At 37.2% G+C, this 144,179-nt stretch overlaps 2 protein-coding genes and 1 pseudogene across 3 annotated transcripts; 2 read left to right on the top strand and 1 right to left on the bottom strand.

The window, feature by feature from the left end:
• Positions 1-746: 746 nt before the first annotated feature.
• Positions 747-35,693, top strand: CD200R1 (CD200 receptor 1). Its single transcript, XM_057697066.1, is given in 11 exon segments — positions 747-1,040; positions 22,020-22,103; positions 24,401-24,463; positions 26,107-26,174; positions 26,177-26,245; positions 26,248-26,293; positions 27,915-28,247; positions 28,367-28,618; positions 32,765-32,867; positions 33,572-33,617; positions 34,282-35,693. Coding segments are annotated over 11 exon segments (1,272 nt in total). The 5' UTR covers positions 747-973; the 3' UTR covers positions 34,423-35,693.
• Positions 35,694-40,962: 5,269 nt separating this feature from the next.
• Positions 40,963-41,518, bottom strand: LOC130829714 (teratocarcinoma-derived growth factor 1-like; annotated as a pseudogene).
• Positions 41,519-43,082: 1,564 nt separating this feature from the next.
• On the top strand, positions 43,083-104,225 carry LOC130830637 (cell surface glycoprotein CD200 receptor 1-like). 2 transcript variants are annotated; one of them, XM_057698000.1, is made up of 9 exons: positions 43,083-43,329; positions 44,953-45,091; positions 49,349-49,441; positions 68,065-68,324; positions 95,451-95,513; positions 96,875-97,192; positions 97,312-97,563; positions 101,270-101,393; positions 104,085-104,225. In XM_057698000.1, exons 4-9 carry the CDS (start codon positions 68,264-68,266, stop codon positions 104,164-104,166), a joined length of 900 nt encoding a protein of 299 aa, XP_057553983.1. In that variant the 5' UTR covers positions 43,083-43,329; positions 44,953-45,091; positions 49,349-49,441; positions 68,065-68,263; the 3' UTR covers positions 104,167-104,225. The 2 variants fall into 2 exon arrangements, with proteins under 2 accessions (XP_057553983.1, XP_057553982.1); XM_057697999.1 differs by lacking the exons at positions 44,953-45,091; positions 101,270-101,393; positions 104,085-104,225 and adding an exon at positions 102,033-103,226.
• The last annotated feature ends 39,954 nt before the right edge of the window (positions 104,226-144,179 follow it).

Below are 144,179 nucleotides of genomic sequence, written 5' to 3' on the forward strand. Positions count from 1 at the left end.
GATACTTTGCAGATGTGATTAAGTTAAGGATTTTGAAATGGGGCTATGATCCTGGATTACCTGGGTGGTCCAATATAACCACAAAGGTCTTTACAAGAGGGAGACAGGAAAGTTACCACCAGAGAAGATATAACAAAGGAACAGGGGTTGGAATGATGACGAGACACAGAATTCAAGTGGCCCCTAGAAGCTGGAGAAAGCAAAGAACAGATTCTCTCCATGTGTCCAGAAAGACCACAGCCCTGCCTATACCTTGATATCAGCTCTATAAGATCTCTTTTGGACTTCACACCTCTAGAACTGTAAGATAAGTAATGTGTGTTGTTTTAAGCCACTCAGTTTGTGGTAATTTATTACAGTAGTAATAGGAAAGTAATACATTTATGATACTTTTAGAGTTGTGTGTGACCCCCATTATAGACAGTAATCACACAAGAATTTTCAAGGGAAAATCTTTCATTCCAAACTTGATTCCTGAGGCTATACACCTCTTCAAACTGGAGATAACTTCTAAAAGTTATGATGACTGGGAAATTTACAGGGATGGGTCAAATATAGATAAATATCCTGTTTTGCTTTTTAAACCAAGTTTAGACAAATCAGTTTTCTTGGGCACGTTCAGTGCCTTACTGTAAAGTTTATCTGTGTACAGCAGAAGTGAGAGGAGGACCAATGAGCTGAAAGATAGCTCAATCAATCCGCTTCCTCCGTCTTTGCTTCAGTGCTTCATACAGGAAATCTATTGCTGTGTCAACTTCCAGAGAAGTCTCTTCTCTTCCAAGTTACTAATCAGGCTGAGACACATAGAGCTGAAGAAAGGGGCTAGAAGGAAAGACGTGTCGTGCTGCCAATGGGCTAAGAGGATTCAGCATCGAGAAGTCGACCAGAGGGAGCCTCACCATGTCCAGAGCTCCTTTTACACCTGTGTGGAGGAACAGAGCTGAGTGAAGGGCAGAAAAAAAAGAAAACAGAAATGCACTGCCCTTGGATAACTTCTGATCTGCAGCTACTACTGATTTTGACTCTCTTCTTAGTTGTAGGTGAGTTTGAATTCTCTTTGGGAGGCACCAGGAGCATGACTGGTGAGGAACCTGGTCTCAGATTTTCCTGAGCTTTTCTTGCCTTTCTTACGGAGCAGAGCTCGATCAATGTGATCAGAGATGTGGGGGAGGGGGGTTCCTCCTAGATATACTTCACTTTATTATTCTTATTTTCCTTTTTGTCTTACTTATTTTACTTTGTATCCCACCACACTATACGAATCTCTATAATTTGCCCCACCGCCCACTTCCTTATTCCCCCTCCCCCTTTTTTTGAGCCAGGCAGAACAACTGAATTTCTAGTAGCAATCCAAGTCATCTGACGAAAGTGGAGTTATTTTCGTTTCCCCCTCTTAAAAAAGTTAAATCATAATCCCAACCTATTTCTGTCTGTATTGTTAACATTATAATTTAGGAAAGTTTATTCCTTTCTTGTCACTTTCGATGACCAGGCACTTTTAAAAATATAATACATTCAGAATTTTGGTGGTGCGTCTGTATTTATCTTTAACATGTGTGGGCTGTCAGAGACAGGTTCTGGGTTAGAAGACACACTCTTCAACATCCAGTTTCCAGGAGTTGCGGGGAACCTGGGGGCTATTGTGGGGGTGTCCTGGTTTCACTACAGAGAGTTGGTAAGAGTAGGAGGGAGTTTTCAGGTTTCATTTTTAGTAGATAGGAACAGCTGCAAGGAAACATTTGGTTTTAAACTTTATAGTTTGGTAATTGAAAGAAGAAAAGGTATTTTTTCTCATATAAATGACTTTAAAATACTGTCTATCTTCCAGCAAAACATCTTTTTTTCTGTGTGTTAATCTTACTGTTGAGCACACATAAAGTTACGGTACTGTATTACTGTACTTTTCAATGGAGCGTTTTCACATGCTTTTTCTCCTTTGATCTGCACAGCAACCCAGTGAAGTAGGCACAGAAGACATTTCCCCATCTTACAAAGGTAGAAACTGAGGTATACAGAGATGAAATGATTTGTCCAAGGTTATGCTACTAGTATATGACAGTCATACCCAATAATAATATATATCTGTCAGAATCACTAAACATTTGAATAGGCAAATTTCCTCAATACTTTGTGAATATGCTTCTCACTAACAAGCACCATTGAGCCAATACTTAGTTATAAACTGAATAGAGTATTTACTCACTTGAAAAAAAATCAAGTGATCTGAATCTTTCAATAGTTGATATCTTGTAGTAGAAAGTTTTTACAGAAAACTGTGCAGGATCCGACTTGGCAGGGAATGTCAGCTAGGCAACGAGCTATTTATGTCAAGTTGCACTATGACTTTTGGGAAAAAGAAAAAAATCAAGATTAAAACAGAATCAATAATTTTGAATTTAATTGTTTAAAGGTTTGGATTTTAAAACTATTTCTAACCACAACTATGAGACACTACAAATATCAAACCAGCTCTAAAGTCTGTGCTTTTATAATTATAATATCAGAATATTTAGGATAAAGATATGGAAAAGCAAATTACTTTATGTGCAGTAATTTGACAGGATAAATTCACCATGAAATACTTCAGAATAATGATATGCAAAGCACTTGGGGCATGAGTTTACAACTTTATCTATTATCTTTATCTTTGTTATCTTATCTTTGTTATTAATACTGCCAAACAGAAATAACTCCCTTTATTACACAAGAGAAACTCACAAAGGAGGAATAGAGCTAATGACTTCACGGTAAAACATATTAAAAAAAAACTATTTATTTTTTTGTTTACTCATTTGCTTATAAATTCAAGCAGCGTGGTAGCAAGTAGACAAGACTGAGTAAGAAAACACTTGAGAGGGACAAAGGAAAACAGTACTATCACCCACTGCAGAGTAAAGCTCTCCAACCCTGTGTCCGGTGTCCTCCCCTCAAACTCCGTTTACCCACGCACTTCTTCCTTTTTATTTTATCTTATTGTCTTCCAGATTTTTTTTGTATGTTCAAATTATATTTTGATGTCCACATCAAAATGATTCTATCTTTAATAAAAGTCACTGATATTGAGATTATGAGTTACTGAAAAGGATTCCTCCACTGTTTTTCTTCTTTGGGCTAATTTTGACCATTTATTATTATCTTCCAGTAGGGGGCAGGGAGTAACAAGAAGAGGAGATAAAAATTAAGGCAGGGCTGTTTGGTAGCTTCAGCAGTTTTGCAAAAGACGGAAAAAGAGATTAAAAGCAATTGTGAGAAAGAAGGTGTTTGTCTTCATTAATTTCAGTCTCCTCTTCCTTTTCGAATTTGTGATAGCCATGAATTTACAAATTATAGTCATTTTTAGGTGTGGTTTATTCTAAACCTCCATGCTTAAGCGATTAATAAATGAACCAAAAGTCTTTATTTAGAATATTGATTGTATATAGAGTGTGCGTATGTGTCTGTGTGTGGGGTGTGTGTGTGTGTGTGTGTGTGTGTGTGTGTGTGTGTGTGTGTGAATAGGGCCTAAAGATGATCAGCAATCTAAATGAGAGAGATCAAGCTAAGATGAAACACATGGAGAACAGTTTAAATCAGTTAGTCTTGAAATTGTGTATGAATCTAGTAAACATCCAAAGATGGGAGAAATTATGGTGGGTTGGAGCTTTGAAGTCTTTATGGAGGAGGTGGGTCTTGAATGATAGGTTTCGATAGATGGCGAAAGGCAGGGATAGAAACTGGGAGGAGGAGAGGTGTAGCATGATCAAAGGCAAGGTGGTTCAGGGGAGAAAGAACTCTAGCTTGATGGATCAGAGATTGTTTGTTGTATGACTGAAGGAAATAAGGCTGAATGTCAGGGGTCCTTGATTGTTAAACAAAGGAACTTGGATACTGTACACTAGTCAGGGAAATAATATAATAAAACAATATTTTGGAGAAAACTGTGGCTGTGATATCTCATTGAGTGGGAGTGGCACTTGGTAAGACTTTATTTTGAAGCAGGGTTAAGAGCTCCTACTCTTTGAGTTTCCATTTTAGGAAGGCCCATGATATTACTGAGAGATATTGGTAGCTGAGAAGGGAAGTTTCTTTGCAGAGGAAGATGGTAAATTCAGTACAGAGAGGGCAAACACATAGGGTGAAGATCCCTATGGGTACTTGGAAGTATAGCCCAATCCAGGATTTGCGAATTATTCATGGATGGAGGATCCCACATAGAGAGTACACATAGAGATAAAAATAATAGAATAAACTCTAGAGATTTTTGGATTTGGGTCCTAGGAGTGATAATTAATTTTTCCCTCTCTATAACAGAGAGTAAGATCTGAGGAGAGCTGGGTAGGGAGACAATCTGCAGTGTAGATGGAATTCTTCACTTTAATGAAAGGACACAACCTTCTGAAATTGCCGTGTAAGACGAGAAGTTGGATGTAGGGATGCTAATAGGTTGAGGATAGAAATAAGAAAATCAGAACAAATGAGAGAGTTCCGCAGTAGATAAATTCCCTCCCAATGAAGTTATGAGTATTTCGGTTAATGGTGCTAGTTAAGAAAATAACTCAGTTGTCATTTGGTTTTATGTTGTATCTGAAAAATCAATCCGTATGGTGATTAAAATGTAGTTACCATCGATGTACTTTCACCTCTTCCCTCTTGATCTCATCAACATACATTTGATAATTCTGAAATGGGATTAGGGAGCAGACCTGTGGTTATGAAATGACTTGGCACTGTGTGATGCTAATCGCTCCTAAGAATCAAACCATTACTTTTTTTTTATAGTTATAAACTTTATAAATAAGTTGTTTTGAGCAGAGAATGTTTATTAGGGGGGACTCTTAGAAGAAAGAGCTGGAAAGTAGGACAAGGGAGCAGAGAGAAGTCCACCAGCGGTCTCAACCGTGACACTCTCATCTGACTCCATGGGGATCTATAGAGTGAGAGTGGCTCCAGAGAGACTGCATTGAATCAAAATAGGTGGGCTGTGCTATCATATCTCCACACCAGCCAGTGGATGTGGGCTGCGCTGGGAAAAGTCTGACATTGCGTGAGATAACTGAGGTGACCTCTGAAGGCTGCCTGCTGACAGTACCCCTAGCAGCAGGAGCAAAAAGTCATTCCTCGACCAGGCTTCTGGGTACGCATACTGTCTCCACCATAGCTGCCATTCCCAATGCTCTTCATTCCTTCCTGAACTTCTGAGTTTCTGTCTGGTGTTATTTCCCTTCAACCTAAGTAATTTCTACATCATCACTAGTAGTAGAGTTCTGCTGGTGAGGCGTCCTCATGGTTTCCTTTTATCTGAATATGCTTCATTCTTGCATATTTATTCTCGCATGTTTTTGCTGGATATAGAATTCTGGTTGACTTTTCTTTCAGTGCTTTAAAAATGTTGTTTCACCATTTCTGATGAGAAGTTGGCAGACATTCAAAACATTGTTCCTCTGACTCTAATGTCATTTTTTTGTGACCGCTTTAAAGATTTTTCTCTTTATTGTTGGTTTCTACCATATATAATGTGTCTATGTACGGTTATTTGCATATTTCTCCTGCTTGAGGATTACTGAGATTCTTGAATCTGTAAATTTATACTTTTCAGCAAATTTAAGGAAATTTTTAACCACTGTTTTCTTCAAATATTTTATCTACCAACTTTCTGTGCTACTTCATTGTGGGTCCCTGTGGCTATTATAGGTTGTTTTTGTTTTTTTTTCTCTCTCTGCTCTTCAGATTGGATAACTTCTATTGATATATTTTTAAGTTTGCTGACAATTTCCTCTCTCACTTCTGTTAAGGCCATCCACTGAATATTTTATTTCAGATATTGTATTTTTCAATTTTAGAGTTTCCATTTATTTTGTAACTTGTTTCTTTTCTTTCTGTTGAGATCTTTCTGCCTTTTCATTCATTGTGAACCTATTTTCTTTTATATCACTGAGCATAGCTTAATATCTACTTTATTATCTTTGTCTGATAATTGCAGTATCTGGGTCAATTTGAGGATGATCTCCCTTTAATTTTTTTTTTTCTCCTAAGAATGGGCCACATTTCCCTGGTTCTCTTTAGGGTGACTAATTTTATTTAGATTGTATTAGATCTTAGAGGCTATATTCTGTTATATTACTTTGTTGATGTTTTTTCCCCCAGAAAGCATTTAACTTGGTAGAACTCAAACTAAAAACTCTCTTGGGGAGTATTTTAAATCTTGGGGCTTTTACCTTTAGCTAGTTGGCTTCAAGTGTGCCCTGCCATGTGAGGCCTGGGGTGAGCCAGAGATGTGCGTACGGTTTATACACAGAATTTAGAACTCTAGCTCTCTGCCTCTCTCAATTTCAAGAGACCAAGGTTGCCCTGAAATCTGTCTTCTCATTCTTCAGAAAACTGCAGGTTTTCTATTAGAGTTTTAGCTGTCCAGTGTCATGGCAACGGCAATCTTTCCTGGGACTAGAAGTGGTAAATATGGGAAACTTTCTATCTTTCAAAGATTGAAAGAATCCTCAAGAATCTTCTTGCTTTTTCTATTTGCCAGTGGCTTCAAATATTTGTTTTTATAGTTTGTCCAGAATTTGTGGTTGTAACATGTGGAAGCGTACTTTTCCATAAACGAAGTGGAACTTTCTTCAGGTCTATGTCTTTTGAATATCATTGTGTTTTTACCAACTGATATTGATTTGGTTGGTTGTATTTTTCTGGACATTGAGATTGAATGTATTATATTATTAAATGACTTTCTGCTTTCTAAATTTCATCCATGCATTGACCGTTTTGGTGCTTTTCATTTTTCTCAATAAAATCTCACTCCCTTTTTCCTCATTTTCTGGATTCTTATATATCTCTGTATTGGATTTAAAGATCTGTCATGAGATATAATTCTAACTGCTAGCTACACCATCTTTAAGAAATTACTTGCCCCCCCCTTTAAATGGTGATTTCCTCATTTGTGAAATAAAGGAGATGCATGACAACATTGAGAAGCATTCAGCTTTCAGACAGGAAGGATTTTAGAAACCTTCAAGTTAAATTCTTTCATTTTATACATGGGCAAATAAAGCCCACAAATGACTTTAGGAAGCACTAAAGATATTACCCAACTTTTTAGTGGATGAGGTGAGCTTGGAACTCCTCCACAGCACCAAAAATAGAGGGGAAAATGGATATGGCAAATATATGTGGGAAAATCTATGATTTTCTAGATGTGATGTAGCTGAAGTAACAGCAAGCATTCAAGTGGAGAGAAGTAGCAGCTTAAGGGTTGAGATTTTTAAATAAGTCAAGGCTAACATGTGGGCTAGTTTTTCTGTCAGTCAATAAGTAAGGGGGTGTCTGGCATGTGTCAGACACTGTGCTTCATGCTGAAGATGCTTGAATAAGACGGACATAGATCCTGCTCTCATGGAGCTTAGAATCTGGTAGGAAAGGTAGATATTAAATAACTCATCACAAATAATTAAACAATATAAAATGTGTAAAGGGAAATATAGGGTGGCATGGAAATGTATAACTGGGAAGTCTGATCTGGTCTGAGGATCAGGGAAGACTGCCCTGTGGAAGTGAGGTTTAAGATGAAGAGGAGCAGGAAACAGCCAGGCAAGGAGACTTGAGGGGATGAACATTCCAGAGACTCACACAGGCTTCATGAAAAGCAGAGGGAGCTAAACTGTGACTGAAGTGGTAAAACAAGGAGAAATCAGCTGCGCCAAGTCCCAGTTCAAGTTCTGGAGGTGGGGAAAGATGGTGAGAGAAGGTGTAAAGACACGGAGGAGTAGGCGAGGCTTGGGGGAACACCTTTATTAAGGTGCCTGAGGAGACAGGCAGGCTTGCAGAGAAGGAGACAGGGAGAAGCATAGGGTAGTGGTAGAGGTGAAGGAAGGGGTTTTAGATGGAGAGAAAAATGGTATATAGCATCAAAATATGCCAAGTAACCCAGGAGCATAAGCACCGAAGAAAGGCTTAACGTTTGACTATGAAAGGCCCGGTGACCTTCAACATTGTGGTTGGAATGGAAGGGTGTAGGAGCCACAAGATTGCTGACATTTAGGAGGGAGTGGGTGGGGAGGAGATTGAGGCTGTGGGCTTAGACTACTAATTTTAGAAGTCTGGCAGCAAAGAAAGGAGAAAGGATCATAGCTAGAGGGAGAAAGCGGAATCTAATTTTTTTTCTTTCAACATAGGGGAAGCCTGAGTTGTTTTCAAACTGTGTCATTGGAGAACTGTCAGTGATCTGGTAAAGATATTTTCCCAAACATGGTATTCGCATATGTAGTTTTAAATTGTTTAGTGTTTTCTTTGTCCTTGCCATTTTGTTACTTTACCATGAAATACTATGCCATCTTTACCTATGACTTATCTATTACATAATATGAGACTAACTGGTTATATGATTTATTTTTGTGGTATTGACAATTTTTGAAAAAATGTTCAAGTAGTAAATAGTGGTAGATTTAAAATAATTAAATCTAGTTGTTTTTATTCTCCAAGAAATTGTTCCATCTGCCTTTTATTGGCTCTCTCCTAGATCTTACTCAGAGGTTGTTCTAAGCCAGTAATTTCAAGCTAGTTGCTAGACAGAGTCACCTGCAGGGCCTAAAATATTAAAGATACAGTGGTGCTATCTCAAGCCTACTTAATCAGACCTTTCAGGGCATCTGGACTTTCACAAATCTTTGCGGGTGGTTCTGATGGGAGCCAGGATTAAGAACAGTGTTTTAGGTCTTTCTTCCTCACCCAGACGATCCCTGTTCTCCCAGATCTACAGGCTGCTGTATATCAAATTCTGCTCACCTTCAGATTTACCCATCATCCAATGTGGACTTTAACTTCCCTAAATGATAAGGTTTCTGAAGGCCAACACCTTGCCTTATTCATTCTACTGTTCCCCAAGCTCTGCACAGCTCCCTGACGCTGAGTAGGTATACTCAGAAAATGTTTGTCAACCTAAACTTCTTCAAAATGTCTCTTGCATCTGTAACCACTTTTTAAATTTTATTTTATTTTTTTGACATACAATAAACTGCATATATTTAAAGTGTACAATTTGATATTTTTTCTTGTTAGTCATCTATTTTATACATATTAATGTATATATGGCAATCAAAATCTCCCAATTCATCCCACCCACCCCCTTTCCTCTCTTGGTGTCCATATGTTTGTTCTCTACATCTGTGTCTCTATTTCTGCCTTGTAAACCTGTTGATTTGTACCATTTTTCTAGATTCTGCATATATGCATTAATATATGATATTTGTTTTTCTTTTTTTCTTTTTGTTTTTCTCTTTCTCTTACTTCACTCTGTATGACAGTCTCTAGGTCAATCCATGTCTCTACAAATGACCCAATTTTGTTCCTTTTTATGGCTGAGTAATATTTCATTGTGTATATGTACCACATCTCTATCCATTCATCTGTTGATGGACATTTAGGTTGCTTCCATGACCTGGCTGTTGTAGATAGTGCTGCAGTGAATATTGGGGTGCATGTGTCTTTTTGAATTATGATTTTCTCTGGGTATATGCCCGTAGTGGGATTGCTGGGTCATATGGTAACTCTATTTTTAGGTTTTCAAGGAACCTCCATAGTGTTCTCCATAGTGGCTGTATCAATTTACATTCCCACCAACAGTGCAAGAGCGTTCCCTTTTCGCCACACCCTCTCGAGCATTTACTGTTTGTAGATTTTCTGATGATGCCCATTCTAACCGGTGTGAGGTGATACCTCATTGTAGTTTTGGTTTGCATTTCTCTAATAATTAGTGATGTTGAGCAGCTTTTCATTGCCTCTTGGCCATCCGTATGTCTTTGGAGAAATGCCTGTTTAGGTCTTCTGCCCATTTTCAGATTGGGTTGTTTGTTTTTTTGATATTGAGCTGCATGAACTGTTTATATATTTTGGAGATTAATCCTTGGTCTGTTGATTCGTTTGCAAATATTTCCTCCCGCATCTGTAACTACTCTTGCCCTTTATGCTTCTCTCTCAGAAACCAAGTGTCAGTCTTTTCAAAAGCAAATCTCCACGTTGCGTTTGTCTCCTCTCCTCCCACTGCCTCTAGGATCCTGCTATTCCAGTTAGCCTCCTTCATTCTCGTAACATCTAGTGCTCCCTCCTTCTATCTACAAGTATGCTGTGTTTTCTTCTCTTCTTAAACACCCTTTCAGTCCTCAGATTTCCACGTATTGACCCATTTCTCTCTTTCAGGTTTGACATGAAGGGATATAGCCACTGTCTCACTCCCCCATACTTTCAAGGTCAAAATTCTTGAAAGAACAAGTCTACATTTGTTGACAATTGCTTCTGCTTGGTCCCTTACAATCTGTTCTTCTCCCTCTGTACTAACACTACTCTCTTACAGCTCCTAAAGGTCTCTAATGACCTTGTTAGCAAATCATAAAGCCTCTGAGTCCTTACTTTAACACTTTTCACATATGATTTGATCTTGATTATTTCTGTCTTCAAATCTCCTCTTTCTCTGGCTTCATTTATTTTCTACTTTTCCTCATTGTTTTTGCTAACTTCACTTCCTCTAACAGATCCCTAATTTTAAATGTTTTCAAGACTCTGGTTTTGGCCTCTTCTCTAATTTCCAAATCAGAGGGCAATTTGGCAGCCCATGGGCTGGATCTGGCTTGCAGACACTTTTGACTGGCTCATGTAATATTTTTAAAAATTTGAATTAGTTGCCAATATTCTTAAATTGGGAGATTTTACTCCAAACCCCTGAGAAGCTGTCTAGGGTTGCTGTGAGGATTAAGTTAAATGATGAATATAAAGCACTCAATACTGTGTCTAAATTTTACAAACATTAAAAAAAATCGTATCTTTATTATTATTTTGTAGTTTCTGAAGCTCTTTCATAGATATTATTTTATAACATTTAATTCGCCCCTACAGATCCACTTTTTGGTTGTTTCTAGTTTTTTTTTTTTTTTCTTCTTGGAATTAAAAACCATGCTGGAATTAATATCTTAGAACATAATGCATACCTTGGAGATATTGTGGGTTCAGTTCCAGGCCACCACAATAAAGTGAATATCGCAATTGAGTCACACAAACTTTTTGGTTTCCCAGTGCATATAAAAGTTATGTCTACACTTTACTGTAGTCTATTAAGTGTGCAATAGCATTATGTCTAAAAAACAATGTACGTACCTTAATTAAAAACACTTTATTACTAAAAAATGTTAACCATCATCTGACAACACAGGGTTGCCACAAACCTTCAATTTGTAAATAACGTAGTAAAGTGAAGTGCAGTAAAAGGAGCTATGCCTGTATCTTTGAGTATTTGATATGCATATATATTCACTATCTGTCCATTGAACACACTGACCCTTGTGATCACTGATACACATTTGTACAACATCTGCCATGAGCTAGGGAACAAATCTATCTTCATTTACTGGTTTTGGACTATGTGATGGTAACTGCCTCAAAGAAAAATTAGCCCAACCATATGGCTTTTATTAATACTGTGTCCTAATGAAATGATGTAGACTTTGTGACTATCGTCGCACACAAAAATATTAGTCCCAGCAATGTGGATTTTATTAGCATTGTGTCCTATCCTATCCTATCCTAGTTAGTTCCCCTAGTATCATTTATCAATGATATAAATAATCATCCTTCCCCTTACGAATTTGAATGACCACTGTTATCAGATACCAAATTCCCGTATGTGTAGATAAAGCAGCTGAGGTTCAGAGAGTAATCTGTGTAAGATTACAAAGGTAATAAATGAAAGAGCCAAAATGTTACTTGATTTTCTTACTCTAATTTTGGTGTTCTTTTCTATTTTTATTTATACTAAAACTTTGGATTTTTACACAGTATTTTGTTTATTGAACACCTAATTAGGTGTTGTCTGCTACTAAATTAATGTATCTTAAAATGTAAATCACTTCCACAAATTAAAGTGTAAGAACACAAAATATATATGGTGATACGAGGATCAATTGTTGACATTATTATGTTAAAAAAAAGTTAGTATTCTTTTGTTTCTTTGTACTTATTTTAATTTTCTTGTATAGTGACATATATAATATATATAGCAGAGTGCATGGTATATGCACATTTTAAAGAACAATTATCCAGTGGATATCTATATAAATTAAGACATAGACTATTGCCAGTTCTTTCCCAATTATAGCTCCCAGCCTTTGCTCTATGGGTAGCCATTATCTTTTGGGATAATCATTCTCTTTGGGATATAATCATTCCCTGTTTTTCTTTACATTCACCATGTGTGTGTGTAGTTCCTAACAATAAAATTTATTTTGCTGGTTTTTTGGTATTGTGTATAAATGAAATCATACTAGGTATATTATTTTATAACTATTTTTATTTACTCAGTATTATGTTAGAGATTTATCTGTATTTAAGTTTGTAGTTGAAGTTCATTAATATAAATAATTTTTATCATAAAGTTTCAGATGTTTGCAAAATAGTTTTTTACCCTGGAAAAATGCTGGTGCAGAAATAACAAACGTGATTTAAAATAAGAAATTTCTTATTTTGCATGTCGGTTTCTTTCCTTTTGGGAAGCAAGGATCATGATAATTGACATATTAAGCTATGAGACATATGAAGGAGATAGTTTTAATTTTAAATAACATGTTTCATCTTATATTGCCAAAATGGCAAACGTTTACTTTTCTTTTCTCTTCTCCTTCCATAGGAAAATACATTTGTCTCAGAGAAAAAATTCTGAAATCATTATGGGAGACTAGATTAATAGCAAAAGTGGAAACTATCTTTTTTTTAGCCCCGGTCTTTCTTCAGATCCTAGTGTATTCCCTCCAGATACGTGTTCTCTGCACATAAAAGTACTTCTATTTGGAATGTTCTCCTCTCATTTTCTTTCTTATTATCAGCTTCTTGTTCACTGGGGCTTGTATTAATTACCTATTGCTGCATAATAAATTATCCCCAAACAAACATTTATTTTCTCACAGTGACACAAGAGTGAGCAAGAGAGAAAACACCAGGACAGAAGCCACAGTCTTTTGTTAACTTGATCTTGGCACTAAAATTCTGTCACTTCTACTGTATTCTGTTTGTTAGAAGTGAGTTAGTAAGTCCAACCCACACTCAGGAGGAGGGGATGTTACAAAGATATGAACACCAGGAAGGAAGAACAGTGGGAACCGCCTTAGAGGGTGCCTACCACACCTCAGTACTAGGATAAGTTACTCAAGCTACACTTTATATACTTTTCATTTACTGCTATTGCAGTTTCACATAATTATTTGATTATTTGATTAATGTGTATTGTTCCCATTAGATTGAAAGCTCCATGGTATTTATTGAGTGCCTAGCTGTTGTAATTGAATAAATAAATATTATTAATGCAGTTTCCAGCTTCCCTCCACCAGTCCAAAAGCTCTAATATATGTGATAGGTGGTCACTAAGATACCATCTTAATGAAAACTACTAGTGAAAGACTGATCATCATCTTAGAAGGCGGGAAAAACCCATTTCCTTTACTTCCAAAATTTCTCGTAAAATTAGTGCATTACTTTTCAGGTAGCTTTAGTAGAGAAATAGATCACATGAGTCTGTTATTCCAACCATTCCTGTTTGCTATTTAGAAAAAAACAAAATTGGGGGGAAAATTGGCTATGCTTTTAACTATTCTTACAGGGGTAGTAGTACTTTTTAAATTATATATCAGAAATAAAATTGTAAATTAGGCTCCCTTCCCCAAAGTTACAAAGTTTATGGATTTTCTGGCTGACTGTCATGGACTTCCACTAGTTCCCAGTGTGAAAATCATTGCATTAGAGGCAGAAATATAATTAGGCTATTTGGATAACAATTCATCTTATTTTCAGGACCTCTAAAAAAGACAATTCAATGTCTCTTCTTGATTGAATACATCCATAACTCTACAAACTGTTGGGAAATAATACTTTTACGTCTAACCTACATTCACAATATGCAGTTTTACAAAACATAGTGCAAACATACTAACTAAAATGTTAAGGTTGATATTTTAAGATTTCTGAAGCCAGAAAATTATAGTAAAGTTTTATATACTGTATTGCCTTCACCATACTGGTGATTAGAAAAGTTACGTGCTCAGTGTACCTAAATAGAGTTGTTCTGGCAATGTAATTTTAATTTCCGGGTCTTTGCATGATTAAGATCTCAGTCTCAGAGTTGCATTTATTTTAAATGAAACTTGAATCTTTAGAAGACATGTTTGGTTTCTTTTTTACTGGGTTTAAAACCTCAGTTTGTAATGTTCTTTGGATACCTTTCACTAGTTATTCCTTACTTATTAAGTAAGAATGAAGGTCTGTGTTTTGCAGTGGGGAGAACTAGAGTATATAAATTCATTTAATTATTTAAAATGATTCAGGAAAGAAGTAGAATAGGAAATAAAACTCGTATCCCTCATATTTTCCCGCCATTGTTTGATCCAAAATGGTCCAATTCTGTATTTGTTATGATAACTTGCAGAGTTTTGAAGTTTGAAAGCTTGACACACCAAATGAAAAATGAAATAATTCTATTATTTGGTTTTCCTTGTGCAAAATATCAGAGTATTCCCACAGATTTCAGTGTACTGAAATATAGTCAATGTATTTCAATGTATTCTATGTTCCTTTTTTTAAAGTATTGATACTAAGTTCATCAAATGTTAAATAACAATAAAGATGACAAGTAAAGATGTAAAGACCATAATAAGCAATAAGAATGACTTCTAATTAGTTCAATAGTAGCATAGAAGCCTCAATTTCTGGAGAAAAATATCAAAAGAAATGTAAAAATAAAGCTATTTTACATTATTCTCTTTTACAGTTATATGATCATTTTATTAGAGCATAGCCAAATATTTTAGGCTACAGTTTTGCTTCAATGTTAGGATTCTTTTAGCTTAAAATTCATTTGATCAGAATCCTTACTGCTTGTTTGTATTCTCCCAAAACCCCTGCCATTGAATGAAAGGGCAGAAAATCTTTACCTTTTTGTTTCCCATCTTTATACATTAGAAATAATAATCTAAGCCACTATATTGACTAAGTGTGGCATGATCCATGTTCTAGTTTGGTTAATAACAGTTACTGAACCAGGGGTTTTTATTGGAAATGGTGACATATCAAAAATGCCTATCTCTAACTTTTTTAGTCAGTAGAGCCCAACAGAGCACAGGATTTTACAATAGATAAAAACTGTTAAATAGCACAAGAAAACCACGTGCTGTTTCTGAGAGCCTCTCTCACTCACTGGAGGAAGCCTTTGGAGAATGGGTTTGCACAGTCACGCCTGTAGAATGTCTATTGTGTGGGTGGTATGTGCTTGCTCAGGCATATGACACTGACGATTTGGGAAAGGAAACTCAAAGTGAGTGCTCAAAGTGACTAAGAAGTTTCGTTAGTAGTCAAATCACGAAACAATCTTCTACTGATGATTTTGACTTAGATGGAAAAGTTTTTTTGAAACATTATTTTCAGCGTCAAGTGTTTTTCATGTGTATTTTCTTCTGTGTTTATTTGTGTAGATGCAAGTTCTATTATTATGTGTGTTAAAACCTGATGTTTCTGATATTATTTTTAATTAAATAGAGAGAATTTATGTATAATTAACTGTGCCTATTTAAAAGGTACAATTTGATGAGGTTTGACAGTTGTATATACCTGGGGTCATTATCACAAACAAGATACAAAACATTTCCATCATCCCCAAAATATTCCTTAGTGTATGAGTGTGAGTCAAAAATTATCGGCACTCCAGTTATATTTAAACTTCTGTTGGCCAAACTGTCTTATCAGCGCTTTCCATCCAAGGCTCTGTCTCCCCAGTCACTGCTGTGTAGGTATGAATGTGTTACACCAGTTCATTTATAACTGTGGTGTGAGCAAAAATGGGTGCCCCACTTGTGATTTGCACGAAAGAAGAGTCACATGCAGTGACTCGTTTTTGTGGTCTGAGGGTGTACCTGGTGCCGTTATTTATCGAAGCCTTTGTGCGCAGTGTGGAGAAAGTGTTTTGTCGCAAAGAAGTGTGTATGAATAGATAGAGAAGTCCAAGGAAGGTTGCACAAGTGTTAGCCATCAAGAAGGAGCTGGACACCTGTCCACATCCACAGCTGATGACAACATTGAGCGTACACAAGAAATGATTCTGTTGTATAGACAAGTTACAGTGAATTATGTGGCAAATCATTTGCAAATCAACCATGGCTTTGCCTATGAAACAATCCACCACAGACTTAGGTTTTAAAGAGTTGTGCTGAAGCCTAAACTTCAGATTAACTGCAGAGGACTGTTATCCAAAAATGCAACCAAAAAAAAAAAAATGTGATCTTGCGTGACAGTGCACGTCCTCACACTTTTGCTCACACGGTCGACTATCTGCAAAAATTTTGTTTTGAGGAGTTAAAGCATCCTCCCTATAGTCCTGATCTTGCTCCATTAGCCTTTCACCTGTTTGGTCCCCTGAAAGCAGCCCTATGAGGACGAAGATTCACTTCTGATGAAGTGAAGGTGGTGGTGCATTCATGGCTCGCAGCTGAGCCTAAAACATTTTTTAATGAGGGAATACAAAAGCTTGTTAACAGATGGACAGAGTATATCGAAAAGCAAGGAGATTATGTCGAAAAATGATGTATTTGTCTTTTCTAAAAGTTAATGAAAATAAATTCTACAGCCAGAGTGCAGATAATTTTTGACTCACCCTTGTCTTGGTAGTCCATCCTTGTCTTTATTCCCATCATCTCTAGGCAACTGCTGATCTGCCATTTGTCACCATAGATTAGTTAGCATTTTATATTAGTAGTACTCTTTTGCCTAGTGTGTAGCATGTACTCTTTTGTGCCTTATTTCACTCAAGGGAATGATTTTGAGATTCATCAATGTTGTGTGTGTTCCTTTTCATTGCCAAATAGTATTCCATTATGTGGATAATTTATCTATTTGTTAATTGGTATTTGGGTTGTTTCTAGCTTTTGATTATTGAATAAAGCTGTTATAAACATTCATGGACAAAAGTCTTTGTGTGGACATAGGCTTTTATTTCTCTTGGATAAACACTTAGGGTTAGAATGGTGAGGTGATGTGTAGGCATATGTTTGACTTTAGAAAAAAATACTGCCAGAAATTTTCTAGTGCAGTTATACTCTTTTACATTCCCACTGATAATGTGTGAGAGTTCCAACTGCTTCACTTTCTTGCCAATATATATTATCAGTCTTTTTAACTTTAGCCTTACCTATAGGTGTGTAATCATTATCTCACTGTGATTTAAATCTGTATTTCCTCTGTGATTACTAATGTTGAACATCTTTTCATGTATTTATTGGCAGTGTGAATATCTTTTTGGTGAAGTGTCTGTTCAAGTCATTTGCCTGTTTTTTAACATTGATTTTTACCATTAATGAATTGTAAAAGTTCTTCTCATATTCTACATAGCAGTCTATTGTTAAATACATATATTATAAATACTTTCTCCTAATCTGTGGTTTACCTTTTCATTTTCTTAATGTTCTTTTTCAAAGAGAAAAAGTTTTAAATTTTGGTAATCTCCTGTTTATCAAGTTTCATTTCATGGTTTGTTATTTTTGTATTATAAGAAATTTTTGTATATGCCAGTGTCACAGAGATTATCTCCTGTGTTTTCTTCTAGAAGTATTACAGTCTCAGCTTTTTTACATTTAAGTAAATAATCAAATTTTTTGTGTATGGTTTTAGGTAGTGGTTAAAGTTCTTTTTTTCTCTTACATATGGATATCTAGCTGTTCCACCATCAGTTGTAAAAAACACTTTTCTTTTCCTTTTAAACTGCCTTAACACTTTTGGTGACAATCAATAGACCACAAATGTGTGAGTCTATTTCTAGACTCTCTATTCTGCTCTGTTGAAGTATGTGCCTATCCTTTAGCCAATGCCAGACTGCCTTGATTAGCGTAGCTTCAGAGTAAAGCTTGAAATTAGGTAATATAAGTCTCCCAGTGTTACTCGTTTATTAAATGTTGCTGTGGCTAGTCTAGGTTTGCATTCACATATAAATTTAAGCTTCTTAATTTTCACAGAAAAGGCTACTAGGTTTTAATTAAGACTGTGTTGAATCTGTAGACCAGTTTGGGGAGAGTTGACCCCTTGAGTCTTTCCATCCAAGAACAAGGTATTTACCTCCATCTGTATAGGTATTCTTTAATTTATCTCAGTAATGTTTTGTGGTTTTCAGTGTGTGAGCCTTGTGTATCTTTTGTTAAATTTATTCCTAAGTTTTTTCTTTTGCATTATTATAAATAGAATTGATTTAAAAATTTTATTTTCTAATCATGTGTTGCTAGTATATAAAAATATAATTGTTTTAAAATATTATTAGCATTTTTATACTATGACTTTGCTAATTTCAATTAATTCTAGAAGCTTGTTTTATAGATTTCTAACAACCATGTCATCTGCAAATAAAGACAGTTTTATGTTTTTGTTTCTAATCTATATGCCTTTTTTCCCCCTTGCTTTATTGCAATCGCTAGAACCTATAGTACAAAATTGAAAAGTACTAAGAGCAGAAACTCTTGCTTTGTTCTTGATTTTAGAGGGGGGATATTTCATTATTAAGTATGATGTTAGCTATGGGATTTTCACAGATGCTCTCTAACAGTATGAGGAAGTTTACTTCTATTCCTAGAGTTTTAAAATTCATGAATGAGTGGTGAGTTCTGCCAAACGCTTTTACTACATCTGCTGAAATGATGATATGTTTTTTCTTCTTTATTCGGTTAATGTGGTCAATTTCATTGAGTATTCAGTCAACATGCATTCTTGAAAGAAACCTTATATGATCATGTTGTATTACAAGTGCTAGATTTGATTTGCTAATATTTTGTGAAAATTCTTTTTGTGTCTTAAAGTGTATAAGGGTTACTGGTCTGTCATTCTTCTTATTTGTAATATGTTTGCCTGGTTTTGGTGAACAGTTTATTCTACCCTCGTAAAATGAGTAGGGAAGTGTTCCCTCCTTGTGTATTTTCTGAAGGGTTTTGCGTATGGAACCGATATTACTTGTTTATGAAATGTTTGCTTAAATTTGTCAGTGTAGCCAATTTGATGGCAAGATTTTTATCAACAAATTTAATTTCTTTAATAAATATGAGGCTCTTTAGATTATCAGCTTAATCCAAAACGAGGTTTGAAAGCTGTCTTCCAATGAATTTGTCCATTTCATCTGTTGTTGAATTTGATTAGCATATAGTAGTTAATATTTGCTTGCTGTTTTTTTTCAGGAATGTGTAATAGTATCTATGTTACTGTCCCTTCTTTCATTCCTGAAATTAGAGATTTGTGTTCTGTTTTTTTCTTTATAAATCTGGCTATTGGTTTATAAATACTGAAGAACTTTTCAAAGAACCAGTTTTTGTTGTTGTTGTTGTTGTTTTGGCTGTACCACAGCTTGCAGGATCTTAGTTCCCTGACCAGGGATTAAATCTGGGCCCTGATAGTGAAAGCTCCAAGTCCTAACCACTGAACTGCCAGAGAACTCCCAAAGAACCAGCTTTTGATTTTGTTAATTTTTGTCTTGATCGTTTTCTGTTTTGTTGATTTCTGCTCTTCCTTTTTAACATTTTCTTCGTTCTCTTTTGTTTTCAGCTTCTTTAGGTGGATTTTAGATATTTCTTGTTTTGTAATTAGTATTTAAAGCTATTAATTTTTCTGTAAGCATTGCTTTAGCTGCATATCACAAAATTTGATACTATATATACTTTTATCTGTCCCATTTCTTTCACTTAACAATATGTCCCGGAGATCACTCCATAATAGTTTATAAAGATATCCCTCATTCTTTTTAAGAGTTTCATTGTATTTCATTTTGTGGAGGTACCATAATTTAGACAACTAGTTCCCCATGGGTGGCTATTTGGATTATTTCTAAAAGTCTTGCTATTACAATGTTGTAATGACTAGTCCTCTATATACATTTTGCATATTATTGCCTGCATATCTTTGGGATAGATGCTGAGAAGTGATATGGCTGAGTCAAAAGGAAAATGCATATGTAAATTTGTTAGTTATTGTCAAATTTTCCATTATCAAAGCAGTAATACTTTACATTCCCGCCATCAGTATATTGGCATGCCCATCTCTCTACAGTTTTTCAAACAGTATGTTGTCAAACTTTGGGGTTTTGATGATCTTATAGGTGAGAAATGGCATTTCTGCATAGTTTTACTTTGCATTTCTTTTACCATAAGTGATGTTGAACTTCTTCCTAAATGACTAAGAGACATATATACTTCTTTTTCTGTAAACTAACTGTCCATATCTTTAGTCTGGCTTGCTATAGGGTTGTGTTGACCTTTATTTTTAACCCAGCTTGAGCCAGCCACATGCCAGGGAGCTGTGCAAATCACCCTTTTAAGCACTGAGGATGAAGAATGAACAACATAGATGAAAATCCCTGCCCTCCTGGAGCTTGTGAGGGAGTGGTGGGTTTGGCCCATGAATTTTGGCAATTGTCTCAAATCTCCCTCCTTAGCTTAACTATTCCCTCGCAGACCCAAAATTCATAATGCTTGTACCCAAGTGCCGTTATAATCCTGATTCTATAACTTGCCTTTTGATGTGCTCTTTCAGACCTTTGTCTCTCAATGTTTCTACAGAAACATGGCTTGGACTTTCTTCTCTAATTCTCTCAATTTGGGTTAATTTGGGCAGCGTGTTTATCCTGGTATATTTGCTAGGATCCAACCCTTGGTTCTTATGCACTGCAGTAAAAACTCAACACAAGAATAATTGGGCAATTGGAGTAGCTTCCAAGCTGGTTGGCCTTGGCCAAATTGCTTCATCATTGTGTATCTATATTTCTTTATCTGTAAAAAGAGGATGATAATACCTGTCAATGTGGAGAGACTGAAATGAATAACACATGCAAATTACCAAAAATCTGTTCCTAATGTGTTCAAAAATTATTATTTATCAATGTTTTATAAAAGCAAATGGTAGCTAAGGGTAGTGTATTAAAAATTTCTCCAGAAAAATACTGTACATTGAATCTTACTATAAAATATTTCTCTTTGCTAGCCAGATACATCCACTGTAGATGCATTAGAAGTGTATTATTTCCTTGTGAACACTTTTAGGAATGATGTGTCTTCCACAGTTAGAGCCTGCCAATATCCAGCCTCAATTCTAATCACACATCCAGTTTTTCTCACATAATGGCAATACTGAATTATGTGTAGTTCTTTGAAAATCCCATGGCTTCATGTCTTCTTCTAAATGTCCTTCTTTGTGCAATTATCTTTTTCCTTCTATCTTCCTGGAAAACTCATCTTCTAAGATCCAGCTCAAATATCATCTATTATAGGGAGTCTTTCCTAACCTCTTACCCCTGCACTCTTAAAATTAAACATCTCTCCTTTTTAACTTCTGGACATTATGTATACTTCTATCATCACACCAAAAACTTTATGTTATTATTGTTTACATAGCTAATTTCTTGCTTGGACCTTAGGCTCGTTGAGAGAAGAGGGTATTGTTTATTATGATGTCTTTATGCCTAGTGAGTACTTTGCCAGGAGTTGATACTCAAAAAATGCTTACTCTCACTTAGAACTTGCCTTATAAAATTTGAACTTAATAGACAGTTATCTATATGATGTGGTTTCAACAATGTTTAGGAAACTCCTTTTTTGTTCTATACCAGCATCCAATCAACACATTACTACTAAACTTCTTCTACCTCATCACTGGTGCCTGCAAATTCTGTACCAGAGAGTAAAACACTTTTTCACAACTGGAGATAGATTAAATGCATATAAGTCTGGGAGAAGAAATACTCTGACTTGAATATAAAGACAGGAACATTGTGAGGGGCACTCTGGGCCTAAAGTAGGGATATGCCAAACAGGTAGGGAGATCAAGTCAAAGGTTCATACTGGGACAAAATTTTCTGAGACTTTCGCTTGCTTGTCATAATTTATGTATTTATTGGCAACAGCAACCCTAAAATAGCCTGAAGAATGTGAAAAGATGTGATTTTAGATAGGAGTCAGAAATACTAATGCATATTTCCATCTTTATCCCATATGTCTTTGCAGAATGCATAAGTACAGGAATGGAAGTTCTCGTTACATCAAACAACTCATTAATGCAGTCGATGGGCAAGGACAATGGCAGTTGGGGTAATGCTCACCTTTTAATGATAATTCTAATAGAAGAATGCTTCATGCTTATATACTTTTTATGTATAGTTTTATTTTTTATCCCAAGGTAGGTGTATTAGTCAGAGTTCCTGAGAGAAACAGAATAGGATGTACGAGGGTGAGTCAAAAATTACCCGCACTCTGGTTATATTAAAACTTCTGTTGCCCTCACTGTCTTGACAGAGCTTTCCATTCAAGGCTACTGTCTCCCCAGTCACTGCTGTGCAGGTGTGAATGTGTTACATCAGTTCATTTGTAACTGCGGTGCTAGCAAAAATGGGTTCCCCACTTGTGATTTACACGAAAGAAGAGCAGTGTGCAGTGATTCGTTTTTTTTGTGGTCTTGAGGGTGTACCTGGTGCCGTTATTTATCAAAGACTTTGTGCGCAGTATGGAGAAAATGTTTTGTCATGAAGAAGTGTGTGTGAATGGATGGAGATGCTTATTGAAGAGCTGAAGAGCTGAAGCCTAAACTTGGGATTAAACGCAGAAGACTGCTATCGAAACACGTTGTGATCTTGCATGACAATGCACGTCCTCACACTTCTGTCTGCACAGTCAACACTCTGCAAAAACTTTGTTTTGAGGTGTTCAAGCATCCTCCCTATAGTCCTGATCTTACTCCATCAGACTTTCACCTGTTCGGTCCCCTGAAAGCAGCCCTGTGAGGACGAAGATTCACTTCTGATGAAGAGGTGAAGACAGTGGTGCATTCATGGCTCACGGCTCAGCCTAAAATATTTTTTTAATGAGGTAATATGAAAGCTGGTTGGCAGATGGACAAAGTGTATTGAAAAGCAAGGAGAGGACCTCCTAGATGGCGCAGTGGGTAAGAATCTGCCTGCCAATTCAGGGGACACAGGTTTGATCCCTGCCCCAGAAAGATACCACATGCCGTGGAGCAACTAAGCCCATGTGCCACAACTATTGAGCCTGTGCTTTAGAGCCCATGAGCCACAACTATTGAGCCCATGTGCCGCAACTACTGAAGCCCATGCTCCTGGAGCCTGTGCTCTGCAGCAAGAGGGGCCATGCAATGAGAAGCCCGCGCACCACAAGGAAGAGTATCCCCCACTCACTGCAACTAGAGAAAGCCCGTGTGCAGCAACGAAGGCCCAATGCAGCCAATAAAATAAATAAATAAATTTATTAAAAAGAAAAAAGAAAGAAAAACAAGGAGATTATGTCAAAAAATGATGTATTTGTCTTTTCTAAAAGTTAATGAAAATAAATTCTACAGCCAGAGTGTGGATAATTTTTGACTTACCCTTGTATGTGTGTGTTAGGCATACATCCTGTAGAGAGAAATACTGAGAAATATGGGGGTGGTGGGGGAGGGGAGGGAGAGAGATTGCATTACTTTAAGGAATTGGCTCACATGTTTGTGGAGGCTTGGCAAGTCCAAAATATGTAGGGTAGGCCAGCAAGCTAGAGACCCCGGGAAGAGCTGCAGTTTGAGTCTCAAGGCAGGCTGCTGGTAGAATTCCCTTTCCCAGAAGGTTAGTCTTTTTCTATTAACACCTTCAACTGATTGGATGAGGCCCACCTACATTATGGAAGGTAATTTACTTTACTCAAAGTCTACCGATAAAAAATACCTTCACAGAAAAATCTAGAATTCTGTTTGACCAAATGTCTGCGTACTGTGGGCTAGCCAAGTTGTCTCATAAAATTAACCATCACAGTAGAAAGAAATGAGGAAGAAAGAGGGATGAACTATTATTCTCAATTCTGGTTCCAAAATTCTTGAGAAAGTACACTGATTTGTCAGCTGTGTGAGGTGCCCACCACTGGACCAAACAATTTTTTTTTTTTAATTTTTTTGGGGGTACACCAGGTTCAATCATCTGTTTTTATACACATATCCCCGTATGGACCAAACAATTTTAATCAGGTGGTGGCATCTGGAAAAAGGACTATAATCAGCCCAGCTCATGTGAGGTGCCCATGATGGACCAATCCATTAAGGCTAGGGGAAGGGATGGCAAAGGGTTATCTTGTACAAAATAGTTTCAAGTATAAAATGAGATGTCACATAAATGGGAAATCATTGATTAACAGCTTATAAATATAATTTTCAAATGTTAACATGTTTTTCCATATAGTGATGGAACAGCTTCTAATTTCTGTTTTCTCAAGGATTTTTGTGTAATTTTAGGTATGGTTCATTGATTTTCTATTATGTTGTATACAAGCTCTTATGGAGAAATAGTGCTTTTCACTCCATTTAAGTATTTAAAATTGACTTCATCTACTTTCCTCTGAATATTTTCTAGCTTCAACAATTATTTCTTCAACTGCGGACAGAAAGCAGAGCACTATAACACCTCTTGCAGAAGGTAGTATGCTTTTTTTTTTTTTAGGCCAGTTCTGAAGCATGGAATGTTGAACTTCTTTAGAAACAGTCGATGGGCTGGACTGAGTGCCGGCCTTGCGCCCAGTTGAAGAATATGGTGATCTGAGTGCTGTGGGATGAGGGACCTGAGTGACCCCGCCCATCCTCCCCTAAAGCAGTGCAATTCCCCTGGAAGACTGTGGAGCTTTCTCTGTCAGGCACTGGGCTGGGCTTTGTGGGGACATAAACATGAGCAAGACTATCAGAGAGCCCCAGGGAGCTCAGTTTTGTGGGGAGCACCCAGACAGGAGCACAGCCATCACACAGGCAGAGGAAGTATGCTCTCACGCCGAGTGTACCAGGAGTGTAGAGAGGGAGTGACTAAGCACCAAGGCTTAGGGAAGGCTTCACAGAGGATGTAGCACATGAATGAGGTCTTCAAAGAAGTATTTTAATAGAAAAAGAGCATTGTGTAAGGCATCCCAGACTGTGAAAACAATGTGAGAAATGACATAGCGATGGAATTGTGCTTGGTGGTTTTTTTTTTTCTGCAGTGTGGGGACAGTGTACTGGGTGATACGATTGCAAAGTGAGTCAATGTGACAAAGAGGCCTTTCAAAGCGAATAAGAAAACATTTAAACTCATTCTCCAGGCAGTGAGAGATCTCTGGAGGGTTTAGAGTTGAGGGAATCACATCTGTGTTGTAGAATGATGTACTGGCTGCAATGTAAGGTATGGACTAAAGGGAGAAGAGTTTGGAGACAGAGACAGAAGTTAGGAGGCTTTTGCAGCAATCCAGGTGCATGGCGATGGGGACTTAATGTAGGGTATGGTTGTGAGAAAAGAAAGGAAATACCCCATAACTAATAAGAATTTGTCTGTTGCGTAAGATTGGATGAGACTGAAAGATGCTATAGGACAAGGATTGCAGAAAAGATGGGATGTGACTGCCAGTTTGGAAGCAAAGATAAGAATCTATTATCTTCTCAGTGAGGCAAGAAGTGAAATCACCTAGCTAATCACAGGAGCATATGGAGAATATATTTGTCAGACAGGGGTCGTGGAGGTACTGGCCGTTGGTAAATTATCACAACAGGTAAGAAAAAGGAAAGAAGAGGATGAAGAAAGGGGGAAAGAAGAGGATGAAGAAAGGGGGAAAAAATAACAACATAAGAACTGTCATTATAGGTGAAGGGTGATTGACTGAAATTTACAGAATGGAGGAAAGTGAAAGAACACAGAATATCTGCAGTGCTTGGAATCCTTACCTTTGGAGTTATTTCTTTGAATACTGTGCCCCTGTTCAAATGCATGTTTATTTGATCAGCAAGAACTTTCTTTTACAAAAATAGAGTAAGATATTGAGGATAAATATTAGGCAGAACATTAAAGCCTTATACTGCTTATAAGTTAAGGCTCAAAATCCCAAGAACAACAGACGGACATTCACAACTTGCTATCTCACCAGTCCCTTATTTTTCTGGTTTTATCTTAAGCATCATTCCCTTATGCACATATATGCTTCCCACACCCAACCTCTAGCAGTTTCTCACTATGAGCAGATGCCACTTGGAGTGATGGAAAGAGCATGAATTTAGCTGCCCTCTTAGATCTGCTTTAAAAATCCTCCCTCTTCCTTTATCTAGTAATACGATCTTTATTTGGCCATGAAATGCTAAGGCTTGAGTATATCACAGAGGAGGCAGATGACACCAAAAAAGGAGAGGAGAAATATTAAATGTAAAGTTTAGAAAAAATAAGCTTCATCTGAATAAAAATTTTGTCATGCTAGAGCTGGTTCTGTTCATGTTAAACTGATGAAATCACTGACACACCTTTGTTACAAGTGACTTGTAACAGATACACCTAATCACCTCTCAGCAAACTCCTTTCAGTCAGGGACACATGTCAGCTTATGGGGAAGCATGAGCTTCTACATTGGGAGATGATTGCTGGGCTTAATTTTTACTTTAAAATATGGAAAAATAGGTCAATGCTATATTTAATCCTAATAATGATATTGAATGTATGGAAACAAAATCTGTGAGCAAGTTCACAGCAAACTGTCAGGAATATATGTGAATGAATAAGGAAGGATGGGGAATTCACTGGAGGGCATATTTGATGCTATCACACATTTGCAATAAAACCTTTTTTTTTGTTTGCATTGGGTTGTTGGGTCTTCACTGCTGCGCGCAGGCTTTCTCTAGTTGTGGCAAGCAGGGGCTTCTCTTGTTGCAGAGCACAGGCTCTAGGGCGTGTGGGCTTCAGTAGTTGTGACGCTCAGGCTTAGCTGCTCTGTGGCATGTGGGATCTTCCTGGACCAGGATAGAACCCATGTCCTCTGCATTATCAAGCAGATTCTTAACCACTGTGCCAGCAGTGTAAAAAAAATCCTTTTTACAGAAAATTTACAGAGGAAAATAATCCTTGTTTTTGCACTGATTTGTATTTATATACTATACGAGTTTTTTTCTAGAAAAATGCTTCTAAGCATCTCTTACCACTTGGCATCATCATTTTTCATGTTTGTGAGATGGTACAACTAAGGAAATTACAGATTATTTTAAAATCTGTTGATTTAACTGATTTTGTGATTCTCTGAATAAAAATTAAACAAAAAAATTTCCAACTTGTTCAACCTGAATGCCATCTTAGCTTTTATTAATGAAAGTACCGTATCTTTCCACATGTATGTTTGCCACCCTTAAGGATAGGTGTTTAGTTCTGATGCTACTGATTTTTCACTTTCATCAAAACCTAGGAGGAGAAAACCACATTACTAATTATTCCATTTCCCCCCCCGAGGAGCATAAATTGTATAATAAATCTAATAGTCTCTGTGGGCAAAAGATTAGATTTAGAAAACTGTCTTTGTCTTTTATTTTAGATTCTGCATTTTCATCTGTCTTATGGATGTCAAATCTCCTGAATTAATTTCATGACACTAAACAATTTTGTCACATATATAATTCGTGTTGTTTTGTTAATGATACGTAACACAGGAGGAAGTTGGTTAATCTTTGGATGGGTTTAATACTTTATATATATTTCATGAATGTTAATTTCATGTGTAAGTCTAGTATTTCTGGAATAAGACCACCAGCAAAGTAATGTTCGAGTACAATTTCATGTAATATGCTGTGAATAAATTTTAACACATGAAGTTCTTTTCTTTTTTAAGCTCTTTATTGGAATTTAATTGCTCTACACTATTGTGCCAGCTTTCACTGCACAACAAAGTGAATCAGCCACATCCATACATATATCCCCATATGCCTCCCACCCTCCCTATCCCAGTCCTTTAAGTCATTACCCATTATCGAGTTGATCTCCCTGTGTTATGCAGCAGCTTCCCACTAGCTATCTATTTTACATTTGGTAGTGTATATAACACATGAAATTCTTTATCAAGCTCTTCTCTTATTATTCTCTGTGTTTGTGCATGTGTGTGTGTATGTGCTTCCAGTTAACACTTCACTACTGGTACTAGTGGATACAAAGGCTATGCTCTCTTGCCCTGCTGTGCTGTGGACAAGTGTGCTGCTAGCAACATGGGAAATAGTCCTCAGAGACAAGCCGCCCTGCCTCAGAGCCTTCAGGAGTGACACAAATGAGACCACGGGAGGAAACTGTACCGACAAGAGGATAACCTGGGCCTCCGGACTTGACAAGAATCCTGCTCTTCACATTGATCCAGTGGCCATCACTCATGATGGGTATTACAGGTGTCAAATAGTAATGCCTGCTGGGAATTTCCATCATGGATATAACCTCCAAGTGTTAGGTAAGGGACATCACATATTGTGGTGTTTCAGATAACCAGATTTTGGGCTGAAACAAATCTCTCTCGAAATTCCATGTTCCATATGTTAAGACTGAAGCATTTCCCCTACATTTCTGCAGTGCCCCCTGAGGTGACCCTGGTTCAAACTGAAAATGGAACTGCAGTGTGCAAGGCATTTGCAGGAAAGCCGGCTGCACAAATCTCCTGGACCCCGGAGGGAGACTGTGTCACTGAGCAAGAACCTTACTGGGGCAATGACACAGTGACCGTCCAGAGTACATGCCGGTGGGAAGACCGCCATGTACCTAATGTGTCCTGCTCTATCTCCCACTTGACTGGCAACAGGAGTCTGTCCATAGAGCTGAATCAAGGTTGGTAATTTTTCTAGTTTTGTTTTGATTTTTCCATTCTTGCAGAGGAGTTACTTTACGAAGGAAAAAGGAGTATGCAGAGAAATTTCACTCAAGGATGTTCTTTCCACCTTCCACTTTATCTCCCTTGCTTCCTCAAAGTAAAGAGATTGTCTAGAAGAATAATACAAAAATTTGTTGTAAAAAGCCATATTATAGAATGCAATTTAATCTATTTTTTTTTTTTTTTTTTGGCTGTGTTATGCAGCTTGTGGAATCTCAGTTCCCCAATCAGGGATTGAACCCAGGCCATGGCAGTGAAAACCCAGAATCTAACCACTAGACCACCAGGGAACTCACCAATTTATTCTACTTTTAATGTCCCCTTCTGTACGACTAAATTGGCTTGAGCAGTATTCTTTTACATAAATACTTATGGTTTTAATTAAAGGATAAAGGGTAATTTTAATCAAATAATTGTGATTTTATTAGAAGAATAAAGTCACTCATAAATTATCCTCATGAATTTTCAATCTGGTAGAATTTTCTCCTCCAGGCTCTTCGAGTGAAATTTCTTTAATGTCTTATAATAGCATCTGTGATTCAGTTCATTACAGTTTAGTTTCTCTACTCTCTGCTCCCATCCTTATTTCTTGCTATAAAAATGTTATTCTAATCAACGTAACTTATAGTTGAAAGTCTGTGCTGTTCTATAAGGCTATCATGAAAAATGTCTGTCCTTTCTCTGCCTCTCCACCCCCACTTCTCCATTCTTACACAACTCTCTAGAGACAAGTACTTTCAGATCTTCAAGTGTTTCTTCTAGTAATTGACTCAGTTTTTATAAACAACACGGTTATGCTGTTATTTCTTAATATAGCAAATTTAAACCTAGTGTACCCACTTCCTCTTATGGTAGATGACGATTTACCTTCTTCCCTTCCCTCATCTTTCATATGTAGTAAAATAGCAATTTTTGGTTAAATTAAATAGCCAGTGTTTACATTATTTTGAACATGTATGTTTTGTTAAGTGCTGAATCAAACAATAAATTCATACTTTCGTTTTTGAATAACTTTTTGTTTTTCTTGGCCTTAATTTCTTTCCTTTTTCATTTCCTTAATAATGAATGTACCTATTATTAATTATCACTAATACTAAAAAAACAAAAACAAAATAAAACCCTAGAAAATGCCTCTTAATACAGCTTTCCAAATGGTCAGATTTGTTAGGTAATCTGTCAGTTCCATTTTTTTCTTGAAGACATTCTTTCTTGGGTTTTTACATGCTCTTGTTCTAATCTGGCCTGGTTGGTTCCGAGACTTGCTTCCCTGGACATTCTCTTTCCCTCAGTCCTCTGCTTGATGCCACGTCTGTGTAATCTGAGTTCCTTCTGCCTTTCTGACATTTGTTTGTTTTAATCTTTCTTCCACATATAAGGCTTTCCTTAACTCATCCATTCACTTCAAAGTGAGCACTAAGGAGCTGATTGGAAGCTATGTTATCTGTGAGTGGGTTTGTCAGCTAGTAGGCTTCCATAGGGTGAAAACAGGTAATTGTTTTAAAATTGGGGATTCCTTATTTCCTTATGTATCTGAAGGCCTTTTCTCTGAGGCTGTTAAAGACTCTGCAAAAAATAACTCTCCAATCTCTTGCCTTGGAGGGATATTCCTGACTATCAGTGTGTGGTGTGTGTGTGTGTGTGTGTATGACTGTTCAGAACTCAAACTTTCCTTTAATGACACTTCATCTCCACCCTATGTTATGTATGGATCCTTGACTCTGGAGTTTCTCCAGTTCATCTTCTTTGGGCCACATTTCCTGTTTTCTGCTGTTTGGGGAAGGTGTGGTGGCCTGGTTGCACAGGGTGGGAGGAGACTTGGCAGCTTATCTGATTTTTTTTTTTTAATATGTGGTTTTTAAAATTTTTATTTATTTTATTATTTATTTATTTACTTTTGGCTATGTTGGGTCTTTGTTGCTGTGTGTAGGCTTTCTCTAGTTGCCGTGATTCGTTGGAGTGTGTGGGCTTCTCATTGTGGTGGCTTCTCTAGTTGTGGAGCATGGGCTCCAGGTGCTTGGGCTTCAATAGTTGCAGCACACAGGCTCAGTAGTTGTAGTTTGCGGGCTCTAGAGTGCAGGCTCAGTAGTTGTGGCACATGGACTTAGTTGCTCTGCGGCATGTGGAATCTTCCCAGACCAGGGCTCGAACCCGTGTCCCCTGCATTGGCAGGCAGATTCTTAACCACTGCGCTACCAGGGAAGTCCGATCTGATCTTAATACAGACCTTCAAGGAAGTTTCCAACTTTTAGCTCCACACTTCACTCCCCACATTCCTCCTTCTCTGTATTTGGTCCTTCCTACTCTAGAGTCTTCCTGGAGTTCACTAAGGTTTATACTTATTTCAGTCTGATTTTTGGCCATTCTTCTGTTCATTTTCACTTAAAAACAAGTTGAAATCTTTCATCTGTTCTTGTCTTCATCCATGTTCTCTTTGTTTTTGCAAATCTATACTTTAAAAAATTCTCTACTGATATTTTAGTAAGTGCTAAGAAAGGAGAAGAGAAAAATACATGGGTTTAAACCACCATTTTCTACTATCCATTCTTAAAGTTTTAAATATATGTAGTTTAGCAGTATTTACTGAGGAGAGTAACGCCCTGGTTATGTATGAAGTCTGACCACTCAGTACTACAATATGATGTCATATTTATAGACTCTCAGAATTGGGGGGACTCTCTAGTCCACTCCCACCCAATTCAGGTATGTCTTCCTTGCAAGGTGGATCTTCACCTCTGTTAGTGCACTTACAATAAAAGAAAGTCCATTAGTTTGAAACAGAGGGCTTCAAAACAGTGTAGTTTTTAAGTGTAACACCAAACTTTTCTTTTTCAAATAAAAAATCCAATGTTTAAAAGCAAAGTATTGAAGGAAGGTGGGTGCAGCCTCCACTCACCTCCCTCGGCTCTGCCAGCCACATTCAGGAAAGACCAGGAGCACAGTCTTAACACCTCTCAGAGTTGGCAGTTACTTGACGGACTCGTCCTCTTGTCAGATGGAGCTTTATATTGCTGCCAACAGTTAGAGAATAGCTTAAATTTGCTGCCAGGCCTTCATTTCAATTTTAACGCCCTGGAAGAAAGGTGACTTCAGAATTAGGGTTAATTTTTTCAAATACCTTCCTTACAACTCCTTATTTATTTCTGCATATTGGAGATAAGAAACACTGTTACTGTAACAGAGAGATCTAAATTTCACATCTCTCCTACAGGAATTCACCACATGAATCCTTAAAGCAACAAAATACTGACCTAAGATGATGTCTTGTTGAAAACTCAAGAGTCTGAAATGATAAAGCAATTTAATTAAAACAATTATTTGAGCTATTAATGGGTCAAAGATTTTAAAATAAAATCACAGAAATGAATTTCATATACTGTGAGACATTTTTGAACCACGCTATATATATAATTTTTAAGTAGACTTTATTTTTTGGAGCAGTTTTATTTTTTATTTTTTGGCACATGGGCTTAGTCGCTCCACGGCATGTGGGATCTTCCTGGACCTGGGATCGAACCCGTGACCTCTGCATTGGCAGGCGGATTCTTAACCACTGCGCCACCTTGGAAGCCCTGGAGCAGTTTTAGGATGATGGAAATATTGAGTGGAAAGTGCAGAGTTTCCATATAACCCTTGCCCCTACACATGCACGTCTCCTTGTCTATCTACATCCCCCATACCTCAGTGGTAACTTTCTTATAATCAATGACTCTACCTTAACACATCCTTATCACTCAAAGTCCATAGTTGACATTAGGGTTCACTCTAGGTACACATTCTATGAGTTTTGACAAATGTATAAATGACATGTGTTCACCATTATAGTATCATATAGAATAGTTTCACTGCCATAAAAATCCTCTGTTCCACCTACTCATCCCTCCTTCCACCCTAACCTCTAACAACCCCTGATCTTTTTACTCCATAGTTTTGCCTCTTTCAGAATGTCATATGGTTGGAATTATACACTATTTAGCCTTTTCAGATTGGCTCCTTTCACTTAGTAATATGCTTTTATTTTCCTCCATAATTTCATGGCTTGATAGCTCATTTCTTTCTACTGTTGAATAATAGTAAATCTTATATTTTTGTGTATATATTTACAGGTGCCAAAACACCATCCTCAGGAATTTTATCTATCATCTCCCCTGTTTTTATTATCTTGGTCATCGTGGGATCTATTTGGCTTTTGAAAATCAGTGGCTGCAGGTACTGACTGATGCATTCTCTTCTCCAGCTTTATTGGGTTAGAAAGGAGTCAGAAATATGGAATTGACTGGGTAAAAAAAGAAACCCTGCTCAATATTCTGTAATAACCTAAATGGGAAAAGAATATAAAAAAGAATAGATATATGTATATATATAACTGAATCACTTTGCTGTACACCTGAAACTGACACAACATTGTAAATCAACTATAGTCCAACATATAATAAAAATTAAAAAAAAAGATGTTAACATTATTTCTCTCATAATCAATAAGCATGTCCTGAAAATAAGACTTGGACTACCTAATGATGAGGGGGATTTTTCTAGGTTTCTTAGACATGCAAGCCCAGTGAATCAGGCCGTTTAGGGCAGGATCTTGGGAGAGACAGTGCATGCTATTTTCTATTTGGGAAAAGAATTACAATAATTCATTTCATACACCAGATACTAGGTGTCACATATATTCTATTACATCAAACTTCTTTGCGTAATTTCACTTTCCTTTCCAAAATCCAGAATTATCTTATTTGAATCTATTAACTACAAACAGCATTCTTCACTCACTTCTGCTAGTTCATTTCTGACTTATTAAGGCTTCTGTCGAAATGAACTACAATTGTCAATAGCATACTGTTTTGTTTTTCCATTTTCAATCTGAATATTAATGTTTTGTCATTCACTCCAGCTAACTTTTATTTTTGCAGAAAATGTAAATTGAAAAAAACAGAACCTACTCCAGTTGTTGAGGAGGTAAGATTGATTTTAAAAATATTTACAAACTTTTAGGCCATGTAGTCTGAAAATCTAGTCACATAATTTGTAATTTGCATCAATATTAGTATTTTAGTTGAAAAGCAAAAATTCTAATTTTACAATGCTATCAGGTGTATTTATTTTGTTAATTATCCACCAAGTACTATTTATATATACTCCAAATCCATACTTTTGTTTCAAGAACTGCACCCTACAAAAGACATAATGTTTGCCTCATTTGGACTATAGCATTTGGGGAGATTGAATTGGTATTCCCTCTCCCATTAAACCATCTCTAATTCTTGACTTCCTTTTTTCAATACCATCGTCATTTCCCTCTTACCCAAGCTTAAAGCCTATCCAACGCTATAATCTCTTACAGCCAGTAGCTTACTAAGTCTTTGACATTCTCCTCTGAAATACTTATATCACTTCATTCTTTTGCACTCCTACTTTCAGACAACTGTTATCATGTCACACTGAGACTTAAATAATCAATAATTTTTTGATAAAATATTAGAAAAATCTTGCTCTTATGTTCGTGTAAGCCCAGAGACCACTATTGGTAGACTCTAAAGCTGTGGGCACTTGTTAGAAAGACATAGGTATTTAGTGATTTCTGGCTTTTTTGAATTGATTTTAACCTTGGGTTATTTCTTAGGATGAAATGCAGCCCTATGCCAGCTACACAGAGAAGAACAATCCACTTTATGATACTACAGACAGAGTGAAGACCTCTCCGTTGTTACAAAATGAAGTTGATGGGATGAGTCTCCATACTGTATATGTTTCTGGAATGTAGCACCAAGACAAAGGAATCAAGATACAGTACAGATACTGTTTTGATTTTCTTAGAATTCTGGAATGGAAGGCCTATTTTGAAATTAGCTTTCCAAAGCTTCTTAGAAGACAGAGATATTTTAGAGGATTTGCATCCATATCCTTATACATTTGAAATTTTAGAATTTTAGCTGTCACTAGCTAGTTCTTTGAAGAACTGATATTATTACAAAGAAGGCACATGCTCATGATAAAATATTCAAATTGTTCAGTATAGTAGATGATGAAAACTGAGTTACCTCAAATAACTCCACAGAAAGAACAATTACCAACAGTTTTTATGTAATCTTCTAGAAAATTTCTATGTGCATATGTCATATCTATACACATGGTATATGTGTACACTTATATGTCCATTTACATATACATACACATATCCTTGTCACGACATGAATGGGAACATACCATAATTTTGTTCTGTACTTATAGAAAGCTAATAATGTAATATATCCTGAAGATCTTTTATGTCAGCACAAGCAGAGCTACCTCATTCTTCCTAATAGTTACATAAAATTCCATTGTATGTAATGGAATTTAATTTAATTAATCACACCCCCAGTAGTGGACATTTAGGTTAAGTTTTGTTTGTTTTGCTATTATAAATAATACTACATAGAATGCTTCTTGTGGATATATCTCCTCCTATGTGTTTGAATATATTTGTAAGATAATTTCCTTGAGTGAAATTGCCAGGTCAAAGGGTTTGTGCATTTCTATTATTGACTGATATGTTAAATTGTATCAATTTACATTTCCTCCAACCCTGTTTGAATGTGCCTTTTATGTTATTTTAATATCTGTAAAATGCTAACCTCCTGTTAGCTAATATGATATAAGATTATAACAACAATTTCACTATTTAATAAAGCTGAATTTATCTTTTCCTTTCATACGTGCACGCGCGCGCGCGCACGAGAGAGTGAGGGAGGGAGAGAGGGAGGACACACATGCACACATGTGAGGACATTAGCTTCTTCTGACCTTATATCTCTACAGAGGTATTGCTATCTAATGCCTAATAGTTTTGCAGATGTGGTACATTGGAAATGTGTGTTTTTGTGGTGTACACTTTATTATGATGTATTTATCAAATAAAAAATGTTTATTGACTGTATAACCAGCTAGATATGCATTATGGAGGACTTGGGATATTTATAAAATATGATCTATATGCTAAAGGAATGGGCATGGGATGGCATGACCCTTTCCTCCATTTTTCTATGGAATAAAATATTGGGAATGTGTATATTAATCATTTTTAATATTATGAAAGATATGTTTTAATTATGAAAAATATGTCTATTTATGCCATAGCAGGAGAGATGATACTGAAAATTAAAATTTTTCAACATGGTAGACATTAAAACAAAATCTGTTCATTCTTTATTGTGCCATTTGAAACATTTAAGACAGCTATTTTGTTTTGTTAATATGTTTGTCTCCTTGAAGGCATTTTGTTTACTCTAGGCTTTATCCTTAAAAGGATTTTTAGTCTATTTTGGATGTAAAACTAATATAATGACACTTGACCCATGATATTTTGACCAAACCATTTTGACTTGGCCCAGAAAAAAGTCCATTAAGCTTCTGTATAAATATCACCAAGAAGCGTGCACAATAAACACCATAACCCTGTTTTTGACCTTTTCTTAATCCTTCATCCATCCCCTCGGTGGGATGAGGTTCACTCTTAGTTAGGTCCAAGAACATCTGTTTAAATATTTTACATCTTAACTTGATAATTTCAAAACAATCATGTCAAATGACACCATACTAAAGACTTCAAGATAATTTATAATGTCAAATTTACATTGTACAAGAAATAAATGTATTAAAATCTTCCACTACCATAGGTGTTAAACATAGCTGAATATCAAAATCATGTGAGGAAATAAAAAAATTATATAGATTCCCCAAATCCTCTTTAGACCTGTTGAATCAGAAAATCTAGAGATTGGACCAAGTGTGACAGGTACTCCAGAAAGCAGAGGGTGAGATGGAATTAGTCAAGAAAAGATTAATTGGGAGAGAGTGGTTACACCTTTGAAAGATTAAAGGGGTTGGAAACAGGATAGAGAAGGGCAAGTCCTTAGACCATGATGCTGATCTGAATGAGACTTGTGAAAGGAAAGAGAGGACAAAGCAGGATAGAAGAGGGGAAGCCTCAGATCACAATTTAAAACTGCCAAAAACATGGCCAAACCAACGAGACGCCCTGGAGCAAGGACTGCTTCTAAAAAGAGTCTTTTATGAGCAGAGATGGTCAAACTCTGATACCCTTTCCTGCTCTGTCACTGGTTGGGAAGAATATGGGCTCAGTTCACAAGCTGGAATGAAGCCTGAGGGTCTTAGCAACTGAAGACCACCAGCTAATTGCACTTTTTGGAGCTGAATGGTAAGTTCTTTTTTGATGGGAACCCTAACAGCTCCCTTCTTGACTGCCCAGTCCATCCTTTCACTGGTTAGTATTTGCCTGGTGTGTCGTCTGTCTCATTATTTTCAACTTTTCTGTGAAATTTTACTTTAGGCATACCTATTATAAGGAAACTATAACTTTTTAAGAAAGAAGATAGAGCTGTTTTTTATTAACTCATTTGAGAATTTAAACTTCTTAAAATTTTTTTTATTGGTGTATAGTTGATTTACAATGTTGTGTTAGTTTCAGGTGTATAGCAAAGTGAAATCAGTTATACATGTACATATATCCACTCTTTTTTTTTTAGATTCTTTTCCCATATAGACCATTATAGAGTATTGAGTAGAGTTCCCTGTGCTATACACTAGGTCCTCATGAGTTCTCTATTTTATACATAGTAGTGTATATATGTCCATCCCAATCTCCCAATTTATTCCTTCCCCTCCTTATCTCCTGGTAACCATAAGTTTGTTTTCTATGTCTGTGACTCTACTTCTGTTTTGTAAATAAGTTCATTTGTACCCTTTTTTTTAGATTCCACATATAAGCAATATCATATGATATTTGTCTTTCTGGTCTTATTTAACTCAGTATGACAATCTCTAGGTCCATCCATGTTGCTGCAAATGGCATTATTTTATCCTTTTTTATGGCTGAGTAATATTCCATTGTATATATGTACCACATCCTCTTTATCCATTCCTCTGTTGATGGACATTTAGGTTGCTTTCATGTCCTGGCTATTGTAAATAGTGCTGCAATGAACATTGGGGTACGTGTATGTTTTTGAATATTGGTTTTCTCTAGGTATATGCCAAGGAGTGGGATTGCTGGGTCATATGGTAGTTCTATTTTTAGTTTTTTAAGGAACCTCCAAATTGTTCTCCATAGTGGCTGTACAATTTACATTCACACTAACAGTGTAAGAGGATTCCCTTTTCTCCACACCCTTTCCAGCATTCACTGTTTGTAGATTTTTTTAAATGATGGACATTCTGACCAGTGTGAGGACAAAGCAGGATAGAAGAGGGGAAGCCTCAGATCACAATTTAAAACTGCCAAAAACATGGCCAAACCAACGAGACGCCCTGGAGCAAGGACTGCTTCTTTAATAAAAGAATTTAAACCATTCACATTTGTTGTGATTACTTACATATTTGGCCATATTTCTACAATCTTACTTTACATGTCTCATTTACTATGTTTCCTAACCCCAACTCTGTTTTAGTTTTTCTTTTACTCTGTTTTGCTGGATTGGTTATTTACTGTAGCCAAGACATGGAAACAATCTAAGTGTCCACTGATGGATGCATGGATAAAGAAAATGTGGTAAATACATATGATGGAATACAATTCAGCCATAAAAAAAGAATGAAATCTTACCATTTGTGACAACATAGATGGACTTTGAGGGCATTATGCCGAGTGGAATAAGTCAGACAAAGAAAGATAAATACCATGTGAACTCACTTATGTAGAATCTTAAAAACAAAAAACAAAACCCAAAAAACAAAACCCAAACCAAGGTTACAGATACAGAGGATAGATTGGTGGCTGCCAGGGAGTGGGTGTGGGTGAAATGCGTGAAGGGAGTCCAAAGGTACAAACTTCCAGTTATAAAATAAATAAGTCATAGGGATATAATGTACAGCATGGTGGCTATAGTTAATGATACAGTATTGCACATTTGAAAGTTGCTAATAGAGTAAATCTTAAAAGTTCTCATCAAAGAAAGAAAATTGTAACTCTGTGTGGTGACATGTGTTAACTAGACTTATTGTGATGATCATTTTATAATATATTCAAGTAACAAATCATTGTGTTGTACACCTGAAACTAATATAATCTTATATGAGATAATTATACCTCAATAAAAAGTGAAAAGGCAACTTACAAAGTGGAAGAAAATATTTGTAAATCATATCTATAAGAGGTCAATATCCAATATACAAGGAACTCATACAACCCAATAGCAAAAACAAAACAAAACCAAATACTCCAATTTAAAAATGGACAAAGGACATGAGTAGACATTTTTCCAAAGAAGACATAAAAATGGCCAACAAGTACATGAAAAGGTGCTCAACATCACGAGTCATCAAGGAGATGCAAATCAAAATCATGATGAGCTATCACCTCATACCATTTAGGATGGCTATTTTCAGCAAGAAAAGAGGTTACAAATGCTGGCAAGGATGTGAAGAAAAGGGAACCCTTGTACACTGTTGGTGGGAATGTAAACTAGTAAACCACTATGGAAAAAGAGAATGGAGATTCCTCTAGAAATTAAAACTAGAACTACCACATGATTCAGTAATCCTACTTCTAAGTATATATCCAAAGGAAATGAAACTATTATCTTGAAGAGATGTCTGTACTTTCATTTTCATTGAAGCATTATTCACAATAGTCAAGGTATGGAAATAAACTGTGTTGGTGGGTGAATGGATCAAGAAAATGTGGTACATACATGCAGTGGATTAATATACAGCCTTCAAAAAGAAAGGAAATCCTATCATCTGTGACAACATGGATGAACTTGGAAGGCATTATGCTAAGTGAAATAGGCCAGAGAGAGAAAGACAAATGTTGCATGGTATCACTTACATGTGGAATCTGAGGGAGAAAAAGTTAAAATCATAGAAACAGAGTAGAATGGAGATTATCAGGGGTTGGGATGTTGGGGAAATGGGGAAATGCTGGCCAAAGTGTACATAACTTCAATTATAAGATGAATAAGTTCTGGGAATCTAATGTACAGCATGGTGACTGTAGTTTACAATACAATATTGTATACTCAAAACTTGATAAACTCAAGTACACGAAAAAAGGTTCTGTGTGAGGCGATGGATTTGTTTTTTAAAAATTTCCTATGACTGATGATAGCTATGACAACCACCAACACCCAAATACTGCATTGAATCTCTGTCATGAGTGCTAAAGAACAATTTTGAAAGGGTGTGAATTCCCCTAAAACTTAGGTGTAGTGATGAGCTGCAGAATATCCTAATTACTTAGAGGTATTCCTTATGGATGGATCATGTATATAATAATACTTCAAATTATTTTATTCCATCCATGTGTGACAGCTTCTGAAATTAGGCCAGAAAGGTCTGTAAGTTTGCAACCGACTTCCTTTCCATTGTCCTAAATCTACCAATATCAAGATTCGAGATATAGACCCCAGTTTCATTTCTTTTTCAATGTACTTCCCACTTTAACTGGGCACACCAGATACATATCAGATACATATTTTTAAAGGGATTTTACAATGTATAGTTTTACCACCTGGTTTACAACTAAATATATAGTGAACATTTTTTCTTTTACTACTGTGAAAATAATTGCATAGTATGGAGAAATCATAATGTATTAAGCACTCTTAATACATTGGGAGACTTTAGATAGAATTTTTTTTTAAGGAGACTTTATTCTCTTTACAAATCCTTGAGAAAACAGGTGTCCTTGTCTTATACAGCTTCCTACACATGACAGAAACTTACTCTTCAACTTAGCTTTTTAACTTGCTTCTCTCTACCCATCTGATCCACCAAGTAATCCATTTTACTTCTTCCTAGTCTTTTCTACCTACTCTCCCAGGGACACAGGCGCACTTCCGTTACCCCAGCATCCTGTCTCTCACCTCTGATATCTGTCCCCTCTCTTCTCCTATGCTCCCCTTACAGATACTTCTTTTTTTTTCGAGATACTATCTTAGTTGATTTTGATTAACCGTCTTCAATGCTTTATACTCAGTTCCACATTGGGAGCAACCTTTGATAATTTGAAGGTAGAATTCAATTGTTTAAAGGAAACTATTAATAAGCCCTTGGTAGAGTTACGTGTATCAAGAAACACAGGACTTGGGCACAAGATATGGCTTACTTTTTTTTTAAGCAGTTTTTTGGAGAGGGCAGGGCAGAGGAAAGTAGTGGGTACTTTAAGGAAACATTAGGGACCATAGGGAAATCTAGTCACTCTTTCAAGGCAACTAACAAATGATCATCTCTCATTTGGGACGTTGGAGGGACAGCCTCTACAGGTCGTGCAATTTGCATGACAAACGTTGCATGCAAATGTGGGTTACTAATAACTTTGTACAGCAAGGCAGATGGCAGGTAGCATAAGAGCACATGCAGACAGTGTTAATTCTGGAGTCCCAGAAGCTGTGAGGTGCTCACCCATCACATGGCCATCACAACCAGGTAGGAATGACTGCAGAGAGCAGCGAAGCTGGGCATGCCAGCATTTACACATGGGACACTTCCTGGGCAACCAAGTGTCACTGGGCACAGACCCGCTGTTCTCTTTGCGCATGTCATGTTCACAGTTCCATCCACAGAAAGAGGGAGGGCAGGCGAAAAGGACCCCAGCTTGCAGGTTCCCCCATTCAGACAGCAGGTTCTGTTTCGCTCCTTACTGTCCGGGATTCCCGTGGATGGTACAAACGGGGAAGGCTGATGACAAATTGCAGGCTCCTCCCGGGACTGAAGACTGTCATCTCTGAAGCCAGGTCTCCCTGTGACAGATGGGCAAGTTCATGGCAGCCCAATCCAGCAACTAATCCCAGTTCAAATGCTCTGGAAAAGGCCATGATCAAAATCACACTGGAAGCGAGGCGCTCCATCTTACTTCAGTCCATGGCTCACAGGTCAGTCCTAATGCTTTGGCTATAAACTTCAGGGAGGTTCTCCTTCCTCAGCCATACCTGACTTTCAATTTTTTTAATTGAAATAATTATAGATTCACATGCAAGTGTAAGAAATAACAGAGATCCCTGTGCACCATTCCCAGTTTACCCTAATGATAACATTATGCTAAATTATAGTATATTGACAGTCACTAAGATATTGCCAGTAATAAAACTCACCAATTAAAAGAATCCCAACTTTCAGCTTCAGATGTGTTGAGGAATTATCTCTCTGGTGACACAAATCTGATCCTGGTATTTTTTCACAAGAAATTTTCATTAATCATTCCTTTGGGTAATCAAACAGAAACCTATGTTAACCATTTGTTAATAGAACAAACCCAAAGGGAAGGATTACCATCTGTTCAAGACGATGTAAGGAGAATTTATAAGCAGAAACGTGTGCCTACCGGTCCAGCCCCTCAGTCTTCACTGTCGCCTTCCACGTGGAAAACCCATGTGAACATTGCATTGAATCTGTAGATGGTGTCCCCACCCTGCCACCCTCTATTTTGTGGTAGAAGACAGCATGTCCTAAAATGCCTTAGCCAGAAACAAACAGAATAAAGAAGAAAAAAAAGGAAACAAAGTAGAAACTATGAAGTAGAAGAAGGTAACATTGTCAGCAGTGTGTGAAAGTGTGAGGGTGAGTGTGCAGGCAGGTCAGGCAGAAGCAAGGAGGACTGGCCTGGCCCACGGACGGTCTGAGCTTGTGCAGTGGGCATTGGTGTCCCCATTAGTTTGTGGCAGGGATGACATTCCACTAGGGTCATATTCAGAAAGAGCAAAGGGGCAGCTGTGCTGCAGCCAGGTTGAAGGTGCCTGAGAAATGTCAGGTGCAGCATTATCATGGTACCTGGTCCTCTCCCCATCTGAGGAAGACAGAAGTCGGCTTGTGCATAGAATTTCCTGGATGGATGAAAGTAAGTATTTCCCAGCTGGGCTTTAATTCCTGATTGCAGACTTATCCCTAGCCCCAGCCCAAGCCTTCTACTTGGAAGGGGACATGTAAGCGGAGAACTATTTGTATTATAGTCTTTTTGAGTGTTTTACTTTAAAATACTTTCTGTCAGTGTTTTTTGTATTAAAGTGCATACTTCTAGAGGGAGAGATCATGTTTGGCTTCTCTCATAAACCACACAACAAATTACCAAATACACATACTCACACACACACACATACACCACACACACACTACAATGCAAGGGTTTCTATCCTGGTTCTACAGCTTTGTCATTAATCAAGTCAGGATAAGTTACTTAACTTCTCTACTTCCTTATTTGTAAAAATGAATATACTGTTACATGCCTCATAAGAACCATTTTAACATTATCTGGGATGTAACTTGATTGATTACAATTGGATCTAAACAGCGGGTCAAATGTATATGCTTCTCTGTAGAGAAATAAATGTATAAAAGCACAAACCAGGAAGCACAGTCATTATTACCTCAACTCTCCAAACAGGAAATGCTTCTTAAATTGCTCATGAGCCAGAAATACAGTGGAGTTAAGAGAGTAGGGGATTTCTCATTGGTGCTTATGTGAGAGATTGGGAGAAGAAAAAGACCACAGCTGGATATATGGTATGGTAGAAGGAAAACAGAGAGGTAAGGATAGGAAAGAAAGAGAAGAAAGAAAGAAAGAAAGAAAGAAAGAAAGAAAGAAAGAGAGAGAAAGAGAAAGAAAAAGAGAGAAACTTCCTTCAGAAAATGTGTTCAGCTTTTGGGATACTTTTCACAATTTTTCTCCCTTTCACAGTTGGTAAGTCTGTTGGGAGTGGTGGGGGGAAGGGTGAAAGTATTGGGGTGAAGTAGAGGAAACCATGATGAGAAAAATACTTTAGATTGTTTTCCACCAGAATTTTGGTGTCTTTTAAAATGCTCAGTTTTTTTCCTTCTCTTTCTAGTTTCTGTGGCTAACAATTTTGGCTAACAATCCCTTGCATGGGGGCCTAATGTTCTACATATCTATCAAGATTCCAGGTGAGGCTGCTGCTTGTCTGTAGATCACACTGAGTAGCAAGGCTTTAAAGAAGTCTTGTTTTTTGAAAAAAAACACGTGATAATTCTTATACTGCATCTTTGTGCCATTTGTAAAAAAAACACAAACAACCCACCCCCCAAAAAATCCACCCCAAAAGGAGTCTAAGAACAAACTCACACATAAATGTATATCTCCTTATAAGTGGGTATGTGCTATTTAAGCCACGTTAGGGGCATTTTTTTTTTTTTTAAAGCACTCCAGAGGCATTGTGAGGTAGAAAAGCATGGTGGTTCCTTGTGCTCCCTCTTGCTGTCTGTGGAAGCTTTGGGTTTGAGTCTCTGCTCTGCCCTTCGGAGGTAGATTCCTCATCTGTACAACGGGGATAGCCATTTCCCCCTGATAGTTTGTGAGTACTCAGTCTGGAAGTGCCTCTCACATAATGGATGCGCAATAAAAGTTAGTTTTCTAACCTCTATCTTATCTTTTGAAGAATCTATTCATAAATTACCATTTTTACATTCAAGATAATTTTAATTTCTTATCTTTTTATCAATTCTTAGTGCATTCTGATGATGCATTTTAATTGTTAGGTTGTGTTACTGTACATAATTAAAACTAATAACCATTTATTTAAAAAGTGTTTTAAAAGTGCTTTTGCACTAATCTAGACTGATATTCTTTCCAGTTATTTTGGATTACCAAGGAAGTTTTGATAGAAGAATACTGGGCTTTAGGTCAGAATTTCTGACTTTGAGACTTAAAGCTGTCACTTATTAAGATTACCAAGATGCTTGGAAGTATGCTTTGTCTTTTACCCATCTTTGTATAATTCATGGCACCTATCACAATCCTTCAAATATACTAATGATGATATTTATTGAGCACTTATTACATGCTAGATGCTCTTCTAAGTACTCTACATGCATTAGTTCATTTAGTCATAATAATTCTAAGAGGAATATTATTCCTATTTAAGAGAAATGAAACTGAGGCACAGAGGAGCTAAGTGATATGTTTCACTATATCTTAGCTGCAATATTTTTTCCCCCACATTTTAACATCTCCAAAATGGGATGTGTATCTGTCAGAGCCCTGGCAGTAACCACACAGCACACTGAGTAACTTGAGGAGAGTTTTATAAAAGTATGCGTGCTTTAAAAAGATGTGCTTTCCCTAACCAATAAGAGATAATGAAGGATTGATAAATCACAAAAACATGTTCAAGGTTACACAGTTAGGGAATAGTTGTGGCAGAATTTGGACCCAGAAAATCTGACTCCAGAGCCCATGCCCTTAACCAACATGCAGTATAAGTAGATCCTTAATAAATATTCACAGATAAAACTTTGTTGCTTTTTAAATATTAAACTTGAACAATTTCTTTTCTGTCCTCATTCACAGCATCTCCAGAGGTGACCCTTCTTCTGGGGAAGAATAAAACTTCCCTGTGCAAAGCACTTGCAGGGAAGCCTGCTGCACAGGTTTTCCCAGCCCCAGAAGGAGATTGCATCACTGAGTATGGCTCTCAGAGTAACAGGAGGTGAGGGTCCAAAGCACATGCCACTGGGTAGGCAACAATGTATCTTATGTGACCTGCTTTGTTTTACATTTGTAAGGGAACAAGAGTCTAACTATAGATGAGTAGGCTTGTAGTAACTGATCTGATTATCAAAAATTCTTCCCAAACTATTTAGTACTCCGTTATCTCCTCAGGAAATTTTAATTGAGTTACATTGAATTTTTTCATTCTATCTTCCACTTAACTTTCTTCCCTCTTTCGTGTTTTCCTTTGCCTTATGTTTTATTATTGAACTGAGGCTGATTTTCTCAAATCAATTTTCCACTTTAATTTTTTATCTGTGTATCAATTCTTAGTGCATTCTGACAATGCATTTTAATTACTAGGTTGTGTTACCACTTTACAATTTTTCTTTTCAATTGTATCTAATCTGGTTTTTAATCTATCTACTGAGATTTAATTACAATAATTGTATTTTTCATTTTTAAAAGTTTTGTTCTTTCATTTTATTTTCTGTTTCCTCTTTTCCTTTTTAATCGTGTTAGCCATATATTATTTTATGGTGGTTTTCACACTATCCTATTATTTCTAGTTATTGTGTTGCCAATTTTCCTGTTGGTTGCTGTAATAGAATTATAGTATTATACAACAGACAGTGACCCTTAAATGGTGAATGGGAGTGGGAAGAATTCAGAGAGTACTTCATGCAAGGGATAAAATTTGAATGCGTCTTGGAGGGTAGATAGGAGTTTAAAAAGTTAATTAGGCTGACAAAGTAAAAAGAGGGCATTTTATTTTTTTACTTAATTTTTATTGAGTATAGTTGGTTTACAATGTTGTATTAGTTTCAGGTGTACAGCAAAGTGAATCAGTTTTACATATACACATATCCACTCTTTTTTTTTTTTTAGATTCTTTTCCCATATAGACCATTACAGAGTATTGAGTAGAGTTCCCTGTGCTCTACAGTAGGTCCTTATTAGTTATCTATTTTATATGTAGTGGTGTGTATATGTTAATCTCAATCTCCCAATTTATCCCTCCCCCTACCCCTTTTCCCCTTGGTAACCATAAGTATGTTTTCTACATCTGTGACTCTATTTCTCTTTTGTAAATAAGTTCACTTGTATCATTTTTTTTAGTTTCCACATATAAGTGATATCATATGATATTTGTCTTTCTCTGTCTGACTTACTTCACTCAGTATGACAATCTCTAGGTCCATCCATGTCACTACAAATGGCATTATTTTGTTCTTTTTTATGGCTGAGTAATATTCCATTGTATATATATCATTGTATATAGATACCACAGCTTTATCCATTCCTTTGTTGATGGACATTTAGGTTGCTTCCGTGTCCTGCCTATTGTAAATAGTGCTGCAATGAACATTGGAGTGCATGTGTCTTTTTGAATTACGGTTTTCTTCAGATATATGCCCAGGAGTGAGATTGCTAGAGCATATGGCAGCTCTATTTTTAGTTTTTTAAGGAACCTCCATACTGTTCTCCATAGTGGCTGCACCAATTTAGATTCCCTTTTCTCCACACCCTCTCCAGCATTTATTTGTAGATCTTTTTGATGATGAACATTCTGTCTGGTGTGAGGTGAAAGCTCACTGCAGTTTTGATTTCCATTTACCTGACAATTAGTGATGTTGATCATCTTTTCATGTGCCTCTTGGCCATCTGTATGTCTTCTTCAGAGAAATGTCTATTTAGGTCTTCCAACAATTTTTTTGATTGGATTGTTTGGTTTTTTGGTATTGAGCTGCATGAGCTGTTTGTGTATTTTGGTGATTAATCTCTTGTCAGTTACTTCATTTGCAAATATTTTCTCCTGTTCTGAGGGTTGTCTTTTCATTTTGTTTATGGTTTCATTTGCTGTGCAAAAGTTTTTAAGTTTAATTAGGTCCCATTTGTTTATTTTTGTTTTTATTTTTATTACTCTAGGAAGTGTATTGAAAAAGATCTTGCTTGCAATTTATGTCAGAGAATATTCTGCCTATTTTTTCCTCTAAGAGTTTTATAGTATCCAGTCTCGCATATAGGTCTTTAATCCATTTTGAGTTTAATCTTTGTGTATGGTGTTAGAGAATGTTCTAATTTCAATCTTTTACATGTAGTTGTCCAGTTTTCCCAGCACCACTTATTGAAGAGATTGTATTTTCTCCATTGTATATTCTGCCTCCTTTGTCATAGATTAGGTGACCATAGGTATGTGGGTTTATCTCTGGACTTTCTATCTTGTTCCATTGATCTGTTTTTGTGCCAGTACCATACTGTTTTGATTACTATAGCTTGGTAGTATAGTCTGAAGTCAGGGAGCCTGATTCCTTCAGTTCCATTTTTCTTTCTCAAGATCACTTGGCTATTTGGAGTCTTTTGTGTTGCCATACAAATTGTAAATTTTTTTTTCTCTAATTTTGTGAAAAATGCTATTGGTAATTTGACAGGGATTGAATTGAATTGAATCTGTAGATTGCATTGGGTAGTATAGTCATTTTGACTATATTGATTCTTCTGATCCAAGAACATGGTATATCTCTCCATCTGCTTGAGGGTATTTTAAATAAAGATGACTACATATACAAAGACTTAGAATCATCACATTACTTGCAATCACTTGAAAGAATTGCAGTGTGGGGAGAGTGGATGATGACTAGGGCAGTGGTATTAAGGAGCTTTAGGAGACAGACAGGTAACACACATAAGTCCAAGTGAGCTAGATGGGAAACTGTGGCAAAATGGAGAGCAATATTCCATGTAAAGCCTACGAGAATGTGCAAGAATAATTTAATACTTCAGGCCCAGCAGATGATTTCTGTTAGAAAATGAGGGCTCAATATTGCCACATCTTAAAGTTTCTCAAAAGAGATTGACATTTATATTTTTATGTAAAATTTCCTCATTTAAAAAATGTTGTATGTGCTCAAAACAAATTTAAGGATATGCAGTTTAGATTTGACCAGTGTTTCCAATCTCTTGACTAGCTATAAGTTTTGAAAAATAAACTGAGGAAGGCCCAGTCCTGAAGAGCCTTCTATGCCACTCTGAGGAATTTATATTTTATTCAATAAGCAATAGGAAGGTAATAGGGGATCTCAAATAAGGGAATGACATGATATAACTTTCATGGACTAGGATTAAAAGAAGTTAGTGGCAAGTGGATCAGTTTGCAGTCTATTTTAATAGTCTAGGACAGAGATAATAAGGGCTAGATTTGGACATAAATAATGATAATATAAAATATTTGAAAGGTATTTTGGTTGTAAGATCAATAGGATTTTTATATCAATTAAATATGGGAATTAAGCAGGAGTTATATGATTGGGTATTTTATGTCAGTAAATGTAGATGATGATGCCATTGATTACATAAAGAATGCAGAGAAGGAAGTGAAGATGATTTGCTCAGATTCAACATGTTTTACAAATGAGTTGGAGACACAGCTTCAAAATATAGGAAGTTAAAGTGGGATTCAGATTTGGGAGTCACCTTCCTACAAGCAATGGATAAGCCACTGGGAATGAATCAAATTTTTTTAGGGAAGGATGTTGAGTTGGATACAGAAGCAAGCACAAGATGGAATCTGGGGGACACCACATTTTTAGGAGTGAGCCAAAGAAGAAAATCTAATAAAAGAGGCAGAACACAGTCCATGGGGAAAGAAAATCAATGGAAATCAATAGAAGAGTTTGAGGGAGGAAGAAGCAAAAACTTCAAGTTCCTTCAAGATGTCACGTGGAATAAGAATTTTAAAAGTCCTTTGAATTAACCAATGGATCACTGTTGACTGTCATATAAGCAATTTCGGAGGGTGGTGGAAAGAGTAGAGGCACCATGTAGGAATGGGGAGGGCTAGCTCTTCAGGCAGCTTTTGATTATTTTTTAAAAAAGTTATTGTGAATCATATCAGGAAATATCCCAAAATACCTTACTGAGTTTCTTTTGTATAATATCATAATATTCATTTTCTAAGAATAAAACTCTTTAAATAATTTTCAATAGTACATTGGCCAAGATTTTTTTGATCAGAATGCTAACATTCGATGTCTTATTTACAGACTCCTTTCCAAGGAACTTTTGTGGAACGTTTAGGCAAAATTTCACTTGAAATTCTTAAATTTTTTAGAGAAAAGCAAAACAGCTGACTTTCTCCAGATTCCTTTGTTACTTAAGCAAAAAGCATTATTAATATCAATAATACACTGTAGATCAACCTGACTTGTCAGTAAGGAATATACTTTTAAGGCACTATTTGTGCTTTTATTTAAAGGTGTTGAGCCTCCAGGTTATTCAACCCCTTGGACTCTCTTTCCTTCTGGGCATTCTGACTGTTGTGGAATCCACTGCTTTCTGGAAGTTTACGGTATGCAAGTTATCTACAAATTAATTAAAATGGACTGTACATTCAAAGTACATTTATTTAAATGGGAAATTCATAGGCAGCAAAATTTATGATCCTGCTATGCTACCTCTATAGTCCTAGTATTCAATACTTACAGCAGATTGGTAAAAACAACTACTACTACAAAGCAGTAGCAATGGCAGCAACAAACAGCAAACAGCAATAGCTGTCATTATTTGAATGTTTACTACTCTGCCAGGCACTATACCATATGCCTCACATATCACTTTACTTTTTTCTTATTAACAAGAATGGAACTAAATATTGGGAGTGACTGATCATTTCTGTGAAAAGCTTTTATGTCTTATATGCATGTATTGTTGGATATGTCAAGGTATAGCAATGATCTTTGTGGGGGAAAACAACATATTGTGAAACAAACAAATGAAACCCCGCCAGGTTTCCCTTTAAAAGTGTTAATAGCTTTTTATTCACAATTGCTTTGCCAACTAGAATTGTTAAATGAAGAATAACAAGTACTAAATCAAGTTATGCTTTTCTTTTTTCCTACATTTTCTGGCTGCCTAACATTTTGGGCACACAAATGGATAAAAGACTATTCTTTGAGCTTTCAAGTTTGTTTTAGCTTAGCTCTATTGGTCCAAGGAACCCTCGCAGGAGGACTTCAAGATTGTTTCTATTTTCGTAATAATACTAATATGTTATTTGCTTTTTGCACTTACATTCTCTTGCATGAGCGCACATTAGTTTTCTAGATGCTACATGGCATGTGTTGATATTATTGCTTTGATGGCTTATGGAGTGAGTACTTGTGTATTTGTGAGTGTGTGTGTTTCTAAATTTTTCAAAGGCAAATTCTTTGGGATCCTCAACAATTTTTAAGGGTATAAAGAAATCCTGAGATCCAAAAGCCTGAGACTTGCTGTTTTAGCCAATTGAAAATATATATTAGGATCACTTATGATTGAATTAATTTTAAGTTTGGCAAACATAACTTTTAGAAAATTATATAAAACTATAAAATATTATCAAATGTGAAAAAATAATGAAAATTCATAAGCTGTATCATTTGGTTTACCTGAATTGATTATAAATTACTGAGTTCCTGGCTGTGGGTCTCTTTTTTTTTTTATTAGAGTTATAACAAGCTTCTGGTGGTTAAGACTCAGACTCATTCCTTAGCTGCAGAGCTTCCTCTCTGTTTTTGTCGTGTTTTATAAATAAACGTTTATATTTTTATTGACCGCTTTCTTTAAAATTAACACAAGCATAACTTTGGTTTTTGTAAACTATTAACAAACACACCCTCCAACCTTAATAACCTGCCATTTGGACAAACACCGTGTGGTTAAGACAAAGAATCAGCCTGTGGTATTTTGTTAGTGCTGTCATAGCAGATGAGTACACCATGGGACTTGGTCTAACCTGCCATAAGTATGGGTTATGTTTGATGTAAATACTTTCCACTTTTAGCCTAAATAAGCTTTTGAAGCATTTCACTTATCCCACTTATTATTCTTATCCTCCCAAATCAAATTATCGTATCTCTCTCTGTTTTTTTTTTCCAAGTCTCCTGTTGTTTTACAAGATACTTTTCTAAGTCAATTCTGCCAAATATGTTATAAATCTACTGTGGAAATATTTATCAGTGATCCCTAGGGTATATAATTTTCTCTTTAGTTTTTTTTTACAAGAATGACATTTTTATGTTGATGAGATGAAACACGATTATAGGACATTCAGGCAATAAAGAAAAATGTAATTGCTTCAAATTCCACCACTCAAAACAATCACTGTTAACATTGCTGAACACTTTTCTATAAATATACGTAAAAAAGAAGGAGAGACAAATTATTTTATAAAAATTATTTCATATAAGCATGTTACTTTAAATAAAAATTATTACATTTATTGTTACTTTATTTTAAGCTAGTGAAAGAGACAGAAGTGATTACTGAATGTGAGATAAAAATGTCTCTACCACCCACAAAAGCGAACATTAATGTGACTATGGCCTTTGAGTGATAATGCTGCATTATTACTGGCTCACTGACTGTAACAAATGTACCACTCTGGTGGGGAAGTTGATGATGAGGGAAGCTATACTTATGTGGGAGTAGAGGACAAACAGGAACTCTTTCTACTTAATCTTTCTGTGAATCTAAAATTGCTCTAAAAAATTAAGTTTACATATAAAAAAGTAAGCTCCTTTTCAGAAGCAGTATTTTCTGGTGTTCCATAATGATGTATATGGCAGTCAATAAACTAAAAAACCAAAACAAAAGCACAACATGCCAAGTAGAGAAGGCAAATCTGTTTAAGAGTCTATTCCAATGAGTTTAGATTATTGCCCCCTACATATTGAAAGAAAAAAAGTCTTTACCAGATGAGACACTAATTTCTAAAGGAGTTCTCTAAGTTACAAAAAGATTGTGAACAATATTAAGAGGCTGATGTAACTGTACATTTTAAATGCTGTATTTTCACTGTCACTGTGCCTGTTGACTCCCTGCCATGAAAGATAAAGACGAACTTTACATTTCTTCAAACCACCTTTCCTCCCACTTTCTTATTTGTTGGTTATATACTATCTTTACATTTTGAAGTTTTAAAATATTTGTGTTCTTTATACATAATTCTCTCAAGTGTTTAGTTTCAACTATATATTTAATGGATTTATTGTTCATCACAAATCATGATTTAAAATTTTTATTTATATATTTTTTTGGTGGCACATCACTATCTAGTGCTTTTGTTGTATGTTTTACGACTAGAGAGGTATGAGAGGAAAGAGGAAAGATGAAAAGAATGAGAGCTTATATCTGTTTTTAAATTCTCTCCTGTTCTCTTTGGTTCTGATCTACAGGTAAGACAAAATAAAACCCATTGTAGCTCACTGTAGTCCAGAACATGTCCATCTCTCAGTCATGCCACTCACTGAATGTGTGGTAGGATCTGTTATCTGAGAGTGTAATCATGGAGTTATTAGCAGAGCTAATTTTCATTCTGAGACAAAAAGACAAAAAAAAAAAAAACCCTCTCAGGAACAAAATAAAGTAAAACAAAGTAACAAAATCTTATGTATAGTCACAACTGTTTAGAGACTACTGATTAAATAGTATATTGCTAAAATGTTAGAACATTTATAAAAACTGTAGCATTCAACATAACCAACAACATTCCCTGTGGTTCAGATGAGAAGCAAGCAAAGAACAGTTTCTTCTGAACCACAATGTTTATGATGACCACAACTGACCACACTGTGAAAACCTAATACTTGGTTTGTGTGTATATGGTATATTTGCATTCATGTGTTTAATGCTATTAGATAAAATGTTTGTAATAGTGGTGGAAATGTCTGTGATAAGAAACCACCTGAACAGGAAATTCATGTGAGTAACTATTTTAGTGTTAAATATGAACTTTAGAAAGGCAGGTAGAAGAAAAAGATGAGAAAGGCTGCCCAGAGAATTGGAGGAGAAGTGCAGTGAGGCAAGCTGGCTCTGGAGGGTGATGGAATACCTGGAGCCCCAGATATGTCCAAGCAGAAGCAGCTTAAGCCATGTTGATGAAAGACTGTAATGTCTCCAAAAGTGACCTTGAAAGTGAACAGATTTTGGCACATAGGAAATAGGTTAACTCCAATGCAAATAAAAATGTCTAACTTTTGAGAACAAAGTCACTATGTAGGATATAACACATTGATATAACATATGCAGGATATAATTATTATAAACATATACACAATTTGACAGAATTGAAAGGAGAAATAGGCAATTCTACAATAATAGCTGGAGTCTTCAATAACCCACTTTCAATAATGAATACAACAACTAGACAGATAGTTAATAAGGAAATAGAAGACTTGAACAATACTATAAACCAACTAGACCTAACAGAAATACAGAACACTCCACCCCCAAAGAGCAGAATACACAGTTTTCATTGAGTTTATATGGGACATTCCCCAGGATAGACTATATGTTAGGTCACAAAGCAAGTCTCAATAAATTTAAAATGATTGAAATCATACAAAGTAACTTCTCTGACCACCATCACTGAATGAAACTAGAGAATTCACAAATATGTGGAAATTAAACATCATTTTAAACATCATTTTTTTAAAACGAATAATGGGACAGAAAAGAAATCACAAGGGAAATTATAAAATACATTGAGATGAATAAAAATAAAAACATAATATACCAAAACTTATGGAAAGTGAAAGCAGTGCTCAGAGGCAAATTTAGATCTGTAAAGCCCTATGTCTAAAAAGAAGAAAATCTCAAACCAATAACCTAACTGTACACCTTAAGGAACAAGACAAGAAGAGCAAAGTAAACCCAAAGCTAGCCAAAGAAGCAAATTATAAAGATTAGAGAGGAGATATACAATAAAGAATAGGAAACAATAGAGTCAATAAAACCAAAGGTAGTTTTTTAAAAAGATCAATAAAATTAGCCACTTGACTGAAAAAATAAGAGAGAGAGAAAACTCAAGTTACTACAGTCAAAAATGAAAGGGACATTATTACTAACCTTACAGAAATAAAACATATTATTATTTATAGAATACTATGAACAACAGTATACCCAACAAATCGGATAACCTTCATGAAATTGATAAATCCTTAGAAACATGCATATTACCAAAACTAACTCAAGAAGAAATAGAAAATCTGAGCAGATCTGTAACAAGTAAAATGATTGAATCAGTAATATAAAACCTCTCAACAAAGAAGAACCCAGGGCCAAATGGCCTCATTGGTGATTTCTAATAACATTTAAAGGAGCATTAATGCCAATCTTTCTTATTTTTTTCAATAAATAGAAAAGAAGGAAACATCAGTTCATTCTATGAGGTCAGCATTACCCTGATATCAAAGCCAGACAAAGATATAACAAATAAAGAAAACTACAGACCAATATTCTTTATCAATATAGATGCAAAAATCCCCATCAAAATACTATCAAACTGAATCCAGTAGCATCTTAAAAGAATGATACACCATGTTCAAGTGGGATTTATCCTAGGAATGCAAGGTTAGTTCAATATATGAAAATCAATCAATGTAATTTATCACTTGAGTAGACTGAAGGAACAAAAACTCACATGATCATCTGAATTGATACAGAAAAAGCATGTGACAAAATACAACACTCTTTCATGATAAGAACACTCAACAACCTAGGAATGGAAGGAAATTTCCTTAACATAATAAAGGGAATTTATACCCTTCCCCCACCCCCCAAGCTAACCTCATACTTAGTGAGGAAAACTGGAAGCTTTCTCTGTAAGATCAGGAATAAGACAAGAATGCCCAGTTTTGCTACTTCTATTTTTTGGAACTTCAACATTGTATCAGAAGTTCTAGCCAGGGCAATTAAACTAGTAAAACAAATGAAAGGTGTCCACATTGGAGAGGAAGACATAAAACTATCTCTGTTTACATATGACATAATCTTCTTATATGCAGAAAATCCTAAACATAACCCTCCCCCCCAGTACAGTCAGGGCTAATAAACAAATTCAGCATAGTCGCACAATACAAAATCAACATGCAAAAATGAACTGTACCTCTATGTATTAGCAATTAACAATCTTAAAAGAAAACTAAGAAAATAATTTTATTTACAATAGCATAAAAAGAATATAATATTGAGGAATAAACTTAATCAAGGAGTTGCAAGATTTATACACTAAAAAATGTAAAACTGCTCAAAGAAATTAAAGAAGATCTAAATAAATGGGAAGATATTCTGTATTCATGGATAAGAGACTTAATATTGTTAAAGTGACAATACTCCTCAAAGACATCTACATATTTAACACAATCTCTATCAAAATTCCAGTCCCTCTTCTTCTTCTTCTTTTTTTTTTTTTCAGAAATGTAAAAGCCTCAGATTCATATGTAATTGCAAGGGACCCCAAATAACCAAAACAAAATTGAGAGAAAGGAATAAAGTTAGAGAATTGACATTCCCAATTTTAAGACTTCCCACAAGTCTACAGTAATCAAAACAGTTTGGAAATGGCCAAAGAATAAACATGCAGACCATTGGAAAAGAGTTGAGAGTCCAGAAATAAAACCATACTCTTACAGCCCATTGATATTCAACAACAGTGCAAAGACCATTCACTGTACATAAGAAAAGTCTCTCTAACAAGTGGTTCTGGGATAACTGGATCACCACATGCAAAAAAATAAACTTGGATCCCTATTTCATATCATATTAAAAAATTAACACTAAGCAGACTTAAAAAACCTAGGTATGAGCACTAAAACTATAAAACTCTTAGAAGAAAACATCTTCAATACCTTTAGATTTGGCAATAATTTTTAGATATGACAACAAGAGCACAACCATCTGAAGAAAAGAGAGAGAAATCAGACTTTATCAAAATTAAAAACTTTGCACACAAAGTTTTATGTCAAAATACACTATCAAAAGAGTGAAAAAGTATGCATAGAATGTGAAAAAATATTTGCAAATCATATATCTGAGAAGGTTTAAGTATTCAGAATATATAAAAAATTTGTACTACTCAAAACCAAACAACCCAATTTAAAAATGGGTAAAATACTTGAATAGGCATTTTCCCGAGGTAGATACACAAGTAGGCACAAGTGCATGATAAGATGGTCAATGTCACTAGGAAAGTGCAAATCAAAACCACAGTGAGGTGTTACTTAACACCCACTAGGATGCTGCTGGTGCTGCTACTACAACAACAACAACAACTACTACTACTACTACTACTACTACTACTACTACTGAAATGGAAAACAGGAATAGGCAAGGTTGTAGAGGAACTGGAACACATATATTGTTAGTAGAAATGTATAATGGTGCAGTCACTGTTAACAGCAATTTAGTGAGTCTTCAATAAGTTCAACATAAAGGGAGATCAAGATGGCAGAATAGGAGGATGCTGAGCTCACCTCTCCCATGAACACATCAGAAATACAATTACATGTGGAACAATTCTTACTGAAAACAACATGGAAACCAGTAGAAAGGCTTTTCTACAACCAACACTGTAAAGATCCACACGAAGTTGGTTAGGAAGGAAGAAGAAGCCATCAGGTCAGGACCCAACCCTTAGCAGGGAAACAGAAGAGGAGGGGGAGTATCATGGGCTCAGGAATCCTCCTAGGGGAGCAAGGAGTTTGAGGTACCCCAGCACAAGGGTCCAATATCAGGAAGATGAATCCTCCTAGTTGGTTTGAAAACCAGTGAGACTTACTAGAGAGCTGAAAGAAACTCTTGAAAAGCATTGCACATGCTTGCTTACTCCTGGGCACGGCATGGAAGAAGCAGATTGAAAACTGTCTGGGGCTCTGGCCAGCTTGCCAGGGCAGCCCCAATATACACCCCAGCCACATTGGGTGCATGCTCTAGCCCCTCTTGCTCTGGCACTGCTTTCCATTAGGATTAAGGCTGCCTTTACCAAGGAGAGCATGTACACTTAGAGGAAACAGAAACAGCTCATACCCAACCCTGCCTCAGACAAGGGTGGAGGCACCCTTTACCAGCACACTTGTTCCTGCCCACAGTTAGAGGGAGCTAAACTAGTTCCAGGGTAGAGACTGACATTGCCAGCAGGAGCAAAACCAGCTCAGTAGTGAGACACCAAACTCTCTGGTCTGACCCAGCCTCTAACCAAGATGTACACAGTGGGGAAAAAGTGACCCAGCACAGACTGAAGCCTCAAGCCCTCAGACCCCTTCCATTACCCTAACCAAGGCAGAGACTGTCATCACACACATGGGTAGAAACCCAAATCTCTCAGGGCTTCTGCTCCAAACCCTTGGGCCCTGCCCCTGATAGGGTGGTGACTGCCATCGGGCACAGGAGAAGCCCCAGCTTACATCTGGCTCTGGATCTACCCTTCCCCCTCCAGTCCTACCTCCCACCAGGGTGGTGGCTGCCAGCATGCCTTGGGGAGGGTGGCTGCAGCACACCCTGCCAGCACATGACCCATGCTTACTTCAGATCCAGCTGTCTCACAAAAGCCACCGGGCACATGCAGACTGCATAGCAATGCTCCCACCCAAGGACATCCCTTTAAGACCAGGATAGGTAACTGTTTCACCTAATTTCATAGAGACAGAGAAAGTTAAACAAAATAAGAAGACAGATGACTATGTTTCAAACTAAAAGAACAGGGAAAAAACCCTGAAAAAAACCCTAATGAAACAGATAAATAATTTACCAGGTAAAAATGTTGAAATAATAGTAATAAAAATGCTAACTGAACTTGGGAAAAAATTGATGGACACAGTGAGAATTTTAACAAAGAACTAGAAAGTATAAAAAAGAACCAGTCAGAGCAGAAGAATGCAATAACTGAAATAAAAAATACACTAAAAGGAATTAATAGCAGACTAGGTGATAGAGAAGAATGCATAAGTAATTTGGAAGATAGAAAAATGAAAAATCACCCAATAAGAGCAGCAAATAGAAAAACAAATTTAAAAAATAAGGATAGTTTAAGAGACCTCTGAGACAACATCAATCACACTAACATTTGCTTTATAGGGTTCTCAAAAGAAGAAGAGAGAGGAAAGGGTTGAGAATGGTGAAATTATGGCTGAAAACTTCCTGAATCTGAAGAAATTCCCAAATGAAATGAACCAAAGGAGACCCACAACAAGATATATCACATTAAAAAAATTCTTTTTCATTATGGTTTATTACAGGATATTGAATATAGTTGAATATAGTTCCCTGTTATTGTTTATTCATTCTATATGTAATAGTTTGCATCTGCTATTGGAGCCCAAACTCCCAATCCATCCCTCTTCCACCCCCACCCCACTTGGCAACCACATGTCTGTTCTCTATATCTGTGAATCTGTTTCTGTTTCATAGATATGTTCATTTGTGTCATAATTTAGATTCCACATATAAGTGATATCATATGGTATTTGTCTTTCTCTTTCTGATTGCTTCACTTAGTATGATAATCTCTAGGTCCATCCATGTTGCTGCAAATGCATTATTTCATTCTTTTTTATGGCTGAGTAGTATTCTACTGTATATATATACCACATCTTCTTTATCCACTCATCTATCGATGGACATTTAGGTTGTTTTCATGTCTTGGCTACTGAAAATAGTGTGCTATGAACATAAAATTTTATCTGGATAAATTATATTATAATCCCACTTGTTTATTTTTGCTTTTATTTCTATTGCCTTGGAAACTGACCTAAGAAAACATTGGTCTGATTTAAGACATATCATATTAAAGTGGCAAAGTTAAAGACAGAATTTTAAAGGCAGCAAGAGACAAACAAGTAGTCATATACAAGGGAGTCCCCATAAAGCTATCAGATGATTTTTCTGCAGAAACTTTGCAAGCCAGAGGGAGTAACATGATATATTTAAATTGCTGAAAGGGAAATGCCTACAACCTTGGATACTCTACCTGGCAGAGTTATCATTCAGAATTGAAAGAGAAATAAAGAGCTTCTCAGAAGCAAAACCTAAAAGAGTTCATCTAAACTGATCTTACAAAAAATGTTAAAGGGTATTCTTTAAGCAGAAAAGAAAAGGCTACAACAAGAACTAAGAATTTATAGAAAAGGAAAATTGCTGCTAATAAAGGCAAATATATAATGAAGGCTATATATCAACCACTTAAGTAAGCGAGTATGAAGGTTAAAAGATAAAAATTGTAAAATCAAATATAATTACAATAAATAGGGGATAGATAAAAAGATGTAAAATATTACATCAAATACACAAAACATGAGGAAGAATGAAATTTTGTCATTTGAAGCAACAGGGATGGACTTGGAGGGTGTTACGCTAAGTGAAATAAGTCAGATAGAGAAAGACAAATACTGTATGATATCACTTATATGTGGAATCTAAAAAATACAACCAACTAGCGAATATAACAAAAAAAGAAGCAGACTCACAGATTTACAGAACAAACTAGTGATTGCCAGTGGGGTGGGGGAAAGGGAAGGAAAAAATAGGGGTGAGGGATTAAGAGATACAACTATTACATACAAAATAAGCTATGGAGATATATTGTACAACACAGGGAGTATAGCTAGTGTTTTGTAATAACTATCAATGGAGTATAACTTATGGAAGTTGTGAATCACTATATTGTACACCTGTAACATATAATATTGTACATCAACTATATTTCAATTTTAAAAAAGACAGAGATTGAAAGTTAGGGGGTGGAAAAAGCTTTTTCATGCATTGGAAATGACAAGAAAGCAGGGGTAGCAACACTCATCTCAGACAAAGTAGACTTTAAAACAAAGTCTATAAAAAAGACAAAACTGGCATTATATAATGATAAGGGGTTCAATACAAGAAGAAGATATAACATTTGTTAACATACATGCACCTCATATAGGAACACCTGAATACGTAAAGCAAATAATAACAGATGTAAAGGGAGAAACTGACAATATGAAAATAATAGTAGGGGACTTTAACACCACAATTACATCAATGGATAGGTCTTCTAGATAGAAAATCGATAAGGAAACAATGGTCTTTAATGACACATTAGACCAGTTGGACTTAATAGATAACTATAGGACATTTCATCCAAACCAGCAGAATACACATTCTTTTCACATGCACAAGGAACATTCTCCAGGATAGATCATATACTAGGCCACAAAACAACTCTCAATAAATTTAAGAAGACAGGAGTTATATCTAGCATTTTTTCCAACCACAACAGTATGAAAGTAGAAATCAATTACAGGAAGAAAATGGGGAAAAAACACAAATATGTGGGGGCTAAACAACATGCTACTAAAAAAACCAATGGGTCAATAAAGAAATCAAAGAGGAAATCAGAAAATACTTCAAGACAAATGGAAAAAAAGAAAACAACTTTCCAAAATCTATGGGATGCAGCAAAAGCATTTCTAAGAGGGACGTTTATAGTGATACAGGCCTATCTCAAGAAACAGAAAAATCTCAAATAAACAACCTATCCTATCTAATTGCTTTAAAGAATTAGAACAAGAAGAGGAAACAAAGCCCAAAGTCAGCAGAAGGATGGAATAATCATAAAGATCAGAGAGGAAATAAACAAAATAGAGACAAGAAAGAAATGAAGGAAGGAAGGAGGAGAAAGAAAGAAAACAATAGAAATGGTCAATGAAACCAAGAGCTGCTTTTTAAAAGATTAAAAAAAAAAAAGATAAACAAAATTGATAACCTTTGACCAGGCTCATTGAGAAAAAAAAGAGAGAGGACCCAAATTAAAAGAAAAAAAAGAAATAAAAGAGGACAAATTACAATCGACATCACAGAGAAATACAAAAAATCATAAGAGAGTACTATGAACATTTATATGCTAACAAATTGGACAAACTAGAAGAAATGAACAAATTCCTAGAAACAAACAATCTTCCAAGACCAAATCAGGGAGAAATAGATAACCTGAACAGACAGATCACTAGTAGTGAAATTGAATCAGTAATCAAAAACCTCCCAGCAAACAAAAGTTCACAACTGGATGGTTTCATAGGGAAATTCTACCAAGCATACAAATAAGAGTTATACCTATCCTTCTCAAACTATTCCAAAAACTTGAAGAGGAGGGAATACTCCCAATTAATTCTAAGAGGTCACAATTACCCAGATACCAAAACCAGACAAAGACACTACAAAAAAGGAAAATTACAGGCAAATATCTCTAATGAATATAGATGCAAAAATCTTCAATAATCTTCAGCAAACTGAATTCAACAATATATCAAAAGAATCATACACCATGAACAAGTGGGTTTTATTCTAGGAATGCAAAGATGGTTCAATATCTGCAAATCAATCTATGTGAAAACCACATTAACAAAATGAGTGATAAAAAGCACATGATCATCTCAATAGATGCAGAAAAAGCATTTAACAAAATTCAAAATCTGATCATGATACAAACGATCATCAAAGAAAGTATGGAGGGAACATAGCTCAACATAATAAAGACTATTTGTGATAAACTCATAGCTAACATTGTGCTCAATGGTGAAAAGCTGAAAGCTTTTCCTCTAAAATCAGGAACAAGACAGGGATGTCCACTCTCACTATTTATATTTAACATAGTATTGTAAGTCATAACCACAGTAACCAGACAAGAAAAAGAAATAAAAGCATCCAAATTGAAGGGAAGAAGTAAAACTGTCACTATTTGCCAATGACATGATACTATCAACCCTAAAGTCTCTACCCCAAAACTATCAGAACCAATAAATGAATTCAGTAAAATTGCAGGATACAAGATTTATATACAGAGATTGGTTGCTTTCTAACACTAATAATGAACTATAAGAAAGAGAAAGTTTTAAAAAATCATTTTTAAAATCACATCAAAAAGAATAAAATACCTATGAATCAACTTAACCTAGGAGGTGAAAGACCTCTGAAAACTATAACATGTTGATGAATGAAATTGAAGATGATACAAAGAAATGGAAGGATATCCCATGTTCATGGATTGGAAGAATTCATATTGTTAAAATGTCCATACTACTCAAAGCAATCTAGGGATTTAAAACAATCCCTGTCAAAATACCCAGGACATTTTTCACAGAACTAGAACAAAGAATCCTAAAATTTATATGGAGGCACAAAAGGCCCAGAATTGCCAAAGCAATCCTGAGGGAAAAGAACAAAGCTGGAAGTATCATGCTTCCTGACTTTAGACTATACTACAAAACTACAGTAATCAAAACAGTATGATACTGGCACTAGAACAGATATGTAGATCAATGGAACAGAATAGAGAGTTCAGAAATAAACCCAAGCACTGTGGTCAATTAACCTGTGACAAAGGAGGAAAGAATATACAACAGGGAAAAGATAGTCACTACGATAAGTTGTGCTGAGAAAACTGGACACCTAAACATAAAAGAGTAAAATTAGAACATTCTCTCATACCATATACAAAAATAAACTCAAAATAGATTAAAGACCTAAAGGTAAGACTGAAACCTTAAAATTCCTAGAAGAAAACATAGGCAGAACATTCTTTGACGTAAGTCCTAAAAGTATTTTTTCAGATCTGGTAGGGAAACAAAGTGAAAATAAACAAATGGGACCTAATTAAACTTAAACTATTTTGCACAGCAAAGTAAACCACTGACAAAATGAAAAGAACCTACTGAATGGGATAAAATATTTTCAAATGACATATTTAATAAAGGATTAAATAAATGTATAAACAGCTCACACAACTCATATAAAAAAAAACCAAATAACCCAATTAAAAAATGGGCTGAACACATGAACAGACAAGTTTGCAAAGAAGACATTCAGATGGCCAACAGGCACATGAAAAGTTGCCCATCATCTCTAGTCATCAGGGAAGTGCAAATCAAAGCCACAGTGAGATATCACCTCACACCTGTCAGAAAAGCTATCATCAAAAAGACAATAAATGAACTCAGTGACAAGAACAAGGAAGCAGATACAGAGAATGGACTGGAGAACTCGAGGTATGGGAGGGGGTGGGGGGTGAAGGGGAAACTGAGAAGAAGCGAGAGAGTAGCACAGACATATATATACTACCAACTGTAAAATAGTCAGTGGGAAGTTGTTGTATAACAAAGGGAGTCCAACTCGAGGATGGAAGATGCCTTAGAGGACTGGGGCAGGGAGGGTGGGGGGGACTTGAGGGGGGGGTGTCAAGGAAGGGAGGGAATATGGGGATATGTGTATAAAAACAGTTGATTGAACCTGGTGTACCCCCCAAAAAAAAATAAAAATTAAAAAAAAAAAGACAATAAAAAACAAATGTTTGAGGTTGTGGAGAAAAGGGAACCCTTATACATTGTTGGTGGGAATGTTAATTGGTGCAGTCAATATGGAAAACACTGTTGAGTTTCCTCAAAAAACTAAAAATAGAACAATCATATGATCCCACAGTTCCACACCTGGGTATATACTAGAAGAAAATAGAAACACTAATTTGAAAAAGATATATGTATTTTGCTCAGTGAATAAGTCAGACAGAGAAAGACAAATACTGTATGTTTTCATTTATATGTGGAATATAAAAAATAAAACAAATTAATAAGTATAAGAAACCAGAAACACATATAGAGAACAAATTAGTGGTTACCACAGTGGAGAGGGATGTAAAATTATTCAAATTAGCCAACACAAGGGAAACCAGGAGACCTAGTGAACCCCACTCCACTTGCTGTACATAAGCTGCCCTACAGTTCCAGCTTGCTGTTAGCCATTCCCTGGGTACAAATTCTGTGTGGTCCTGTTTGGCAACCTTCCCTTATTGGGAGTCATAAATAACGAAGAATTCTGCCTTTCATCTATCTGAGTGTTATTGTGTTGTGTCCTGCCATCAAAAAAAATTTCAATCTTATAAAATATTTGTCACTGTGAGCAGGATAGCATGGTCATGACTGCTGACTGACATAGCTTCTTGGGGGTCTGCTCTTGGCTTATTAATTCATTCCAAACCATGAAGAGAGCAGCTTGGGAAGTGAGTGAGTTGTGCTTTAACCCTCTTGCTTGCTGTTGTGTTTGCTGGTGGTTTCTCTCCTTACCCCAATTTCTTAGCTGTTGGAATATTAAACATGAGCAGTTCTAATTTGCTAAATGCCATGGGCTAGATATCAACCCAAGTGGGAGACACCTTAGGGCAACAGAAGTGATTGCCACTTGCAGCACACTTCCCAGGGTCCAGTCTTCTGGTGTGTTTTCAGTTTGCTATAGATGGAATATTTGTGTCCCCCACCAAGTTCATGTGTTGAAACCTAGTCCTTCAATGTGATTGTATTTGGAGGTGGGGGCCTTTGGGAGGTGACTAGGTCATGAGGATGGAGCCTTCATGAATGGGATTAGTGCCCTTAGAAAAGAGGTCCCAGAGAACTAGCTCATCCCCTTCACCATGAGAGGACACAATAAAAAGATTCTGTCTATGAACCAGAAAGCTGGTCCTCACCAGACACCAAATCTGCCAGTGCCTTGATTTTGAAGTTCTCAGTCTCCAGAACTGTGAGAAAAAAATTTCTGTTGTTTAAAAGTCACCCAGTCCATGGTATTTCTTTTTTTTTATAGCAGCCTAAACAAAGACAGTATGCATAAACATTCTGACACAATAAGTAATAAATTAAAATTAAATTAAGTCTTTGGCATCTACAAATTGGCTTGACAAAATGGGACCTTATATAAGGGGTCTCAGTTAAAATAGTTAATGTGGCTCAATGTAAGTTAAAACAGTCCTTCAATGATTGAAACATTATATAAAACTAATTAATAAATAGGTGATTTTCTCCACAGCTTCTCCATTTGACAGCTCAGTTTTACCTGGAGAGAATGAATGGTGACTCACAGTAGATTACTGTAACCTTAATGCTATGGTACCATCTGTTAAAGGCCCCACACCAGATAGCCAATATTATTAAAATTAGTAACTCTATCTAATATGTTCTATTCAGTGCCTATTTCAACAGCCTCTCAGCAGCAGTTTGCCTTTATCTCTGAAGGGACACACTATATCTTTACTAGACTACCGGTGCAGTACCTTAGCAGTTGTGGCTGTCACACACAGTCTTTGCAGGCAAGATTTTATCTGCATTTGAGGTAGGAGATAGATGGGCCCCAGACTGAACAGCTGGAGTTTGTCTCCTGTGGATAGCAGGAGGGAGGAGAAGCTAAGCCCTGCCCAGATAAGAGATAAAAGACCACATATTCCTCATTCTTCCTGACTACACATGTGCAGAAAGGCTCCTTGAAGGTAAAAAAGGGAGGGAGCACTACCCCATAGTAGGTAATGTCAACCTACCCATAGCCCTCTTCGCTAGAATCCATCTTGGCTAAGAGATGTGCATGCACACATGGGAGGACCCTGAGAAAAACCAAATATGGACTCAGAACCAGCCAAAGCAAGATGACTGGCCAAAGGAAAACCAGAATAAATGCCCCTTAAAAGTGATTAAAACTACCACGAGGACAAGACTCTCTCTCTCTGAACCCATCCTTGTGTCTATCCACATGTACCCTTTCTCCTCCTACTTGTTTTGCTACTTGCTGTCTCTATGTGGAAATTCATTTCTACACAGCTGATTGGCCACAGCTTTGTCACTGGCCACTGGTCCCTGATGGTCTAGTGGCTAGGATTCAGTGCTTCCTCTGCCACAGCCCGACTTCAATCCCAAGATCACGTCCACTTTTCTCTAGGAACACAAGTATGGCAATACACGAATGACATCTCCTCCAAGGAGTTTTGTTTGACATACTCATTAAGGATGTTTAAGTTTAACATCTTCTAATCCTTTTTGAGTTCTGGAGACAACATATTCTTCATTTATCAATTTTACTTAATCTCCCTGATGTTTCTACTTACAAATGAGCTCACCTTAAATGGCACCCCAAGAAAAGGCTCTGAATATATTCAAGTTAAAATCAACAGGCATTCCCATTAGTGATTTCAGAGACTCCTTCACTGTGCAGGCTTTAGCAATCTCCCCTCATACCTCTAAAGTCTCTGGACTATGTATGAGAGTCATAAGTTGCCCATGAGCTTCTGGTGCAAAAAACTGCCTCTCTCTGTTTGCTCAGCCCATAATCCTGATATACTCCTTGCTCTCTGCCAAGACATAGCTCCCTACACTGTCCCTACACTCTCATGTCTAAGGGGAAATCTATATGGGCCATTCTAAAAATTAATGGAGATTACTGCCTTCCCCAGGAGGTAACTGCCTCATATACGTTCACCCCTAGAACCCCATGAGAGAGAAACTTCCACTCCCTGGTGCCTTCTCCTACTTCCCACCTCCAGTTTGCCACCACAACCTCCCACCCTGCATCTCTGATCATGACCACCACAACTACTTCTTCCCCTTGGTTACAAACACCACTAACCATTTCATATATCTTACTGTTCATACCCTCCAACAATGTAACTGCTGGACTTGCCAACTTGAGCCAAGGAATACACCAAGATTTTATTGTCATAAAAATATAACATACTTTTAATATACTTTACAACTCAACTAGGATATTGTTAGAGATCCTGGGGATTCCATATTCATCTTCTTGGCTAATACCATTTAATGGAGAACTTGGTTCTAGACAGGCCTACAAGGACTCCTTATACTTCTACTTATTTTCCTCTCATAATAAAACATTTTTAAGCTGTTAGGGAAATTTAGGCACTACTCATTAAAAGTCTCCTTTACAGTGGCCACCCAAATACCTCATACAATCAAGCTCAAAACTGAAGATCAATGGGTTAATTTTAATACAGTTTTAAATTTTTTAAAAATACTGTCTAGACCAAATTTTGAGGCCCTGACTAGAGGATGGTGAGTTTCCCTTCTTGAGTAGCTGATTAAGTCCACACCCCAACCACTTCCCCTCTCTGGGTTCTCACACTCCAGGCCATGCATATATATCGTCATTGGACCAGGGCCAAGCACCAGACTACTAGGAACAGGCCCATAGACAATTATGGGAAGTTATCCAAATCAGCCAATCCAGGAGCCCTGGAAACCTAACCTTACCCCTCTTGTGATATATAAGTTGTTCTCTGCACTCCCAGCCTGCATTTACTCTGTCCACAAGTGCGAACCCTGTGGCCCTGTATGGCAGCTGTCTATTTTTTGGAGCTGTTAGGTAACAGAGTTCTGCCTGTTATCTATTCAAGTGTCTTTGTGTTGTGTCCCATCATCAAAAGAATCTTTAAATCTCCTAAAACAGGAAGAAAGAAGCTATTCCTTTCTTCTCTCCTAGTTTCTCATGGTTTGCTGAAAATCTTTGGTGTTCACGGGCTTGTAGAAGCATCACCCTGACCTCTGCCTCATCTTTTCATGGCATACTTGCTGTGTGCATGTCTTTGTCCCATTTTCCTCTTTTTGTAATGGCACCAGTCATCAGACTAGGATCCAACTTACTCTAATAGGGTCTCATCTTAATTACATCTGCAATGACCCCATTTCCAAATAAGGTCACAATCTGAGGTACTTGGGGTTAGAACATCAACATACGAATTTTGAGGGGACACAATTCAACCCATAACAGGAAGTACTTATTAAAGCCACATACATGTCTATCCTATGATCCATCAATTTTATTCCTTGCTATATATCCAAGAATATGGATGCATAAGTAGACCAACATATACATACAAAGCAAAAATATTCATAGAAGCATTGTGACTAAGTTTTTTTTAGTCCCAAACTGGAACAATCTAAATCCAGAGAAATGGATGAATGAATTATGGAATATTCATTTAAAAATTTGACATGGCATTAAAACATGAACTATGTAAAAAATTTCATTTATATGAAGTTCAAAAACTGGCAAAATGGTGATAGAATTCAGAGTAGTGTTTATCTTTGAGGAAGGGTATTGACAAAGAAGGAGCATGAAGGAAACTTCTTGAATGATGGAAATGGTCTTATATTGGTTTTGGAGGTGATTATTTGAGTGTATACATGTATAAAAATTCATCAGTCTTCACTTAGGATTTGTGCATTTTATGTATATAATTTGTACCTTCAAAAATGCTAATTCTTAATAGTATTGCTGTATAATTTACTTCATCACCTCAGTACTGTGGGAAAATCAATGAATAATAAGCGCTGCCTTTTTTGCTTTGTCACATAGTAAAACTCACAGACATTTCCTGTCAATGACTAATCAGCCAAAAGCATACAGAACAGAGATAAAGATAAAGCAAAATGGCAAAGAAATATGGCACAAAATCTTATTGATCTGAGAGTAAACAAAAGTGACCAAGAGAGAGATTCAGTCATCGATTGATTAACAGTGGATTCCTATTAAAGTAGAAAACCAACCACTTCAAATGCAAATGTTTGAGAAGACTTCAGCTGAAAGGTTACTGATCTCCATTATCATGATGTCTGGTGAGTCTGATTCTATGACATTTTTAGCAAAAAGTAAAGCTATCTTTCAATAGTGATGAGGATGCTCTTGGTACACTTATAAGATGTTTTATGATTTGTTGTAGTAGCAATGATAGATTTGTACATTTTCCAGTGGATCTTCAGATTTACTTTATTCCAATGGTGTACTGTCTAGTTGACCAGCAGAGTCCAGAATAATATTGGGGGCCCTGGAATAGAGTAAACCTCAACTTCTATGACTAGAGAAATGTGTTTTCCTCCAGTTTTTTTGGTTTGTATTTTTATTGAGTCACTTGAATTTTAGTTTTTGGGCATTAGTATTTACTGATGTGTAATTTTTTTCCTCCTTTGATATTTCTAACCCCGAGGCTAAGAAGGAAATCCTAAATTTCTATTTGGGGTTTTAAGTTTTTAAGCTAGAGGCAAGAAATTTATGGGTACAATTTGTTTCAGAAAATAAGGATCAGGGGACATAAGAACATATAAATGATAAATAATTAATCTAAGTCAGTGATTTCAAGCTCTGACCAAAACCCTTTCACAAATGGAATCTTACTCAAAAGCATAAATAGGTAGAGTAAATGGGTGAAGTGACACTAATTAGAGCATGCTTGGGTAGCCAGAAACAAACCTTTGAGTCCTTTCTGGCTTTTCTTGCAATGATCCCAATGATATTCCACAATATTCTGAGATAGTCTGGCTTCCACATTTCCACATTACGTCTAGTTAAAGAAGAAAAGAACCAGTTCTTTGGCGAAAACAAGAGGGGAATCTAGCACCAGGAAAAGCTGAAAGAAATTGGGAGGGAGGGAGGAACATTTAGGATGAACTCAAAAGAAAGTCAATAGCAGATTCTCATTCATGTAAAGGGCTAGAGAAATATTTAGATGTGGCAGGAAATAACAACAACAACAAAAAAGTGTAACTGAGGAGAGTTCAATTAAAACCTGGAGTAAATGTAAATGTAATTGACTCCATTACCTGTTCAAAGGAGGAAAATTGTAAGATTGCCTCATATATTTGATAAAATTAAACATCCATTAATTATAAAAAGGTTGTGTGTGTGTGTATGTGTATTTTAAGATTTAATTTTGTTGTTGTGAATCTTCAATCTCATTTTATCAGAAAAGCTTACTTTTTTTTTATTGGGGGTATAATTGCTTTACAATGTTGTATTAGTTTCTGCTGTATAACAAAGTAAATCAGCTATATGTATACATATATCCCCTCCCTCTTGGACCTCCTTCCCACCCCCCCCATCCCACCCATCTAGGTCACCACAGAGCACCAAGCTGAGCTCCCTGTGCTACACAGCAGAGTCCCACTAACTGTCTGTTTTACACATGGTAGTGTGTATATGTCAATCCCAATCTCCCAATTCATCCTACCCTCCCTGGGGCCAAATGTCTGTTCTCTACATCTGTGTCTCTATCCCTGCAAATAGGTTTATCTGTACTCAGCAATCCCACTACTGGGCATATACCCTGAGAAAACCATAATTCAAAAAGACATATGCACCCCAACATTCACTGCAGAACTATTTACAATAGCCGGGACATGGAAGCAACCTAAATGTGTATCGACAGATAAATGCATAAAGCAGATGTGGTACTTATATACAATGGAATATTACTCAGCCATAAAAAGGTTTAATTTTGGGGGGCAACTTTATGTTCACAACAGATGAGAGGAAGGTACAGAGATTTCCCATATACCTCCCACTTCCACACTTACATAGCCTCTCCCCCATTATCAACATCCCCCACCAGAATGTTACATTAGTTAGAACTGATGAACCTACATTGACATGTATCTATCACCCAAAGTCCATAGTTTACATAAAGTTCTCTCTTGGTGTTGTACTTTCTATGGATTTGAACAAGTGTATAATGTCATATATTTATTGTTAGAGTGTCATACACAGGTTCAATGCCCTGAAAATCTGTTTTTTGCCTATTCCTCCCTCCCTTCCCTCTGAACCCTGGTAACCATTGATCTGTTTAGTGTCTCCATAGCTTTGCCTTTTAAAAAATATCATATAGTTGAGATGGTGCAGTATGTAGTCTTTTCAAATTGACTTCTTTCACTTTAATATGTATTTAGGTTTCCTCCATATCTTCTCATGGCTTGATAGCTCTCTTCTTTTTAGCACTAAATAATATTCCATTGTCTGGACGTACCAGTTTATGTAGCCATTCACCTACTGAAAGGCATCTTGATTACTTCCAAATGTTGGCATTTATGAATAAAAGTGCTATAAACATCTGTGTGCAGCTTTTTGTGTGGACATGAGTTTTTCAACTCCATTGGGTAAATACCAAGGAGTGCTATTCCTGGATTGTATGGTAAAAGTATGTTTAGTTGTCTAAGAAACCACTGAACTGTCTTCCAATGTTGCTGTACCATTTTGCATTCCCATCAGCAATCACTGAGAGTCCATGTTGCTTCACATTTTTGCCAACATTCAGAATTATCAGTGTTCTCAACTTTGGCCATTCCTTGTATCATTGCCATCATTCATTTCACTTATATATAGACAAACAAACAAACAAATAATTGAATACAGTGTTGCTATTATTATGTTGAACAGTTATCTGTTAGATCAATTAAAAATAAGAAAAATAAAAGTTTCTATTTTACCTTCACTTATTCATTCCCCAACGCTCTTCCTTTCTTTATGTAGATCTGAATTTCTTACCTATATTATTTCCCTCTCTCTGAAGAACTTTTAACATTTCTTGCAAGGCAGGTCCATTGGCAATAACTTTCCCCAATTTTTGTTTGTATGAGAAAGTCTTTATTTCTTTTAAAATTTTGAAGGATAATTTCACAGGGTACAGAATTCTAGATTGGTGCTGTTTTTTTTTTTTTCTAACACTTAAAATATTTTATTCCACTCTCTTTTTGTTTGCACAGTTTCTGAGGAGAAGATGGATATAATTCTTATCTTTGTTCCTCTGATTTTTTTTAGGACATCTTCATTTTTGATTTAGTTTGAATATGATATGCCTGTGTCTAGTTGTTGTTTTTGTTGTTGTTTGTTTGGTGTTTATCTTGCTTGGTGTTCTTTAAGTTTCCTTGAACTTTGGTTTGGTTTTGACATTAATTTGGGGGAAATGTCCAGTCATTATTTCAAATATTTTTTCTTTTCCCTTTTCTTTTTGTTTTCCTTCTGATATTTCTACACCTTTATATTTGTCCCAGAGTCCTTAGATATCCTGTTCTGTTTTTTAAAGTCTTTGTTCTCTTTGCTTTTCAGTATTGGAAGTTTCAATTGATATAACCTCTAGGTCAGAGATTCTTTTCTCAGCATTAATTATTAACAAGCTGTTAATAAGTTCATCACGGACTTGCTTCATTTCTGTTTCAGTATTTTTGATCTCTAGCATTTCTTTTTGGTCCTTTCTTAGGATTTCCATCTCTCTGTTACATTGCCCATCTGTTATTGCATGTTGTCTACTTTATCTATTAAAGCCCTTAGCATATTAATCATAATTGTTTAAATTCCCAATCTGATAATTCCAATATATCTGCCATGTCTGGTTCTTATGATTGCTCTGTCTTTTCAAACTGTGCTTTTTGCTTTTAGTATGTCTTGTAACTTTTTCTTGATGCCCAGATGTGATGTACTGGGTAAAAAGAACTGCTCTAAATAGGCTTTCAGTAATGTGGTGATAAAATGGAGGGTGGGGGAGCATTTTATAGTCTTACAATTAAGTATCAGTCTTTTAGTGAGCCAATGCCTCTAGACCATGAACTTTACAAATGCTTCTCAGTTTTTGGTCCCATAACTTAGGTTGAACAGGATGAATGGAGTAGGATATTTCCCTCCTCCACCCCCATGAGTTAGGCTCTGATTAAACCCCAGCAGGAGAGGCTCTGGTTAAATGGTTTCTCTTGAGATCACACTTTGTTAAGAAGGATAGAGTGCATTGATGCATTTCAAAATGGTTCCTTTTTCCCTCTCTCTGCCAGAAGTATGGGAAGATTTTTCTCCAATATTTACTGTGAGAACCTGGTTGAGTTCCTGGAGGTAAAACTCACAAAAGTGTGAGGGTCCCTCTATGACTGTGTCCCTCTGGAGAGTTTAACTCTCAGATTTGTCCAGTCTGAGCCTCCAGTAATTCATCAATTACAGTTCTGGTTTTCCTACTCTATCATTGTTTCCTTTGAAGGTTTCTGCTCCCAAGTTTCTGCTTTGGTAAGTTGTGATTCTCAGTATCTGCCTGTTGGTATCTCCAATTTGGGGGAGAGTAGTTTGCCATGTGACCTCACTTCTCTTATGGATCTAAGAAGTGTTGTTGATTTTTTAGTTTGTTCAGTTTTTCACTTGTCACTAGGATGCAGTAGTGGCTTCCTTACATGTGGAACTGGAAGCCAGAAGTCTAAAAAGTTTCTAAACATTTGCACATTGATTTGTTGAGAAGTTTCTATTCTTTATTTGTGACTTTTCTTCTATTATATAAGCCTCAGTTTTATAATAAAATCCAGTAGAAAATTACAATCATTTACTATTCTACAACTTACCTTTGAGCTGATTTTATAAAAATGTAGATATTCCACAAATATTACATAAGAAAAATATTCTATCAGTCATTATCATAAAAGTCAAGATTACTTACTTCCTGAAAAGAAATATTTTGCTGGGTTTCTTTTTGTTTGTTTGTTTGTTTTTGTTTTTGTTTTGTTTTTCCTTCCTTGAAAGTGGTATTTATTAACTAAATTAGAAAAAACACTGAGAAGCTAGTAAGCAATGGGGTCCAGAACACAAATGGAGGAACTGGATTTTGGTAGTGATGACACAGTTAAAATCATTTAAAAATCAAAACAGGGTAACTACAGTTCAAGCATCTGAAATGGAGCTGGGTGGCCATTGTGGATATGCTTTTAGACATGTTCCTGTATCACTGAGAATTTGAACCTTTGTGAACTGGATCAAATTCAAGGACACCACCAGCCATTTTCAAAACAATATCTGCTAGCAGCAACCTTGTAGTTTCAAAGTTTCCCACAACTATGTAATCGTTTCAAACCCCAACCAATCCTCACTAACTAACACCCTTGCTTAACAAATGCCCTTACTTCTTGGCAGCTCCAATTCTAATTCTTGATGAGTAACTTATGTAACCTGCATTTTTTTTTTCCTTTATAAGCTTCCCCCATTTTATAGTCCAGTGAAACACAGTTCAAATTCTTGGATCTGTCTCTCCCTTGCTGCAATCTTAACAAACCCTAAATAAGCACCTCTTTATTTCAATCAGGTTGCCATTTCTGAAACTTTGGTGAACATTACAAAAGGCATGTCTTCTATTTTAACAAGGAGAAGAAAAATAAGATGGCATAGATGTAAGTCATTCACGGATAGATGGTAGAAAGATGGGGGAGTTCCTTCTCAAAGAGTTTGAAACAGTCATAATTTAAAAGTTAGTTGGGGGCTTCCCTGGTGGCTCAGTGGTTAAGAATATGCCTGCCAATGCAGGGGACATGGGTTTGAGCCCTGGGCCGGGAAGATCCCACATGCTGCAGAGAAGTTAAGCCTCTGTGCCACAACTGCTAAGCCTAAGCTCTAGAGACCATGAACCACAATTATTGAGCCTGCATGCCACAACTACTGAAACCTGCGCCTAGAGCCCATGCTCCTCAACAAGAGATGCCACCGCATGAGAGGTCCACGCACTGCAACAAAGAGAACCCCTTGCTTGCCACAACTAGAGAAAGCCTACTCACAGCAATGAAGACCCAACACAGCCAGTAAATAAATAATAAATTTATATTAAAAAAAGTTAGTCAAGGAAGAAGGAAGAGCAAGATGAGGAACAAGGATAGTGAAATTATTACTACCAAGATTGGGAGAGAAAACATACTACACAATGTGGCATGATTACACCCCTTACTCACTGGGAATCACTATTCTAAAAAAGACTGATAAATATGAAAGAAAATAGATTTTTCTTCAAAAGTAGAAATACCAGTGCATATTTCTCTTATTTTAGAATGTATAAAATCAAGACGAAGAGACCAAGATAAGTCACACCATTAGCAATATATTGCCTTCAATAAAAAACAAAAGTGTGAGAGTCCTTGATACTCATATAGTTTTTTTTCAGTCTTTCTAAATTTACTGACACTTGCTTTATGGTCCAGAACATAGTCAACCTTGGTAAATGTATCAAGAGCACTTGAGGAGAACAGTTTATTCTGTACATCAGGTGTAGTATTCTATAAATACATTATATCAAGGTAATTGGTACTGTTCATATAGTCTGTCTTTAAAAATATTTTTGCCTATTGTTCTATTAATTTCTGAGAGAAGGATGTCAAAATCTCGAACTATGACTATGCAATAGTCTATTTGTCCCTTTAATTTTGTCAATTTTGCCTCATGTATTTCGAAGCTCTGTTATTTGGTATATACATATTTATGATAATTTTGTCTTTCTGATGAATTTATCTATGTAATGTTACAAAATTTTCTTCTTTATCTCTGGTTGTATTCTTTATCTTGAAGACTTTATCTGTTATTAACATAGCTTCTCCAGCCTTTTTGTCCTTACTGTTTGCATAGTTTATATTTTTTCCATCCATTACTTTCAACTTACCTGTATCTTTATTTTAAAGTTAATTTTTGTAGGCCTCATATCATTGGATTTTGCTTTTTTATCCTTTCTGACAATCTATTCTTTTGTCTCAATATAGAATATAGTTATTACTATGGTAAAATTTACATCCTTCATTTTGCTACAAGGGTGAGTCAAAAATTATCTGCACTCTGGCTGTAGAATTTATTTTAATTAACTTTTAGAAAAGATAAATACATCATTTTCAACATAATCTCCTTCCTTTTTAATACATTTTGTCCATCTGTCAACAAGCTTTTGTATTCCCTCATTAAAAAATGTTTTAGGCTCAGTGCGAGCCACGAATGCACTGCTGTCCTCATTTCTTCATTAGAAGTGAATCTTCGTCCTGTAGGGCTGCTTTCAGGGGACCAAACAGATGAAAGTCCAATGGAGCAAGATCAGGACTATAGGGAGGATACTTTAACACCTAATAACAAAGTAATCCATGACAGACTTAGGTTTTGAAAAGTTTGTGTGAGATGGGTACTGAAACAACTCACAGAAGAGCATAAACAGAAGTGATTGGATATCTGCAAACAAAATTTGTACCAATACTCTAAGGAAGGTAAAATTTTCTTAAAGAGAATCATTACTGGTGACAAGACATAGATTCATCACTACGAGCCTGAGAGTAAACAGTAGAGTATGGAATGGAAACATCCTCAATAGCCAACCTAGAAAAAAATGCAAAAGTCAACCATCAACTGGAAAATTTATGTTTATGGTTTTCTGGGATCTCAAGGGCCAGTATTTGAACATTATCAGGAAAAAATTTCAACAATCAACAGTGCTCATTACAGTGACATACTTATTGAAGAGCTGAAGCCTAAACTTCGGATTAAACGCAGAAGACTGCTATCCAAGGGTGTTGTGATCTTGCATGACAATGCACTTCCATATACTTCTGTCCACACTGTCCACACTCTGCAAAAACTTCGTTTTGAGGTGATAAAGCATCCCCCTATAGTCCTGATCTTGCTCCACTGGACTTTCACCTGTATGGTTCCCTGAAAGCAGTCCTACGAGGATGAAGATTCACTTCTTTTTTTAAAAAATAAATTTATTTATTTATTTATTGGCTTTGTTGGGACTTCATTGCTGTGTATGGGCTTTCTCTAGCTGTGGTGAGTGGGGGTTACTCTTCATTGTGGTGCTCAGGCTTCTCATTTTGGTGGCTTCTCTTGCTGCAGAGCACTGGCTCTAGGTGTGCGGCCTTCAGTAGTTGTGGCATGTGGGCTCAATAGTTGTGGCTCATGGGCTCTAGGGCACAGGCTCAGTAGTTGTGGCACATGGGCTTAGCTGCTCTGCAGCATGTGGGATCTTCCCAGACCAGGGATTGAACTCATGTCCTCTGCATTGGCAGGTGGATTCTTAACCACTGCACCACCAGAGAAGTCCCTGAAGGTTCACTTCTGATGAAGAAGTGAAGACAGCATTGCATTCGTGGTTTGCCGCTCAGCCTAAAACATTTTTTAATGAGGGAATATGAAAGCTTGTTGACAGATGGACAAAATGTATTGAAAAGCAAGGAGATTATGTCAAAAAATGTTGTATTTATCTTTTCTAAAAGTTAATTAAAATAAATTCTACAGTCAGAGTGCAGATAATTTTTAACTCACCCTCGTATTTGTTTTCTCTTTGTCACCTCTGTTTACTGTTCCTTTGTTTCTTCTTTCTTGACTTCTTTTTAGTTAACTAATATATTTAAGAACATCATTTTAACTAAGCTATTGGCTTTTTGGCTATACTACTTTGCATTACCTTCTTCGGTATTTGATCTAAGGATTAATTCCCCTTTCATCTCCCCACACCATCTTTAGGAAACTTCAAGTCTACTGCTGTTTCATTGGTTTGCCTATTCTGGAAATTATATATAAATGTAATCATACATGTGGTCTTTTGTGATTGGTTTTTTACCAAAATACTTTCAAGGTCCATCTATGCTGTAGCATGTATCTGTATGTCACTTTTTGTGCCTAATATTCCATGGCAAGAACATACCCACATTTTACTTACCCACTCATCAGTTAATAGATATTTGGATTGTTTCCACTTTTTGGCTACTGTGAGTAACTATGCTACAAGGTTTGTGTACAAGATTTTGCGTGGATTTAAGTTTTCAGTTCTTCTGGAGATAGACCTTGGAGTAGAATTGCTGAGTCATATGGTAACTCTACTTTTTTTGAGGAACTGACAAATTGTTTTCCAAAGTGATTGCACAATTTTAATTTTCCACTAGCGATTTGTGAGGGTTTCAATTTCTTCATGTCTTCATCAACACTTCATATTTTCTACCTCTCTGATTTTAGCTATCTGAGTGGGAATGAAATGACATCTTATTGTGGTTTTAATTTGCATTTCCCTAGTGATTAACAATTTTAAGACTCTTTTCATGTGTTTTTGTGATATTTTTATATCATCTCTGGAGAGCTATCTATTCAAATAGTTTTATTTTTGCCCAATTTAAAATTGGGTTATTTTTTATATTATTGAGTTTTGAGCCCTTTATGTATTTCAGATAAAAGTTGCTTATCAAGTATGTAGTTTACACATATTTTCACCCATTCTGTGGGTTGCCTTTTCTTAACAGTGTTCTTTGAGCACAAAACTTCTTAATTTTGATGTACAATTTATCTATTTTTTCCTTTTGTCACTTTTGCTTTTGTGCATCATATCTAAGAAGATTTTACCTAATACAAAGTCAAAGATTTACCTATTTTTTTCTTCTAAGAGTTTTATACTTTTAACTCTCACATTTAGGTTTATGATTAATCTTGAGTTAACTTTTGTGTATGCTGTAATAAAGAAATCCACTTTTGTCCTTTTGCATGTGGGTATCTAGTTGTTCCAGTTCCATTTTTTGAAAAGACAAAAAATTTTCCCATTGAATGATCTTGACTCCTTTGTTGAAAATCAATTGACCATAGACACATTGGTTTATGTCTAGACTTTCAATTTTATTTCATTGCTTTGTCCATCCTTATGCCAATACCACAGTGTTCTAATAATTGTGGTAGGTTTTTAAAGAAACAAATGTAAATCCTCTACTCTGTCTTTTTAAAAGACTGTTTTGATTATTCAGGATCTCTTGAATTTCCACATGAGTTTAGAATCAACTTGTCAATTTTTGCAAAACAAAAAAACAAACAAAAGCAGCTGAGATTTTGATAGAGGTTATGTCTAATCTGTAGATTAATTTGAGGAGTGTTGGAATCTTAACAAAATTGTCTTCTGATTCTTGAACAGGAATATCTTTTCATTTATTTAGGTCATTTAATTTCTCTTAACAATATTTTGTATTTTCAAAATAAAAGTTTTGCACTTCTACATTTTTGTCCTATGTACTTTATTCTTTTTGATGCTATGGTAAATGGAATTGTTCTTTAAATTTTATTTTGTTTGTTGCAAGCATTTAATATTGTATCCTGCAAACTTGCTGAAATTGATTATTAGGTCAAATGTCTTTTAATGGATTCCCAATATTTTCTACTTACAAGATTATGTCATCTTCAAATAGAAAGTTTTGCTTCTTTCTTTACAATCACTATTACTCTTTTATTTCTTTTTCTTATCTAATTGCCCTATATGGAATTTCCAAAGTAATATTGACTAGAAGTGGAAAGAGTGGACATTTTTGTCTTGTTCCTGATTTTAAGAGGAAAGCATCCAGCCTTTGATAATTAAGACTAATTTAGATATGGCTTTTTTACAGATGTCTCATCAGATTAAGGAATTCACTTCTATCCATAGTTTGTTGAGTGTTTTTATTATGAAAGGGTGTTGTCAAACACTTTTGCTGCATTAATTGGAATGATTGTATGGTGTGGCTTTTGTCTTTTATTGTACTGATGTGTTGTATTACATTAATTGATTTTCTTATGTTGAACTGCCCTTACATTCCTGGGATAAATCCCACTTAGTCATGGTGTATAATCCTTTTAATATGCTACTGGATTCAATTTGCTGGTATTTTGCTAAGGATTTTTACATCTATATTAATAGGGATATTGCTCTTTGATTTTCTCTCTTTCTCTCTTTCTGCTCTTTGATTTGTCTTTGGCTGGCTTTTGTATCAGAGTTATACAGGGCTTATACAATAAAACGGTAACTTATCCCTCCTCTTTTATTTTTTGGAAGAGTTTGAAAAGATTTAAGGTTAAATATTTGGTAGAATTCACAAGTAAAACCATCTGGACTTGGGCTTTTCTCTGTGAGAAGTTTTAAAATGACTAATTCAATGTCTACTTATAGGTCTATTCAGATTTACTATTTTTTCTTGAGTTATTTTCAGTAGTTTGTATGCTTCTTGAAATTTGTCAATTTCATCTAGGTTATCTAACTTGCTGCCATATAATAGTTCTTAGTATTCCCTTATAATTTTCTTTATTTCTGAAAAGTCAACAATGATATCCCTTCTTTGAGCTACTTGAATCTATAAAGTTATATCTTTCACCTAATTTGGAAAAATTTTAGCCATTATTTTATCAAGTATTCTTTTCTGCCTTGTTCTCTTTTCCCTCCACCTCTAGTACTCTAATATACATGTGTTACATTGCCCCACCAGCTACTAAGGATCTGGTTATTCATTTTTAATCTGTTCTGTTATTGACTGGAGGATTTTTATTTATCTATCTTTAAGTTGGGTGGCTCTTTTTCCATCTTCATTCTGCTAAATTTAACCCATCCACTGAATTTTAATTTCTGATTTTGTATGTTTTTAATTCTAGAATTTCCATTTGTTGTTGCTTTTGTTGTTGTTTTTTCAGATCTTTATTGGTGTATAATTGCTTTATACTGTTGTGCCAGTTTCCACCGTACAACAAAGTGAATCAGCTGTATTTATACATATATCCCCATATCCCCTCCCTCTTGAGCCTCCCTCCCACCCTCCTTATCCCACCACTCTTATCACCAATCACCAAGCTGACCTCCCTGTGTTATGCAGCACTCTCCCACTAGCCATCTATTTTACATTTGGTAATGCGTATATGTAAATGCTACTCTTGTGCTTCGTCCCAGCTTCCCTCCAGAAAAACAAATACTGTATGCTAATGCATGTACACGGAATCCATTTATTTTTAGAAAAGTGTTTTGTATCTCTGCTGTGATATCCTGAAGTTTTATTTAATATACTGCCATATATTTCTTTAGGTACTTGAGCATAATTAAGATGAATGGATGGATGATTGTATAGAGAAGATGTGATACACACACACACACACATATGTATACAATGGAATATTACTCAGGCATAAAAAAATGAAATTTTGTCATTTGCAACAATATGGATGGCCCTAGAGGATATTATGCTAAATGAAATAAGTCAGAGAGAGAAAGATAAATATCAATGCATTTTATTTATATGTGGAATATGAAAAACAAAACAAATGAACAAACATACAACAGAAAGAGACTCATAGATACAGAGAACAAACTAGTGGTTGTCAGAGGGAAAGTGGGGGATAGATAAAATAGGTGAAAGGGGTTAAGAGGTATATACTCATGGTTGTAAAACAGTCACAGGGATATAATGTATAACATAGGGAATATAGTCAATTATATTTTAATAATGTGGGACTTCCCTGGTGGCACAGTGGTTTAGAATCTGCCTGCCAATGCAGGGGATACGGGTTTGAGCCCTGGTCCGGAGAGATCCCACATGCCGTGGAGCAACTAAGCCTGTGTGCCACAACTACTGAGCCTAAGCTCTAGAGCCTATGTACCACAGCTACTGAAGCCTGGCATGCATGTCCAGAGCCCATGCTCCACAACAAGAGAAGCCACTGCAGTGAGAAGCCTGTGCACTGCAAGGAAGAGTAGCTCCCACTTGCGGCAACTAGAGAAAGCCCGCAGCAATGAAGACCCAATGTAGCCAATAAATAAATAAATAAATAAATAAATAAATAAATTAGAAAGAAAAAAAAGAAAAAAATGTAATAATGTATGGTAACATGATAACTAGACTCAATGGTGATAATTTTGTAATGTATAAAAATGTTGAATCATTATGTTTTATACCTGAAACTAATACAATATTGTAAGTCAACTATACTTAACTCACAAATGCTTTAAGACATTTTTCTGATAATTCTTACATTTAGATTATTTCAGGGACAGTCTCCAATGTCCTTTCTTTGAGATTATGAATTTTATCCTGAACATTGTGTTACGATATACAGTAGAGGCTCTACTTCTGTTACGTTTCTCTGGAGAGTATAGATTAATTATTTTTGGCAGACAGCTAACTTGGATTAACATAAACTGCAAACTGTCTTCATTGCATTGAACAGAAACTGAAATTTCAGGTCACTTTTTTTAGTCTTAAACTTAGCTACTTGCCTTCTGCCCTAAACGTATTTAGGTTAGGAGTCAGCCAGAGATTTGGGCAGAGTTCTTACACAAAATTTGAGGCTTCTTCTCTTTGACGCTGTCTTTTCCAAAATTTACCTTCATACCTTCCAGTAGTTTATGTTTCCTGAAACTTTGTCCTCTGGTTCTTCAAATCAGTAAGACTGCAGGTTTTCTATTAGAGTTTAAGTGTGTTACTTGCTGCAGACTTGGGCCTGCCCTCAAGCAAAAGGTTTTGAAAATGAGAAATTTACTCAGAGTCATTCCCCTTTTCCAGTTGTTGACTGCTGTTCTCTATATGCATGGCCTTGATTGCTCTCCAGTACATTCAGATAATTGTTATTCATATTTTGTTTAGAGGTTACAGCTGGTATCAGTAGAAGTACTATTAGTCCTTTAGAAGTTATTAGGTCATACACAAATACAAAAAGCACATACAAAACAGAATCCTGGATAATCATTTAAATCTAAGATTTTTTTATTGCTCTGTAACTGAATTTTAACTGAAATTGCTTTATCTTAGGGGCATGGGGAAATAGTCTTTGGAAAAATAATTTGCATTCTAAAACACAGTGATATTTTAAAGAATGTGATCACTCAAATCAGTAGGACAGACTCAGAGAACTTGTGTTAACTTTTCACTGTTTTATGGTCTAAATTTTACATGTTATTTGTCATCACTTATTACCCAAAGGGCTTTTTGTATCTTGATGTCAATGATCTATATTCTGAAATTCTCCTCCCGTTTCCCCATCCTCTACATTTTTGTTTGTCACTGTAGTTTTCCAAGTAGGATAGGTAGAAAGTCAGTGGATGACTCAAACTCTGTGTGTTCTTCTAATCTGTCTAGTTTTTGTTTTGAAAGCATATTTTTCCTGTTTAAAATTTTTTTCCTCTTTTATTTCTTTAAACATATTTAACACATTTATTTTATAACCTACATTCAATAAATTCCAATATCTGAATGTCTGATTCATTTAATAATTTCAATATCTGAAGTTCTGAATCTTATTCTTTTCTTTAGGAATAAGAAAGGACAGTCAATAAAAGGCGAATTATCTCATTTTGTGATTCTTCTTTCTTCCTGTGCCTTGTAATTTTGTAATGTGAGCTATGGTTATGTGGCTTTGAGTCTGGGAACTGGTTTGAGTAGAGAAACTTGGTGAAGGATTATGATTTTTCATTATGACAACAGACCTGAGTCTTCATTCACTGCTAGGGACTAAATGAGTGTCCCCCAGATTCGTATGTTGAAACCCTAATCCCCAGCTGATGGCAGTTGGAGATGGAACTTTGGGGAGTTAATTAGGTCATGAGGGTGGAGCCCTCATAATAAGATTAGTTTTCTTATAAGAAGAGAAACAAGAAAACTTGATTTTTCTCTCTGTCCCTCTACCCTTCCCATGTGAGGATACAGTATGAAGGCAGCTGTCTATAAGCCAGGAAGTGGGCTTTCATCAGACACCAGATCTGCTGGTGATCTTAGACTTCTCAGCTTTCAGAACTGTGAGAAATAATTTTGTTGTTTAAGCCACACAGACTATGGTAGTTTTATAGTAGCAGACAGAACTGACTAAGACATCCACTTACTCTTGATTTGGTTATATACAGCAAACCACACTCTCTTTGGCTGACCTTCTATCTTTCCTCTAAGGACACTAAGGTTTATTTAGCTTTTGCCGTAAATCCTTCAGGACAGAGTCTCTTGGTTTCCATTCTGGCCTTACTACTTTTTATGATAATTTATCTATCTTGCCTTTGACTGTTAAGTGCTGTCATCTCTTCTTAGTAGTGCAGAATCCTATCATTTCCACTGTCATTAGGAAGCCCATTTCCATAACAACTTCTCTTTCTCTCAATACTGGCCTATGTAAGACCCCACCATTGAGCTTCTCAATGATGCCAGTGCTCTCTTCCCTCCCTGCTCTTTATTAGTGCATTTCTTACTGCTTTAGTCAAGGAAGTGTTTTCTGGAATCTCTGGATAATACAGCAGCTTGTGAGTCTAGAAAAATTATCATATTGGATAAAAATGCAAGACCCAATTATATGCTGTCATGTGAAATGCACTTTAAACATAGACACAAACAGATTAGAAGTAAACAGACAGGAAAATATACCATGCTAACACTAATCAAAAGAATGCTGGAGTGGCTAAATTAATATCAAAGTAAATTTCAGACCAAAAAAATATTACCAGAGATAGTAAAGACATTTCATAATAACAAAGGGGTCAATTCATCACGAGGACCTAATAGTCCTAAAGATTAATGCAACTAATAGGCAAGCTTCAAAATGTATGAAACAAAAGAGGATATAGAACTCTTCAGGTCTGGAAAATGATTGAAGGGCTGTAACTCTGTTTTGGTACTTCAGGTTAGTCTTCTGTTTACTTGACCTAGAACTCTTCTGCTTATACAGAGCAAGAAAGAATTAAATAGACTGCTCATCTATTCACTTCTAGAAACACTATAATCAACTAGCCAATGCCATAGATCTCTGAGAGTCATACTATTCTGATTACTGCTTTGACTCTACTATCAATTACAATAACCACACTTACATTGTCTTTGGAGATAAAGTGACTTCACTTGGCCCTGCCACCCCAGGATCCAATTATCTTTCTTGCATTTAAGTATCCAGTGGTATTAGTTCTCACTGTAATTTCTGACCTGCAGAGAAGAGTATCCACAGAGCTCTTAAAGAATATTGGGATTTCCCTCACAAACTTATTTCTCACAGTCATGTTGAAAGGTCACCCAGGGTGGATGAGCAGGTCTAAAATGATAAATTGAATCTAACATTTCAATCTCCCTAAGCCTTTAGATGCCTTCCTCTACAATACACCAAGGCAATTCTGGCATTAATTTTTATTTAGGGTAGGTTACCACTTGGCCCATGTTTCAGCCCACCACATGAATGAACTGTTACAGCCCTTTTCTAACCTCTCAAGCTACATCATTGAATCTAGAATCTATGTTTAGTGGACCCATATTAATAAATTTAGCCTCCTCTAATTTTTTGTTCCTTTGATCATTATCTCACATCTTTAATACTGTTTCCCACACTTATTTTTCAGATTTATAACAGTATAAATTGAATAAATCATATTGTTCTCTTGGTGCATAGTGCATCTGACTCTTGGGACCCTTCTGGGACTTGAGTCTAGTTATAGGTCTAGGAGAAAAGAAGAGTGAGGGGAGCAGGTCCTGAGGACAATGGCAGTATCTTTTAAGGCAGCCACCTCAAGGGAGGCCAATACAGTTTCTTCAGGAAAAGCAGGGTTAACCTCTCCAGGCAAGGGTAGCAGGGCTGCTTCTATGGGCAAAGAAGACTTAACAGAATGTAGGGTTTTGATGCCTGCAGCTTCAATGGGATCTATCCATATAGTCCCATTCCAATTTTCAGAATCCCATTACTTCCTAGTCAATATTGTCACTTTAACAGAAGATATTCTGGGAGAGGTTAGGTCGAGATGGTGGAGTAGAAGGATGTGAGCTCACCCCTCCTTATGTAAACACCAAAATCACAACCAACTGCTGAATAACCATTGACAAAAAAATGCTGGAACCTACCAAAAAAGACACCCTACATCCAAAGGCAAGCAAGAAGCCACAATGAGATGGGAGGAGGGGTGCAATCACAATAAAATTAAATCCTATACCTGCCAGGAAATGGAAAATGGGAAAGCAACTCTACTGCAGAAGTTCTACAACAGGAATGAAAGTCCTGAACCCCACGTCAGTCTTCCCAGCCTGGGGATCTGGCAACAGGAGGAGGAGTTCCCAGAGAATCTGGCTTTGAAGGCCAATGGGGTTTGATTGCAGGAATTCCACAGGGCTGGGGGAAGCAGAAACTCTACTCTTGGAGGGCGCACACAATGTCTCATGTGCATCAGATCCTAAGGGAAAGAAGCAGTGACCTTGTAAGAGACCGGGCCAGACCTACCTGCTAGTATTGGAGTTTCTCCTGCAGAGGTGGGTGGAGAGGTGGCGGCTGTGGCTCATGGTGGGGACAAAGACATTGGCAGCAGTTCTGGGGAGCACTCATTCGTATAAGCCCTCCCAGAGGCCACCGTTAGCCCCATCCTTCAGCCTGTAGGCCCCAATGCTAGGAAACCTCAGAAGACAGGCTGCTAAAAGTCTTCCTGAGCATAGCCCTGCCCACCAGAAGGACAAGACCCAGCTCCACCCACCAAGAGGCAGGAACCAACCTCCCCATCAGGAAGCCTGAACAAGCCTCTAGACAGCTTCATACACAAGAGGGCAGACAGAAGAAGCAAGAAGAACTATAATTCTGCAGCCTGTGGAACAGAAACGGCAATCACAGAAAGTTAGACAAAATGAGACAGCAGAGGAATAAGTCCCAGATGAAGGAACAAGATAAACCCCCAGAAGAACAACTAAGTGAAGTGGGGATAGGCAACCTACTGGAAAAAGAATTCAGAATAATGATAGTGAAGATGATCCAAGATCTCAGAAAAAGAATTGAGACAAGGTTCAAGAAGATGCAGGAAATGTTTAACAAAGACCTAGAAGAACTAAAGAGCAAACAAAGAGAGGTGAACAATACAATAACTGAAATGAAAAATACACTAGAAGGAATTAATAGACAAACTGAGGCAGAAGAATGGATAAGTAACCTGGAAGACAGAGTGATGGAAATCACCACTGTGGAACAGAATAAAGAAAAAAGACTGTAAATAAAGGAAGACTGTCTAAGAGACCTCTGGACAACATTAAATGCACCAACATTTGCATTATAGGGGTCCCAGAAGAAGAGAGAGAGAAAGGACCTGAGAAAATATTGGAAGAGATAGCAGCTGGAAATTTCCCTAAGATGGGAAAGGAAACAGTCATCCAAGTCCAGGAAGCACAGAGATTCCTAGGCAGGATAAACCCAAGGAGGAACACATTGAGACACATAGTAATGAAGTTAATAAAAATTAAAGACAAATAAAAAATATTAACAGCAACAGTGGAAAAGCAACAAATAATATGCAAGGGAACTCCCATAAGGTCATCAGATGATTTCTCAGCAGAAACTTTCAGAGAGGCCAGAAGGGAGTGGCATGATATATTTAAAGTGATGAAAGGAAAGAACCTACAACCAAGAATACTCTACCCAGCAAGGCTCTCATTCTGATTTGATGGAGAAATCAAAAGCTTTACAGATAAGCAAAGGCTAAGAGAATTCAGCACCACCAGACCAGCTCTGCAACAAGGGCTAAAGGAACTTCTCTAAGCAAAAAAGAAAAGGGCACAACTAGAAAAAAAAAATAATGAATGGAAAAGTTCACAAGTACAGGGAAATATATGGTAAAGGTAGGAAATCAACTGGATGGAAATATGATATCAAAACCAACAATTGTGAGAAGAGGAGAGCACAAATGCAGAATATTGGAAATGCATTTGAAATTAAAAGACCAGTTACTTAAAACAATCTTGTTTATATATAGACTGCTGTATCAAAATCTCTTGGTAACCGCAAACTGACAATCTGCAGTAGATACCCACATAAGACAGAAAAGGGAATCCAAACACAATATTAAAGCTAGGAATCAATTCACAAGAGAAGAGGACAAGAGAGGAAGAGAAGAAAAAAGACCTACAAAAACAAATCCAAAACAATGAGCAAAATGGCAATAAGAACATACATATCAATAATTACCTTAAATGTAAATGGATTAGATGCTCCAATGAAAAGACATAGACTGGCTGAATGGATACAAAAACAAGGTCCATATATACGCTGTCTACAAGAGACCCACTTCAGAGTTAGGGACACATACAGACTGAAAGTGATGGGATGGAAAAAGATATTCCATGCAAACAAAAATCAAAAGAAAGCTTGAGTAGCAACACTCATATTAGACAAAATAGACTTTAAAATAAAGACTGTTACAAGAGACTAAGAAGGACACCACATAATGATCAAGGATCAATCCAAGAAGAAGATATAACAATTGTAAATGTATATGCACCCAACATAGGAGCACCTGAATATATAAGGCAAATATTAACAGCCATAAAAGGAGAAATCAATAGTAACACAGTAATAGTGGGGGACTTTAACACCCTCACTTTCATCAATGGACAGGTCATCCAGAAAGAAAGTCAATAAGGAAACACAGGCCTTAAATGGCACCTTAGACCAGATGGACTTAATTGATATTTATAAAGCATTCAATCCAAAAACAGCATTCTTGGGACTTCTCTGGTGGCACTAGTGGTTAGGAGTCCACCTGCCAATGCAGGGGACACACGTTCAATCCCTGATCTGGGAGGATCCCACATACTGCGGAGCAACTAAGCCAAGCCTGTGCACCAAAGCTACTGAGCCTGTGCTCTAGAGCCCACATGCCACAATTACTGAAGCCCACATGCCTAGAGCCCATGCTCCACAACAAGAGAGCCCACTGCAATGTCAGGCCCGTGCACCACAACGAAGAGTAGTCCCCGCTCTCCACAACTAGAGAAAACCTGCACACAGCAAAAACACCCAACACAGCCAATTAATTAATTAATTAATTAATTAACAACAACAACAACAACAACAACAAAATAAAAACAGCATTCTTCTCAAGTGCACATGAAACATTTTCCAAGATTCATTACATGCCGGGTCACAAAGTGAGACTTGGTAAATTTAAGAAAATTGAAATCATATCAAGCATATTTTCCAGCTGCAACACTGTGAGATTAGAAATCAACTACAAGAAAAAAAAATTGTAAAAAACAAAACACATGGAAGCTAAATAATATGTTACTAAGCAACCAACGGATCACTGAAGAAATCAAAGAAGAAATAAAAAAATACCTAGAGACAAATGAAAATGAAAACACAACAATCCAAAAACCTATGGGACACAGCCAAAGCAGTTCTAAGAGGGACATTTATAGCAATACAATCATACCTCAGGAAACAAGAAAAATCACAAATAAACAACCTAAACTTACACCTAAAGCAACCAAAGAAAGAAGAACAAACAAAACTTAAAGCTAGCAGAAGGAAATAAATCATAAAAATCAGAGCAGAAATAAATGAAATAGAAATTAAGAAAGCAATAGAAAGATCAATGAAATTAAAAGCTTGTTCTTTGAAAAGATAAAGAAAATTGCCAAACATTGGCCAGACTCATCAAGAAAAAAAGAGAGAGGGCTCAAATCAATAAAATTAGAAATGAAAAAGGAGAAGTTACAACTGACACCACAGAAATACAAAGGATCATAAGAGACTACTACAAGCAACTATATGCCAATAAAATGGACAACCTGAAAGAAATGAACAAATTCTTAGAAAACTACAATCTCCCAAGACTGAACCAGGAAAAAATAGAAAATATGAACAGACCAATCACAAGTACTGAAATTGAAACTGTGATTTAAAAACTTCCAACAAAGAAAAGTCCAGGACCTGATGGCTTCACAGGAAAATTCTATCAAACATTTAGAGAAGAGTTAACACCTATCCTTCTGAAACTATTCCAAAAAATTGCAGAGGAAGGAACACTCCTAAACTCATTCTATGAAGCCACAATCACCCTGACATCAAAACCAGACAAAGATGTCACAAAAAAAGAAAATTACAGGCCAATATCACTGATGAACATAGATGCAAAAATCCTAAACAAAATACTAGCATCCTAAATTCAACAATACATTAATGATAAAAACTCTCCAGAAAGTGGGCATAGAGGGAACATACCTTAGCATAATAAAGGCCATATATGATAAACTTATGGCTAGCATCACACTCAACAGTGAAAAGCTGAAAGCATTTCCTCTAAGATCAGGAACAAGACAAGGATGTCCACTCTCGCCACTTTTATTCAACAATTTTGGAAGTCTTAGCCACAGCAATCAGAGAAGAAAAAGAAATAAAAGGAATACAAATTGGAAAAGAGGAAGTAAAACTGTCACTGTTTGCAGATGACATGATACTATGCATAGAAAATTCTAAGGATGCTACCAGAAAACTACTAGAGCTCATCAATGAATTTGGTAAAGTTGCAGGATGCAAAATTAATGCACAGAAATATCTTGCATTCCTATACACTAACAACAAAAAATCAGAAAGAGAAATTAAAGAAACAATCCCATTTACCATCACATCAAAAAGAATAAAATATCTCAGAGTATACCTACTTGACACAAAATACCTGTTCTCTGAAAACTATAAGATGCTGATAAAAGAAATTGAAGACAACACAAAGAGATGGAAAGAGATACTATGTTACTGGATTGGAAGAATCAATAGTGTCAAAATGACTATACTACCCAAAGCAATCTACAGATTCAATGCAATCCCTATCAAATTACCAATGGCATTTTTCACAGAACTAGAACAAAAAATCTTACTATTTATAGGGGGGACACAAAAAAATAGCCAAAGCACTCTTGAGAATGAAAAACGGAGCTGGAGGAAACAGGCTCCCTGACTTCAGACTATACTACAAAACTACAGTCATCGAAACAGTATGGTACTGGCACAAAAACAGAAATATAAATCAATGGAACAGGATAGAAATCCTAGAAATAAACCCATGTATATGGCCAATTAATTTACAACAAAAGAGCTAACACTGTACAATGGAGGAAAGACAGTCTCTTCAATAAGTGGTGCTGGCTATTTACAATAGCCAGGACATGGAAGCATCCTAAATGCCCATCAACAGATGAATGGATAAAGAAGATGTGGCACATATATACAATGGAATAATATTCAGCCATAAAAAGGAATGAAATTGAACTATATGTAATGAGGTGGATAGACCTAGAAACTGTCATACAGAGTGAAGTAAGCCAGAAAGAGAAAAACAAATACCGTATGCTAACTCATATATATGGAATCTAAAAAAATGGTACTGATGAACCCAGTGACAGGGCAAGAATAAAGATGCAGATGTAGAGAATGGACTTGAGGACACGGGGTTGGGGGGGGTGAAGGGGAAGCTGGGATGAAGTGAGAGAGTAGCGTAGACATAGATACTACCAAATGTAAAATTAATAGCTAGTGGGAAGTTGCTGTATAACAAAGGGAGATCAACTTGATGATGGGTGATGCTTTAGAGGGCCAGGGCAGGGAGGGTGGGAGGGAGTTGTGGGAGGGAGGGGATATGGGGATATATGTATAAATACAGCTGATTCACTTTGGTGTACCTCAAAAACTGTTACAAGAGTGTAAGGCAATTATATTCCAATAAAGTGCTTAAAAAAACATAAGTGGTGCTGGGAAAACTGGACAGCTACATGTAAAAGAATGAAATTAGAACATTCTTTAACACCATACACAAAAATAAACTCAAAATGGATTAAAGACCTAAATGTAAAACTAGATACTATAATACTGTCAGAGGAAAATACAGGCAGAACACTCTTTGACATAAATCACAGCAAAACTTTTTTTTGATCCATTACCCAGAGAAATGGAAATAAAAACAAAAATAAACAAAAGGGACAATTTTAAGCTCAGAAGCTTTTGCACAGCAAAGGAAACCATAAACAAAATGGAAAGACAACCAGAGAATGGGAGAAAATATTTACAAACGATGTGACCAACAAGGGATTAGTCTCTAAAATTTACAAACAGCTCATGTACTCAATATCAAAAAAACAAACAACCCAATCAAAAAATGGGCAGAAGACCTAAAGAGACATTTCTCTGAAGAAGACAAACAGATGGCCAAGAAGCACATGAAAAGCTGCTCAACATCACTAATTATTAGAGAAATGCAAATGAAAACTACAATATCACCTCACACCAGTCAGAATGGCCATCACCAAAACATCTGCAAACAATAAATGCTGGAGAGGGTGTGCAGAAAAGGGTACTCTGCTACACTGTTGAAGTGAATGTAAATTGGTGCAGCCACTATGGAGAACAGTATGGCGGTTCCTTAAAAAATTAAAACAGAGCTACCATATGACCCAGCAATCCCACTCTTATGCATATACCTGGAGAAAAACATGTTTTGAAAGGATACATGCACACCAATGTTTATTGCAGCACTGTTTACAATAGCCAATAATGAAATAATGCCATTTGCAGCACCATGGATGGACGTGGAGATTACCATACTAACTGAAGTAAGTCAGACAGAAAGACAAATACGATATCCCTTATACGTGAAATCTAAAAAAAAAAAAATGATATAAATGAACTTATTTACAAAACAGAAACAGACTCACAGACTTAGAGAATGAACTTATGGTTACTGGGGGGAAGGGTGGTGGGGGAAGGATAGATTGGGAGTTTGGGATTGACATGTACATGCTGCTATATTTAAAATAAAATGCCATTCCATTAAAAAAAATAAAAGAAGAAGAAGAAGATAGTCTGCAAGTTTGGGAATTTATGTTGTAATTTAGCCACTCACAGAATAAGGTTTGATATTTCAGAAATCTCAGTACTGCTGCTATAGAAGATAAGGATTTCTTTCAGAAAAGGTATAGAAACTTTCTAGTCATTTATGCAGAGCATGAGCTGGTAATTTGAAACCCCAACCCATACTCTCCCCTCCTACTTTCTCCAGAGCAGTTAGGAGAAACCAGCCAATCTCATTATACTAAAATGTTCTAAAGTATAAATACATGATCACTCAGAACCCTTTAAAAGTATTTGACGAGGAGTATCCAATGGTGATACCTTGTATATCTCTATTACTAAAGGTCATGGATTATCAGTGCTCTCTTTATCACTAGAAATAGTCATCAGTGCCTTTAAATATAACTAGATTAGAGAACCAATCCCAGATGTCTGATGTTAACAATATAAAACAATACCTTCTCAGGGTATTCTTTGAAAGGTGGAATTTTGCTTGATTGTAGGAGAATTTTGCATCTAGTTTGAGAGGCAGAATTCTCCATGGGCTTCCACTCTCTGAAATACCTTTATTAACTGTAAGGTCTCTTCCACACTCCAGCCCACTAAGAGAGCTCTGAAACTCAAATACTTGAAGACTTCGTTAAATCAGTTATGAAGACACCACTTAATGCACGGCCAAGCTCTTCCAGCAGAATCCCCTAATATAAAAACACTGATTTAGTTATATCTGATAAAAACTAATGTGCCGAATTGCCAAAATTCCCAAGCAAGATGGCTTAAATGAGAAACCACTGAAATGGCAACAACTTAACAGTTCAGAGCGTGATAATCATTTGTTTTGTCACTAAAATTAACAATTTCTATTCGGTATTTGAAGTAAATCCAAAGGACTGAAGAAAAGCCTTTAAATATCTCTTGAAAGGCATCAATCAATGCTGGGTTCTCTGAACTTTTCATGGACAATAGCCTGTATCTTTATTTATTTATTTTTTTGGCACACGGGCTTAGTTGCTCCGTGGCATGTGGGATCTTCCTGGAGCAGGGATCGAACCCATGTCCTCTGCATTGGCAGGTGGATTCTTAACCACTGCACCACCTAGGAAGCCCTGTATCTTTAAAACAGAAAGCATGATGGGTGACAGCCAGAATATGTGAAGAAATGATTCTGAGGGAGAATTCTGTTTAGCCAGAACCATAGGATATTATATTTGTGAAACACTTTCTTCCAGAAGCAGCAGGTCTCAGGACTGCAGAGGCCAGAATGCCCACAGAGAAGGCCTTTATAGACTCCAGTAACTTTGTCTATCGCGGCTTTCCTTTTCTGACCACCAGACAGCTCCCTTTCAGTTCGGAATGGGCAGGGCTCACTGTAGTTTCCTTATTCATAGGAATCTTATTGGATGTCCTCAATACTTGCCACACTTAAGGTAAGAAAAAATGGAAGGAAGGAAGGAAGGAAGTTGTGACATACGTTAAAAACAGAATAGGAAATTAATTTGAGGGAGAACTTGGGGTTGTCACTGGAGATTTAGTTTACTTTTAAAAGCAAAGTTAGCAGAAGAAAATAGAATACTCAGTATATGGTCATTGTTTTTATTTTTAATTGTGGTAAATGCAAGAAATTAGAACAAATGAAATATTATACTTTAAATAAACAGTCAGCAAATTATAAAATAAAATCTAGCCAGTGACATATTTTTTACAAATAAAATTTTATTGGAGAAAGCCTTGCACATTTGTTTACATATTATATATGGCTGCTTTCTTACTGCAACAGCAGAGTTGAATACTTGGCAACAGAGACCATACGGAACACAAGGCTCAAATGCTCGCTCTTTAGCCCTTTGGCAAAGCTATACCGTATGTTATGATAGAGCTTTAGAGTCTAGAACATCTAAGACATAGCTTGATCTCAGTAATCCCTCTGAGGTCAGATCTCACCTCTTATCTCTTTCTGGAATACATAGCTGAGCTCAATATGAACTAAATTTAATAGTTAGAAGCTCATCCCTCGTCTTCCTTCCAGCCCAAACCAGTAATATTTAGCTGCCTAGACAAGTCAAATGATTTCAGAAGCCTGTTTGCTGCTCATTTCTAAGACCTTTATTGAATTTCTTCATTTATTTACTTATTTTTCTTATGTCAACATGTTTTTTTAAATTGTTTTTTGTTGACATAGAATTGATATACACTATTATATAATTTACAGGTGTGCAATATAGTAATTCAAAATTTTTAAAGATTATACTCCATTTATAGCTATTATAAAATATTGGCTATACTCCCTGTTTTGTACAATGTATCCTTGTAGCTTATTTTGTAGATAACAGTTTGTACCTCTTAATCCCCACCCCAATATTGCCCCTCCCCCTTTGCCTCTCCCCACTAGTAACCACTAGTTTGTTCTCTGCATCTCTGACAGACTCTTTATTTTTTAATGTGGTGAAATTGGGTATAAAATTAGAATGAGGAATATGGACAAGTGGGGAAAGTGGGGCGGGTTGGGGGGGAATGAATTGGGAGATTGGGATTGCCATATATACATTACTAATAAGAAAAGAAAATCAAGATGTACACTTTAAATATATGCAGTTTATTGTATGTCAACTGTATCTCAACAAAAGTTCTTAAAAAAATTAGAATGGGGAGCAAAAAGTATATCTTTATAAACAGAAGGTTCATAAATGCTTATTGAATGGTGGTCTTACAAACCCAGAATAAGAACTTTTTTAGTCCCTTAAGTCATAAGAAGTATTTTTTTACTCATTGCTTTTTAAAAAAAAAAACCAAAACTACAAGACAAAAGCTTTTCAAAAACCAAATCTAAAGGAGATGAGGACTATTTTGATCGTCAGAAACTCTATAAAACTCAAGGGAAGAAATGCATGTAGGTCTCAAAAACTGAGGAATTGGGAACTTGAATAAGGTGAAGACTGTCACATCTCTCTCTTTCTCTCTCTCTCTCTCCAGGATGTATGTCCAACACATGACATATACACCTATCTTAGGAAGAATGAAGCAGAAGCAGAGAGAGAGAGAGAGAGAGAGATTGTGTTACTTTAAGGAATTGGCTTACATGATTTGGGAGGCTTGGCAGGTCCAAAATATGCAGGTAGGCCAGCAAGCTAGAGACCCAGGGAAGAGTTGCAGTCTTTTCTATTAAACCCTTTAACTGATTGAATGAGGTCCATTCACATTATGGACAGTAATTTACTCAAAGTCTACCGATAAAAAATACCTTTACAGAAACATCTAGAATAATGTTTGACCAAATATTTGGGTACCATGGACTAGCTAAACTGACACATAAAATTAACCATCACAGTAGGAAAAATGGGGAAGAAAGAGGGATGAACTATTCTTCTCAGTTCTAGTTCTTAAATTCTCGAGAAAGTACTTGATTTGTCCAGCTCTGTGAGGTGCCCACCACTGGTCTGAACAATTTTAATCAGGTGGTGGCATCTGGAAAAAGGACTATTATCAGCCCAGCTTATGTGAGATGCCCATAATGCACCAATCCATTAAGGCTGGGGAAGGGGTAGAGGAAGAGTTACCTTATACAAAATAGTTTTAAGTATAAAATGAAGCGTCACATAAATGGGGAAACATTGATTAATAGCTTATATATATAATTTTCAAATGTTAACATGTTTTTCTATACAATGATGGGATAGCTTCTAATTTCTGTTTTTCAAGGATTTTTGTGTAATTTTAGGTATGGTTCATTGATTTTCTATTATGTTGTATATAAGCTTTTATGGAGAAATAATGGTTTTCACTCCATTTAAGTATCTAAAATTGATTTCATCTACTTTTCTCTGAATATTTTCTAGCTTCAACAATTACTTCTTCATCTATGGACAGACATCAGAGGACTATAACATCTCCTCAAGAAGGTAGTATGCTTTCTTTTTTTTTTAAGCCAGTTCTGAAGCATGGAATGTTGAACTTCTTTAGAAACAGTCGATGGGCTGGACCGAGTGCCAGCCTTGCGCCCAGTTGAAGAATATGGTGATCTGAGGGCTGTGGGATGAGGGACCTGAGTGACCCCGCCCATCCTCCCTGCCCTCTCAGATCTGCTTTAAAATCTTCCCTTTTCCTTCAGTAGTTGTGTGATCTTTATTTGGCTGTAAAATGCAAGGATATGAGTACATCACTGAAGAGGCAGGTGACACCACAAGATGAGAGGGGAGATACTAAATGCAGAGTTTGGCACAGATAAGTTTCATCCACATAAATTTTTTGCCCTGCTATAGCTGATTCTGGTCATGTTAAAGTGATGCAATCACTGACACTCACTTCTGTTACAGGTGAATTGTAACAGACACATGTAATCAGTATATCTCAGCAAATCCCTACCAGGCATGGAAACATTATTTGATTTTCTGGGAAAGTGTGAGCTTCTATATTGGCAAATACTTGTAGGTTGCAGGACTGAATTTTCACTTTAAAAGATGGACAAAGGAGTCGACTTCTTTACTTAATTCTGGTAATTACACTGAATGTCCAGAAACAAAAACTGCAACAGTCGAATAGTCTGGTAGTGTATATGTGACTGCATAGGAGGGAAGGAAGGAAGGAAGGGCTATTGATTTTAATGACTTTGGGACTTGTCAAATGAAAACTAAACTTAAAAAATTTCCAACTTGCTTAACCTGAATGCCATTCTAGTTATTTTTAATGAAATTACCATATGCTTTCGTTACGTGTGCTTGTCTGAAGTGCCACCCTTAGGCATAGACATTCAGTTCTGATGTTACTGATTTATTCTCTCTCATCAAAACTTAGGAAGGGATAAAACATCACTTACTATTCTCTTTTCTACCCTGAGGAGTATGAATTACAACACAAATCTGATAGTCTCTATGACTGAAAGATTAGATTTAGAACACTGTCTTTGTCTTTTAATTAGATTCTGTTTTCTCATGTTTGTTTTATAGATATCGAATATCCTGGATTAATTTCATAACATTTAAAAAATTTGTCACACATATAATACATGTTGTTGTCTTAATGATACATAACACAGGAGGAAGTTGGTTAATCTTTGGATAGGTTTAATATTTTATATATATTTCATGAATGCTAATTTCTTATGTAAGTCTGGTATTTCTGGAATAAGACCACCAGCAAAGTAATGTTCAAGTACAATTTCATGTAATATGCTGTGAATAAATTTTAACACATGAAGTTCTTTATCAAGCTTTTCTCTTATTATTCTCTGTGTTTGTGCATGTGTGTGTGTATGTGCGTCCAGTTAACACTTCACTACTGGTACTAGTGGATACAAAGGCTATGCTCTCTTGCCCTGCTGTGCCGTGGACAAGTGTGCTGCTAGCAACATGGGAAATAGTCCTCAGAGACAAGCCGCCCTGCCTCAGAGCCTTCAGGAGTGACACAAATGAGACCACGGGAGGAAACTGTACCGACAAGAGGATAACCTGGGCCTCCGGACTTGACAAGAATCCTGCTCTTCACATTGATCCAGTGGCCATCACTCATGATGGGTATTACAGGTGTCAAATAGTAATACCTGCCGGGAATTTCCATCATGGATATCACCTCCAAGTGTTAGGTAAGGAACATCACATATTGTGGTGTTTCAGATAACCAGATTTTGGGCTGAAACAAATCTCTCTCGAAATTCCATGTCCCATGTGTTAAGACTGAAGCATTTCCCCTACATTTCTGCAGTGCCCCCTGAGGTGACCCTGGTTCAAACTGAAAATGGAACTGCAGTGTGCAAGGCATTTGCAGGAAAGCCAGCTGCACAAATCTCCTGGACCCCGGAGGGAGACTGTGTCACTGAGCAAGAACCTTACTGGGGCAATGACACAGTGACCATCCAGAGTACATGCCGGTGGGACGACCGCCATGTACCTAATGTGTCCTGCTCTGTCTCTCACTTGACTGGCAACAGGAGTCTGTCCATAAAGCTGAATCAAGGTAAGCACTTATTTCTTTAGAGTAGTAGACTTGATGCTCAGCCTTTTCCTTAGGGAAGCTTGTGAATAACCAAGCAGAAGGTAAGAAAGCTTATGCTCCTAATTTGAAGATATTCTCTAAAATTTATCTGGGTAAAGCATTAGCATGGTAGAGAAATTGTTTGTATTCCTTCATCAAAGAGAAGGAATTAATTCAATAATGACTTACTGATATATTCTCTAAATATCTTTTATTCTGGCACCCATAAAATATTATTTGCTAATTTAGTAATCTAGGCTTTTACTTTGAGATTAATTATTGGTATAAAATATCAATACTCATATAATTTAACAATACTTATTCAGTAGATAGTCAAGAACAATAATTATTTCCTTCCTGATGTTTCTGTTTCTTATAGTGGTCACCACTTTATTTGTTACTCTGAGTAACAAGTTTTCCTTCTTTCTCCCTTGTCATCTGAAACCAATTCATCAATTTATTGGCCAAACATTTATTGAATATTATATGTTTAAGGGCTGGTAATACAAAGGTGAAAAGACAAAGTCCACGCCTTCATATTGTTTCAGGGAATAATATCTGTTGATTAGCAGCAATGCCTTTGGTAATACTGGCTTCTCATTTACTAACTGTGTGACTTCGAACAGTACTTACTTTCTCTGTCTCATGATTTTGTTTTTTAATTGATATATAACATTATATTAGTTTCAGGTGTACAACCTGAAACATACCCTTTAGTTATCACTCCCTAATTCCAACATTCCTCTAGTTTTAGGCAATCACTAATCTCCTTTCTGTCACAATAGATTTTCCTGTTTTGGACATTTGATATTAATGAAACCATAAAATATGTAGCCTTTGTGACAGGCTTCTTTTACTTAGCATAATTTTTTCAAGAATCACCCATGCTGTAGCATGTATCAGTACATTCACTTCTAATCTTTATTTTCCAGTATCCATCTCCCACCAACCCTAGGCTCTTATTTTATACTTCCTGTCTCTAGACCCATGCATTTATCTCCAGTCCCACCTGACCTTCTCTTCTGTAGACCAAACATTCAACTTAGACTCTATTTTCCTCTTTCATGTCCTCAGAAGTTTTGCTTCATTAATTATCCTTGCTCTCTTTTGTTCAGTCTTTTGTTTCACAAATCCTTTCCCTAAGACTGATTACATAAACATGCCTGCTTTCCTCCCCTATTTAAAACTAGATGCTGTGACTTCCTCAAGCTCTTAGCTCTTGTCTTTTACTCATATCCAAGATTTGAAAAATTGGTGGGAATGTAAATTGGTGCCAGCGCTATTTACAATAGCCAAGACATGGAAGCAACCTAAATACATATATACTATGGAATATCATTCAACCACAAAAAATAGTGAACTAATGTCATTTGGAGCAACATGGATGGACTTACAGACTGTCATGCTAAGTGAAGTAACTCAGACAGAGAAAGACAAATATCATATGATATTCCTTGTTATTAATTAGCTTCTTTGTGATATTGATATGGTCTCTCCTCCCTTCTCATCTGTTTTCCTCCCATATGCACTTGATTCTCTTACTAACTTTCAGCCAACTTAGTCTTCTTTAATAGATACCTTTCAACTGCTCATTCCATGAAGGAAAGCATTTCTATGAGTTCCATCACTGACTCTCTTCTCTTTTCACCTTTACCCCTGTTCCTCAAGAGATCTCATCCTTACCCATGGCTTTAGCCACTGTCTAATTCTTGACTCTTAAATCTGTATTTTTAGCCCAGATTTCTCTCTTTGGCTACCCCATGACCAAAATCAATTTCCAATTGAGCAGCTTCACCTGAATTTATCCGGGGCACCTCAACGTGCATATTCCTGAAACAAAATTCCTTTCCTCTACCCCTTCTGAAGTTCCATGCCTATATTTTATGTCTTGATAAATGCCTCCAGCCAGAAAATTAAAGATATCCCACAACAGCACTCTATCTTATTTCCCATAATAAAAATCAGTTACTATGTTTTGTTGATTTTACCTTAAATTCTTTCTTAAATCCAGACCTTTTTCTTTCTCCTGACTGAGCTAATTGATCACGTGATCATCTCTCACTGGGTTATTTCAGTGTCCTTGTAACAGGTCTTTTAGCCCCTAGCTTACCTTCCCCCACTCCCCTATACTGTGACTAGTAAATTCCCCTACTTAAATGCCCCAGTGGCTTTTCTTCACCTCATGGAAAGCTACATGCCTTTGACCTGCTGCTTTCCTTACCTTGTGTCTTGCTATTCCCAGCCTGTACTCCATGCATGTGGGCCTCTTTGGGTTCCTCAAAAGTGTTATCCTCTTTTAGTCTTCTTTCTCTTTCATGAGCAATTTCTACCTCTTCACAGTGTACTTCTTTCCCCAACTCTCTTCTTCCATTCCATTTGGATAATTGCTATTGAAGTTTTAAGACTTAGTTTGATATAATACCTCTGGGATAATTTTCTCTCGCCCTGCAGTTTGGCAGCTGTTCCTTCCCTGTGCTCACATAATGCCTCATGCACACGTTTGTTTGAGTACTTCCATAGCCCTCTAATTGACCGCCCACTTCCCTGACTCCCAGTACAGAGTAAACTCCTTGAAAATGGGAACCATATCATTCATTTCTACATCCTCAGAGTTTGGCACAGTGCCTGACACAAATAACTGCAGACTTATGTCCAGATCATCACAGACTTCATTTCTATATATTCCACTCTATGCTTCAAATATGATTAAAGTTAATTCATCTTCAAATCTTTGCTCATATTGTTTCTTTCCCTTGAAAAGTTTTTTTTTTTCATCTCTTAACCTGTTTAATCCTGTTATCAGCAAGGCTCAGTTCAAATCCTACTTCAGCATCCCCTCCTAGTTAGAGTTGATTAAGCTTTTTAATTCCCTAGATGATTTACAATCTATAATAATTCACTTAGCACTGTTTATTCTCTTGTAAATTATCTTTTCATTTGTCTGGGTCTGACTCTCAAATGGGATTGTGAGCTTTTTGAGGGCTGTGACGTGTCTTCTTCTTCTCTGACAGTGCCTAGGAGACAGTCTTCTCGTTCAGACTTTGAGCAGACTATTTAACAGGATAACATGGTCTTTTGCGTGAAGAGTCAGCTTAGTACCTAGAATTCACACACTTTTTTGGCTGCCATTTTCGTAGGAGAGAAGACTTCAGAATGATGGTCCTAATTAGTCCCATTTTATCTTTTCAGCAGTTCTTGGGGCCATTTCACAGATGAATAAATGAAAGTAGGAAGACATAAAATACCCTACTAAAGGGGTTACAGCAACTCAGTGACAAAACCACTTCACTGTGTGGAAAATATTGTACTATTAAATAGTGCTCAAAATATTTAATAATAATGCCCCAAAGACTAACATTTAAACAGGAAATTAGAAAGTACATTTCCTTTTTTCTGATAAAATTGGGAAATTTTAACAATGCTTATTGTGCATTTATTCATTCAGAGATATTTATTAAAGACATACCATGTATAAAAACAAAGACACCGTTCCTAAATTCTGCCCTGAAAGAATGATACACTAGCAGAATTCAAATTGTAATTTAGAAGGTGTTTTGATTATGACCGTCTGTCTGTGAACTTTTAGGAATATTTTAAAAGGCTCTTTCAAACTATAAACTCTAATTTGTTCATCAGAAGAATTTTTGAAATGGCTCTTCACCCCTGCCTGTGTTGCCTGTGTTTAAAGGTGCCAGAACCCTAGGATTTCCAGCATCAGGCTTACTGATCATTCTCTATGTGAAATTTTCTCTTCTCTTGGTTACCCTGGTCATAGTGGGATTCGTCTACTTCCAGAGAACAAATGATTGCAGGTAAGAAATGAGGAGTGAGAAATATAGACTCATTAGAAGAAAACATTATTATAAGACTCTGAGGTTACAATGTCCTGGGAAAAGCTTGACCCATTTTTTGGCACATTGTTTGTGCCTCAGCTCTTTCTTTGACATAAAAGCCTTGTTAACAACTGAGAGCCCAGGCAGAAGTGCCCACAGCACCAGGGCAAGAGAGTCTGCTTCATTGTAGCTTTTCCTTGAGAGAGGCCTGGCCTAGACCATCCTTTGAGAATTCTGCGGGGGAAACGAAGTTTAGCTGGGGCTCCTTCAGTGTTTACTTCCCAGTTTCTAGACGTCTGAAGGCCTGTATTCATTTCTGCTTAATTATATATTTTACGTTTTTTCCTAGAGCAAGAGAATAAAAAAATCTGAAAGTCAATTTAGACTTGATGAGATATCACAAAAAAAAAGCAGCCAGCTGAGATCAGCCTTGGGGTTCAACATCTAGCTCAACTGCTGCTGTTACTATTGGATACCTTTGTGTTTAGAATCTGTGTAACAGGAATCAAGCCTGTTTCAAATTCTTAGTGTACGTGTATAGACACGTGCACAAGCTTGCTGCCTGTCATCATAAATGCCTAGGATGACTCATCTACTTTCCCCTTTGTCCCGAGTCAGTCCTCATTTGCAGAGGAGAAACAACCCTGCTTCTCAGCCTAAAGAGGAAGATAGCTCAGCAAAAGGCAAATAACGATGCTGTGCAGCTTTTCTGCGCCCCGTTGGATTCTTTGGGTGGTGCTGTCATCCCATCGAGTTGTTTCCTCTACCCACTTGAGATGCTAATCAACGTTGCAGTGGCAGGAGCCACTACAGACACTGCCTTCAAGTTGGCCCACAGCTGACCTCTCATCCCGTTCTCGTTTGCCAGCAGTTACTGAGGGCTTTGTACTGCATGTTTGACCCGATCCTGAAATAAATGGCTAGGACTCATTTTTAGCGGTACCCGCATTTTTGAAGAAATTATAAGTTGGTCCCACATGAGGAACTGCTAGAGTCACTGGAGGCAGTCATGAATGTCACCTCACCTTTCAGCGCTTCAGTGTCTCAGTTTCTTGTCTTCACTATACAACGGGTTAATTGTGATAAGAATAAGAGTGCTTGGTGAAACTTTAACATCTTCTAGGCCCACTCTAAACTGGATCCTTAACTTCACTGATATTTACGGCACTCCTATAGTAAAAAGTGTCCTTTTATTTAAAGGAAAAATTTATTGTATAAAGTGGCAGGTAGTTTGGGCTGTTACTTTCATTTTAAGCAAAACCCTAAGGGAGAAAATGGATGCATACTACCTGGAGGATATTAATGCAAGCAGGATAGTTGTTGAAACAAACACCCCCCAAATATCAGTGTATTTATATACAAAATTTTAATTTTTGCTCACTTCACTTTCCAATGCAGGTTGGTGGGGCTAAGGCAGGAGCAGGAAGAATTCTGCTGTAACCTAGCATTTTATTCTATGGCTCTGCCCTTCTCTGAGTATTTTCTATTCAGCTGGTGAGTGGGAGAGAGATGGAGAGAGAGAGGAAGGTGGGGGGAGAGAGGGAGAAAGGGAGAGAGATAGATGGAGGATTTTAGTAGTAATCGCTTCTGGTCACATTCCATTGCCTGGTGCTTGTCACATGGCCACACAACTTCTATGGAAGCAAAAAATGTAGTGTAGCTGCCTTGGAAGAAATACAATCATGTTTTGGGTACATATATTATATATCCAGTCTCTGCATACAGTAAACCATAAGATAAATGCCAAGATTATTACCTTCTCGATTAGTAACAGAACATGAGTCAAGAAATAAACTACTAAACGATGCCATGTATAATTTACATTAGCTCTTTTCTCTCTCTTCTCAAATCATAACTCCCTCATGTTTAAGACAGGACATAAAATGGAAAAAAGCCTAGTACCACAGTTCAATCACAGACTCAAACATACTGTTTGCACAGATTGCTAGCTGCCTGGTCCAATGGTCATCTTCCCTTTTCTTCTTATAGCAGATGATTGTATTCATGATTTCAAATTTTCTCTTCTCCCTCTCTCCATGTAATATGTACCTTAGAATTTTTTCCATAAAGAGAGTGCATATTTCTCCACCCTATGTAATTTGCATTAGCCAGTCAAATGAGGCTGAAGTGGCAGTGTGCCAGATTTGAACCTAGGTCTCAAGAGCTCCTGCAAATTTCTATTGCTGCTCCATAAGAACATGCCTGAGCTAGTCTTCTGGAGGAGGAGAAACATGTAGAACAGAGCTGAGACACCCCAGGCGCCTCCCCCACTTTGCTGTGGAGGCCAGCCTACACAATCCAACACTTGTCAGCCACCTCCCAGAAGTGTGAAGAAGCTCAGTCAAGATCAGAAGAGCTGCCTACCTGACCCCTAGTTGATTCCAGACGTTTGAGCAATTGTCATAGAGGTTTTTGTGGTTGTAGGTTACACAGCATTATTGTGACATTAGGTTTCTGATACACTGCTTAATAATATAACTCCAATTTTATTTAGTGTGAAGACATACGTAGTTAAAAGACGTGTCTCAGTTTCCCTTGCAACTCAGTATGATCACCCACAAAAGTTTTTCACAAAAGAAGAGTGAGCATACATCTTGTGTGATATTTTTAGGAAAGCTCTTTAAAGAGAAAGAGAGAGGCCCTCTTTTGCTTTTTCTTCTTATCTCCTAGACAGCGACATTGGCGTGATGACTGGAAGTCCAGCAGCCAACGTAAGTCTCAGGTAACATTGAGGATGGAAGCTACTCATTAAGATGGTGGAAAAGAAAGATGGAAGGAGCCTGGTCCCTGATGACCATGGAGTAGCTACAGACTGCCTACCTCTAAACTTTTGTGTGAAAGAGAATAAACTACTTTGTTCATGACACTGTTGTTTTGGGTTTTACTCCATGTGCAGTTGAACTTAATCTGATTGATACAAATATCTAGTTTACCAGTCACAAGGTTTGCTGTCAGTCTTGCAGCATGGATTATGCTCTATTCACGTGCATTTTCATGGCTATTTTTGTTCTTCCCCTAGCGATTATGAAGCAAGTTATATTCTATTTATGTGCATTGTCATGGTCTATTTTCATTCTTCCCGTAGAGATAATGAGAGATATAACTTCAGAGTATAGTAATCATACGTATGAGAGCTGTCACTATGACAGTTCCAGAAGAATTGCTGGTTGTGTAAACTCAAGGAATGCTGTGCGCTTGTGAAAGGAAAGGGTGTGGGAATCTGGGGGTGTGCAAAGGTGACCTAATAGTCCGCCAGTCCCTACACATGCGAGGACATGTCTGCCTTATAGGATTGGGAAGATAAAGATACTGTTGTGGGCTCTTGGAGAGGATGTGAGCAGGAAAAACAGAGCAACTGAAATCAGTGAGACTTTACTGTGTTAATTCTTTTTCCTTGGAAAAGACTCCATCATTCCCTGACAAGATTAATCCAAGTTCATGCCTCTTGTCTGTTCCATTCTCACTGCCATGATTTTCTAGGAAGAGTAAAAAGCTAAGCTGCTCCCTCTCAACGTCCTACCCCTGCATAAAGATAAAAAACATTTGTTTTCTTTTCTGAACACGTGTGCATACACATATACATGCACAATAAATTAATAGTTGTCCTAAACTGAGGGAAATTGGGAGCAACTTTTATCAAAACACCAGTGAGAGCCACTAGATGGTGCTTCAACTTAATCTTTTTTTTTTTTTTAATTTCCAAGCAAGCTAAAATCTAACCTCAGACAGTAATCCTGTATTTTTTTCTTTAATTTTTCCGTACAACTGTCCCTCCATTGACTAATTCTTAGGTCTTCTTGGGTAGTTTTGAAACAATTACAGAAGGAAGGGAAAATGGTTTAAATTAGAATTAAGGAGAAAATTTTTTTTTCAGACTTGAATTGTAGTAGCTCTATCACTTTTAATTTTAGTTGAAACATTTTCTTTATCAGATGTGAGTGTTAATGGCACCAGATGGTTGGAGATACAAATAAGATTAGCTGGCCTTTTCCACTTCCTGGGTCCAACCCTTTTTCTCCTCCCCCATCACCGCTAAGAGGCATACATGGTATTCTAAAGCTGGAAGGAAGCTGCAGGAAAAGCAGGCCAGCTTCCTCATTTTACAAAAGAGGAAACTAAGATTCTCTGAGTAAAGTGACCATTGGGTGTTACTCAGAAGCTAGCTGAAGTGTGGGCTTGCTTTGCTTGCTAATGATAGCGCTCACGAAGTGGACTTTACAGTTTGTTTACAGTTGGACTGAGAGGGTTCAAGAGAGAATTTATGGGAGTCCTCAAAAAGATCACAAGATGAAAAAGGGAAACAACACATGAAATATTCATGGGGTTAATTACTATCTTCAAGGAAATATTGAATATTAGTTGTTAAAGATTGAGTTTCACCACATGCATGCCAAGGACCTCACATGCCAAATATATCACATCTAGCCTGAGAACAAATGACATGCAGAGATCTTAAAAACTACTTGTTTAAATCTTCCTTTAGTCTTTCCTACAATCTGGTTGCAAGAAAAGAGACATGAGAGGAAAATTTGTCTGTTTAGGGAAATACACCAACAGTTTATAGACAGGGAAGGTGGGGCTCAAGCTGTAGATTGCATTGGAAATACCAAAATAAAGGGAACTAAAATGATCAGCATAATTAAAAAAGTGTTCTTTCTGAGCTCCAGTAATATGAATTTTGGGATCTCTTAAGGAATCAGGTAAAAGAAGAAACAGAATAGGCCTTAGCTACAAAAAGAGAAATTGGTTGGCCATATGTTCTCTGTGAAGAGATAGCTGAAGAATTTTAAAATTTAAGATGTCTCTCTGTTAATATTTAGTTAAGATCTGTTATATACAATAGGCTTCATGTGATTAACGTTGCTTTAGAAATGAAGGAAGAGGGAACTCTGCCCACCTCCTGGGAGAAACAGAACAAGAGGGCAGCAATTGGCAGGCCTGGTGGTGAGAAACCAAGGATGACCAAGCGTTAGTTGGAATTCGAAGTTTAAGGAGAGAGATGACAAGAAGTCAGCAGAGGAAGGCAAGCACTCTATTAAGCATTTTCAAAGAGCTGGGGAGGGTGTTGTACTTCCCCAAACTATGCTGGCCAGAGCTTGAGTTATTTTATTTGGACATTAAAGGAAAAGATTTTTCCAGAAGATTGGAACTCTTAGACACCATTGGGAATTGCAAGGGTGATTAGAAGTTGACAGTCTACCAATAGACTTATTACTTGACTCTGAACACTTAAATATATTATGTCCTGATAACAAGGAGAAGAACTCCACCATCTTTGAAGGTCCTGGCTAGATCTAGAGTCTGACATTCTCTTGCCTTCTTCCCAGTGGCTTGTAGCTTGTAATTTTCTGATGAGAAAAAAGAAAAAGGGGATCAAATAGGAATACTCAGAAATCCTTATGTTTCTAGAGAGTGTTCTGTTTTTAGGAAACTGCAAGCTCTCTCCATTACTAAACAGCCACAATAGGCCAGAAAGACAATTCAGCAGATGGGCCCAGTGACTCTGTGTAAGCAGGCCCAGTTAGAGTCAGGGCCCACAGTGCTCAGATGGGAAACAGCACCCTCTGCTATTTTCCTCTCTTGGATGTGTGTCCAGCTGTACTTCCTGGGCAGACAGCTAAGCATTTCCTTATCAGGACTGGCCTATATGTTTACACTGAGAGCTGTGGTTCTGTCCATTGCCAGCTTCCCACATGTCCCCAGACAAAGTTTATTTCTGAAGTGATATCAAAGGGCCAGAGGGCTCCAATTTACATTATGGAGGACAGAATGGAATCTATGCCAGCAGAGGACAGTGTATCTCTCTGAATTCCTAGAGGCTGGCATGGTGCCTGGCATTTCTGTGGATTGGATGGATGGATGGACAGTTGATGGGAAAAAACAGTCAGTCCTGGAAGCAGGGTCTAAAGGGCTTGGATCTCAAGGGGTTATTTAAATTGCTCATGCCTAAGGCTTTCTATGGCACTCACTTGACATATTCTGAGTAAATTCATTCCTTCATTCATCAGATATGTGTCAGCCATAACACTAAACTCTAAAAATAAATAAGTAAAATGTGAATCAAATAGTAAATAAAATATGACCCTTGAAGATTTCACAGTAAGGAAGATAGACATATAAGCAGATCATTAAAATCCAGAATTGATGTATTGATAGAGATATATACACAGTGCTATAGCAATCAAAGGAAGGAATACCCAGTTCTGATGGAAGGTGTGGCTTGTAGTTAAGGAAAAGCATTGGATAAATTAGGAGGCTTTCAGCTGCTGCAAGAAACAGAATGCAGGGCTCTGACAGTTAATAAGGCCATTTTCTCTCTTATATAAGAAGGCATCGAGAAGTAGGGTCAACCTCAAGTCTGGTTGTTTCAAAAGGCTTGAAGAACCTGGATTTTGTCCTTGTCTCTGCTCCGTTATCATCAGTGTTTGTTTCATCCTCAGGCTGGAAGTGAGAAGATGGCAGCCACCCCAAGGCCACACCCAGACACAGCATGTCCAAAGGAAGAGGACTGAGCATTTCTTTCTCAAACCCCATCTTACTCATGAGGACCCAGAGCCCTTATACACTTTTTCTCTTGTCTGATTGGCCAAAGCTACAGATCCAGTCTTTGGCAAAGGTGTTGAGATTCTGCTTACACTGATGAGGCCGTCCACGGAGCTGGGCTAACTTCGGTGCCTTTCACCAGGCACTCATCCTGGTGGGAGAGGAGTCAAGACCTGAGCAAAACTAGGACTTTGTTAAGAAAGCAGAACCTGAGAATGCATGTAAAGCCTTGATGAAGGAAATGATAGCAGTCAAACTGAGTTCTAAAAGAGGCATAGGAATGCTACAGGTGGACAAGGGCAGGGAAGAGGACAGCATGGGTAAAGGCAGGGAGCTGTGACAGGGTGTGTCTCTTTCAGGGAAATTGTCTGTATCATCTCCTCACACAAGTCCCACATTTCATGAAGTCATCTGGGGACAGAAAATTGCTATTCTATTGAGAATGCCAGGAGAGTTTTGCAGATCCAGCAATCTTGATGAATTTATAACATTTTCTGAACAGAATGTCCAAATCTTCTGACTGATTCACCCAACACTGATTTTAAGATCAAACAAGGAGCCAAGAACATTGGTTATACACAGTGGAGAACCAAAGAGAGGCAGGGGGCCTCAGGCTGGAGCAGCAGGGGGTTGGCTGGTTGATGTCGCTCATCTCTGAAGGGCAGGACTCAGTTTCTGAGCTGGGTAAAGCTGGCAGAGTTGAGATAGTTCTCCTTATTCTGGTGGCCCCTCATGAAATATGAAAATAATTCTTGCTCTTACAGTTGAAGAGATGGTTTTGAGGATAATCCTTCTATATTTATAAATGTCCTTGGGAAAGTTGCTATAGACACAGAAAATCTTGTTATTCATTCCACCTGCTTCAAACAGCCCTTATGCACACATTAGTATGTAGAGAAAATTGAATGAAGTATCCTTCCCTGAAACTTCTCTTCTACCTAAGACACAGAGACCCCACACATGGATACCTCAGACATAGATTCTCATTTCCAGGCACATCATCTCCACTCTAAACTTCCCACACATGGAGCAGAGAGCTCCTCAGAGGTATGGTAATCATCAGAGAGGAAAGAAATGATCACCTCTCCACAGGTAGAAGGAAGCCATGAGACTAATCAAGAGAAATTGCAAATTTAACAAGAGAGAGAGAAATACACAGGCTCAAAATAAGAAACAATAAATGTAAACAAGAAAAACTAAAAGAAATATTAAGATTCTTAGGGGAGGAGAAGGGAATCATTTTCCAAATTGCTATTATGACTTACTTGTTGTTAAGAATGTGATGCTCCTGAGAAAAGTTGTATTTGATTATGAGAGTAATCATTTACCTTCTTCCTTAAGAAGACGAAAATGCACACCTTTTCAGCTTCTCTTCTATGTTACCTTTATGAAAACGGGAGCAGAGACCTATTGAGCAGGGTGGTTTGTGGCTACTACAAGAGTTTTACTTTGTTTCCGAAGGGCATCATGTCTACTGTGCAGCTTCTTGGGGCTCTGTGGGGGCAACAGGACCTGGAGAGGAAGTAGGTCTCCTCCTTTGTGGTGCTGTGTGGACAGGTCATGCTACTAGAAAGACAAATTTTATATGTTGCTGCTGACCCTTGGTAAGGGCAGGAGCATCCCCGTAGACCTGAGTGATGCGCTGTGGGAGATGGGAGATGGACCAGGTTATGTATTTTGTGTCTGAATATAAGAGCTTACAGTTTGTTTACAGTTCATGCACTCCCAGTTTAAGGCTTTTGACCCAAGAACACCATCTGCTACATAACACCTTTTAAAAAAAACTCACCCACAGACTTTCTCGTATTCCATGAGATGGAAAATCACAACACAACACATTTACAAGATATTGCAAACCAAGGAACGGCCCAAGATGTCAGCTCCGAGAAACTACAGTAAATGTCTTGGGACTAAAAAGAATGATTAAACAACTAGCATGCCAGCAAGAAGCATCTGTCTTTTGTCATTCTCCCCAAAGCAATATAAAATGTGCAAGGAAGGCAGCCATTTCAGCGGGGGCAAAGGAGGTCAGCTGTTTGTAAGATTTTCCACCATTCCCTTACAACTAAAACCCAAGTCCCATTACTTTCTAACTGCCTATCAAAGGAGGGTGTTTGCTGATGCAGCCCATGGAGGCCTGATCGCTATCCATGGTTCCCCGTGGCAGCCCCTGCATCCTGGAAGATGGTTAGACGGCAGAGCCGAGAGAGGAGCTGGATGTGAAAACTTAGCCCTATGCCAAGTTCTTCTTGGGTATTTAAATTGTTTTGTTTCTTTTTCCTTTTTTTTTTTCTTTTTTTCAGATTTCTGTCCAAAACATGCTTTCTTTGGCAGCTTCCCCAGAGGACTGTGAGGTCACAATGCATAAACTATCCAACACTTACCTCCGCAGGATGGTAAAATAGACTTAAGCCTTGCAAATTGTAGCTGTTGTCAGACAAGGGCTCTGGCCAGCACAAACCAGCAGATACACTGGCCATGCACACGCACATGCTGAAGGATCACAGAGCAATCCATCTGCAGGCTGTCATCAAGCCAGAGGGTGAGGCTATCTATGTTCATCCAATCTCTGCAAATCTTTACTTTACTTCTCATCGTCGACAGTCTTCTTCTTTTACTTAATGGCTACTTTTCAAGGAAACTAGGAATTGTTAAATTTATTGCTATATTTCCTATTTATGGGTAAAAGATTAGGATAATTCCATCCTACCTTTTCAATCTGGGCTTCCACTATGTTTACTTCTCTTATTCCTACCCACCTCCCCACTATACAGCTTTCCCAGAAATTTCTCCCCAGCCCTTCCTGGCAGTATTTTCTGCCTGGCTTGTGCGTTTCTCCTTCACGCCCACTCCTGCCTTTCAAAAGGCTACCCCCGCTCCTTTCAAAAGGCTACCCCGCTCCTGTGAAACCTTTCCAGGTGCCTTGTTCTGAGCTAGGCATTGCTTCACCAAAGCACTTCTTTTTATAAGACTTTGCAGGTTGGCTTTATAGGCGTTTGTGCATCTGCCTCCAACACTAAATTGTGAGACCCATGAAGGCAGATGTCAAGTCTCTTATTTTTGTATCTTCTAAACTGCCTAGCACAGTATCTTACACATACTGAATACTCAATAAATATATGCTGAATTTGAATTTACAAACTCAAAGTAATACAGGGTGATGGAGGTATGATTATTATAGGGATGTATGGATACATTTGACTACGTGAATAAAAGAAGCTTTATATAACAAAGATAAAGACAAATAATGGGAGAAAATTTTTGCTACATATATAAGATAAAATATTATTACCCTGAACACACAAGCACCAAAAAATCAAAAGAAAAAGACCAAAGATCCTATAGATATATGGACATAGGATACGAAAAGCCAGTTTACAAGACAGGAAATATAAATATCTAATACACATATGAAATGATATTCAACCTAAGTAAGAATCAGGGAAGCGCCAACTATTAAAAAATCCAAGATACCATTTTTTTTCACATATCAGATTGGTGAAATTAATAATTTTGGTAGAATCAACTAAGAGAGATATAGGGATCAAGCAGTTTGTGATGGGAGTATAAATCATACAGCCTTTTCAGAGAGCAGTTTGCAAGTATGACCCAGTAATTCTAGTTTTCAGTATCTATTCAAAGGCTATTGTTCATGTGCACAGGAGGTAAATATTACAACATGGTTTGTAATAACAAAAATGGCAAACAAACTTCACTGTCCTTCTTTAGGGGAATGCAGTGCTATGTAGCAGCGGAAAAGAATGAAGTTGCCTCTGCAAGGATGTTGTCTCTGTCTAAAAACCCACCCTGTCTCTATCCTCTTATCCCATTTTCTTTTTCTTAATTCCCATCACTTTGTGTTATATTACTTATGCACAGGTACATCTGACTGTTATCTTTCTCCCTAACATGTAAGACCAACGAGAATGGAGACTTTGTCTTTCCAGTGCCATATATGCAGACTCTGGCACACAACAGTGGCCCAATAAATGATCACTGAGTGCATAATGTAGAACTATGTATAGCAACATGGAAATATCTTCAAGACATATTGCATAAGGAAAAGCAAGTTATAGAATAATACACATAGGATGATATAATTTATGTAGAGTAAGCACAAAATGATTTTTTTCTCTCTCTTTTTGCAATATCCTTCTAATAATCCCACTCTGTCCTCATTCCTTCCTATGGCAGACTTGGCCATCCCAGGCTCATTACCTCAGCAGAAAGACATATTTGGGCAGAAGGTAGAAATGTCACATACATGATTCTTTCTAAGGCTGGTTTTCAAAAGTTGTAAATTCCCTTAGGGGAACAGAGAGAATTCTGAGTCTTCTCCTCCCACTTTACTCCACAACCTAAAAAACAAAACAACAACAACACCCCACCTTGAGCTGAGGAGAAGGGCAAATAAGGTAAGTGATGAGAGTATAGACTCCTTTGTGGGGGGAACTATCTCCCCCCAGGCAGAGCCCAGGAGGTGAGAGGCCCGAGGGAGTTCAGACAGAAGAACCCTTGGAAGTCACTGCAGGAATTCTCTTGTGCTATAGCTGCTACAGGTAGACTGATTCTTACTGTACCAATCTTGATGTGGCAAAGGCCATCTCTATGCTAAAGAGCTAGGCAAATGGGAACAAGGGCTTTCTCCACAAATGCCTATGGGACAGATGACTTAGAGGACGAGATGCTTCTCTAACTAACACTAAATTTAAATGCAGCCCTGGCAAAAGAGGACAGAAGACGGACTGAAGTAATTTTTTTAATGCTATTAGAATGAGTATAAGGAGTACTCTAACAATAAGGGATTTTTCTTTACAACCCAGGGTAGAGGCTGAACTTTACAGCTTTGCAGTATCTACATATTGCAATAGATGCACAGAAAACAGTCTGGAAGATTGCAAGCATGCAGAGAAGACTATAGGTAGCAGTGAAGGGAGGCTTTAGCTTATCTGTAATGTTTGGGTTTTGTATCTACAATGTATCCATGTACTTTGTGTAGTTAAAAATAAGAATTTCTGAAAGATTTTAAAAATAAGGGGCTTCTCTGGTGGCACAGTGGTTAAGAATATGCCTGCCAACGCAGGGGACACGGGTTCGATCCCTGGTCTGGGAAGATCGCACATGCCACGGAGCAACTAAGCCCATGAGCCACAACTAATGAGCCTGCTCTCTAGCAACTGCGAGCCACAACTAGTGACCCCATGTGCCGCAACTTCTGAAGCCTGTGTGCCCTAGAGCCTGTGCTGCACAATAAGAGAAGCCACCACAATGAGAAGCTCATGCACCACAATGAAGAGTAGCCCCCGCTCATCACAACTAGAGAAAGCCCACATGCAGCAACAGAAACCCAACACAGCCAAAAATAAATTAGGGAAAATAAAAAAGTAAGACAGTCCAATGTACTTTCTTGCCAAAAGGTAGGGCAAGACTTATAGTATATGCTAAGGCCACAAAGAGGTGCTGAGTTTGGAGCTGACAAGCTACTAAGGGTGAGTCTAATAAGGCTGGGGCGAAGCAGGTGAAATTTAACATACAGGAAGCTGTGATTCTGCATTTTTAATTCTTCATGTTTAAAGAGGCCAGGTTATTTCTCTGGACTCCCTACATATCTGCTTACTAGCCTAAAAATACCAGAATTTATGAGAACTTGTAACTCAAGTATTAATCAAAGGCATCTGAGGATAAAGATAAAACAAACAATCCAAGTTCTGTCATGGATATGCCTTTTAAATTATTTGGGAAACAATATAAAAATCTGATATTTATGACTGTCTCATGCTTGTTTGCTGGTTTCAATTTCAAGTACTTTAAGTTGTGTGTGAATAAAATTTCATTTCCTAAAAATCCTTGCTTTAACCAATATGGCTTTAAAATTAATTTTATTTTTCACTTCTCATGCCTCTGTTTTTTGAAGTACAAAGGTTTGAAATAAGTTTTAGTAGGTTAATAAGCCTGTAATTATAAAGCTACTGAACAAAAAGAATGTTTCATTTATAAATCACTAGTGTGCGAGGATTCCGAACTCCTGGCTCACTGATGCATACCTACAATGGTTTACTTCAAATAGACTATGTCCTTTAACATTTTTCTTTCCATGTCATGACTCAGCTTCTCCCTGACAATTAAGTTGTGTCTTTAAAGACAGATTCTGGCCAGAATGAGGTAATCCTTTCTCTCAGGCAATTCCTACTTTTGTTGTATCTGATGCCCTTGCGATTTCCATTGTACCTACCATGATGTAGGACACAGAGAGTAGATGATGCTTTAAGCACAAAAAAAGTTTATTAAGGAATATTGAGTGGCTCATGGAATCTCTGTGGCTGGGAAGCCAGTATCGGGAAATGGCAGGAACAAACCAATCTAATGAGGAGGGGGACTGCTGCCATAGATGCTGGTCCATAGTGGATGCTGTAGCCTACAGTACCACCATTACTGCCATTGGGTATGGGACACTTCCTCTGCCTCTCATTGTCTTCCTGTTTGCATCATTAGCTCTTGATCAAGATCCTGGATGAACAAGTGTACCTGATGAAGCACATCTGGGGCATTTGTTCAACAGCTGCCAGAGGAACTGGCAAAGTAGGCATCCTGCATTTTCTGAGTCCAGAGCTGCCTCTCACCCAGACCCAGAGGGGGAGAAATTACAAACATAGAAGGGGAGTTCAAAGGCCGTGAAGTCTCAGAAACGTAATAAATGTTTATCACAGGGATTAAAATGGAGCCTTTTTTGCATTTACTGACCCTGAGAGGTTTATAAACACTGTCTCTCTGAATATTGGGTTTTAAATGCCTACCTGAGTATATTAGTTTTCTATTGCTGCATAACAAATTATCCCCCAAACTTTAGTAGTTTAAAACAAAAAGAAACATTTATTATTTCAAAGAGTTTCTGTGGCTCAGGAACTCAAAGGCAGCTTAGCTGGGTGGTTCTGGCTTGGGACCTCTCATGAGCTTGCAGTCAAGATGTCAGCAGGGGCTGCAGTCTTCTGAAAGCTTGACCGGGGCTAGAAGATCCCCCTCCAAGAGGACTCACTATCATGCTGACAGTTGATACCGGGGGTTGACAGGAGGCCTCTGTTCTCTACAGGAAGCCAGTATAGATCTCTCTCTAGGGCTGTTTGACAGTCTTCATTATATGAAAGCTGTTAATGATCCAAGAGAGAGCAAAGCAGAAGCTGCAATGTCTTCTATGACATTTCTGCACAATATTCTACTGGTTACACGTGTTAGCCCTATTTAGTGTAGGAAAGGATGACACCAGGGCATGAACACCAGGAGGACAGGATCATTGATGACTGGCAATCACACTAAGCAAAACAGAAATTTGAGAATTATCTGGTTAATTTCATAATCAAAGTGGAAAGTCAAATAGATCCACGATCCATCTGACTCAGATATGTAGACACAAATTTGGAATGAGATTATCATATTTATGTGATCTGAAGGCCAAAAACTTTGCTGAACTACCAAGTTATGATGATTAAACAAAACCCAGAAATTGAAAGTGTCTCACAAAATAGACTCAAGAATTTTTTTCATTTGAAGCCAGTTTGGAATTCTTCATCAAAAGATACTTCCTGTTACTCTTCCAAAGCTGTCAGAATAAAATGAGAAATTATAAAAGTAAGAGGATTTGTTCTTCTTGGTGCATTATTTGGCTGAAGTTCTACCTGATTGGAAAGTTTTGAAATTATTTTAAAATATTAGATTCTTTCCCCTAGTATTATGAGCAGTCACGCAGTTTTGAACATGGATAGTAAAAGATAAAGACCTTCATTTTTCATGCTGGCACAAGTCTTCACTTTTTTCATGTTTACCTCTTCTGAACTTGACTCACTCTCTTTTTACCCTACTGCTCTCAAAACAGCACTTGAGAAATGGGGATAATTTTAACAGTTTTTTTTTTCTCCTTTGGCCCCAAGTGAAATTATGTGTATATATGTCTCAGGGTTTAAATAAGTATCAATACATTTAACATGGTAAAAAAAGAAAAAAGAAACAAAACAAAACACTTCCTAATAACCAATTTCCCAAGAGTAGAAAGAATGGGTTACCATCCTGATGAGGTGAGTGGATTTGTATAATCTAATCATGGAAAGGCTGGGGAATTGATTGAGCTCAAGGGTCTATCAGTCATTTCTGCACTGCAAATGGGCTACAAAGTAGAGGTATCCCTCAGCTGGAAGAAGGACACAGTAGGAGGTCCTATGAAGGACCTTGAATGAAAGAAGGAGCATTCAGCTGGAATCTGTATCAGCTGTGTGCTGGAGTCAGCTCTTACCAGCTTGTGAGACTGATTATTAAATGTTCAGGATATTTGTTAGCTGGTTATCCAAGCTACGACTGGTAGCTTGAAGTAGGCTACGGTGGGAATACTCGCACCATGCCACAAATCAGGGGTCCCTCCCCTCCCTGCTTGCCAAAGAACCAGTTGTCATGGGCTGAATTGTGTCCCCTCCCCCCAAATTCATATGTTAAAGTTGAAGCCCTAACCCCCTGTACCTCAGAATGTGACTGTATTTGGAGATAGGGCCTTTAAAAAGGCAATTAAGTTAAAATGAGGTCATTATGATGGATTCTAATCTAATCTGACTGATGTCCTTAAAAGAAGTGAGAATAGGATACACAAAGCGATAGAGATGTGCAGGCACAGAGGAAAGACCATGTGCATGTGAGGACACAGTGGAAAGATGGACATTTACAAGACAAGGAGAGAGGTCTCAGAAGAAACCAAACCTGCTGATACCTTGATTTTGGACTTCCAGCCTCCAGAACTGTGGAAAAATAAATTTCCGTTGCTTAAGCTAGTCAATCTGTGTGATTTTGCTCTGGCAGCCCTAGCAAACTAATTCACCAGTTTACTAGGACCTGAAGGAGGTTCACGATGGAGACTGCCTGAAAAGGTAGTGCTACGATTTAAGGTTTACAACAAAGATGAGTGATGGTGGTGGTGGAAAAAGCTGAGCTTCACCCAAAGATAAGTTGGTTGGGCAAAGTGAAGGCAATACTCACAGGACAGAGAGAACTGGTCCACGTAGATATTCAGGGGCTAGAGCCATGGAAATTTATTTAAAAAGTAAGAAAAGTGACTGCAGACCAGAGTGGGATGGGCTGCAACCTGAAGGAGGAATTTAAGGTTAAATTAGGAAAAGGAGAAAGGAGCTATATTTATAGAGCCACCTGCTTTACATACCTCAGTCATTTCATTGATCAGCCAAGGCAGATAATTATTAATGGCTTTATCTATTTTATAATCAAGAACATTGAAGCTCAAATTATTAAGTGGCAGGGATCCAGAGTTCTAACTCAGGGTTTTTCTATAATACCGTTACTTCCTCGACTTTCTCCTAGAAATTTGGGAAATGTAAGAGGAAGTTCTAGGACCAGAAATCTCCAGAAGGAGGGGGAAAGTAATTGCCAAGTTAGTGAAAAAAGATATTAAGTTCAAGGGAGGAATATCTGAGCAGATGGAACCTTCCTCACCAAGCGAAGAAGATAGGCTGGCCTGAGAAATGGGTTTTGTATCTAAATTTTTGCTCTAGATCCAGGAAAGTATATGCATAAATAGAAGGAGCACAGTATTGTAGGGGACAAAGAAGCGTTTTTATAAATTAGGCCTGAGTCATCCACATAAATGACAGGTCTATGACTTATTAAAGGGTCTAAAGGTAATTGGTAAGGATTCTTCTTGGCTTGAGAGTAGCTAAAGGGGGAAAGTGTACTCCCCTTCGATTTGACATCACTCTCATTACCTTTTTTGAACCTCTAGCTCTTTAAACTAGTATTCTCTGTGCAAGGAGAAGGGGCATTTAGGACTGAGACATTTGCTCTCCAATAAGATTAGATACTCCTGTATAACAGGAACTTGGTTTTCTTCTTTGGCATGTTTCTTGACAGCATGATATATTGGATGAACAAATATTACTTTTCAAATAAATGTGTTGAACAGACATCTAAAGTCTCTGCTAAAAATAAAATTGGCTTCAGGTTCTGTAGTTCTACCTCTGTGGTCTCATCGCACAAACATATGTTTTAGATCTTAGGCTATTCAAGACATGTGTTCTGATCTATTATTTAAAACAAACTGAAATGGAAAATGCAACCAAAAAGCTTAAAGAATTTGCCTGAGGACTGCAAATGGAACACATGCAGGTGGTAAGATAGCCAATTTGGGGACCCAGGAATAATCAGGAATTAGTCATTCAGGCTTCGTGGCTCATGACACTGTAGGACCATTTTTTCTTCCTGCTTTGCAACTTACCCTGCAGATCTGTATTGCTGTCTGTTTAAGGGCAGCCTTCTATATGTTTTTCCAAGAGTAGTTACAACAGTTTTGAAGTTTGTGACACAGGTAATCTGTTCTTGTCCTTTACCCAGGCAAAGAAAAGTACAACTAGGTGAAATAAGAGGGTTGTTGAAATGCAGTGTTCATGTGTTTCCTAGCTCAGAATATCAAAAATCAGGGTATGGAGGGTTCCAATAAAAGAAAGACCTCAAGTCAGCTTCTATTTCCGAGACGTCCTCAAGATAGTTGCAACTGCTCATCCCAAACATGCTTGCCCATCCTCACTCATAGATGCAACACCAGTCACGAAATACTTGAGATAACCCACAGACAGACAGTTAATAAACAGAAGATATGATTTTAACCAAGCACGTTTCTATTCCCTTTGTCTTTTTCACAGAGTGTAAAGATGTAAAAGACTCTCAAGCTTTAATTTTCATGTATCCAGCCTCAACTTTAACAATTTTATTTCCCTTTATTTTGTGAGCTATGAGAATGGGAAAAAATTCACAATGAGTTCTGAATTCTTTTCCCCTTCCAAGTGATTGATAGGGATAAAACACTAGACCTTGTTTATGAAATGCTGTCATTACAGAAACTTACATGGTTTAGTGGAAAGAATCTCGATTAGAGCCTGAGTACTTGTGTTCTAGTACTGTATCAGGGGACAGGTATTTCGTTTTCCCCTACCTTAGCTTGCTCATCTGTGAAATGAGGAGTTTAAATTAGATAATTCCTGCCTAAATTAATTTCTCTCAAATATTCTAGGCTTCTGTGGCACCTGGGTATAACTGTATAATTGCAGACCTTCATAAGGAAAGGCACTAGACCCAAAGATCTGGATTTTAGATCTGGCTTCATACATTTTGTGGTTTTATTTCCTCATCTCTAAGAAATGGAGAGTAGTAGCTGTCATCTGGCCAGAGGTGTGATGTGCAATTAGATATTTCCTCGTGTAAGAAATTTATAAATTATATAAATCTATGTAAATGGAAGATGAGCCTCTACCCCAGAATATTAAAACATTTAAAAACTAGATTAAACATGTAGCATCTATATAGGAAAATGCAAATATAGATTAAAAGAATAAAGCACAGACAGAGCTTATGACTATACTAGCAGGTAGCTTATTAAAGAGAAAATCATTAATACACTCCTGGAAAGGTGCTCACTATTAGTACGAATCAAAGAAATACAAATAAAGACAGCAATGAGATACCATTTTCCTGTCATTAAGCAAGAAATTGAAATATCCTATATCAAACGTTGGTAAAAGTATAGAGAAGTGAATACCACCATACACTGCTGGTCAGAATATTAACTGGTACAGACATCTTGAAAGGTAACTTGACAGTGTTATAATTTTAAATATGTATATCCTATGATCAATAATTACTTTTTCATATTTATTCATATGCTTAAGAAGGCTTGGTCAAATATATTGATTGCAGCAGTATCTATAAGAACAAAATATTTGAAATGACTCACTTGTAAGGCAATAGATAAATGATTAAATCAAAGATAGCACATTTGTGCTGTGGAGTACTATGCAACAGTTAAAAAGAATGAGTTTGATATCTGCATGCTGACTAATACACATTGCAGAGTCAAAAGCTAGTTAAGGATAGGTTGTATTATTTATGTATGACATACACTAATGAAACTACTTGTATTAAAGAAAATGCAGGGAAAAGAGTTCTGAAAGAATATATGATGAACTGATAATAGTAGTCAGTTTTTTGACTTCTATTTTGAGAAGGAAATTGCTAATGAAAGGGGTTTAAAGTTTATAGAAATTAAACTTTTTTCAAATAAGAATGTACTCGTGTATTATTTAGAAATGAAAGAGAGCTTATTTTTTTTCTGATGGAAGAAGATAAATTAAGTATTTTCTATTCAATTAAACTAAAAATCTAACTAAAGTTATTATCCTCCAGGCAACATTATGTAAACTTTCATACATACCCCATGTTCTAGAATACCACCCAATTTAGTGGGTCTGAACTCTTAAAGAACTCTGGCTTTCATGAGCCTTATCCTTTGATTTACCCAATAATGCAGCCAATTGACTATAAAATTTGATTTGTAGAGTGTTCAGGAACTATTACTCAAGACTCTTAGTAAAGGTAGTTCTGGGATTTAAATTATTATGGAATTATTCCACCTTACTGAATTTGAAAGCACAAGGTTACAGAAGGTGGTGGCATTTCTCCAGAGATGGATAATTATCTTAATCACGGCTATTACTACTGTTCCGTGTGGAGAAATTAGTATACTGTTTCCCTTTGCATATAAAGTGTCCCTTCAAAGAGAACTGTAGAATTCCAGAACCTAGCTATAATTCTTCCACTGGATTCTTTTTGAAGGCTATTCATTTCATTAGAAAGTAGTAATTTGATAAAACAAAAATACATACTTAACAATAGTTCTTACTTTTAGAAACAGAAGAAATACAGAATCTGAAGATTTGGGGAAACACAGACAAACTTTGCTTCTCTTAAAATCCTGGAAAGTAGAGAGAGAGAATATTTTTAATATTATGCCCCATTTTGCATACTAAGAAAATAAGACAGAGAAATTAAGAACTTTGCCCAGAGCCACACAGCAAGTAATAAGCACAATTTAGTTATTTTTCCTGACTCAAAGTCTAACACCTTTTCCCACTCCACTGTCATGCCTATCATCTTGAAACTAGGATCTGAAATTTGAAGATACATGTCCAAGTTGATCTACTGAGTCAACTAATATGTCACCTAATGTTTGTTGAATGCTTGCTATGCATTTGTCTCTGTTCCAAATTCTGTCGTAGTATTCACTTAAATCTTACCAGAACTCCTTAGGATACACATTATTACCCCCTGCTTTACAAATGAAGAAAGACCTAGAAATTAAACAGTGTACTCATGCCACATCACCAGGAGGTTGTAAAGTAAAATTTCAAACCTCTAATCTCTGGCTCAAGTAAGTACTTTTCCCATTAACATTAGGGTTCTAGTATGCCCAAGGAAGAGATCTCAGCAGATGATGCAATCCTTGAAGAAAGTTTACCCCTAATTAGACACAGGCCCTTCAGTCTTGTTAACTACCTTGTTGTGGACACTTGTTAAGCAAATCAGTGGGGTTAGAACGTTTTTATATATGGCTGGGAGACATCTGGTCATATTAGCAAAACAAGCTATTTCCAAATAATGTCATGTGTGAGCCAACAAAAGATCCATTCTTTCACTCCTTCTCAGGGGACCTCCCAGCCTCCTCTGTCAGAATGAGTGTTAGGGCTCCCCTAACAGTGACCCAGCGTAATTTGTTTTAATAATGTCTGAGCACTCTGAGGTAATGGTCTCACGACCTCAACTAGTACTTTTAAAAATGAAAGAAACATGAGTAAGTAGAACATTTTTATTTCTTTTTTTTTAAAGTTCAGAAATAACTGGAAAGTGTACTATCCAAACAATGAATTAGGATGCATGTTACCATGAGTCTCAGGAAAGTGATTTGAATGAAAATATTTAGTTACAGGGCAAATTTGAAAATGTCAGACAGCTGGGAGAAAGAGCAAGGAAAAGAATCAGAACAAACTTTCCTAGGCTGGTGATTTATATAAACCGTGGTGACATTATTTATGAGTGTTTTTTTGCATGCCAGGCACTTTGCATGTGGTAACTAATTTCATCCTTATAAAAATCCATTGAGGAGGTTTGTCTTATTAGGTCCATTTTACAGATGAGGAAATCAAGTCTAGAAAGTGGCAAGGCTAGAATTGAAACCCAAATCTCTCTCTGTCTTTGAAAGTCAATGTCCCTTCTCCATCACCCTCAGGACTGAGGGCAAAGGCATGGAATCCACACTAGTGAGTTTCTGAGTGTTGTTGAAGAGGGCCCAGGTTGCAGATTTAGGACAGCTTCACATTCTTGCAGAATGGAATCTTGTGAGCTGTCTTCATTGTTTCACCTGAGATGTAAGTTCTCAGGTCAAGAGAAGGCAATGCACTCCAAAGGTGATGAGCAGACCTTTGCTTTGTTCACTTGGAGAGGGCATGTTGATCTCAGGGAAAATTTTTAAAATCATGAAATGTTTCAAAAAACCAGAAGACGTAAGCAGTAAAAGAGAAACAACTCAGTCATCTCCCAGCTTAAGAAATAAAACTTGACAAACCCAGTTAATGCTCTCGGTGTTAATGCACATCCTATTCAGATTTCACCTTCTTCCCTTCCCTCCAGAGATATCCACTGTCCTGAATTTGGGGTGTTTCAATGTTATGAAATTCTCAGTAGCTTCCACATATGTTTGCATCCTTATAGAATATATTATTTAATTTTTCACATTTTAAATTTTATATAAATGGTCTCATTTATGTATTCTTCTGAAATTTCTGTGTTGTGCTTCTGCTTATGTCAACAATATTCATCCATGTTAATGCCAAGTAGACAAACTAATCACAGTTTCACAGTTTTTGGTGCTACCATTTTTATTTTTCAAGAACATTCAAATGAGCTTCCTGTGAAGATCACTGGGATTTAAAACCATCAATGTCACTAGTAGCAAAGTTTCTGTAGATACTTTCATTTTAGACATATTTGAGCTTCAATGTAATTTTTCTTTAGGACAGAATTATCTTTATGTGATTAGCTCAGGAGAAATTTTTACATGTGATCTAATTTTATGTGGCTGTTTTTTTTTTTTTTTTTTTCATGGCTCCAAGAGATGAGAAAATAGGTATTTTCTGCAAAGCTATTAAATTTTACTTTCGTTTTTCCCCCAAAGTACCCAGTTGAAAACTGGAAAAATACAGACTATGCTTATGGGAAAGAGTTCCCTTCAAAGCAAAGATCAAGATTACAGCTGTACTCCAGTTTGGAGGGGTGGCTGATCACAGCTTGGTTCTTGGTCATCTAGTGCCAACTCCCACCTCTGCCATGTGGATAATTTATCCTTTCCCTAGTGTCAAGTTGGGAGGAAGTATAGTGTAGTGGTTAGGGCTTTGGGGTCAGAAAGACTTGAGTTGAGATCAGAAAGCTCCATTACTTTCCACAAGGTTATTTAAAGCAAATTATTTAAAGTCCTGAACCCCAGTGTCTATGTCTGAATGTGTGACAAATGCTGCCTGTATCCTGCGACTTCCTCTGCAATTATCATGTCTATATGGTACTTGTGCATAGTAAGCATTTAATTAATGGTGGTACTATTACTTGGTCCTAATGAAACCCTCAATCAACTGAAAAAAGTGCTTTAAAGATGCTACAACTTCTCAAAAGGAAACACATCTCTTATTTCCCTCTCTAGAGGTACTTTTAGGATTAAGAATTTTTCTGAAAAAATGTACACTTCTGTGAAAGGAATGAAAAATTAGCTCCTCCTCTCTTAGCTCCCCAAATGGAACTGTTCATCTTGTTATACAACATGGGTACACAAGAACAGAGTTTATTAGGCGGGGCCTTGAAGGCCAATAGAACCTGAAAATAACCTGTTCATATTAAGATGATAGAATTGCTAACCCAAGTTGCCCCTGGCAGAACACTTCGGCCACAATGTTTGTCAAAGCTACAGAACACTTTAGTTGTTCTGTTGTATACAATATGCCTTTTCTTTGGCTTTACCCAACTCTATATTAAGCTTATTTGTTTGCCCCAAGGATACCTCTAACATACATGCATATACACAAACACACCCAGTATAACACACTAATGCTTAAATTGAGCTAACAGCTCATAAACTGAAAGCAATTCTTTGTAAAATAGTTAGCAGACTTGTTTAGAATTCTCTCTCCAACTGTGATCTATTGGTGTCCTCCAGAGGCAAATAATTTGCTTAGAATTTAATTAAGACATGTCTGGTTTTCCTAACAGTGATGCAGCCTCTCTTAATGTTAAGAAGTTTCAATCTTCTTCAGATATCTATTTTAAAATAACAAATAAACTTAAAAATGTTTTATTGAAATATATATCCAAAAAGGCCACAAATGGGTCAAGTCAACCAGAGATCTCAGCTTGTAATCCTGAATTGTACAATTTACTACCTGTGGGATCTGAAAGGAGTCATTTTATCTCTCTGAGCTTCGGTTTACCTCATCCGTAAAGTGAAGCTGCGAAAAGAAATAAGAAGCCAGAGACTAAGGGCTTGGGTTGTTGGTTACTTGATCCAAGCGAAATGCAAAAACAACAAAGAAAAGTGTCCCATGGAAATATAACCTGTGCTAGAATACTCTTTTATTTTGGATATGAAAATCTATAGCCTTTTAGACTTCTAAGTTTGCCATTCTCAGAAGGGTAACAGGGGGTTTTGGCAAAACCTCTCTCAAGTCACATGTCAGAGTCTAAGTCTTAGGGTACCAAGGGCAGGGATCAAGGTATCTGTTTCTTAAGATCATCTCCCTGGTCACCCAGCCCTATAAAGAGAGCAACAACAGCAGCTCCTTGACCTCATTTTCCCTACACCATGCTGCCCGTAAACAAGTGGCAAGAAGGAAGTGTGAGGTCTGACCAGTGCCAGGGGTCCTGTTGCTTCCTCCTAGCACAGAAAGCTATTTTTGCTAATTTCAAAGGCAGCTGCTTCTGGCAGGAGTCAGGTAGAGCAGGGCCTGCCTTTGGCTAACTAACCCCAAATTATTACTGACATTCTCCTGGAGGCAGGGGCTGGAGCAGGAAAATGTCTTCCTGAATGTTTACTGCTCAGAGATGATTCAGGACTGTGCCCTTGCAGACGTGTCTCCTCTCTCAAGGTGTGACTCCAATAACAAGATCCCTAAACTCAGGATTTTCTCAAGTGCATTGTGCTTCAAATTTGGGCAGAGGCTTTCTGGAGAGGGACCTTTCTCAGACCTGAGGAGTGCTAAAGGACCCATTTTAAAAGTCTTATCCCTTTGGGTGAAAACATTACTACTTCTGCAGTATCTCGTTGAATACACGTTTAAGTGTTCTGTTGAAACATTAATTTGTGTTCTCTTTTTGCAGTGTGTTTTTCTATAACTCTTCCAGGAAGGTAGCTTTGCCCTCTGAGTCTCTCCCTTGTCTCAGGGGAGGATTGTGTTGTGGGTGCAGCAAGCAACACTGACTATAGACATTGGCTCTTTCTGGCTTTTAAGTCCCCAAGGGCTGATCTCCTTGAGAAGGTTACAGTCATCCCTCAGTATATGGGGGGATTGGCTCCAGGACCCCCACCCAGATACTAGCATCTGTGGATGCTTAAGTCCCTTATATAAAATGGCATAGTATTTGCATATAACCTAAGCACATTCTCCTGTATTTTTTAAAAATCATCTCTAGATTCTTTTTATTTAATTAATTAATTTATTTATTTATTGGCTGTGTTGGGTCTTCATTGCTGCACGTGGGCTTTCTCTAGTTGTGGCGAGCAGGGGATACTCTTCGTGGTGGTACGCAGGCTTCTCATTGCAGTGGCTTTTCTTGTTGCCAAGCACGGGCTCTAGGCACATGGGCTTCAGTAATTGCAGTACGTGGGCTCAGTAGCTGTGGTGCACGGGCTTAGCTGCTCCATAGCATGTGGGATCTTCCTGGGGCAGGGATCAAACCCATGTCCCCTGCATTGGCAGGTGGATTCTTAACCACTGCGCCACCTAGGAAGTCCTAAAAATCATCTCTAGATTCTTAATAAAATATAAATGTTATGTAAATATTTGTAAGTACAATGTAAATGCTATGTAAATAGTTGCTGGTGCAGCAAATTCAAGTTTTGCTTTTTAGAACTCTCTGGATTTTTTTTTCCCAAGTATTTTCCACCTGCAGTTGGTTGAATCTACGGATATGGAACACATGGATACAGAGGGCTGACTCCCCGTATACTAGGAAAACGGAAGAGAAGCAATTGTCCTTTGAGAAGGGAGACTCCTCAAGATTGGAAGGAATGGAACTCTGGGAGGGGAATCCCGCACCATTAAAGAGACCCAGGTGGGAGGCAGGACTCAGGACAGCTGACCTAAGGAGGCTGGACACTAGCACAGGGCTCCTGCTTTAGCTACATTTTCTCTACCTACACACAGCAGAGGAAACTTTGGAGCCACCAGACTTCAGAGAGCAATGCAATCTGTACAATGCATATCAGCAGGTAGGATGGACTGAAGCCAGTGACTTTTCCTCTATTTTCAGGAACCACATCGTGCTCCTAGGTTATAGATGGAGACTAAGAAGGAGAAGACTTCTCTCCATCAACCCCAATAATGATAAAAATTGAATTTTTCTACAATTTCAGGAGGAAAGAGGCTCAAACTTGGATTTAATTTGAAGAAAGTGAAGAAACAGCACACTTTTCTCACACTCAAGATTTCAGGGTAGGGCTTCCTAGCTGGCTCAGTGGTTGAGAATCCGCCTTGCCAATGCAGGGGACGTGGGTTCGGTCCCTGCTCCAGGAAGATTCCACATGCCGCAGAGCAACTAAGCCCATGCGCCACAACTATTGAGCCTGCACTTTAGAGCCTGTGAGCCACAACTATTGAGCCCATGTGCTGCAACTACTGAAGCCCACGTGCCTAGAGCCTGTGCTCCGCATCAAGAGAAGCCACAGCAATGAGGAGCCAGTGCACCACAACAAAGAGCAGCCCCCACTCACTGCAACTAAAAAGAAAGCCTGCGCACAGCAAAAAAGACCCAACACAGCCAATAAAATAAATTAATTAAAAAAAAAAGATTGCAGGGTAAAGTTCACATAGGTTATAAATGCAAATGACCCAGGGAGCTAAATACATAAAATACATTCACTTATTACCAGTTATTAACAAGCTAGTGCAGCTTTGTTCATCAGATCAGAAACACATTAGAGCATATTCCTCAAAAGTGGGACAGATGAAAAGAAAATTTTGAAAGGATTGGAAGAGATAAGAGACAAAACTCACTGCCAGTAGTTGGTAAAAGCGTTGGGCTCTTTTTATAGGACTCTGGTATATGACCATTTCTGTATATCCACAGCCCAGCTTTTCCCACAAGTTTTTTCTCCTTTAAAACTAAACAACCTTTAGCATCAGCAGAAGCAAACACTGAGCAGTGCATAGGAATTCCTGAGTGTGCCTGTCCTCTCTCTCAATCTTTAGGGTACAGTGTGTATATAAAACTCTTCCTTTAAAATGGGCCTTCCATGACTGGGTGATAGCTTAGGGTAAATTATTTTGGCAGTTTCCTCTCCCTTTTCAAAAAAATATTTTGTCCCTGCTACATCTTTACCAGTATGTGGGTAGCCTAGATATCTGCTGGTCCTTATATGTAGTCTTTTTTAATCTCCTTGCTAACCTCAATATTTCCATATTTCTCTATATCACTTGCAATAAGAGAATGATTGAGCAATGTAATGTTTACTGAAATTCTGATAAGAATGACAGGGGATAAAAATTTCCTTACACATTCAATAACAAACGCTTTCAAAATATTGTTGAATATCTCTGTTCCCCAAAGTTCTCATTTTGGCTACTCAGCAAACAGGGTGTTCTCCTTTTCACTTTTTCCAAACATGGTCCAGTTTCCTCTATTTTGTTGAATTATTCAGTTATTTTCCTAAACTTGCACTCTCTACTCAGCTAGGTGCTTGACAAAGCAAAAGGGTCTGTTATGAATAGCACCCCTCCCCCTTAGAAGGAAGTTTAGCAACTATTTATTCTTGCTTGAATATGAACAGAATTTCTCACTCTGTCCTACTCTTGTCTCATTTCTACCATGTAGTTAATCAAAGTATATTGTCCCAAGTATATGGAGCAATCTTTCTTAGAAGAGTTCTGATAAACATAATTTTCTCTGCCTGACTACATGACTGCTTGTCAAGGCCATTAGCTGTTAGCAAATTCTAGGAACACCAGGGAGTGTTGGAAATTTCAAGGTCAAGTGTCTTAGAAAAGATACTCCTAGGGGAATGAATTGGGAGATTGGGATTGCCACATATACATTACTAATAAGAAAAAAAAATACCAAATTGTACACTTTAAATATATGCAGTTTATTATATATCAGTTATATCTCAATAAAAGTTCTTTAAAAAAAAAACAAAAAAGAAAAGATATTCCTTTCCTATAGGATGAATTGTGAGATTGGGGTTGACATATATATGCTAATATGTATAAAATAGATAACTAATAAAAAAAAAAGATACTCCTTTCCTGAAAGTGGCCAGAAACTTCTGATTTTCTTAGATTCTGAAGCAGTCTGAATAGTAGGAAGTAAAGGCAACTCTGAAATAATTCTGCTTTTGCTACTGTTGTTGCATAAAAAATTACCCGCCAAACTTAGTGGCTTAAAACAGCCATTTTATTTTGCTCATTATTTTTTGGATCAGGAACTTGGGAGGAGCTTTGCTGGATGGCTCTGGCTTGGGGTCTCTCAAGCAGATGGAATGAGATTCACTGGGGCTGCTGTCATCTGAAGGCTAGACTGGGCTGGATGATCAATAGGATGCACTCACAGATTTGGCAGCTGGTATTGACTATTTGCTGGGAATGCCACTGGGGCTGATGAATGCAGCACCTTCTTGTAGCCTCCATGTGATTTTGCTTCCTGACAGCATGGTGACCTCATGGTAGTTGAACTTCTTACTTGACATTTCTGAGCTCCAAGTGGAAGTGTTCCAGTGAACAAGACAAAAGCTACATTGTCTTGTATAGCCCAGTCTTGGAAATTATACAGCATCACTTCTGCCATATCTTACTAGTCGAAGCAGCTACAAGCCCTGCCCAGACTCAAACGAAAAAGAACTGGACTCTCCTCTTGATGGGGAAAGTGGCAATGTCACATAGTAGAAGAGAAGGAAGGATGGGAGATATTTTTGCAGCCATTTTGGAAAATACAATCTCCCCAGTTATATGGCAGTTACAGCCAGAGGCTTAACCACACTGTTTTTATAGCCATAATGTGAGTGAACAAAAATGCAGTGTAGAAAAGGGTCATCAATGTCCTTTCAGAAAAGTAAATTCCACAACCCTCTTTCATTTCCGTCATCTCCTCCTAAATCACTCATCATTGCACTGTCAGAAGTGCACTGGAGGCGATGTGGCTTAAATTCCTATCTGTCAGTAGAAAGATAGTGTGCAAATTTCTGAGATACACAATAGACTTCCTCCTTTGCATTTCAGTTCATAATTTTGCACAGAAATGGGAATTATTTTGTTTTGGTTAAGGTAGTTGATTGGATCTAATTGTATATGGACATGGACCTTTTATTCTACTAGTTTAGCCTATCCAGGACCAAGAATTAGATCTTTAGTCTACTGAAACCTACCTAGTAGAAATGTCCAACCCTATCTGTAGTATCTTTCTCAAGCTACGCTGTTACTAAGCCTACAAAATACCATATGCTCAGGTTAGGCTGAACTAATTGTGTATCAGAAGAATGGTTTAGACTTGATTTTACAAAGCTTTCTACTGGGTTTGTCCCATGCTATGAATGGGTATACACTGTCCTTAATGGTTTATTCACTGAGAAACTCTTCAGGCATCATTGATTGTCAAGTAGACTCTATGGCTAGAATACAGAAAATGGCATGTCTGTGTTTTGAATATGTAGTGCCTTTTTTTCACTGGAGAAATTTTAGAATTTCTTCTATCACATCCAGATTTTTGAGTTATGGGGGTCAACACTGTTTAGTATTTGAACATTATCTTTTTCCAAATGAAAATATAACTCCAAATCACATTGAGCAGTCTGTTTATATTTCTGCATAACTGAAGAGTTCAGCTTTATTTAATGGGATCTTTGAGCTCAGCATAGTGGGAAAAAACAGGATACTGGCAGAGCTATGTGGCAGTCTTGCAAAATAAACTCCCGATAAGGCTGTAATCCCTTTGTTGGCTCAACCATGATTAGATTTGAGACTCTGGAAAAGTCCACAAAGGACTTCCATGTAACACGGGCAATGAATTTATTATTCACATATTCCTAAGGGTGCTAGAGGGAGAGATGTTAGGCAGGATGTCAGCAAACCTTTACAGTTGAATTGGATATAACTCTAATTCTGAGAAATTTGAAGTCCTTGTCCTATTCCTATTCCTCTGAGAGTCAGATGCATGTGGTTGGCACAAAATGAAGGAAGAGACAGCATATCTTCCAGGTCAACCTGAATTCTGGGGCAGAAGATGTACTCTCATGTTTGGGTTAAGTTTAAGTCTAGTTTGACGGAAAATCATGCCCAGGAATTGAAGAGCAGATCAAGAGGGGTCCTTCCTTGTCCCAATAATTCTACCTATAGGTTGGTAGGAGGATGGAGAGACTTTGATTAGTGTTTGTAGTTTTGACCCAAATCTGTGACGTTTTGTACTGCTGGAAAGTATAGCTTGTGGGTATGCTAGGGTGAACTTCTATCTTCAAGGCCCAGTTGTCATTTAAAGAAGGGGATTTGTGGAACTACAGAAGGCCTCACATGGCCAAGACTGTGTTCACTGACACCCTACCTAACTCTGCCCCACAGAATCCTCTGATTTGCCACAGAGGGTCTGGACCTCAGATACGGTGTTCTAAAGCAAGGGGATCATAGTCTTGCCTACACCCAAAAAAACCTAGAAGGAGTTTTAAAATTCTGTTCCTAGTCTTATTGAAATTCTCAACTAAATCAGAAATGCTGTTGGGGCTGGGGCAGGGGCATCAGTAGTTTTTTAAGCTCTCAAGGGATTCCTATATGCATTTCAAGTTGAGAACCACTGTTCTCACATTCCTCATTAATGTTTGTGAACCAACACTGTCAGTCGAATGTGTGGCACGTATCACTTTGCTGGAGGCCCTGATAAGGTTTGGGGAAATGTACTCTAGGTAGGAATTTGGGAATTTAGAATAGGACTGATCCTCATTGTTTCAACACCACTGGAATCAGCTGAACTCAAAATTCTGTTAAGAGCTGTTAGTTCACAGGCATCAGAAAATAACGAAAAAGCCAGGCCCTCTAGAGCTAAGTGCGACTGTTCTCTCTCTCTCCCTCTGCCTCTTTCTTTTGTGGTCTTCTACCTCCTTCCACTCACCACAGCCCCAAAGCGCTGTCTGGCTATGCTCTTATTTTTAACCAAGAAAAATAAACTTGTGGTCCATGCCGCCTAGTTCTTGCCCCTCTGATAAGGCAGTCAGCAGCAGTGTTCACAAAGACAGGAAAATGGATCTGTTCCAATAACTGATCAAGGACAATTATGCTTGTGGACTACAAAGGCTTCCTGTGATGGGGCCACTGAGTGAGGGTGGTAAAGTCCCTTGTATTTCCTTTTGGAAACTGGATGAAGGGATATGAAAAAAAGAGACCAAGGATTTTGTAGGAAGTGATAGGCATGGTTTTGTTGCTACTTATCTCCTAACTCAAAGATAGGGAACTTGGAAAACAAGGGCCTTTAGAGCTGAAAGCGCTTCAGCATTCTCTCAGACTAGTTCCACGAGGCTGAGCCTGATCGTGTGTGGGGGCATCTTCAAGCACCTTTGCATTAGGTCCTGGAATATTTGCAGCCTCCTTCAGGGTTATTAAAGCAAGCTGAGTACAAGATTTTTCCTATTCCTCTGTTACTGTGACATCCTGTAGTCTATCTGATGCATTACAGGATAATGAAATAATAATAATAATAATTTAATACAGAGAACTAGTTACAAAGGGGTTGGAAAACATTTGAAGCTAAATAAGTTATCTCAAAGAGTAGCAACTCAAAGATTAGTTATAGCAGAAGACATTACCACTCACAGGGATACAGGGACAAAAGATGTTTACTAGACCATAGGAGTCATTGCCACCTGGAGCCAGATCTGCAAGATGGCTGCTTGGTGGAAGATGGGACCATGGAAGAGGGATTGTCAGCAGGAACTGAGATACAGAGGAGACACAGCTGATGCTGGAGATACTGCCTGAAGCAGAGGAAAAGGAGGAATTTCCTGGCTTCTCCTTTCCTCCCATTCTTCAGTCTCCTGCTAATGCTGCCAATGGACTATGCCTAGTTGGACATCAGCTGGTAAGAAAGTTTAGAAATATCATTTACAGAGAAGGATGTGAAATAAATCTGGGAGTAAACAGGTAAATGACCAGTAAAATGGACTTTAAAAAGAGGATTAATCCTACTTAATAAAAAATACTGAGGTAGACACTTGTTAGTGTTGGTTCAGTGACGTTCTCTTTACTGTCGCTCAGAGACCTGAGGTAGCTTTGTGCAGATCAATTTCTTATGCCCTGTGTTCAAGACAGGAAGAAGAGGGAAGAACCATGACAACCATTTATGTCTCTATCAGAAAAACTAATATTTATTTTTCAGAATATGCCTAACTGACTTCCTGTTAAGTTTTTGCTAGTCTGGATGGAAAGGCTGAGAAACTGGGAAAAGGATGGTCATAACTGGCTTAGACCCAATTAATGGTTCCTCATCCAAAGTTGTGTATAAGGTCATTATAAACAAAACAGGGTTTCAGATGGCAATTAAGAGTGGGGAATGGAAAGTGGATAGGTAGCTGACGGTGTCTGCCAGGGTCAGGAGTCATTTGGACACCCACTCATGCTGACTTGCTTCTGGCTTCAAAGCTTCAGAGCAGCTCATAACGCTGGGGCTCAATGAATTTCAACCCTTGGTCCATCTCTGTTAGATATTTCACTATTTGCTCACAATTTGGTTTGAATCACTAATACTTACCCTTAACATGCTGACCTTCCCTACTTGGTATGCTTCTGGTTCTGTTTATATAGGGTTCACTGAATAAACATTCAACACATATTTATTTAGCATCTACCCTGTTCTAGGCACTGTTCTAAGATGTTAAGTTACATCAGTGAACAAAACTGGCGAAAAAATCCTTACCCCTTATAGAGCTTACATTCTGGTGAGGAGAGACAAACAATAAAAAGTAAACATAGTTTGTTAGAAGGAGGTCAGTGCTATGGGAAAAAACAAATAGAGCAAAGTGAAGAGGATTGGAAGTTCCAGGGCAGGGGTATTTGCAATTTTAAGTGGGATATCCAGGGTAGGACTATTCTGTGCTGTAGCCTCATTTGACTTTAACTTGCATGGTTCTATTTCTTCTTGAAAAAGTCAGACTGGTATTTCTCATAATTTGGGACCCTCATACTTCCTCTGGATCTAGATAAAAGCCATGAGAGTTTTTTTTTTTTTATTGCTATTATTCAGAATTTCTCTTTCAAAGAGTAATAATTCTCTGTTCTTTGAAGCTATAATTTATGTTATTTTGCTCTAGATTGCTGATGAGGTCATGTTAAATAGCTAAATCATCCAGGATTTTAAAAAATCTGCTTTCACCAGCAGTAGTAGAGTTTTATTAGTTTCTATGAAAATGTCCTTTATCTAAACATTTCTGAATTAAATAGTTCTTAAAAATAGATATTCTACTGTGAAATAGAGACATACCTTAATAATTCCCAACCAGTGATTTCATGCTAATCTTATGCTTAACCATATAAATCCTCTGATCAAAAATTTTTATTTTCTGAGTACAACTTTTTCCCCAAGAAGGTGGTGCTGTGTGAAGACAATTACTCAGTTGCAAGACTCAGAGTTGCTGACTTTGTGGGTGGATATCCATCTCTTATCTGTTATATTCCACCTTCTTTTATCAACTCCAGCTGGCCTAGCCCTCATCTTTCATCCTATTCCTATCCTTCCCAGTTGTCACAAATCCAGAGCTAGGTCCCTAGATCGACCCTACCTGCCCTATCCTGGATAAGTAACCAGCTGCCCCTGCTGAATCCTAAGCACGGTAGCCCAGACTTGTAGGTAATCCACTCTTCTCTGAGAAGACCAAGAGTAATCCTCACATAAATCCAGAGCCCATGGTGTTACCCCAATTCACTTTTACCTTTATTTACTGAACACCACCTCATTTATAAATACAGTTTCTCTTTCCTAGGACTTCTTATTAGGATTATTCTTCCTTCTATAACCCTAGTAGTAAAGTTAGAAATACTTGTATGTTTTGAAGTAATCTGAAATTTATATTTAGAAATAAAAACCAAAGTAATTTGAGTTCTGTTTTATTATTCTGGTGCTGTAAAAAATTTTAAAAATTGGACTGCTCTCTGAGTCTTCAATCATCTATGTGGTGATGACAGAAAAAGCCATTGCTATTTCAATAGGTCATGGAGAAGGAAGTTGAGGAATTTATTGGCGGGATCTGGGTGTTGCTTTTTACAGTATTTAATTGTGAAATTGATTATTGCCGGTCATTGCCAGATTATTGCTGCACAACTGCAATACTCTCAAAGAATTCTTACATAAGATTTCAAATGGGGTTGAAAAAAGGACTTCTGAAGAGAGAGATACACATAAATCAACAGAATGTCCACATGTGGTGCCACGTCAAGGAATCCTGGTATAACATTAATCCCTCTTGGAATGTACTGAATTTATGGAATGTGGAACATTTTTTGATGGAGCCTGTGTTCATTCTTAATATACCACCACCAGCTGACTGAGACCAGAGTCTGCTCCAGTATTTACTATGGGACTATAATGCTATCAATGCAATGATCCATCATATGGAATTACAGCAGAGAAAAGCTATTATGCAGCCAATGATAAGGTTGAACACTTGAAAACAGATAAATTGACAGAACTAGTATGTGTCAGATACTTTGCCAGGTGCTGGGGTTATAGAGATGAATAAGCACAGTCCCTATTTGTGAGAAATTTACAGGCCAGGTCAAGAATTGCAAATATATGACATATGATCCACTACTCCTTCATGCAGCATCCTTCCCAGCTTAGATGCTCAGTGGACACACTCTTCCACACAGCCCTCTAGGAAGCCATCACCAAACAATTGCTGTTGGCATGCAAGATTATAATAGTACTATAATACTACTAATAAGGGCTAACTATGGTGCGGGCTTACTCTGTAGCCAGGGTACTATGCCATTTCCATAGATTAACTCGTGTAATTTCCACAACAGTTCCATTAGGCAGGTATTATTATTATTCCCATTTTACAGATAAGAAAATTGAGGCATAGAGAGACAAACTAACTTGCCACATTGACACAGCTGGTAAACATAAAAGGCAGGATTTGAACCCAGGCAGTCTGAATCAAATTGTTTATGCTATTTAATATTGCCCCTTATATTCTTTCTCTAATTAAGTCCTTCTTTTAATGTTAAATTTCTCTTAAATTTTTCTCTTTTTGAAATAGAAGAAATTAAATTCCTTTGTTATAATTCATGTTTTAGATTTTCTTTTTCAAACCTATAAGTCTTTCAGATATTCTTTTTATTCACGCATGCAAATATTAATGAACAAATACTAAGTTCCAACTCCTAGACTACATGTTGGGAGATGATAGTGAGTAGGAAAGAAGTTTCCCACATCATAGACCTGATATCCTACCTTTCTGAATGAGTATCCTGGTCTTTAACTCCTGGAGACTTTATTCTGTGAATTTTAGGAGAAGATCTGGCCAGAGGATGCTCTTCTCAGGAGACCTGCTGAAGTGGGATCCAGCTCTGTGCCTACAATTGCTCCTATATCATTATGCTGGGTCCATGTCCCACAACCTAAAAGAGAAATGGCTTTGATTATCACGACTGTGGCTTCAGGCTGATAGGATCAGGTTGTTATTCAGGATTTAGCAAAGACTGGGTTTGGGAACGGCAAGACAAGGTCAAGTCATTAGAAGGATACACCTACAGCTTCTTGTGAAAGTAGATTCAGGCCACAGATATTTTCATAGACCCAAGCTGATTTTAAGAACCATGGAGTCACTATGAGCCTCAATGAGACAGGAAGGAAGTTTCCTAGCAGGCAGGCAGATAGAGAGTAGGGCATTGAATAAAATGGTTTCAACCATGTGACAAGGGGTTCTTAGTAGGCAACTCAGGCCTCTTAAGGAAGGAGTTATGGATTTTTTTTCTGGAGAACAAGGTAGAAATTTAGTTACCTTTTGTGGTTCAGCTCTCTGGGACTAAGTGTATTATAAAATTCAGAAAAGATAAGTAAAAGCATTATGTACAATGAATATGTACATAAGCTTATGTGCTGCTAGATTCATGTGTGTAAAAATATGAGGTACTAAGGACGGAATATGGGTAGGCTTTTCATCTACTTGAAACCTCTAATTTGATTCTAATCTTATTTCTCAGGAAGTGTGCTTTACTTACTTCTATGCTATTTTCTGTGAAGATCAAGACAAAACTAGGTAATGTAAAGGACTGGTGTGTGCTCCTTGAGAGAAAGGTGTCCTGGGGTAACTGCTGCTTCCTTTATTCAGTGTGGTGAATCTGGCCCCTGGAACAGGCAGGTGAGGGCTAGAACACTGGAGGGTGTAGAATGACTTGGATGAGTATATGTGATTTGTTGGCACCATCCAAAGTTTACACCCCCTTGTCAGTTCAGTTCTCTTTTTATTAACTCTCCTTCAAAATCATTTCTTCTAATTTAATCCTGGGAATCTCAAGGGAGGAAGAGGGCCATCAGGAAGACAGATCATATACATAGTTGGGGTTCACTATAAACCATACTCCTCACAACCACCATGCTATCCAAGGACAAAGTTGGCAAGTACCATTTTGGAATCCTCCTCCTAGCTTATTAGCCTGGGACTGGCCCTGCCCACCAGCCTGTGGCACCAATACTGGGATGCCTCAGGCCAAGCAGCTCCTGGGTAGGGACACAGACCCACTTACCAATAATAGGCTGTCTACCTTATGACCTCCTGAAACCCCAGCTGCCCTGGGACATGCTCCCACCCACCAGAGGGCCCAGGGCCTGGCCTTGGCCACCAGTGGGTCAACACCAACACTGTGAAAACCCAGTCACTTCAGCCAGAGACTCTAGGACCCAGTTCCACCTACTAGTGGGCTGACAACAGCCCCAGTACCCTTTGGGCTCCAGCCCCACCCACTAGTGGGCCAACACCATGTTTGGGACACCCCAGGTCCCATAGCTAACTGTGTCAGGAAACAGTCTTATGCAACAGCAGGCCAGCACTATATCTTGGACCCCTGCCCTTGCAACCAGCCACCCCAAGGTCTGGTTCCATCTACCAGTGGGCCAGCATTAGCCCCAGCACCCTCTGTGCCCTGACTCTACCCACCAGCAGGCTGACACCAGCCCCAGGAGCCCTTGGGCTCCAGTTCCACCCACTAAATGGTACACACCAGCTCCAAGACACCTTGGGCTCCTCAGCCAGCTGCCCTGGGATCTGGCCCCACTCATCAGTGTGCTGACACCAGCTTTGGGACACCCCAGACCCCATGGCTAGCCATCAAGAACTGGCCTGACCCACCAGCAGACTGACACTAGATATGGGACCCCTGGCTCCCAACCAGCCACCCCAGGACACAACTCCACCCACCACAGGGTCAGCACTAGCCCTGGAACCCCCTAGGTTTCCACAGCCAGCCACATCTTGACTCAGCCCCACCTACCAATGGCTGGCACCCTCCACACAAGGCAAGGTCCTGGCAACCAACAGGAACAGGAGCCAGAGACACCTACCAGACTGCCCACAGTAGTAAGCCTGCCATAAGAGAAGGACCCATATAGCCCATATAGGGAGCACCCCTAGAGCATATAGCTCTGGTGACCATAGGGGAGTGTGTTGCTGGGACATGTGGTATGTCTTCTACATAAGACCACTTTTTCAAGATTGGGAAATGTAACCAACCTATCAAATACACAGAAATAAAAATAGTGAATTAGGCAAAATGAGGTGACAGAGGAATATGTTCCAAATGAAGAAACAAGATAAAACTACAGAAGAAGTAAGTGAGGTGGAGATTAGTAATCTACCTGATAAAGAGTATATAGAAAATATAACAAAGAACCAAACAGATGGAGAGTATAAAAACTGAAATAAAAAATACACTAGAATGAATCAATAGTAGATTAGATGATACAGAGGAATGGATCAGTGAACTGGAAGACAGAGTAGTAGAAATCACTCAAGCTAAACAGGAAAAAAAAACTTTAAAAATGAGGACAGTTTAAGAGATGTATGAAAAAACATCAAGTATACTAACATTTGCACTATAGGGGTGCCTGAAGGAAGGAGAAGGGAGAGAGACAGGGGAAGAGAACATATTTGAAGATATAGTAGCTGAAAATCTCCTTAACCTGAGAAATGAAACAGACTTCCAGGACCAGGAAGCACAGAGAATCCCAAACAAGATCAACTGAAAGAGGACCACACTGAGACATATTACAATTAAAATGGCAGAAATTAAAGATGAAAAGAGAATACTAGAAGCAATGGCAGAACAAGTTCTGTACAAGGGAAATCCCATAAAACCATCAGCTGACTTTTCAGCAGAAACTCTGCAGGCCAGAAAGAAGTGGCACAGTGTATTTAAAGTGATGAAAGGGAAAATCCTACAACCAAGAATAACTGGCAAGGATATCATTCAGATATGAAGGAGAGCTCCAAAGTGTTATAGACAAGCAAAAGTTAAAGAGCTTAGCACCACAAAACCAACCGTATAAGAATGTTAAAGGGACTTCTCTAAGTGGAAAAGAAAAGGCCAGAACTAGAAATATGAAAATTACAGAAGGAAAATTTTCATTGTAAAGGCAAATATACAGTAAAGGTAGCATTATAAATTAGCCATATATAAAGTTAGTAGGAGTGGTAAAAGACAAAAGTAGTAAAATTACCTATAGCCACAATAAGTAGTTAAGGGATACACAAAACAAAAAGATGTAAAATATGATGTCAAAAATAGTAAACAGAGGGAAGGAGAAGTAAAAGTGCAGCACTGTTAAAATGTGTTCAAACTTAAGAGATCAGCAACTTAAAACAGTCATATCTATATTGCTATATATAAACCTCATGGTAACCACAAACCAAAAATTTATGATACACACACAAAAAAAGAGAGAGGAGTCTAAATATAACACTAAAGACAGTCATCAAAATACGAGGGAAGAGAGCAAAAGAAGATGAAAGGGATAAGGACAAACTACAAGAACAACCTAAAGACAATGAACAAAATGGCAATAAGTATATATGTATCAATAATTCCTTTAAATGTGAATGGACTAAACATTTGAATCAAAAGACATAGATTGGCTGAATGGACCCGTATGTACGCTGCCTACAAGAGAAACTCACTTCAGATATAAAAACACACACAGACTGAAAGCAAGGGGAAGGAAGAAAATATTCCATGCAAATAGAAATGAAAAAAAAAGCCAGGTAGGAATACTTATATCAGGCAAAATAGACTTCAAAGCTATAGAATATAACAGGAGATGAAGAAGGACATTACATAGTGATAAAGAAAACAATCCAAGAAGAAGATATAAAAATTGTCAATATATATGTGCCCAAAATAGGAGCACCTAAGTACATAAAGCAAATATTAACAGATATAAAGGAAGAATGACAATAACACATTAAGAGCAGGGGGGTTTAACATCCCACATATATCAATGGACAAATCATCCAGGCAGAAAATCAGTGAGGAAACACTGGCTTTAAATGACACATTAGACCAAATGGACTTAATTTTTATATATATATAAAATTAACATATAATATATAATATATTAATATTTTATTATATATACAATAATATAAGATAATATATTAATTATAAATATATAAATTAACATATACTAATTAATATCTATTAAATTTATATAATATATAATATATATATTATATATACAATAACATATTATGATATATACTATAATATATATTAATTAATAAAATATATGTAAATTAATCAATATAGTAATTAATTAATGTGTATAAATTTACATTATATAATATATATATTATATATATATAACACATTTCATCCCAAAGCAGCAGATTACACATTCTTTTCAAGTGCACATAGAACATTGTATAGGATAGATCACATATCAGGCCACCAAACAAGTGTCAGTAGATTTAAGAAGACTGAAATCATATCAAGTAACTTTCCTGACCACAATGCTGTGAGACTAGAAATCAACTACAAGAAAAAAACTGCAAAAACCATAAACACGTGGAGGCTAAAAAATATGCTACTAAACAATGAATGAACCATTGAAAAATCAAAGGAGAAATAAAAAAATACCTGGAGATATATGAAAATGAAAACATAATGATTTAAGATCTTTGGGATACAGCAAAAGCAGTTCTAAGAAGGAACTTCATAGAAATACAAGCCTACCTCAGGAAATAAGAAAAGTCTTAAATAAACAACCTAACTTTACATTTAAAGCAACTAGAGAAAGAAGAGCAAATAAAACTTAAGTTTAGCAGAAGGAAAGCAATCACAAAGGTCAGAGCAGAAATAAATGAAATTGAGACAAAAAAAAAATAGAAAAGATCAATGAAACTAAGATCTGCTTTTTTTTTTTTAAAGATAGGCAAAATCAGTAAATCTTTAGCTAGACTCATCAAGAAAAAAAGAGAGTGGGCCCAAGTCAATAAAATCAGAAATGAAAAAGGAGAAGTTACAACTGACCTCACAAAAATACAAAGGATCATATGAAATTACTATGAACAATTATCTGCCAATAAAATGGACAACCTAGAAGAAATGGACAAATTCTAGAAATGTACAATCACCCAAGATTGAGTGAGGAAGAAACAGAAAATATGAACAGACAAATTACCAGTAATTAAATTGAATCAGTTATTAAGAAAACTCCCAAAGTCCAAAACCAGAAGGCTTCACAGGTGAATACTTCCAAACTCTTAAGAGTTAGCACCTATCCTTCTCAAACTAGTCCAAAAAGTTGCACAGGAAGGAATGCTTCTGAATTCATTCTACAAGGCTAGCATTACCTAGACACGAAAACCAGGCAAAGATATCACAAAAAGAAAATTGCAGGCTAATATCACTGATGCAAAAATCCTCAACAAAATATTTGCAAACTGAATTCAACAACACATTAAAAGGATCATACACCATGATCGAGTGGGATTTATCCTAGGGATGCGAGGATGGTTCAATATCCACAAATCAATGTGATACACCACATTAACAAATGGAAGAATAAAAACCATACAATCATCTCAACAGGTGCAGAAAAAGCTTTTGACAAAATTCAGCACCCATTTATGATAAAAACTCTCAACAAAGTGGGTTGAGGAAACATACCTCAACATAATAAAGGCCATATGTGACAAAGCCATATATGACAAGCCCAAAGCTAAGATTATACTCAACAGTGAAAAGCTGAAAGCATTTCCTTTAAGCTCAGAAACAAGATAAGGATGACTGCTTTTGCCAAATTTATTCAACAAAGTATTAGAAGTTTTAGCCATAGCAATCAGACAAGAGAAAGCAATAAAAGGAATACAAATTAGAAAGGAAGAAGCAAAATGTCACCATCTGCAGATAACATAATACTCTAGATAGAAAGTCCTACGAAGGCCACCAAAAAACTTCTAGAACTTATCAATACAGTAAAGCTTCAGGATACAAAATTAATATACAGAAATCTGTTGTGTTTCTATACTAACAAGAAACTATCAGAAATTAAGAAAACAATCCCATTTATAATAGCATCAAAAGGAATAAAATACCTAGGAATAAATCTAACTAAAGAGGAGAACAATCTGTACTTGGAAAATTATAAGTTACTGATAAAAGAAATTGAAGATGGCACAGGTGAAATATATGTTGTGTTTGTGAATTGGGAGAATTAATATTATTAAAATGACCACAGTACCCAAGGCAATCCACAGATTCAATACAATTCCTGTCAACATACCAATGGCATTTTTCACAGAACAAAAGCAAATAATTCTAAAATTTGTATGGATACATAAAGGACCCTGAATAGCCACAACAGTCTTGAGAAACAAGAACAAAGCTAAAGGTATCACATGCCTTTATTTCAAACTATACTACAAAGCTGCAGTAGTCAAAACAGTATGGTACTGGCACAGAAACAGACACATAGGTCAATGGAATAGAATAGAGAGTCCAGAAATGAACCCACACTTATATGGGCAATTAATCTATGACAAAGGAGCCAAGAATATGCAATGGAGAAAAGACAGCCTTTTCAATAAATGATGCTGGGAAAACTGGACAGCTACATGCAAAAGAATCAAACTGGACTACTTTCTCACACCATATACAAAAATAAATTCAAAATGGATTAAAGACTTAAATGTAAGACTGGAAATCATAAAACTTCTAGAAGAAGGACTTCCTTGGTTGTTCAGTGGTTAAGACCTCACTCTTGCACTGCAAGGGGTGCGGGTTCAATCCCTGGTCAGGGAACCAAGGTCCCACATGACGCAGGGCATGGCCAAAAAAAAAAAAAAACCTTCTAGAAGAAAACATAGGCAGTACACTCTTTGGCATCAATCTTAGTAATATTTTTTTGTATATGTCTTCACAGGCAAGGAAATTAAAGCAGAAATAAACAAATACATCAAACTAAAAAGCTTTTGCACAGTAAACTATCAACAAAATGAAAAGGCTGCCTACTGAATATGAGAAGATATTTGTAAACAACATAGCCAGTAAGGGGTTAATATCCAAGGTATACAAAGAATTCATATAACTCAACATCAAAAAAACAAACAACCCAATTAAAAAATGGGCAGCGGACGTGAATAGACAGTTTCCTAAAGATGAAATACATCCTAAAGATGAAATATAGATGGGCAACAGGAACATGAAAAGATACTCAACATCAGAAACCATCAGGGAAATGCAAGTCAAAACCACAATGAGATACTGCTTCACACCTATCAGAATGGCTATCATCAAAAAGACAACAAATAACAAGTGTTGTCAAGGATGTGGAGGAAAGGGAAACCTTGTGCACTGTTGGTGGGAATGTAAATTGGTGCAGCCAATGTGGAAAACAGTATGGAGTTTCCTAAAAAAATTAAACATAGAACCATAAGATTCAGCAATTTTACTCCTGAGTATTTATCTGAAGAAAACAAAAATACTGATATACAGCCTTGTGTTCATTGCAGCATTATTGACAATAGCCAAAGTATAGAAGCAACCTAAGTGCCCATCAATAGATAAATGGATAAAGAAGATGTGGTGTGTGTGTGTGTATACACAATGGAATACTACCCAACCATAAAAAAAGAATGAAATCTTCCCATTTGCAACAACATGGGTAGACCTAGAGGATACTATGCTAAGTGAAATAAATCAAACAGAGAAAGACAAATACTATATAATTTCACTTATATGTGGAATCTAAAAAAACAAAGCAAATAAACGTAACCAACAGAAACAGAGTCATAGATACAAAGAACAAACAGGTGGCTGCCAGAGGGGAGGGGGTGAGGGGAGGGAGATTAAGAGATAGAAACTTTCAGTTGCAAAAATAAATGAGTCACGAGTATGAAGTGTACAGTGTGGGGAATATACTCAATATTTACATAATATCTTTGTATGGTGACAGATGGTAACTAGACATAGTTAGGAACTGACATAGTGTCGTAGGTCAATTATACTTCCAAACAAACGAACAAACAAGCAATCTTACAGAAAAAGATATCAGATTAGTGTATCAAAGGCGGATGGTGTTGGGGGGAATTGGATGAAGGCAGTCAAAAGGTACAACCTTTCAATTATAAGATAAATAAGTACTAGGGATGTATGTAATGTATAATGTGATAAATATAAATAACACTGTTGTATGTTATGTATGCAAGTTGATAAGGGAGTAAATCCTGAGTTCTCACAAGAAAAATACTTTTCTTCTATTTCTTTAATTTTTATCTATATGAGATGTTGGATGTTCACTAAACTTATTGTGTTAATCATTTCATGATGTAAGTCAAATTTTTATGCTGTATACCTTAAACTTACACAATGCTGTATATAAATCAATAAAACTGAAAGAAAAAAAAATAAAAGAACAGATGCTCTAAGTACCTACCACAGCCTGCCTTAGTGGAAGCATCCACAGTTGGTAATCCTGAGGCAATACAAAGGTGAGGTTCCCACCTGCCACTGTGGAGAACAGGGTCACAATAAACATGGTTAAGTCTGAAGAATAGAAATAATTGCTATTGTACCTTTGAACCTAGAAAATGCAATTAATCTTTTAAGGCTGTTTCCTTCTGTGGTA

Source organism: Hippopotamus amphibius, chromosome 10, assembly GCF_030028045.1.
Source record: "Hippopotamus amphibius kiboko isolate mHipAmp2 chromosome 10, mHipAmp2.hap2, whole genome shotgun sequence".
NCBI lineage: Eukaryota > Metazoa > Chordata > Mammalia > Artiodactyla > Hippopotamidae > Hippopotamus > Hippopotamus amphibius.

Excerpts from the sequence above, each read along its gene's own strand:
- LOC130830637 (XM_057697999.1), top strand. The coding sequence starts at position 68,264 with ATGCAAATGTTTGAGAAGACTTCAGCTGAAAGGTTACTGATCTCCATT. Across the intron at positions 68,325-95,450 it reads CTCCATTATCATGATGTCTG|CTTCAACAATTACTTCTTCA; the intron begins GTGAGTCTGATT and ends AATATTTTCTAG. Across the intron at positions 97,564-102,032 it reads GTCCATAAAGCTGAATCAAG|TCCTCATTTGCAGAGGAGAA; the intron begins GTAAGCACTTAT and ends GTCCCGAGTCAG.